General features: G+C 60.9%; 2 protein-coding genes across 4 annotated transcripts; both read right to left on the minus strand.

Annotated features, from left to right (window-relative positions):
• Nucleotides 1-18,038: 18,038 nt before the first annotated feature.
• On the minus strand, nucleotides 18,039-23,346 carry GPR84 (G protein-coupled receptor 84). The gene is made up of 2 exons (XM_084610852.1): nucleotides 23,221-23,346; nucleotides 18,039-20,108 (listed from the first exon to the last, which is right to left on the minus strand). The coding sequence occupies exon 2, from the start codon at nucleotides 20,021-20,023 to the stop codon at nucleotides 18,842-18,844; it is 1,182 nt and encodes a 393-aa protein (XP_084466978.1). The 5' UTR covers nucleotides 20,024-20,108; nucleotides 23,221-23,346; the 3' UTR covers nucleotides 18,039-18,841.
• A 13,243-nt stretch (nucleotides 23,347-36,589) lies between these two features.
• On the minus strand, nucleotides 36,590-110,831 carry ZNF385A (zinc finger protein 385A). Of its 3 annotated transcripts, none has more exons than XM_084610345.1 (8): nucleotides 110,746-110,831; nucleotides 77,093-77,235; nucleotides 55,750-55,860; nucleotides 49,356-49,521; nucleotides 44,270-44,590; nucleotides 41,482-41,660; nucleotides 40,633-40,728; nucleotides 36,590-39,795 (listed from the first exon to the last, which is right to left on the minus strand). In XM_084610345.1, exons 1-8 carry the CDS (start codon nucleotides 110,753-110,755, stop codon nucleotides 39,571-39,573), a joined length of 1,251 nt encoding a protein of 416 aa, XP_084466471.1. In that variant the 5' UTR covers nucleotides 110,756-110,831; the 3' UTR covers nucleotides 36,590-39,570. The 3 variants fall into 3 exon arrangements, with proteins under 3 accessions (XP_084466471.1, XP_084466470.1, XP_084466472.1); XM_084610344.1 differs by having other exon boundaries at nucleotides 77,051-77,235; XM_084610346.1 differs by lacking the exon at nucleotides 77,093-77,235 and having other exon boundaries at nucleotides 110,746-110,766.
• Nucleotides 110,832-127,185: the final 16,354 nt, after the last annotated feature.

The following is a 127,185-nucleotide window of genomic DNA, read 5'->3' on the forward strand; positions in this document are numbered from 1 at the left end:
TGGTTTCAAGTAATAACAGACAGAACAAAGTAAGTCACCAAGCAAAACAAAGCAAAACACTCAAGTCTAAGCCTAATATATTAAGAAACTGATTACAGGTAATATCTCACCCTCAGAGATGTTCCAATAAGCTTCTTTCACAGACTAGACTCCTTCCTAGTCTGGGCCCAATCCTTTCCCCTGGTACAGTCCTTGGTACAGTTAGTTCCAGCAGACATCTCAGGTGGTAAGCAGGGGTTTTCTCATGATTAGCACCCCTTTTGTCCTGCTACACCTCCTTTTATAGCTTTGGCACAAGGCAGGACTCTTTTGTCCCTCTGGGTCCTCACCCCTCCTTCTAAATGGAAAAGTACCAGATTAAGATGGATTCCAGTATCATGTGACATAGTCACATGTCATTGTAAGACCCCTAGTCTCCATTCTTCCTGCACTGTCCCACATGTACACAGGAAGGCTTGCAGGTACATAAACCATTTACAACTAATTGTCCTAGTCAGTGGGAGCCATCAAGATTCTAAACCACCATTAATGGCCCACACTTTACATAATTACAGTAGGACCTCAGAGTTATACTTCATATTTCTAGGTTCAGATACAAGAATGATACATGCATACAAATAGGAGGAATATATTCAGTAGATTATAATCTTCGTTATGATACCTTACAAGAGCCCTTTTGCATAAAGCATATTCCAGTTACATCATATTCACACTCATAAGCATATTTCCATAAAACATATGGAGTGCAATGTCACACTTGTGTCTTGCTTACAATACTCCAGCTAATACATCCCACAATGATGTTTGCTTTTTTTGCAACAGTGTTATACTGTTGACTCATATTTAGCTTGTGATCCAGTATGACCCCAAGATCCCTTTCCGCAGTACTCCTTCCTAGGCAGTCATTTCCCATTTTGTATGATGACACAAAACCTGCCTGGAGAGTGAAACTAAAGATTCATGGCAAGACTATTGACTTTAAATTGGCTCAGGAGCAGATGTCATAGTCATCTGAGAAGGGACTTACAATAACCGTCAGCCCCGCCCAGAGCTGAAGTCACCAGACACAGCCCTGACTGATCCTGGAGGTATCCTGAACCGTATGGGCCAGTTCACCACAGAAACAACTTACAAAGACAAAAGCTTTGCATTCAGAGTGCATGTGATCAAACAATCAAAGACCAAGAACCTTCTCAGCCGCAGCATGGCAGCCATGATAGACCTAGTGAGGGAGGTGGAAGAACTTGATGGCGTATTTGATGATATTGGACTTTTGCAAGCACATCCAGTACAACTCAACTTACGAGACCATGCTGAACCATACAGTGTACAAACACCTCTACCAGAGAGACCTTGGAAGAGAGTAGCTACAGATTCATGTGAATTCAGAGGACATCATTAGGTAGTCATTTTGGACTATTTCCCCAGGTAGATAGAAACCATGTAGTTGAAAGACATAGAATCATGGAAGAATCATAGAAGCTTAGGGTTGGAAGGGACCTCAGGAGATCATCTAGTCCAACCCCTGCTTGAAGCAGGACCAATCCCCAATTTTTGCCCCAGACCCCTAAATGGCCCCCTCAAGGATTGAACTCACAACACTGGGTTTAGCAGGCCAATGCTCAAACCACTGAGCTATCCCTCCCCCCGCATAACATGTCACATGGTATGGAGAAACTGAAGTGCCCGTTTGCTCACTGTGGTATTCCAGAACAACTAGTGATGGACAATGGATCTCAATTCACTCCAGCAGAATTTAAATAATTCCAAATGAAATATGATTTTGATTGTATTACTGGCAGCCCACATTACTCACAAATGAATGAAGAGGGTGCGAGAGCTATACAGACAATCAAGAAAATCCAACAGCAGGAAGATCCAGTCCCTTGCTCTTCTGAGCTACAGAGCAACACCAATCGTGGCTACTGGATACAATCCAGCACAACTCCTAATTAGGAGACACCTCAAAACTACTATTCCAGCTGTGGGACAGATCCTATCTCCAGAGTGGCTGGACATGAAGAGAGTAGACAAATCAGAGAAAAGGGCAAAAAGACTCTACAAACACTTTTACAACAGATGTCACTCAGCGACCTGCTGGGTCTAGAACCTAGTGACCTTGTTTGTGCCAAATAGGATGGGGGAACAGCAGGACAACTCCACCTAGCATAAAGAAAAGGAATTCAGCACCCAGATCATATGTGATTGAGGCCGATGTCTACAGTTTGTTCCTCAGCCAGAGCAATCGATACAGATGGTGGATTCAGAAGAAGAGGTAGACTCAAGGATTCCAAAGTGACCCCAGGCAGTTGTTGCCGCTAACGGACAGCCAGATGAACAGGTTGTTATGTGTTCAGGTTGCCCTCACCCCTCTGCACCCCAACCCCCTGGCCCAGCCCATAGCCCTGTCCTGTGCCCAAACTCCGAGGCAGAGCACCTCTCCCATTCCCTGCAGCACAGCACCCCCTACGGCCAGCACTGCCTCAGGAGAGGGCCCCCCCTTCCCTCCAGCACAGCGCCCCTTACTACCAGCATTGCCTGAGGAGAGAGCCCCGCCCCCACTCCCTGCAGCACAGCGCCCCCTACTGCCAGCACTGCCTCAGGAGAGAGCCCCCCCCTCAGCAGTGGCATTTCCTGTAACCATCTCCCATCTGAGGACACAAGAGCCTCTTTAGCTCCCAGCAGCCACCAGTCAGCCTCAGCTACCAGCCCCAATTCATGGCACACACAGGGGCCCCCGGGCCTAGGTGTGGGACTGGTGTTTGCCTGGGCAGGGGCAGGGTGCTGGGAGTGGGGGGGGGCCTCTCTCCTCAGGCAGTGCTGGCAGTAGGGGGCGCTGTGCTGCAGGGAGTGGGAGGGGCCCACCCCAGTGTCAGATGGCCTTGGGGAGAAGAACTGCTGGACTCTGCTGGAACTGCAGGGGAGTTGGGGGGGCGGGGGGCATCACCAAGAGGCCCCAACGGAGCCCAGGGCGCTGCACAGACACGCAGTCAGACAGCCCCGGAGTGGGGCTGGGGCCGAGACCCAGGGAGTCGCGGGAGGCTTTGGAGGGGGCGCTGCGCCCTGGTGCACACTGGAGCTGAATGCCAGGGAGAGCTGAGGCCCCAGGGAGTCAGCCCAGGGGCTGGCAGGAAGACCCCGGCTGGACTCAGGTCTGCATTCGGGGCTCGTCTACACTATGCTGCAGCGACCCCACCACAGCACTGAGTGAGGCCACTGCCTGCTCTGACAGGAGAGTATCTCCCCGTCCGGTGGCTCTGGTGACGGGAGAAGCCCTCCCATCACCGGGGTGTGTGTGTGTGTCGGATCTCCCCCCCAACCGTGTGATGTAGTTGTTCGGGCAGACATTTGTAGTGTAGACCAGGGTTCAGCCCCGGGGTGAGGGAGGTCCTTGGCCAGTAGGTGGCAGCATCCCCTCACCAATCCCCAGAGCTCTGGAACAATTTGTATAGTGGGGATGCTGAGAGCCATTGAACCAAACTGTAAATCCTGGATAGACTGGAAACCACTTCAAGCCACGGGGTGTGCCAGCACCCCTAATTCCAGCACCAATGCCGATCCCCCACCCAGCCACGTCTCCTTTTCCTCTGTAATGTGTCCGGGCAGTCGGGGCTGAGGGGGCGGCTGGGGGCAGTGCGGCGGCTGGGGGGCACCCGGGCTGTGTCCCCCATGGGCCGTGGTGGGGGCAGGGTCATTCCAGACAAATTGTGGGGGACAAGCATCTGTGAGTCCATCAGATCCTGGAGAGTCAGGAGCTGGGGGGAGCAGATAAGACCTATGAAAAGTTTGGGGGCGGGGACAACAGCAAACGCCGCCCCTGGATAGAGGGGCTCCCAGATGGGGAGTGGGGCTCTGCGGTGACACATGCCAATGGGGGGTGGAGGGTGTCCTATGCAGTGAGATGCTCACGTTTGCTGCAGCTGTGGGGTTCGGGGGGGGGGGAGGGGGGCTCTGAGCCACCAGGCCCTGCCGGGCAGGAAGGCCCAGGTGTACATGAGATGGGAAGGGGTGCTGGGGCTAGTGAGGCCCAGCGTGAACTGACCTGCCCTGAAGGGCTCTGGCTGATCACACACCCAGTTCAGAGCACTGCAGCATTTGCCCCAGCTCCCTACTAGGGGCTGAATGTTCTTCTCTGTGGCCCCCCAGTCCCAAACCCGCCAGACACTCCCCTTTGGGCTTTGCTACCCTACGATCTGCAGCTGCATCACAGTTTGCATTGGGGCAAGGAGAGGCCGCCCCGGTACTAGGCTGGCCCCCGGTACCACAGCATTGGAGCCTCTCCATTGTCTGTGGCCTCAAGCCATGCACGCCTGTATTATGGAGGGGAACTGAGGCACAGGGAGTGAGGGCTCTGTGGCAGAGCGGGGATTTGAACTGAGAATTCCCATAGCCCATGCCCGTGCTTTGACCACTGGGCTGCCCTTCCTCACCACAGGGCAGGGGCAGTGCCTGGACTGGGGTCACCATTCTCTGGGGGCAGCAGAGCTTTCTACTTGGGGGCCTGGGAATGGGGCAGTTATGAGGGGAAGGGGTCTCAATGCTCCCCGCAGGAGGGCGTTGCAGGGTGGCAGTGCTGGGGGCCCCCAAAGAGGCTGGTTTGTTCTCCAAGGGAAGCAGGCACAAGAGGCGCCAAGGGAAGCGTGGGCCATGCCAGCCCCCGGTGTGGGAGTCCCGGCGAGCACTGTTGGACCGACACCGTCACAGCCCCATGTCACCCCTACTGGAAAGCCAGAGGTGCCGGGCTCTGCAGGCGTTGCTGAGTCACTGGAAAATTTATGGGGAAGGAAACGTCCTGCCCGGAATCTGCAGAAGGAAACAGAGTTGATGCCACATCCCCTGGGGCTGGTGTCACCCTCCCGGCGACAAGAGTCTCTCATGGGCCAGCGGGAACATTGAGTCTCTTCTCCCTTGACCAGCAACACCAGGCAGGGTCATGTGGGACGTGACCCTCCACAGAGCCTCTGGGCTCAGCAAGACGGGAACGGGGGCAAGTTTTGTGCATGTGAAAGACAAACAGAGAATCCCCTGGAGTCTGGAACTCCCTGCAGCCCCGCAGCTTAGCCTAGCTCTGGGCTCCCCCTCCCCCCAGCTCTGGCAGTGCCCCTCAATCCTGATCTGCAGCCCTTGCTATCCCATCTCTGGGCTCCACCCCCCCAGCTCTGCTGGTGCCCCTCAGTCTCAACCCGCAGCCCCTGCTATCCCAGCCCTGGGCTCCCCCCAGCTCTGCTGGTGTCCCTCAATCCCGACCTGCAGCCCCAGTTATCCCAGCCCTGGGCTCCCCGCACCCAGCTCTTCTGGTGCCCCTCAATCCCGACCTGCAGTCCCAGCTATCCCAGCCCTGGGCTTCCCCCTCCACACAGAGCTCTGCGGCTGCTACTCCTCAATCCCAACCCACTGCCCTCTCCTCTCCCAGCCCCAGGCTCCCTGCCCCATGTCTCCTTCTTGAGCTGAGGCCCCTCTGCGGTTCCAGTGCTGGGCCCCTCCCGGCCCACACTGAGGCTGAACTGGGCTGTTTCATGGTGGCACCGAGAGTCCTGAGGCTGCGAGCACGCGCTGTGCTGCCAGGGTCCCTCCTGCGGTGCTTTGGGATCTGCCCTGCCCCCAGCTCTAGTCTCTGGGGGGGTCAGACTTGGGCAGACAGCAGGGGGCTCAGAAAACCAGGTGGGGCCCGGCTGTGAGCAGACGGACCCCGTCTCCCTGCGCAAGCGGCCCTCAGCCGGGGGCCAACAGCAGCTACAAGGGCTGGGGCCATGACGTCCGGGTCCCCCTCATGGAAATCAGATAAACCAGCCCTGCTCCCTTCTGCAGGCGATTCCCATCCCCCCTCCCCCGACACAGAGTCCTCCTGGATCCTCCCTCCCCCTCACGCAGAGACCTCCTGGATCCCCTCTCCCCCACATGCAGAGACCTCCTGGATCCCCCCTCTCCCACACTAAGAGTCCTCCTGGATCCTCTGCCCCCCGCACGCAGAGACCTCCTGGATCCCCCCTCCTCTGCATGTGGAGTCCTCCTGGATTCCTCCTCCCCCGCACACAGAGTCCTCCTGGATCCCCCCATACCCTGCACACAGAGACCTCCTGGAACCCAGACTAGGGAAATCTGTTATCAAGGACAGAGAAGGGCCCAGAGGACTCACCAGATCTAAACAGGTTTCAGAGGGGTAGCCGTGTTAGTCTGTGTCAGCAAAAACAACGAGGAGTCCTTGTGGCACCTTAGAGACTAACAAATTTATTTGGGCATAAGCTTTCGTGGACTAAAACCCACTTCATCAGATGCATGGAGTGGAAAATATAGTAGGCAGAATATATATACACAGTACATGAAAAGATGGGAGTTGCCTTACCAAGTGGGGGGCCAGTTCTAATGAGACAATTCAATTAAACTTCCCCGTTCCCCAACTAAAACCACTCCAGTGCATCATCAAGCATCTACAATCTATCCTGAAGGATGATCCCTCACTCTCACAGACCTTGGGAGACAGGCCAATCCTTGCTTACAGACAGCCCTCCAATCTGAAGCAAATACTCACCACCAACTACACACCACACAACAAAAACACTAACCCAGGAACCAATCCCTGCAACAAACCCCATTGCCAACTCTGTCCGCATATCTATTCAGGGGACACCATCATAGGACCTAACCACATCAGCCACACTATCAGGAGCTCGTTCAAGTTCGCATCTACCAATGTGATCTATGCCACCATGTGCCAGCAATGCCCCTCTGCCATGTACATTGGCCAAACCGGACACTCTCTATGCAAAAGAATAAATGGACACAAATCAGACGTCAAGAATTATAACATTCAAAAACCAGTAGGAGAACACTTCAACCTCCCTGGACACACTCCATAACAGACTTAAAAGTGACAATTCTTCAACAAAAAAACTTCAAAAACAGACTCCAATGAGAAACTGCAGAACTGGAATTAATTTGCAAACTGGACACCATCAAATTAGGCCTGAATAAAGACTGGGAGTGGATGGGTCACTACAAAAAGTAAAAACTAATTTCCCCATGCTAATTTCCCCCTACTGTTACTCACACCTTCTTGTCAACTGTTTGAAATGGGCCACTGTGATTACCACTGCAAAAATGATTTTTCCTTCTGTTGATAATAGCCCACTTTCACTTCAATTGAATTGTCTCATTAGCACTGACCCCCAACTTGGTAAGGCAACTTCAATCTTCTCATGTGCTGTCTACTTATACCTGCTTACTGTATTTTCCGCTCTATGCATCTGATGAAGCGGGTTCTAGCCCATGAAAGCTTATACCCAAATAAACATGTTAGTCTCTAAGGTGCCACAAGTACTCCTTGCTGTTTTTGCAGATCGAGACAGATATGCAAAAAACCCAAGTCAGGATACCAGGAGTTTGGGCAGACTCTATCTCACTAAGCACCCAGCCCAGACAAACCCCAAACTCTGGTGTCAAACATAGCCCCTCACAGAGTAGCAACCTTTTTCCTACCCCCAAGCTTTCGCTTCCTCACCCACCCAGAAGCCATCATAAAAATGTTTCCTTAAAACACCCCACTCAACTCAAACTCTTTAGTACCCATTACTTGTCTCCCAGGGTGTCCCAAAGTTCCCTGCCCAACCAAAGCCCAGGGGTTGTATGGTTGGGGTGACCTTTCCCACAAGGCAGACATGATATGACGCCAGGGCTCTGTGTTGGTCACAACTGGGGTAATGGTTTATTTTTAAAAGATATGTTTATAACAGACACAAAAATGCAACATAAACCACCAAACTTGGCAGGTGGAATTATGGGTAAATAACATGGAAATAAAGCTGACCACCCCTGCCATTCCCCTTCTCTCCAACATGGGGAGCCCTGAGCTGCTTGGGTCCTGGCCTTCCAGCCTCGGGGCACAGATACTCAGTGTAGCCCTGGGCCGGCTTCTTGGCCCAGGCCCGTGGCTCTCTGCCCACGCAGTGCAGAGCATTCCCCTGAACATCCCCTGCCATGCCCTGTGCTGTTGCTGAAACACCCGCATGCCCTGGGCCTCTCATGGTTGTTTCCTGCCGGCCAGGGCTAAGCCCTTGATGGTGCGGTTGCTTCCCATTTCACAACACCGAGGAGTTTCAAAAGTGACAGAGGGGCCCATGACAGGGAGATGGGTGACGCTGGGGCTGGCCAGAGCCCAGGCCCCTGCTGGGCAAGGACACTCATTGGCACTGGGCCCCTCTGCCAGGAGTCCTGTGCCTGAGACTGGCACTGTGACCATTAGGCAATGCTGCTTCTTGTAGAGTCCTGCAGCCCAGCTCCTGTCCCTTGCACTCCAATGCCTCTGGGGTAAGGGTAGGGGATCTCTGGCTTAGGCCTGTGTCACAGACTCCCAGGTCATGCCCACCCTTGGCCCAGTGTGGTCCCTGGGGGGGAACCCCCTTCAGTGTGACAGCCCTTCTCGGGGGTCCACTCTCTCTCAGGGATCCCCTCCACCTCCTGGAGCCGCACCTCTCTGAGCCTTAGCACAACTGTCTCTCATCATGGGCCCGCTCCAGGGAGTCCCCTTGCTCTGGACCCCCGGAGCCCCCACTCCCAGAGGGAATAATGCAACCCCGTTCTCTAGACAGGAGTGATTCACAGCCAGCGTAACACAGGAGGGTTTATTGAGCGTCTGAACCCAGCACAGGAAACTCTCAGGGCCCTCAGGCCTGGCCTCCCTCAGCCAGGGGTGCAAGTGAGCCGGTACGGGCCGGTACTGCGTACCGATAAGAACCCGCCCCGGCCCATACCCAGCCCACATTAGAGCACGGCCGCGGCCTGTCAGCGGCCCTGCTGGTAGGGTCCGTACCGGCAGGGCCACCAACGGGGGGTGCAGCAACATTAAAGCATTGCCGCGGCAAAGGACCCTGCAGCGCTTAAATGTCCCTGCCCTTTTGCCCCCCCCCCCCCCCCGGCAAAGGGAGCAGCTGCCCTGAGGCCGGCTATTTAAAAGGGCCCGGGGCTCTTGATGCTGCTGTCGCTACTGCAGCACCTTTAAATCAACACGGGAGCCCCGGGCAGTGCGGGCCAGGTGGCCTGGAAGGGCCGACTGGGTTATGCTGCCCCCCAGCCCCGCCCCTTCTGCCCGAGGCCCCGCCCCTTCCAGGGGCAAGAGCCACCCCGCCCGTACCGGTTAAGTGTCCTCAGTTACTTTCACCCCTGCCCTCAGCACAGTACATGTAAGTCTCCCTTGCATCCAGGTGGGCTCTGATGGCTCCCTCTCTCCCGTCCTGAGACCCGGCTTTCCAGCTGGGCATCCGATATCACTGGCCCCAACAGCTCCTCCCCTGTCCTTTGTCTTCTGTCCCAGGTAAACAGGGTCACCTGGGCCTCCTCTCCACCATCCCCTCTGGCTGGAACTGGCTGGTCAGGTCACCGGGGTCCTCTCTCCACAGCCCATTGTCCTCCCACTGGCCAGACCCAGCTGTGACTCCCGAGCTGGGCCTCCTGGTCACTGGGTCACCAGTCGTTGGGGTATCCGTTCTCCAGGCCATTCGCTGGCCCTCTGTAACAACAAACTCCCTCTCCCATCGCCTTGTTAAACCAATAATACCCAGGGAAACTGAGTCCCACCCCCTCAGCATGCAAACCATTGAAAAAACCAAGAAAAAACCAAGAAACGCCCCCCACCACACTTCATCACATCTCTGCCCCCTTCGCATCTGAACTGAGAGGTGTCACTTAGCCAGCGCTCTGGGAAACTCCAGGGCTCCCCACCCGGTGATAGCATTGGCATTCCCCCTCCCATGGACCACCTCCATGTCATAACCCTGGAGGAGCAGGCTCCATGTCAGCAGCTTGGCATTAGCCCCTTTCATTTGGCGCAGCCACGTCAGGGGCGAATGGTCAGTGTACACAGTGAAGCACACCCCAGGTAGATCTGGCTGCAGGTTTTTAAGGGCCCACACCATGGCCAGGCGTTCCTTCTCTATGGCCGCATAGTGCTGCTCCCGGGGCAGCAGCTTCTTGCTCCAGTACACAGTGGGGTGTCTCTCCCCCTTAGTATCAGTTTGCTTCAGCACCGCACCCAGCCCCATGTCTGAGGCGTCGGTGAACACCAGGAAGGGTTTGTTAAAATCCGGGTTTAGCAGCACTGGGCTTTGAATGAGTGCCCCCTTCGGTGCACAGAGAGCCTTCTGGCACTGCTGGGTCCAGACCATGTTGTCTGGCTTTCCCGTCCTACAAAGCTCCGTGAGGGGAGCTGCCAGGGAGCTAAAGTGGGGCACAAACCTCCGGTAGTATCCTGCCATCCCAATGAAAGTCTGGACCTGCTTCTTACTCTGGGGAGCGGGCCAGTCCTTGATTGCCTCCACTTTGGCCGGCTCCGGCTTCAGGTGGCCGCTCCCCACCTTGTGGCCCAGATATGACATCTCTGCCATCCCCACCTTGCACTTTCCAGCTTTTCCTGCATCCTGGAGGTGACCCAGCACCCCCTTCACCTGGGACACATGGTCCTCCCAAGTTTGGGTAAATACACAGATATCATCAATATACACTAGAGCAGGGGTTCTCAAACTGGGGGTCAGGATCCCTCAGGGGGGTCATAAGGTCATTACATGGGGGATCGCGAGCTGTCAACCTCCATCCCAAACCCCGCTTGCCTCCAGCATTTATAATGGTGTTAAATATATTAAAAAGTGTTTTTAATTTACAAGGGGGGGTCGAACGCAGAGGCTTGCGATGTGAAAGGGGTCGCCAGTAAAAAAGTTTGAGTCCCACTGCGCTAGAATAAAGTCCTCCATCCCCCTTAGTAACTGATATACCAGGCACTGGAAGGTGGCAGGTGCTCCCTTGAGACCAAAAGGCAGAACCAGGAACTCGAAGAGCCCTACTGGGATGACGAAGGCAAACTTCGCCCTGGCCTCTGGGTCCAAAGTCATCTGCCAGTAGCCTTTGGTAAGATCCATGCTAGTGAGGTATTGGGCAGCCCCCAACTTATCTAGGATCTCATCAATCTTAGGCATGGTGTAGGCATCGGACATGGTGATGGCATTGAGTTTTCAGCAGTCCACACAGAACTGGATCGACCCATCCTTCTTGGAGACCAGCACCATGGGAGAGGCCCAGGGGCTGGAGGACGGCTGGATCACCCTGAAAGCCAGCATGTCTCCAACCTGCTCTCCAGATCCTGGGTTGTTTTCCTAGTGACCCTGAATGGGGAACACCTGATGGGAAGGTTGGCTCCCGTCTCCACCCGGTGAACAGCCAGGTTAGTGAGCCCAGGCTGGCTGGAGAACAGCTGCCGGTATGAATGCAGCACCTCTCTGATCTCTGCCTGCTGGGCAGGGATTAGCTGGTCTGAGAGGAGAATTGATTCCAGTGAGGGGTCAGCCCCTACCTCAGGGAGGAGTCCCACCAGGGGATCCTCTCCCTTCTCCTCCCACTGCCTACACTCAGCCAGCCCCAACTTCTCCCTGGCCCAGTATGGCTTCATCATGTTGACATGGTGCACTCAGTGGCGGTGTGCCCGGATGGACAGTTCCATTACATATTTCATTTCATTTACCTGTCTGATGACCTTGAAGGGGCCGTCCCAGGCAGCTTGCAGCTTGTGCTTCCTCATGGGGATGAGAAGCATCCCTGGTCCCTGGTAGCATAGGAGCAGCACGTCGGTTGTACCAGACCTTCTGCTTCCTCTGTGCCCTTCCTAGGTTTTGCCTGGCCAAGCCCATGAGCTCCGCGAGCTTTTCCCAGAAGGTCAGTGCATACTCCATCAGAGGAGGTCTTCCTCTCCCACTCAGCCCTTATCAAGTTGAGGGGTCCCCTCACTCTCCTCCCATACAGCAACTGGAACGGGGTGTGAAGAAGTGGGACTGTTCTTAATGTTTCCTCTGAACAGTGTGGGGGTGCCTCAGTTTCCCCTATGCAGTTCTTAAGTATGTAGGTGGTGGGGTAAGGGTGTATGATCATTGCAGAGCCCTAGAGGGCAGGTGTGTGCAGGAGTCTGGACACAGAGAATGGCCGACACCCTGTTTCCTGGCAGCTGATGGCCTGGGACCTTCCCCCCTGCAAGGTGAGAGCTAAAGGGTTGGAGAACAAAGGAATCAGGTGACCTCCTGGCCTGAGAAAGGGACAAAGCCCAGAGGAGGAGGGGCTGGAGGGAGTTTCAGTCTGGGGCTAGCTGGAGACATGGAGTGAAGGGCAGACGTGGTTGTCTGGCTCACTGCCCCCCAAAATGGACCCAGCTGAGGGGTCCTGTTCTCTGCACCTGCAAGCTCTGTTTTAGACCATGTTCCTGTTGTCTAATAAACCTTCTGTTTTACTGGCTGGCTGAGAGTCACGTCTGACTGCGAAGTTGGGGTGCAGGGCCCTCTGGCTTCCCCAGGACCCCACCTGGGCGGACTCGCTGTGGGAAGCGCACGGAGGGGCAGAGGAGGCTGAATGCTCCGAGGTCAGACCCAGGAAGCTGTGTGAGCTGTGTGTCCTGAAGACAGGCTGCTCACAGACAGGAGACTTCCCCAGAGTCCTGTCTGGCTTCATGGGGAGCAGTTCCAGAGCATCGTCCGGGGACTCTGTGACATGGGGAAAACCCTGTGGATTCCTGGGGCACTTCCCTGTATGTGAACAGCAGGTGGGTTAAATACTTCTCCCAGTCCTGTGGGTGCTGGTCCATAAATGTTTTCAGCATCATCTTTAGGGTCCCGTTGAACCTCTGCCCCAGCCCGTTGGACTGAGGGTGACACGCCGAGGCCCAGGTGTGTCGGACCCCACACTTCTCCCACAAGCACTGGAGCAGGGTTGATATGAAGTTGGACCCCTGGTCTGTAAGATCCTCCTTGGGGAACCCCACTCTGCTGAAAATGGTGAGCAGCACCTCTGCCACGGTGTCTGCCTCCATAGACGACATGGCCTCAGGGTAGCACGTAGCGAAATCTACCACCACCAGAATGTGTTTCTTCCCCAACTGGGTTGCCCTGCTGTGGGATCCTGCACCGCTGTGGCCAGCAAGGGCCCTCAGCTTCTTTAAGGAGGGATCCTCCTGCGGCTTCATCTGGAATTCAGCTCCTGGGTTTGAGGGTACAGCCCTGGTTGGCAGTGCCTCAGTTTCCCCACCTTGGGACAGAGGCTCCAACCCAGCCCTGTCAAGCCCTACCTTCAGTGCTTCGATCCCACGTCCCTCGCTGGCACTGGAACCAGGTAAGGACCAGGGAGCTGTGAGTGCCATCTGGCCAGGCCTCCAAGTCAGGACCCATTAGCACCTTGGTAGGCAGGTGACTGTGCACCACAACCTCTTTGGGTCCCTCCTTAGCCCCTGATTTCAGGTGTATCCTCACTACAGGCACCTTGCGGGGGGCCCAAACACTCCTCTCAGGGTCACATATGCATCGGGTGCTCACTGGTCTGGGTCCATCACCTGGGGCCATGCCAGTGTCACCTCTGTGCCCATGTCCCAGAACCCAGGACGCTCCCTCCCCTGACCTCAATGGGGATGACGTGGCAATTGTTCCCCGGGGCCTGTCCCACCCTCACCCAGTGGATTGAGTATGGGCGCTCTGGACCTGGAGCCCTGCCTTCCCTTGCTGTCCCAGCCTGGCTGTCCCCTCCCCATGGCATAACCCTATTCATTGCGGCCCCCTGGACTGGTGGTGCCCCCTCTCGGTGGGCTTCCACCCAGTTGACACCCCACGGGTTCTGCTTGCCTGCCATTTCCTTCTTCTTCAGGCATTGCGTCACCTTGTGTTCTTTTTGGCCATAGTAATTACATTTCAGGTCCCTCAAGTCCCACGACAGGGGTAAGCCCACCCGGCCTTCATGGGCACCCCTGAGTTGGGCTTCCTGGAGTCCCACCCTTGAGACATCTCTGTGTGACTCCCCTTCTGAGTCCCCAGTGTGGGGGATCCCCCGATCTGCTGTCCACAAACTCATCCTCCAGTGCCCCCGCACTGCGCAGATCTTTAGGCTTCTGGTCCACTAACCAGATCTTAAGGTCTGGAGGGCAGATGTCATACAGCTGCCCCAACCCTACCAGGTTACACACCTCCTCTGCGGTAGTGGCCCCTGTGCCCTTCCCCCACTTGCGGAGATATTCCCCCAGCAGATTGGTGACATCCTTGTAGGTGACCCTTGGGGTCTTGCGTACACCCCGGAATCGTTTCCTGTATGCCTCGGGGGTCAGTTCAAATTTCAACAGCAAAGCCTGTTTGAACAGGTCATAGTCCCCCCTCGCCTTTATGGCCTGGGGACCCAGCAGGAGGGTCAGAGAGTGGAGCCTGTCTGCTGGGTCAATCTGGTTCAGATCACAAGCCTTCTCAAAGGGTCCCCCTGGGCTGACTGGGGAGTCAGGTCCAGTAGACTCCCGGCTGCTACATGGACTGCCCCCACGACTACTCCCCGGCTCTCTGGGCACCCTGGGAGCCCCCCTGGGATCTGGAGCCTGTTCCTCAGACTGGTCATTCTCTACAAGCTGAGCCATCAGCTGCTCCTGAGAGACCCTCCCCATGCTCAGCCCTCTCTCCCCGCACAGACGTGCCAGGTCCCTCTTACGGAGCGGGGTATAGGCCATTCCTGCGCTGGTTCATTCAATTCCCTCGTTTTATCACTGGCAGCCACTCCCTGCAAAGTGCCTGCGCTCACAGCCAGCCGTCTACAGGGTGCATCCGCCAACCATCCTCTGCTACCACGTTGTCATGGACTCACAGGTCATGCCCACTCTTGGCCCCATGCGGTCCCTGGGGGGAACCCCCTTCAGTGGGACAGCTCTTCTCGGGGGTCCACACTCTCACGGGGATTAAGCCCCTTCGCCTCCTGGAACTGTACCTCTCTGAGCCTTAGCAGGCCTGTCTCTCACCATGGGCCCCACTCTCTCTGGACCCCAGGGGCCTCCACTCCCAGAGGGAATAATGCAACCCTGTTCTCTAGACCAGCACGACTCTCAGCCAGCATAAAACAGGAGGGTTTATTGAGCGTCTGAACCCAGCACAGGAAACTCTCAGGCCTGGCCTCCCTCAGCACAGCACATCTAGGTCTGTCCCGCATGCAGGTGGGCTCTGGCGGGCTCCCTCCTCCCAGCCCGGAGATCCCTCGCTTTCCAGCTGGGCATCCGATATCACCTGCCCCCAAGCTCCGCCTCTGTCCTTTGTCTTCTCTCCAGGTAAACAGGATGGCCTGGCCTCCTCTCCTCTCAGCTGTCTTTTGTTCCCCACTGGCTGGAACTGGCTGGTCAGGTCACCAGGGTCCTCTCTCCACAGCCCATTGTCCTCCCACTGGCCAGAACCCAGCTGTGACTCCCAAGCTGGGCCTCCCGGTCACTGGGTCACCAGTCGCTGGGGTATACATTCTCCAGGCCATTCGCTGGCCCTCTGTAACAACAAACTCCCTCTCCCATCACCTTGTTAAACCAGTAACACCCAGGGAAACTGAGTCCCACCCCCTCTGCATGCAAACCATTGAAAAAAACCAAGAAAATCCCCCATTTCATCACAGCCTGTTAGTAAACTTGGAACGCAAGAATCTCATTCCCCTCCTCTCCCTGCCCTGTGCAATATGCAAGCCTGGGGACACCTCTCCCCACCCTGTCAGCAGAGAACAAAGGGGTGGATGCAACTCGGAGCCTTGTGCAATCTCTTTGGGCAAGTCCAGGCCACCCATGCAGCATGGTGCAGGGACGCTGGAGCAACACACGGAGGGAGGGAGGGGGGCTAGAGCTGACTGGAAGCTCATAGGGGCTGGGGGCGCCAGGCAGCTCATGCAGATAGTGGGGGTGGGCTGAGCTGGGGATGCTCTGCCAGGTTGCGTGTGTGAATCTCACTCCCCAGGCATTAGGGGACACCCAGCAACAGGGCCCCTGCCCCACAGAGGGGAGCTCCAGGGGGCATTGCGGCTGCTTCAACAGCCCCCCCGCCCCATGCATACCGTGTCATGCCCCTAACGGACCCTGAACCTGACTCACAGCAGCTGCCATCTCTGGTTGTGGAGGTGGTTCCAGACTTCAGGGGCTCTATGTGGGGGCAAGTGTCAGGCCTCGGGCGGGGAGTGGGGGGTGGGCTGTGACTGGGGGTTCCAGGCCTGGGGGCAGGCTCTGGTGGGGGTCAGGTTACAGGTCTTGGGGGCTCTGTTGGGGGGTCCAGGCCTGGGGCACAGTTCCCTGCACTGGCAGAATGATGCACGGGGGTGTGTGGCTGGTGCAGAGGAAACAGGTCTGTGGCCCGTGCCCTAGGGGTGGCTAGGCAGGCACTGCCATCTCTTGCCAGGGGCCCAGGCATCAGCAGGCAGTGGAGAGAGCGGGCTCAGCCCCTGTTTGCTGGCTGCATGGGCCCAGAGTGAGCCCCCAGCCGGTGATGACCCCTGAGTTGCACTAGAGAGGAAGGAGGTGGGACTAGCAAAGAACTTTGGTGGGGGCTGGGAGGGGGGTCCTGAGAGGCAGCAAGGAGAGGGAGGTGATGGGGGTCCCAGCAGGATCCCCAGGGGAACGGCCCTGGCTGGGCTGAGCTTCCCGCTGGCTCAGAACCAGGTGCCATCCCTTTGGCTTCAGCCTGTTTGTGCCCGAATGGACGTTGTGCTCCCGAGGCCACCTCACAACTGACACACCCCAGCCCTGTGCCAGGCATTGTTCCTCAGGGCTGCCACCTGCCCTGCAACCCCTTGCATCAGCCTGCCTGGGGACTGGCAAATCAGGGCCATGTCTCTCTGTCAGCCTGGGGCGGTGGGGGTGCTTGGCCTTGGGGCCCAGCTCTGCTCTGGTGGACCTAGGGGCCAACCTTATCCCACAGTGAGTGGGGCAGGAGCCTCTCCCCATTAATCATCAGGGCAGGAGTCCTCTTTGTGGATAAAGAGGCAGCAACGGAACAGGATCTAACTCCAGTCCTCCCTCCCTCCCCGCGCTGCCCCAGTTCCCCCCCCCCCCGCACAGCCCCAACCCCCATCCCTCTGTGGCCCAGCCCTGCCATGGGTCCCATTCCCTTCCATATTTACTCTCCGTCTAGAGCTGACAGTCCCACACAAAGCAAAGGCTCGCCATGGCTCCCTGCCCCGGGGCCCATCCCCCACAGCGAGGCACTGTGGTCGGGGGAGAGGCAAGCCAGTCCACACCTCCCCCCGCCCCAGCCCTTCAGAGAGTTTGGGGTTCTAGGCAGCACATAACCAGCTGGAGGCCCCAGGCTGAGGGCAGAGCAGTTGGTATTGCCTTGGGGTGGGTTGGACCTAGAAAAACCCAGGACCCCATTAATATCCTGTCAGGGTTCCCTCCCCACTCTGAACTCTGGGGTGCAGATGTGGGGACCTGCATGAAAGACCCCCCTAAGCTTATATTCCACCAACTTAGGTTGAAAACTTCCCCAAGGCACAACTTCCTTTCCGTCTCCTTGGACAGTATTGCTGCCACCACCAAGTGATTTACCCAAAAATTCAGGAAAGGGTCACTTGGAGTCCCTAGTCCCCCAAAATATCCCCCCAAGCTCCTTCATCCCCTTTCCTGGGGAGGCTTAAGAATAATATATCAACCAATTGGTTTTAATGTAAGTACAGATCAGACCTTTTATCTTTAGGACACTAAAATCAATCAGGCTCTTACAAGAAGGACTTTATTATAAAGAAAAAAGTAAAAGAACCTCGGCAAAATCAGGATGGAAGGTAACTTTACAGGGAAATAAAAAGATTTAAAATGCAGAGGACTCCCCTCTGGACTTAGCTTCACAGTTTTAAAAAACAGGAATAAAACTACCTCTTAGCATAGGGAAAATTCACAAGCTAAAACAAAAGATAATTTAATGTATTTCCTTGCCCTTGCTTACAATTTTTGTAATCTTCGATGAATCATTTCAGGTATGTTTCAGGAGATGTTTTACCTGCCTGGTCTCTCTCTCTGTGTTAAGAGAGAGAACAAAAAAAGAGAGCACAACCCCCCCCACCCCCGATTTGAAAGTATCTTCTTTCCTTATTGGTCCTTTTGGTCAGGTGCCAGCCAGGTTATTTGAGCTTCTTAACCCTTTACAGGTAAAGCAATTTAGTACAGCTTCCCAGGAGGGATTTTATGTTACCCTTATCTCTGTGTTCATGACATATCCCCTCCCCTTCCCATCCCCTCCCCACACTTGGTGCTTGGATACGCACATAGCCCAGACCTATGGTTGGCCCCGGCCCCAGGCCTCCCCACCCCACAGCCAATGGAGGGCTTGTTCACTGGCTGGGAACAGGCAATGCAGCCAATACTAGACACACAGGGATAGAATCATAGAATCATAGAATATCAGGGTTAGAAGGGACCCCAGAAGGTCATCTAGTCCAACCCCCTGCTCAAAGCAGGACCAATTCCCAGTTAAATCATCCCAGCCAGGGCTTTGTCAAGCCTGACCTTAAAAACCTCTAAGGAAAGAGATTCTACCACCTCCCTAGGTAACGCATTCCAGTGTTTCACCACCCTCTTAGTGAAAAAGTTTTTCCTAATATCCAATCTAAACCTCCCCCACTGCAACTTGATGGTGGATGGATCTGCTTATTGAGGTAGTGATAGAAAAATGACGAGGTGTAAATCAGGAACAGACAATAAATAGAGCTGGGAAGGCAGGGCCCAGCCAGCCTCCACCACCTCACCAGGCCAAGGATGGTGGGTAAAGGGACAGTCCACGCTAGCACTCTGCGAAGGCAGTGCAGAGCCCATAACTGGCGGCCCATGTGGGGCAGGGCTCAGCACCAACCTGCCCCTGCCACCCCCCTAGAGACAGGGCGGTGCTCTTGCCACCAGCAGGAGGCACTGGGGCAGGGCAAAGCTTGCATCTGGCATGAGTCTGTGCTTGGGTCCAATGTCCTCCCCTGGGGCAAGACAGGATATGGGGTCCCCCAGGGGGGCAGGGCAGCACCAAGGCAGCTTTCTGATCTGGGGCAGCCCTGCCCCCTGCGACCCCAGCCCTCAGAGGCACCGGAGGCGGCGCGAGATGGTGGAGATCACACGCGTGTAGGCCTCGCGGAACTGGCGGTTCATGGCGGCGTACAGCACGGGGTTGATGCAGCTGTTCAGCCAGGTCAGGTTGGCGGACACCATGTGCAACCATGTGGGCGCCCGGTTCTTGGCATCGAAGATGTTGAGGAGGAGGAAGGGGATGTAGCTGAGGACAAAGAAGAGGAAGACCACGAAGCACATGCGGGTGACCTTCCGGAACTCCTTGTTGCTGTCCTTGGGCTGGGAGGGCAGGCTTTTGAGCTTTTGAGCTGCGGGGGCAGGAGCAGGGGCAGGGGCGGGGGCAGGGGCGGGGGCAGGGGCTGGGGTGAGGGCTGGGGCTGGGCCATTTTCCGTGACCAGCGTCTTGGAGGTGTGGCCCTGCTCCGAGATGCTGGAGGGCTGGGAGACGCCCGTGTCCACGCCGCTGTCCAGCTCCACAAACTGGCCTGGAGTGGCCAAGCTGGCCCCAGCGACATAAGGCCCCTTCAGGCTGGCCTTCTTCAGCTTGTAGCGGTCCATGGCGTGGGACGCCCCCTTCACCTTGCGGTGGATGAGGAAGTAGAAGATGCCCACGCAGCTGAGGCCCACCACAAAGTAGAAGGCCATCAGGATAGTGCTGTAGGGCCGGCCCCTGATGCGGTGGAAGCTGCAGGTGCAGACCTTGGGCACCAGCACGAAGACGGGCCAGAGCGGGGCGAAGCTGGCGAAGCCGAGGACCCAGGCGCCCAGGGCCACGAGCCCCACGCCCAGGCGCGAGAAGACCCGGTTGAAGAGGGCTGGGTTGGCAATGAGCACGTAGCGGCTGACGGCGATGAGGCAGAGTGTCAGGATGGAGACTGAGTTGGAGACGAAGAGCAGCATACCAAAGACACGGCAGAAGCTGGGGCCGGCCCGCCAGTGCAGGTGCAGGTAGGAGTCCACGGAGAAGGGCTGCAGCACGGCACAGTACAGCAGGTCGGCCAGCGTCAGGTTGACGATGAGCAGGTTAAAGCGGGTCTGCACCTTGGCGTCGGCCGCAAAGGCCAGGAGGGTCAGCACGTTGCCCAGTGTGCCCACCACGGTGACCACCACGCCCCAGCTCACGGCCACGTAGCGGTACCCCACGATGGATGCCTCATAGCATGAGAAGTTATCCATGGTGATGTTCGCCATCGTCTCAGGGAGCGGGAGGACCGGGTCTCGGGGAGGGGTCAGGTCCTGGAGCACAGTCTTGGCCTAGATCCTTAGCTTCTAGGAACTGAAGTAAAAGAAAAGGGGGTCAGGCAAAGCACAGCCCCCTGCCCCAGGGCCCCTCCCTGCAATGCCCCTGCTGAGCCAGAATCAGCCACACATTTAAAGTGTCTCCCCCATCTGGGGAGGCACAGACAGGAAGGACATCGCATAGCTGTGCCCCAGGTCACCAGGGCTGGGGGCACCAACTGGGCTGGGCCAGCTGGGAAGAGGCAGCAGGGCAGGACATCCCTGTGCTCTGTTTGCCAGCCACAGCAAAACCCAGGCCAGGGCATGAGTTAGGGTAGCCAGAAGGCTCCTGTCCCTGCACCCCAGCTGGCTGGGCCCTGGCAGCCTTGGGTCTGGGGAGGGTGAGCTGCTCAGCTCAGGTCCAGCTCAAAGGGAGCTGTAAGCAGAGAGGGCTGGGAGAGCTGGGGTGGAGGTGAGGAGAGGCAGGACGGAGGAGTCGGGGGCAGGGAGGGCAGAGAAAGGGGGCACAGATCCTCCTATTAAAGTATCTGGGGATGGAGCCCATCCTGACTCATAAGCATCGGGCCACTAGAAACATGGAGGTCTTTCCTGGCTGCTATAAGCTGGATTGGCCTCCCCCATGGCTGGGACCCAGACCCCTCCCCAGGGCCCCACCGCCCTGACATGGCTGTATAGTTAAAGAGGCAGCACATCCTATTGGGCGGCCATGGGGCTGGGACTTGGGACCAGCTCCATTTCCAGCTCTGCCACTGACCCGCTGAGTGCCCATGGACATGTCACTTTCCTGCTTTGTGCCTCAGTTTCCCCTCCCCCTTGTGTCTGTTCAGATTGTGAGCTCTGGGGGGCAGGAAGTCTCTCTCACTCCATGTCTGTTCAGCACCTGGCCAGGGAGGCTGTGATGAAGTTGGGGATTTTTGTAGTGTTTTACATGAATAGCGTGTGTGTGCCTCAGTTTCCCTGTGTGCTGCATGTTTAACAAGGTGGTGGGAGAGGGTTTGTTGTTGCAGAGGACCAGGTGTGACCTCACGTAGCAGCCGGGACCCCCCAACAATGGCCTGCAGATGGGGAACCCTAACAATTGGTGACTAAGAGGCCCACCCCAGCTTGGCAGTCAGCAGATTCTGACCAGTGGGAGGACAACGGGCTGAGGAGAGAAGACCCCGGTGACCTGACCAACCAGTTCCAGCCAGAGAGAGGGCCCCAGCAACTAATTTACTTGGGACAGAAGACAAAGGTCGGGGAGAAGCTGTTGGGGCTGGTGATATCGGATGCCTCGGCTGGAAGGAGGGGGTCTCTGCGCCAGGAGGAGGGAGCAGCCAGAGCCCACCTGCATGCGGGACAGACTTAGATGTGCTGTGCTGAGGGAGGCCAGGCCTGAGAGTTTCCTGTGCTGGGTTCAGACGCTCAATAAACCCTCCTGTGTTACGCTGGCCGAGAGTCACTCCGGTCTAGAGAACAGGGTGGCATTATTCCCTCTGCGAGTGGAGGCCCCGGGGGTCCAGAGCGAGGGGACTCCCTGAGGGGGCCCACAGCAGAGACAGGCATGCTGAGGCTCAGAGAGGTGCAGTTCCAGGAGGCGAAGGGGCTTAACCCCCGGGAAAGAGTAGACCCCTGAGCAGGGCTGTCGCACTGAAGGGGGTTCCTCCCAGGGACCGTATGGAGCCAAGAGAGCACGAGTCCTGTGAGTCCGTGACAGAGGCCCCTGTTGTGATGCACCATTTCCCCTCCAGCCACAGCCCCGGGCCCCACACTGCCCCGGGTTGGGGAGAGCAGGGAGCAGATGCTGGATCCTGGGCAGGCCTGGGCAGGACCCTGGAATAATGCACCAGTGAGCGCAGGCCCCTGGCAGCCTCCCCGAAGGGAGATCAAACACGGCCCCATTCTTTCCACCCTGGGTCTAATTGGGGCGTTTCCACGGAAACCGATGTCTCAGATGTCTGCAGAGCAGACCTGGCTCCGCATCCCTGGGCATGCCAGGGTGTCAGGCTACCTGGGGGGAGCCCCATCAGCCTGGACCCAAGCGCCCTGCTCACACGCTCCAGTGAATGCACAGGAATCTGCACCCCTTTCCCCGGAGGGCATCATTACACGACCCCCCTGCCCCGAGCTCACCTCGTCGGGTGCTGCACAGACGCAGCCTGAGACAGTCCCTGCCCCCAGAGCTCAGTCTGAATAGACACAGGGAAGGGGGCAGGTTCTGTGACCCTCTGGGGAGGAGACATGCTCCCTGGCCTGGGGGGGTTCTGTCTCCTAGCTGACGCAGAGGACTCGGGGCTGGCACAGTGTAGGAGACCCCAGCTGTAGTGCAGCCTACTCCAGATCTCGCTCTGGCCTTTGCTCTGCAGCCACCCCGAGACCCGGCCCGTTCGCCCCACCGGGGCCCGCTGGCTCGAGTCCAGAGGGCAAAGCCCTGGCTCTGTGGTGGTGGTGGGGGGCATGGCCCCGAGAAGGATTCAGTGAGCAGCAGGGACTGGTAACAAGGATCCTCGCTCCGTAGGAACAGCCCCACTGAGCCCAGAGCCGCGTGCGAAATGGACCAAGCATCATACGGAGAAGCCCAGCTGGCTCTCCGGAGCAGGCTCAGCTCACACCCCAGCTCAACTAGCCTGCTTGGCAGCCAGGACTGGGGCCTGCTCCCCTCACACCAGCTCCCATCTGGGTGCGAAAGGCCAGATTCCCATCTCCTCCCTCAGTAGCCCCCTTAGCCCATGAGTCACCGCACTGGGGACGTCATGGGCCCTGGGCACCCTGAGTGCTGCCCCTTCCCCAAACCCGATGAGCCGCAAGGAGCGGAGGACTCTGGCAATCAGGCAAAAGGCCTAGGAGACCAGCCAGCCCCTCTCCCTCCCACGGACCCTGTTTCCTAGCCACCCCATAGCCTGCCATCAAACCCGGTGCCTGCCCTGCCTGCGCCACCCTCCCTCGCCCCAGGCACGGTGCCCGCTCTGGCTGCAAGAGTTCCCCCGCAGGGCTCCCAGCACCATCAGCCAGAGCCGGTCCATGACCCAGCCCCTGCACAGATCTGATCAGCGCCAATGCTGGCTGCACACCGCCCCCTGCTGGACCACCCGGAGGCACAGGGGCTGCACTATGGTGAGCCCAGCCCCCCACGGCTAGGCGCAGACCATCCGGGAGGGTCAAAACCTTACCAAGCCGAGGGGCAGATGTGTCCAGCTGTGCTTGGAGCGATCTGCCGGCACAGCCTCGTCCGCCAGCTATTTATGGGCTTCACGCCCCGGCAGCAAGAGAGAAAAGCCCTGAGTTGCCAAAGCCGGTGAGGTAACTTCCTTCTTCCTGGGTGCTGGCGTGAGCTGCAGGGCTGCGGGCTTTGGAGAGAGGAGATTGAACACAGCAGCTGAGGTTGGGGTGGAGGCGTCAATCACAGCTGAACACACAGGGCTCCCGAGAGCACCAGGGCAAATGCACTGTGTTGGATTGGCGGCCTGCATGGTCCCTGCCAGAAGGGGGTGCCGGGGGGCTCAGGGGGCTGGTGCTTGCAAGGGGCCCTGGCAGGGGGCAGGGCAGGGCTGGGCTGGCTACGAAGGGGTTCAGCGCTGAAGCGGCTGCCTGCGGACACCCCGTGGCTCTGCCTGACTCCTGGCTGTGGGCCTGCTCTGGCAGGGTCCCCACACGGGGTTACCCTAAGGTCTGGCCTGCCCCAGCAATCACACAAGGGCCTGGCAACGAGCCAAAGCCCCAGCCCTCCCTCCACACCCCACGCCGGGGGAAGGTGAGATGTGGCCCAGCCAGCCCTTAGCCGAGTGCTGAGCCCCCATGTTAGACTGGCCCATTACAGAGCCTACAGGCGATTGCTCAGGGCTCTGCCCCGGAGGGGGCGGATTCTGTCTGCTGGGGGGCAAGGCTCCCCTCCTGCGGAGCCCCTTACGGGCCCCCTCCCCAGCCATGGGGCTGCATGGGAGGGGGCAGCAGGGTTGGGAGTTATTTGAAGCCCTGTCATGGAGTTGTGGGGTTGCCAAGGGGTGCCAGCTGCCCCCCAATTGCTGTCAGCAGCTCTTGTACCCCCTTAGGCCAGGGTTCAGGAGCTGCCACGTCCCGAGAGCTGACGGGCCAGGCTCCCCCAGGAGCATCTGCAATTGGCAAGAGGCTCCAAGGTGCAGACACCCCCAGCAACCCCGGTGCTCAGAGCCAGGCTTCCCCTCAGGGGAAGAGAGACCCCATTTCTCCAGCCCCACCCCCTGCCAACGAGCCCCAGCCACATGGGTGCCAGACACCACAGCGCCCATGGAGCTCAGCAGTGCCACCCGCTGGCAAGCCCCAGCCAATGAGTGGCTGGGCAGGGCAGCTCCAGTGCCCTCCGCCAGCAGCTGCCATTCACACACCTTGGTGGTTAGCGCCAGCAGGGGGCAGCGCAGCCTGCGAGCCCAACTGGTGTGAGTATAAGATCCAGGGCGGCTGTTGGGTGGTTAGAAGCAGGGATTGGCACCCAGGATGCCGGGGTTCTATTCTCTTAGAGAGAGGCAATCAGGACTCCTGGGTTCTTTACCCCACTGACCGACCCCAGGCGAGTCTCTTCCGTCTCAGGCCCAGCTACCCAGCTGGCTCCCAGGGGCGAGACACAGCGGGCACTCTGCCACTCATGCCAGGGCTCAAAGCGTGGGAGAAGTGCCAGTGAAATAACCCACTCAGCAGCAGGGGAATGGTGCCCAGAGCTGGCTCCCAGGCCTATGCTCTAACCATTAGGCCGCCAGCACTCACAGGAAGGTCCGACAAGAGCTGTAAGAACCAGTCAGAGACCCTTGGGGGAGAAGGGCGAAGCGCTGGTGTCCCTGGGAACTCCCCCAAGGGATGTGAGAGATCCCTGACAGGGAGCTGAGCACCCTCCCACCCTGCCCCCTACTTCCCTTCCCTTGTGGAGCTGAGCACTCCCTGCCCCCCACTTTCCCTTCCCCTGTAGACTGAGCACCCCTCCTCCCGACTTTCCCTTCCCTTGTGGAGCTGAGCACTCTCCACCCCACCCCCCCACTTATAGCTCAGTGGTTTGAGCATTGGCCTGCTAAACCCAGGGTTGTGAGTTCAATCCTTGAGGGGGCCATTTAGGGATCGGGGGCAAAAATTGGGGATTGGTCCTGCTTTGAGCAGGGGGTTGGACTAGATGACCTCCTGAGGTCCCTTCCAACTCTGATATTCTATGATTCCCCTTCCCTTGTGGAGCTAAGCACCCCCTGTTCCCCCCCACTTCACCTTCCCCTGTAGACTGAGCACCCCCTCACTTTCTCTTCCCTTGTGGAGCTGAGCACCCTCCACCACACCCCCCACTTCCCCTTCCCTTGTGGAGCTGAGCATCCCCCATCCTGCCCCGCCCTCCACTTCCCCTTCCCTTGTGGAGCTGAGCACCCCCTACCCCACCCCCACCGCTTCCCCTTCCCTTTTGGAGCTGAGCATCCCCCATCCTGCCCCGCCCCCCACCTCCCTTTCCCTTGTGGAGCTGAGCACCCCCATCCTGCCCCCACTCGTCTGCCCCCATTTTATTGCCCCATGGGCCATGGCTCTTAGAACAGAGCCTCGAGGGAGGTGGCACTTGGAGCTCATCCACATGGCACAGCAGCCCTTGGCCAAAGGGGCATTGCAGCCGGAAGGGGCCCGTCTCTGCAGGGTTTGGTGCGGGTGACTGGTGATTTCCCAGCATGCACTGGGGCACTAACCCACACGCTGCCCAATGCATGGCTCAAGCTGGGTTTGCCATAGCTGAGGGCACCCAGACCACTTCCCCCTTCAGTTGGCTGCACGGAAATCCAGCCGGCCGCATGCTCCAAGAACTTCTCCCACTGCTCTCCGCCTGCGGTTCGCTACAGGCCTGCTGAGTTCTCTTTAGAGAACTGTTTTTAACCAGCGGAAACTCTTGGGCTCCCAGATGAATTAATGCCAGTAAAGCACAGATTTACACAACACATTAACCTGCGGAACTGCCTGCCACTGGGACTCATTGAGGCCAAAGTAGCACGGTTCACGGAAGGGCTCCATGTGGATGCTGTGGACATGCACATTTACGCCAGAGATTTGGATATAGCCATAAACCCTCGTGTGCCAGACCCAATTTTTCCAGGGCCCTCAATCGGCTGGGACCCCTGGGCATGGGCCCTGTTGGCCCAGTGGCTAATCCACCGCCACTGCCTGCAATGCCCACCCCACTCCACAGGCCATTGCCGGCTTCTAATATTAAATGCATGGGAGCCTGCAGTCTTCCTCATGCCACAGGGAGCCCACCCAGGGGCCCTACCATGTTCAGCGCCCACCCGGGGGCCCTGCCACATCCAGCACCTGCCACATCCAGCCCTGCCAAATCCAGCACCTGCCCGGGGGCCCTGCCACTGTCAGCGCCAGCCCAGGGGCCTGCCATGTTCAGCACCAGTCTGCACGCCCTGACTTCGGGGGCTGGCATTCTACCTTGTTGCTGGTAAATGCTCAGTGGCTGCATCTTGGGCACAAGCTCTAAACCCCCATGTGGCTCCGGCCTTGATTTATGCTGTTGCTATATTCTGGTTGTCTGTAGTGAGCCTCTCTGGGGCTGGCCCATGTGAAGGATAAGCGCCTACTACTGCTGCTAGCTGCGGGAGTTACTCTGCTAGCTTATTAGGGAGCATGGTGCCCTAAGGGGCTGGTTTGGTCCCCACTAGTGACCCGAGCTGGGGGGTTTGTGTCACCAGGGTATCCCTTCACGTGGGCTTTGGGGCATTCAAGCGTCCGATTGGCTGGGGAGATCTGTAAGGCTTTTCTCCAGGCTGTCCCCCGGCAGGGACGTGAGGGTCCCAGGGAGTTGGGGGCCTCCCCTGTGAGGAGTATCTGGGCCTAGGGGAGCATCCGCAGGGCCCAGCAGAGTTAGCGCTGGATCCGTTGGAGGGCCCGGCCTGCGGCTACATTGGCTTTGTTTTTATAGAATCATAGAATATCAGGGTTGGAAGGGACCACAGGAGGTCATCTAGTCCAACCCCCTGCTCAAAGCAGGATCAATCCCCAATTTTTGCCCCAGATCCCTAAATGGCCTCCTCAAGGATTGAACTCACAACCGTGGGTTTAACAGGCCAATGCTCAAACCACTGAGCTATCTCTCCCCCCCCCTTCACTGGGGGCACCAGCCTTTGCTGACTCCCCCGCATGGGCAGAAGGCTGGTTCTTCTCCGGACTTTGCCCTTTGCAGAGGGAGCTGGCGTGGGCCTGGTGGGTCGGCCCAGAGTGCCGGGAGAGGCTCGCGTGCTGGGGGGGGGGGTCTCAGAACCTGGGGAGGCTGCATTTCTTTATTTGCCTTTGAGTTGGCATGAGGGGGAAACGGAGTAACATAAACAAACCCAGTGCTGAAGTGTGTCTGTCCGGCCTAATCCAAACGCATTCCACAGTTTGTGCCACGTGGCACTGGGCTGAGCGCAGCATGGGCCCCGCCCGAGTCCAGCTCCGAGCTCCCCTGACCCCCCAGAGCCCCCCGGGGGCCAAACACAGCACAGGCCCCGCCTGAGTCCAGCTCCTAGCCCTGCCAACCCCCCAGAGCCCCCCGCGAGGCTGAACACAGCGCGGGCCCCTCCCAAGTGCGGCTCCGACCCGCCCTAGGCCTCCCACGCGGCACTGGGCTGAGTGCAGCATGGGCCCCGCCCGAGTCCAGCTCCGAGCCCCCCGCAGGGCCGAGCGCAGCACCAGCCTTGCCAACATCCTGCTCCAAACCCCTGCCCCAGCTGCCCCCCCAGTGCCACCCCATGGCTGCTCAGTGTAATAAGTGTTTTCACTCCCTTCCCCCAAACAGCTCCGGCTCCCCCAAGCTACAGCCTGGAAAAGGACACGCTGAGATTGCTGGCAATGGTGGCAAGGCCCTTGGGGTGACCACGCAAAGGCCTGGCCAATAAGAGCAGACCCTGGCTTCCCCCACCGCCCCATCTGCCCACATGCTGTGCCCTGAGCTGCCCCTACCCCATCTCACACTGCTCCTGCCCTGCAATAACCCCCAGCCCACATGGCCCCATGCCCAGCTATGGTGGAGGGGACTTGCCCGGCCGCAGGCTGAGACGTGAGGTAGGAGGCAGCCCTGGTCCCTGAGAGTGGTTCGCATCTGATGGCCACTCAGCAGCAAGGAATGGGGGAGCGGGGTGCCTCAGGCCAGTTCCAAGCCACCAGGGCATCAGGGCAGGTCCTGGGGCCTGGCTGGCAGAGATGCCAGGACTGAGTGGGCCGCCAAGGCTCTCTGGTGACGGCCCTAGTGACGGGCCGAGATGGGAATCCCGCCGTGGGTCTGTCCCAGATCAGAACCAGCAGGTTGGAGGTAGTGGAGGCGTTTGGTTTTGAGACCGTCAAACCGTTAGCGCAGGAACCAGGGACCAGCCGCTCCCCGGGCAGGACGTGCTGCCCACGGAGATCAGGGATTCCTCTCACATTTCTACGGGTAACATCTCAGCCAATGAATCCGATCACCCGGCGTGTGACAGCTAGGACTCCCCAGGAGAACGGGAACGGGAACGGGGATACAAACCATTTGCACTGGGAGCATTTGGCCTGTGAGGAGCTGAGCGGGCCAGGGCTTCAGAACCGCAGGGAACAGTGTTTCCTTGTGCCCATCCCCGGCTGAGGCTGGCACATCCCCAGGGACCCTGCATGTGCCGACGCCTGCCTGTTCCCGGAGCCCTGCCGGCCGCCTGCCCTGTCCTTTCGGGGCCCCCCCACAGTCAGAGCGTTACCCCCACATGCCAGCTGAGAGCCTGGGACCTCGGGTGGAGCCAGACTCCATGCTAGCCCAGCCCTCCAAGTGGTGTCTCTGCAGAGGGCTAGGGGTGAGCCGCACCTCACCTGGGACTGTCAGCCTCGCTCCCCCTCCGGCCTCGACCCATCAGCTGAATCTCAGGCTGTGGCCAGTGCCCCACACCCCCGAGCAGAGCTCGCAAGCCCACAGGAAGAACACTCCTGTGGTTAGGGCCGGAAATCAGGGGACCTGGGCTCTATTTCTGTCTGCATCACATGCTTCCTGCTTGACCCCTGTCCAGCCACCTCACACCGGGAGCAACTGAGCATGAGCTCAGCCCGGTGCCCAGATGCTACAGCGATGGGCCACAGGACAGCCTACAACAAGCAGCACTCACCATCCAGCTGGGGCATTTGCCTCCAATGACAGCATGGGTGCCCCCTGCAGATGCCGCCTAGGAAAGCACCTCCAGTGCTCCAAGAGCTCCAGCGCTGGGCCTCCCCTCTGTGCCCCCCAGTGTGGGGCTGAGACGACCCGATGGCAGGCACGGTGCTGTGGTAGCTGCTCGCACCAATCTCAGCCAGCGAGGGGTGTGGCAGGGGAGGGGACAGGTTCTGGCAGAACTGGAAAAACCACCCTGTGGGCTTGCCGTGCCCAGCTCGGTTCTAGGTTTAATTGGAACCCGGGGCACCTCCCAGCTAGGAGCCCTGCCCGGCCCCTGGCAGGTGGGGCTGGGACCAGGCACTTCCCATTCTGCAGAGGGTGAGCCGGCTTTCTTGCCTCTTTATGGGACAGAGGCCACAGGTTGTGGCTTTTTTTTTGCTTGGCTTTTCACCCAATAAATCTAGCTCCTTGTTTTCCCAGGACTGTCAGGGGACAGCTGGAGAACGGGTGGGGTTCTGGCCCTGGGGCAGCAGGAGCCAAGGTGGGCAGGTTTCACTCAGCATCAGCCGTTCTGCTCTGTTCAGGGGCTGCGCAGTGTCAGCTGTGATTTAACTCAAACGCCCAGTGCACAGTGGGAGAAAAGATCTCTGTGATAAAGTCACCGAAGGGTGGGGCATGCCACGGGCCTTCATCACAGGGCCCGTGGGGCCCAGGGGGCGGTCGAACCTTTAAATTGTGCTCTCTACTATCAACATATATGGTTTTGGGGGGCAATGCTCCTCAATCGACCCCAATTCTCCCCATGTTTTGGAGGCTGTCTTGACAGCAAAAAAAGTCCTCTGGTGGCCACGTTTGAGAAACACTGGCCCAGTGGCTAAAGCAATGGACTGGGGCTCAGGACACGGGGTTCTAGTCCTGGCTCTAGCACTGGCCTGCATGGGGAGCTTGAACGTCACTTCCATTCTGCGTGCCTCAGTTTCTCCAGCTGTACAGTGGGGATAATGATTGTGTGTCCCACTTGGAAAGCGCATTCAGACAAGAGCTCCGGGTTGTTATTATAATTCTGCCTCATCATGAAGCCACCCAGTTGGGGCCCAAACCCCACTGCCTTTCTCTGGCAGAGCCCTTTAAATAACTGACCTGGTGACTGTCCAGCCTAGTGGCTCTGTCTGGCTGGATCGGTGGTGTTCATAGAATCATAGAATATCAGGGTTGGAAGGAACCTCAGGAGGTCATCTAATCCAACCCCTTGCTCAAAGCAGGACCCATCCCCAACTAAATCATGCCAGCCAGAGCTTTGTCAAGCCGGGCCTTAAAAACCTCTAAGGAAAGAGATTCCACCACCTCCCTAGATAACCCATTCCAGTGCTTCACCACCCTCCTAGTGAAAAAGTTTTTCCTAGTATCCAACCTAAACCTTCCTCACTGCAACTTCAGCCCATTACTCTTTTGTTCTGTCATCTGGTACCACTGAGAACAGTCTAGATCCTTCCTCTTTGGAACCCCCTTTCAGGTCATTGAAAGCAGCTATCAGATCCCCCCTCATTCTTCTCTTCTGCAGACTAAACAATCCCAGTTCCCTCAGTCTCTCCTCGTAAGTCATGTGCTCCAGTCCCCTAATAATTTTTGTTGCCCTCCGCTGGACTCTCTCCAATTTTTCCACGTCCTTCTTGCAGTGTGGGGCCCAAAACTGGACACAGTACTCCAGATGAGGTTTCACCAATGCCAGATAGAGGGGAATGATTAGGTCCCTTGATCTGCTGACAGTGTTCCTACTTATACAGCCCAAAATGCCGTTAGCCATCTTGGCAACAAGGGTACACTGTTGACTCATATCCAGCTTCTTGTCCACTGTAACCCCTAGGTCCTTTTCTGAAGAACTGCTGCCGAGCCATTCGGTCCCTAGTCTGTAGCAGTGCATTGGATTCTTCCATCCTAAGTGCAGGACTCTGCACTTGTCCTTGTTGAACCTCATCACATTTCTTTTGGCCCAATCCTCCAACTTGTCTAGGTCCCTCTGTATCCCATCCCTACCCTCCAGTGTATCTACCTCTCCTCCCAGTTTAGTGTCATCTGCAAACTTGCTGAGGGTGCAATCCACACCATCCTCCAGATCATTAATGAAGATACTGAACAAAACCGGCCCCAGGACCAACCCTTGGGGCACTCTGCCTGATACCAGCTGCCAACTAGACATGGAGCCATTGATCACTACCCGTTGAGCCTGACAATCTAGCCAACTTTCTACCCACCTTATAGTGCATTCATCCAGCCCATACTTCTTTAACTTGCTGGCAAGAATACTGTGGGAGACCGTGTCAAAAGCTTTGCTAAAATCCAGAAATAATACGTCCACTGCTTTCCCCTCATCCACAGAACTAGTTATCTTGTCATAGAAGGCAATTAGGTTAGTCAGGCATGACTTGCCCTTGGTGAATCCATGCTGACTGTTCCTGATCACTTTCCTCTCCTCTAAGTGCTTCAGAATTGATTCCTTGAGGACCTGCTCCATGATTTTTCCAGGGACTGAGGTGAGGCTGACTGGCCTGTAGTTCCCCGGATCCTCCTTCTTCCCTTTTTTAAAGATGGGCACTACATTAGCCTTTTTCCAGTCGTCCGGGACTTCCCCTGATCGCCATGAGTTTTCAAAGATAATGGCCAATGGCTCTGCAATCACATCCACCAACTCCTTTAGCACTCTCGGATGCAGTGCATCCGGCCCCATGGACTTGTGCTCATCCAGCTTTTCTAATAGTCCCGAAGCACTTCTTTCTCCACAGGGGGCTGGTCACCTCCTCCCCATGCTGTGCTGCCCAGTGCAGTAGTCTGGGAGCTGACCTTGTTCGTGAAGACAGAGGCAAAAAAAGCATTGAGTACATTAGCTTTTTCCACATCCTCTGCCACTAGGTTGCCTCCCTCATTCAGTAAAGGGCCCACACTTTCCTTGACCTTCTTCTTGTTGCTAACATACCTGTAGAAACCCTTCTTGTTACTCTTAACATCCCTTGCAAGCTGCAACTCCAAGGGTGATTTGGCCTTTCTGATATCAGTCCGGCATCCCCGAGCAATACTTTTATACTCCTCCCTGGTCATTTGTCCAATCTTCCACTTCTTGTAAGCTGCTTTTATGGTTTAAGATCAGCAAGGATTTCACTGTTAAGCCAAGCTGGTCACCTGCCATATTTATTATGCTTTCTACACATCAGGATGGTTTGTTCCTGCAACCTCAATAAGGATTCTTTAAAATACAGCCAGCTCTCCTGGAATCCTTTCCCCCTCATGTTATTCTCCCAGGGGATCCTGCCCATCAGTTCCCTGAGTGAGTCAAAGTCTGCTTTTCTGAAGTCCAGGGTCCATATTCTGCTGCTCTCCTTCCTTGTATCAGGATCCTGAACTCGACCATCTCATGGTCACTGTCTTATGTCATAGTGCCATGGCAGAGCCCCTCGTAATGCAGCCGAGCCTAGGCCCTGCCCTGTGCCACAGAGTTCGACCCAGGAAATGCAGCCAGCCCAGGCTCTGGGAGCCAGCCTTCACGCAGACTGGCCTGATTGCCACAACCGAAGTGACCAGATCTGGGTGGTGGTGTCAGGAAGAAGACAGCTGGGACACCCAGGGCAGGGACCTTCCCCCAGCGATTCCTGCTTCCAGCCCTGATCTGATGGTCGAGCTAGAGTGTGTTCTTTAGAAAGAGCTGTGCAGTCTTGAGCTGAAGACACCAGGGGCAGGAACATCTACTCCTCAGTGACCTTGGATTGGGGAATGACCCCCCCAAGAGTGTCGCAAACTGTATGTTCACGGGACTTCTGCTGGAAAGCGGCTGCTTCTGGGGTGGGGGCAGCTTCTGGGATCCCTCTAATTGGAGAGCATTGCTGGGGCCTCGCTTGGCAAGAGGGATGCCTGTTCTGCTGCATTTGAGCACGTGATCTCTGAAACCGGCTGTGCAACACCTCGGGGACTGTGGGTCCTCTCCAGCCAGGCTGAATGCCAGCTCTGCTCCTCCCGCCCCGTGAGATGCTTGTGGCTTTTTGTTCCTTTGCATTGGCACAAATCGAACCCACAAGGGTTAATCGAAGGGTCGAGGGGTTGGAAAGGCAGGACCTGAGTCTGCCTCAGAGGGGCCAGGGCTCCATGGAGGCATTCCAGACGGACATCAGAGCCAGGGAGGCTAGAACAGAACCAGGCCTGGGAGGTGGGTAAATAAGCATCATTAGCTCCATTGTACCAATCGGGAAACTGAAGCACCGAGAGGGGATGGCCATACAGCTGAGATGAGAACCCAGAAATCCTGGCTTCCAGGCCCCCGCTTCTCTAACCATTAGACCCACTCACTTCCCAGAACGCAGAATAGAACCCGGGTGTCCTGCTTCCTAGCTCCCCTGTTCAAACCACTAACCCCTACTCCTCCCCCCAGCTAGTGGGATGTAATTCATCTGTGTGAATGCTGGCCCTGGCATGGAAGTGCTCCTCCAGTCCCAGGGTGGGCAGGCTGCCTGGGCATGCAGCTGAAATGAGTGATTGATGGGGCCTATAGATCCGGTGTCTCCACCAGGTGCCAGTACACACAATTTACGAAGCAAATGAGCAGGGGCAGGCTGGCTGACAGGCCCTGACCCAGCCATGGGTGGGGGAAAGGGGTGGGGGAGAGGGGCTGGCACATGGCCCCACTGTGGCTTGGAGACACAGGGAAGGGCGTATGGGCTCCATATGCCCTGAGAGACCCACACAGCTGGCTGGAGATGAGGGGCTTTGATCACAGGGGGCAGGGGCTGGGGAGATGCTGATGCTGGGTTTGTGGGCTCAGAAACTGGAGTTGGGTGGGGGGCAGGAGCAGGCCAGGCCTCTCCCCACAGGCAGGACCAAAAACAGCTGCTCCCACCTGATGCCCGCTTGGCGTGAGTCGAGTGCGAGGGCCTCAGCCTAGCTCCTGATGAGACAGGGGCCCCTCCTGGCACTAATCACCCACTACCAAGAGGCCAAGGCCTGGCTGAGCCGGGGGTGGGACCCCCGGGTGGGTCCCGGCAGGGCAGGACAGGGCATGAGGGAAGACTGGGGCTGTTGTGCCCGCAGGCCCCAGGGCAGCCCAGTGTCACCAGGTGGCACTCATGGCCCATTGCTGGGTCCAGGCTGTGGCACATGTGCCCAGGCCCCTTCACTCCCTCCGGGGCTGGGCTGGGGAGCTGCCCCCACTCAGACCTGTTCTCCCATGACTGGGCGGGGGGGGGGACGGGGGACGACTCAGCCCCTGGGCCCATCCCCCAGGACCGTGGTTGGAGGGGGAGCCCTGGAGGGGCCTGGCTATGAAGGTGGGGAGGGGCAGGGGACGTCTGTATGTACTGTGGGGGAAGGGGTTGGGGGCATTGTCTGGAACACTGTGACAGCCGGGGGGGGGGACAGTTCTGGTTCTGACCTGGGTGGGGCGAGGAGTCTCACAAGCCCTGAGAGCTGGGGGGAGGGGGCTCTCTTTTCCCTGCAGGTGCTGGTGCCACCTGGTTCTTGGCCTGTGTGGGAGGGCGGTTCCCCAGGGTCCCGTCCCTGCTCTGGGGCCATCATTGCAGAGCTCAGGAGTCCGAGCTCACAGCCCTCCCCCCACTTCCGCCACACTCTAACCCAGTAAACTCCACTTCCGGCCCTAAGCACTGGGGAAGAACCCAGGAGTCCGGTCTCCGCCCCCTGCTCTAACCACTCTTCCAGGCTCCTTCCTCCCTAGTGCGCTCACTGGGGCGACACTGCCCCTGCGCCTTGGGGTATTAGTGCCGCCCCAGGCACTGCTGTCAATGTTGTATAGGGCAGCAGCGCCACCTGCTGGAGGGGGCATGAATGCAGGGCCCGGCTTTTAGGGCAGAAGCCACCAGGTGCCCATGTCTTTGCGTGGCCCTTAGAATCAGGGCAAAGGGGCCAGCACCCGACTGGGGCATAAGTGGGAGGGAAGGGGGCATGGGGAGGTGGGCACTTCCCAAGAGACCTCCAGTGTGGGGCATCTGGTTACTCTGGCGGCAGCCTGGTGGGATCAATCCCTGCCCTGTCTTCCTGGTCTCACTCCCTGCCAGCTAGGCTCCTTGGGGGGGAGGGTCTCAGAGTCAGTCCCAGCCTCCACCCCCCAGGGCTCTGCTGCCATCCTGGGCTGCTGAGCGTCGTCTGTCCCCTGAGTGCCAGGGTCATGCCCACCCCATCACAGAGGAGCCCCAACAGGACACTGCCAGGCTCTCCAGCTGGGCCTCCGGCTTGTATCTCCTGGGCCCCACTGTGTGCCTCCCAGAGGGGGGGCATTGCTGCCCCCCTGCTCCCCAACCAGCCAGTGGAGCTAGGAGGGTGCCAGGGGCCAGTGTCTCTCTGCAGCCTCTCTGGGGGGTTGTGACCAAATGCCCTAGGCACCTGCCCAGCTGCACCCCTGCCCCTAGGCACAACCCACTGTGGCCTCAGCACCCTCTAGGGCCAGGTGATCCTGCCAGGCCTGGAGTCACATTCCTTCCCCCACAGGCAGGGTCTGGCCTTGGAGCTTAGAACGGGCGCAATGTGCCCGCATGTCTGGTGCTCAATGGATGCAGGGACCGGCCATGCCATGGGCAGGGATCTGTGTACACAAGGCAGAGCCCAGAACCTACCAGCAAGCACCATTCAGACCAGGGCACCAGCCACTCACAACCCTGCTTGTGGGAGGGGAGTGGGGGCTAGTGGTTAGAGCAGGGGAGGCTGGGAGTCAGGACTCCTGGGTTCTAGCCCCAGCTCTGGGAGGGATGTGGAGCCTAGGGGGTAAAAGCAAGTGGGTGGTTGGAGGGAGAGGGGCTGGGAGCCAGGATTCCTGGGGACTGGCCCCAGCTCTGCCACTTATCCTTGGCCCAGTCTCAGGCCTGCTCCATGCTCCCTTAAGCAAGATTAAAGCTCCCACTTTACTGCCTGGGGCTGCTGTGCTTGTGGGGATGCTACAGGCCAGCTCCTCTGCTCCTTGCCTCGGGGGAATCGGGCATTGCCCCACAGAGCCAGCAAGAGCTGAACCGGGCTCAAGGCCCAGACAGGACCCCAGCGTCCTGGCCCAGCCAGGTGCAGTGCAGGCTCCTCGCTGGGGACCATGGGGCCTGGGCCAAATTTGTCTTGTGGCTCCCAGTGCGTGGGTTACTCCTTCACCTCCTGTACTGGGGCTGGGGGCTCCTGGGTTCTAGCCCTGGGTGGGTGCAGCCTTGACCATAGAATATCAGGGTTGGAAGGGACCTCGGGAGATCATCTAGTCCAACCGACTACTCAAAGCAGGACCAATCCCCAATTTTTACCCCAGATCCCTAAATGGCCCCCTCAAGGATTGAACTCACAACCCTGGGTTTAGCAGGCCAATGCTCAAACCACTGAGCTAGCCTGTAGAGTCCCAGGGAGCTGAGTGGGGGTGGGGTGGAGTGCCGGGGGGGGGTGCGCTATAGGGCACAGGGGCCAGAGCAGTGACAGACACACACAGCTAACCTGGGTATTGTGGAGTCAAACCTTGAACTTTATTGTTGTCAGGGTGCAGGGGGCTCGAGCGGAAACACATCAGTGTCACGGCGAGAATCCAGCACAGGACGGACAGAGAGACATTCGGGGTGGAGGCAAAGCCTGGGAGGGTGGTGGGGGGCGTGCAGGATCTCACCCGAGTGCCCCGCGGAGGACAGTGCTTGGCTGAGGTAATGCAGGGAGCATGTGCCCTGGACCCCACCCCAGCAGAGGCGCTCATCAGGCCTAGGGCCCCCCCCCTTGTCTATTGCTTTTGCTTTATCACAGTTTTGCTGGAGGGGTTGGGAACCGCAGGTGTGAGCTCGGGGGCCTCTGATGCTGAGCTCTAAGCCGGTGGGGGCAGGGGTACAGGCAGCGTGGGGGACTCAGGAGCCCTGGGCAGGAGCAGGTGTCTGGCCTGGAGCCTAACCCCAGCTCCCTGCCCCCAATTGTCCCGGGGTGCTGAGCTCTGAGGCATTCCTCCCCCGCACAAACCGTGGGCTGGAGCGGGGGGGCGTGCAGGCAGCAGTCAGCCCCATCAAGTGCCTGCCCCACAGCTAAGGAGATAGAGGGGCAGGACCCTGACCATGCAGCGCGTGGCCCAAGGGCAAGATCAGACCCCAGCCAACCCCTTGGTGGTGGAAGCTGGTTCGAGCCCCCATCCTGGGCCTGGAGCGGACGTCCCTGGCCCCACAGCTCAGATCAGCGTCCCCTGCGTCAGCTGAGACCAGCGTCCCACAGGGTCAAGGGGGCCATGGAAGCTGAATCTCTCCAGACAATCAGAGGCCTGCCGAGGTGTCATGGGCCCTGCACTGCTGGGGGCGGAGGGCAATTCTCCTCCGGCAGCCACGGCTTTGGGGGCAGTGACTGTCACCCAGCGGGGGGTGCTAGCCTGTCACACAAGCCCTTTGCTGGGGGACCACCAGGCACCAAAGGGGCAACCATGGGGACCAGGCCGGGGATAAGGATGAGGGGCTGTTTTGGTATTACCCCCCACACACCTGGCACTGCCAGCCCTGGGCATTTAAGGAGTGTCTGGGATTTAATGGCTGGGGGGCCTAGTGGGGGAGGGGAGGAGGGCTGGTTAATCTCCCGGAAATGACCTGGCCTCTCTGGCTAAGGCTCCCGCCCTGGTCAGGCTGCTGGCTCACAGCCCCCCTCTGAATGGCTTCCGGTGGCCCCGTGGGTGGGGGTGGGGACATGCTGGGGGGCGGCCGCCATGGTAACGGCATCACAACAGCCCTGTGCAAGTCTGCGTCTGGGGCAGCAGTTTTCCAGCAGCACTTGGAGCTCCCCTGGGCACCCCGCACCTCTCTCCTGGGCACTCTATCCCTTCCCCTGCCCCCCGATGGGCACCTCCCATCCCATCCCTACACCCTGCCCCCACGAGGGGCACCCCACACATCCCTTTCCCTGATGTGCCCCTGTCCCCCCGATGTGCCCCCATCTCCTCCTGTGGCCCGTCTGCACCCTATCCTTTCCCCTGGCACCTGATGGGCACCCCATCCCTTCCCCTGGCCCTCAAGGGGCACCCCCTATCCCCTGCACACTCTAACCCCAGCCTCTCCATCCCATGTATTTGAGCTAGGGTCTGGCCAGCAGATCCCCTAACATGGGCGGTGGGAGGGGAGGTGTCCTGGCTGGAACTTGGGGTACCACTTGCTCCCTGGCACAGGGACCCCCCACCCCCCTCCCTGTTGGGGTAGCAGGGGCCCCACGGCAGGGCAAAGGGTGATTCAGCTTGTGCCCATTGCCTGGGCTGAGCCCCTCAGGCCATGGGGCAGGGGGCATGGCCAAGGCCTAGCGTGGGCTGCAGCCCCAGGGAGGCGACAGCCGGGTACCCAAGCCACCCAGGCTGGGTTCCCCTGCTTCACTTGGATCAGACCCCCAGGGTCCAGCCGGGGCTCTGCCCCTGCAGCATCCGAGCAGGTGCCCCACAGCGTGCTGCTTGGGGGGACCCCCATCTAGTCCTACCCCACAGGGCGGCCAGCCCCAGCCCCCCACCCTGCCAGCTGGAAGACCCCCCTCATTCTCAGCACAGCTGATAAAATCATCCAAGCTCGGGGCTTCCCCTCAAAGGCTGCGCTCACGTCGCCCACTCCTGGCCCCAAGGCAGGGGGCTCAGGCCAGGCCCAGCCAGTGGCTCTGGGGGGGAGGGCGCTACCTCTAGACACAATGCTCCTGCTCCGAAGGGCAGAGGGGCGGGTGTGGGGGCACAGTGTGGGCCGCAGGCTGCTGGCCGGGGGCCGTGGTGGGCAGTGGGAGGAAGCACGGGGGGGGGGGGCGCTATGTACATGGGGTGGCCCAGGCCCCAACGTTATTGCAATGGTGTCCGTTCTCCTGGCGGGCCGGATGGGCCGCGAGCCCGGGGTGGACGGGCATCCCTGGGCTCCCAGCTTCGCGCCTCTCAGTGCAAGTTGACATGGCTTGTGTGTCTGGGGGGCTCCCTGCCCCTGCGTGGATCCTGCTTGGGGGCTGTAGGGAGCCCCCCAGCTCTGGGAGGGACGGGGGTGCCTCTCCACAGAGAGATACAAAAGAGATTGCTTGCGATCAGTTCCCTGAGGTACAGGGGGACCTTCCCCCCAATCTGGGGTCACCCCCCAACCTGACACTCCATGGAGTCTGACGGGGGGGGCTTCTCCCTTCCCCCGTCCTTCTCCCAAGATTCAGATCCCCCTCCACCCTTGGTACTAGGGAGAAAAGAGCAATGAAGGGGGCTGTGGGGGTCCCCTCGGCCACTTCCCCGGGGGGCCCAGCACTTGTGCAGAGTTGGCTGGGTCTGGGGGGATGGAGCTGGGGGGGCAGGCGGGGGATGGGCTTGTCCCTTTTCTTCTGGGGAAAAAGGATCCGAATTCCAGTTAAAAAGCCACAAACGAAAGGCCCCAAGCCCCGCCCAGCCCCTGCCCAGCCCCGGTAGCTTGGGCGAGCACCAGGCGGGTCCAGCGGAGGTGGGCATCGAGGGGCACGGCGGTGGGCATCAGTACGGTGAGAAGAGGATGGGCCCGTGAGCAGTTCTGATGGGCCCCGGGGCCGGACGCAGCAGCGGGTGCGTCAGGGGGGGCCCTTGCAGGAGTGGGGGCGTTGGACGCAGAGTCAGGGGGGCAGAGGCCGCGGCTGCCATCGCGGCCGCCATGGCTAAGGGGCTGGGCAGGAGTCCGGCCGCCAGCGACTTCGGCAGGTCCTTGGGGAAGGCCAGGGGGCCCTGCAAGAGAGAGAGAGGCGGGCTCAGGGGGCACCCACAGAGAGCGCCGGGTGTGGGGGGGCACAGAGAGTGCTGGGCTGAGGGGGCACCCACAGAGAGTGCCAGGCATGGGGAGGAGGGGCACCCACAAACACAACACCGGGCTGGGGAGTGCCCACAGACAGAGCAGTGGGGTGCCCACCCATGGGAGCCGGCCAGGACAGGCCAGGGCGTACAGGGGGCCATATTTGTCAGCCACCCTCCAGCTGCCTGCCCACTGCATCCATCCGTCTATGGCACCCATCCGTGTCCGTGGCTTGCAGAATACCCGTCCGTCCATCCGTCCATCCATCTGTCCATGGAATCTCTACCTCTAACTACCCGCCCTTGCTGCAGTGCTCCTGCCCCCTCGGCCCCTGCACTCCTAGGAAGCTCCAGCCCCCCTCGTGACCAGCCCCAATTATCTATGCGGTTGGGCCCAGCAAGGTGAAGGGAGCACCCCCCAGCCTCTCAGCTCACCCCCACTCCCACCCCCCAGCCTCTCAGCTCTCCCCCACCCCCACCTCTCAGCTCACCCCCACTGCCCTCTGCCTTTCAGCTCACCCCCACTCCCATCCCCCGCCTCTCCGCTCTCCCCCACCCCCACCTCTCAGCTCACTCCACCACTGTCCTCTGCCTCTCAGCTCACCCCCACCCCGCCTCTCCGCTCTCCCGCACCCCCACCTCTCAGCTCACCCCACCCCTGCCTCTCAGCTCACCTCACCCACTTTCCCCAACCCCCGCCTCTCAGCTCACCTCCCCCACTCCCCCCCGCCTCTCAGCTCACCCCCCCCCACTCCCCCCCGCCTCTCCGCTCACCCCCAGCTCGGCTGAGCTGCGCTGCTTCTTGTGCCGGCTCAGCAGGGGGTTGGGCTTCCCGGCTACCCCATCCCGGTGTCTCCGGCTGGAAATGTGCTGTGTGGGGGAGGAGAGAGTCAGAGCCCTGCCTTGAGCTGCTAGACCCTGCTCCCCTCCCAGAGCTGGGCATGGAACCCAGGAGTCCTGGCCTCAGTCCCCTGCTCCAACCACTAGACCCTGCTCCCCTCCCAGAGCTGGGCATGGAAACCAGGAGTCCTGGCCCCAGCCCCCTGCTCCAACCACTAGACCCTGCTCCCTCCCAGAGCTGGGCATGGAAACCAGGAGTCCTGGCCCCAGCCCCCTGCTCCAACCACTAGACCCTGCTCCCCTCCCAGAGCTGGGCATGGAACCCAGGAGTCCTGGCCTCAGTCCCCTGCTCCAACCACGAGACCCTGTTCCCCTCCCAGAGCTGGGCATGGAAACCAGGAGTCCTGGCCCCAGCCCCCTGCTCCAACCACTAGACCCTGCTACCCTCCCAGAGCTGGGCATGGAACCCAGGAGCCCTGGCCTCAGCCCCCTGCTCCAACCACTAGACCCTGCTCCCCTCCCAGAGTTGGACATGGAACCCAGGAGTCCTGGCCCCAGCCCCTGCTCCAACCACTAGACCCTCCTCCCCTCCCAGAGCTGGGCATGGAAACCAGGAGTCCTGGCCTCAGCCCCCTGCTCCAACCACTAGACCCTGCTCCCTGCCCAGACATGGGAGACCGGTCTGCCACCACCCCACATGCCCTGGGGGTAGGGGCTAAGGGGGAGGAGTGATGGTGGGATGGGGAGGCTGGGAGGATATGGGGGTCCCCAGCAGTGCCCCACCTGTTTGAGCTGGATCTCCGAGTTGACCTTGACGTTGCAGATCTCACAGTGGAAGGTGCGCTCCTGAGCATTGGGGTCCTGGCTGCCTGGCTCCCCGCTGGCCGTGGGGCCCAGCCGTGGGTATGCCTTGATAGGCCCCAGTCCGCTGCGTGCCTCCAGGATGGTTTTGTGCTTGGTACCTGGGGGGCGGGGAGGGGAGTAAGGGGGACAGTGGTGGGAGCAACCCGGCCCTATGACCAGTGCTCCCACCCCACTCCCCACAGCGCCCTCTGCTGGGAATGGCTGGGGCTGGAGGAGCAGGAAGCTCCTTGTACAGCCAGTGCTCCCGTCCTGCTCTCCACAGCGCCCCCTGCTGGAGAGGCTGGAGCCTTGATTAGTTTCACTTTGGATGGGCTGAGTTTGCTGGCTCTTTGCTGGACCAATCAGAGGGCAGAAGCCCCCTCCCCCCGCCCCGTCTTGGCCCCGTGCTCAGCTCAGACACAGCCAGTGGCCCAGGCCGGGGCAAGTCCCTGGGGCTAGGGCTGCTTGGCGTAGCACGGATGCTCCCCACAGAAAGTCCCTGCTCAGGAGCCTGGCTGCCGCCCCTCGCACGCCCAGTACAGACCGGGCTACAGGCAGGGGGCACGTGGGGAATTCCCTGGGCACTCTCTGAGGGGCGGGAAGCTGGTCACAAATGTCCCCTGCCCAGCTCACTTGCCCCAATCCACAGCTCACCCCACTCTGCTGTCCCAGCCCTGGCTCCCCACACACACAGTTGTGCCAAAGCCCCCCAATCCCGACCCGCAGCCCCCTGCTACTGTAGCCCTGGCCTCCCCCACACAGCTCAGTCAATGTCGCTCAATCTCAACCCACAGAGACCCTTACTAGTTGGTGTGCCCGCAGGATAGATGGGGGCGGGGTACGGCTGTGAGGGGGCGGCTGGATGAGCTGATGTGGGGGGCTAGCTGCACAACTGGGAGGTGGCTGGATGAGCAGGGTGTGGCTGGATGAGCTGGGGGGGCTAGATGAGCTGGGGGGTAGCTGTATGAGCAGGGTGTGGCTGGAAGAGCTGAGGGCGGTGTGGGCTAGAAGAGCCGGGGGGCTGGACGAGCGGTGTGCGGCTGGATGAGCTGGGGGGGGGGGGGGCTAGACGAGTTGGGGCATAGCTGGATGAGCAGGGTGTGGCTGGATGAGCTGGGGGGGGGGCTGGACGAGCTGGGGGGGCTAGACGAGCCAGGGCGTAGCTGGATGAGCAGGGTGTGGCTGGAAGAGCTGGGGGTGGTGGGGGCTAGACAAGCCAGGGGGGCTGTATGAGCGGGGTGTGGCTGGATGGGGCTAAGCAAGCGGGGGGGCTGGATGAGCTTGGGAGGGGTGGCCGGAGGAGCTGGGGGGGGTGGCTGGACGGGAAGCACGTTACAGCTGGGCAAGGCGGGGCCGGCTGGGCTCACTGTGGCCCTTGCTCTGTTTTTCCAGGGCTGGGAGCTGGCGCGGGGCAGGAAATGCGGGTCCCCTGGGCTTCGGGAGCTCAGGCCAGGGCCCAGGCCCGTCTCTCTGCCAGGCTCTGGAGGCCCAGCCCCAGCTGCTTCTGCAAATTAGAGGCTCCAGCAGCTGGGCATGCTGGGAAATTCCAAACTGGTAAAGAAGGGCTGGGGTTGCAGGACTCAGGGAGAATGCTGGGGGGGTTGGAATTGAGGGGCATTGGCAGAGCTGGGGATTGGGGGGAGCCCAGGGCTGGGCTAGCAGGGGTTGCGGGTCAGGATTGGGGGCACTGGCAGAGCTGAGGGGAGCCCAGGGTAGGGCTAGCAGGGGTTGCAGGTTTGGATTGGGGGCACTGGCAAAGCTGGGGGATGGAGCCCAGGGCTGGGCTAGCAGGGGCTGCGGGTCGGGATTGGGGGCACTGGCAGAGCTGAGGGGAGCCCAGGGCTGGGTTTGCAGGGGGCTATGGGTTGGGATTGGGGGGGGCATTGGCAGAGCTGGGGGGGGTGGAGCCCAGGGCTGGGCTAGCAGGGGCTGCGGGTTGGGATTGGGGGCACTGGCAGAGCTGAGGGGAGCCCAGGGCTGGGCTTGCAGGGGGCTATGGGTTGGGATGGGGGGGGGCACTGGCAAAGCTGGGGGATGGAGCCCAGGGCTGGGCTAGCAGGGGCTGCGGGTCGGGATTGGGGGCACTGGCAGAGCTGAGGGGAGCCCAGGGTAGGGCTAGCAGGGGTTGCAGGTTTGGATTGGGGGCACTGGCAAAGCTGGGGGATGGAGCCCAGGGCTGGGCTAGCAGGGGCTGCGGGTCGGAATTGGGGGCACTGGCAGAGCTGAGGGGAGCCCAGGGCTGGGCTTGCAGGGGGCTATGGGTTGGGATGGGGGGGGCATTGGCAGAGCTGGGGGGGGTGGAGCCCAGGGCTGGGCTAGCAGGGGGCTGCGGGTTGCAATTCGGGCACCAGCAGAGCTGTGTAGGGAGCCACATAATTACATAGAGTTCTGCCCTAGGGCATGTGCCCCGGGGCTGCTCCTGGTCTGGGAAATGCCCAGGTTTCCCTGCTGGCCCGGTGCTGCCCTGCACCACCCTGCTCACATCCCTGCTTGTGGAACCTTGGAGCTGTTTCAGAAAGGACCTGAACTTTGCTGCGCAGCACCGTGCGGGGCGCAGCACCGTGCGGGGCCCAGCCCTGGGGCAAGGCCACGGTTATTTTAGTCTCTAGAAACACGGCAGCATTGTTGGGCCTGGCAGCACCCGGCAGAGCAGCCCCCGCAGGACGAGGCGCCACATGGCCCCTGCTGGCACAGCCCAGGGTGGAGCCCCCGCCCCCCAGCCCTGTACCTTTGTTGTGAGCCTCCAGCTGCGACAGGGAGTTCACGGCCACCTTGCAGAGGGCACAGTACAGCAGCTTCTTGGCCTTCTCCTCGTCTGACTTGGAGGCCGCCCCTGGCCCCACGCTGCCGTTGCTGCTGGGCACAGAGGTGTCGGCGGGCGCTGATGCCACACCCCCCTTGGCCAGCGGGCCCCTGGGCTCCTGGCTCGCTTCGGCAAAGGAGGCCTGGTAGGGCGGCATGGCCGGGACCGGTGACGCCAGGTAGGGGGGCTTGAAGGGCGAGGTGGGCGCTGAGGGTACTGTCACCCCCAGCCCGTTCTGCGGCTCGGCTGCAGGAGAGGAGAGAAAGTTCAGAGCTCGTGTGGGGTGGGGAGCCAGGCAGGACTGTAGGCACAGCTGGATCCTCGGGGTCTGTGCCCCACGGTAGAAGGGGTCAGCCCGCTGGGATGCCTGGATGCGAGATGGGGACCAGGGCAGGCTCAGCAGCTGTGCGGCAGGGAGAGGACTGGCTGCAACCTCTGCCCCCTGCATCCTGCCAATCCCTGAACACCCCACAGGCCCCCTGCCCCCCAGGTGCAGTGGAGCCACCAGCTGGCCAGCCAGGGGGAGCCCAGCCAGCTAGCAGAGGGAGGCTGCCCCCCACGGTGCCTGTGGAGGACACAATCCTGGGTCCGGAGCAGCGCATGCCCCGCTGTTGCAGTGTGGGTGAGCCAGTGGCACCGTTAGCACTTGCTGCTCATCCCCCGGGGCAGCGCGGGGAGGAGCAGAGGCTGGCAGGAGACGGGCTGGCAAAGGGGCGGCCTGTAGAGGGGCACTGGGGCTGGGATTCAGGGGCCTCGGCACAGCTGCGTGTGGTGGAGCCCCAGGCTGGGGGCTGCGGGTTGGGCCTGAGGGGCATCACCTCCTCTACCCAAACCAGCCCGGCTGGGCCACCAGGTCATGCCAACTGAGCCAGGGGCATGGGCTGAACTCTGCGTGAGCACCATGGGGGAGCAGCTCCCATGGGGCCCGACAGGAGCCCAGGGCCCTCCCCCAGAGACTGCCCATGAGGGGCCAGCTGGGGTTGGGTGCAGGACAGGTTTTGGGGCACCAGGCTGGACCATACATGTCCGAGCCTGGGCTCCCGGTGCCCTCGCTGTGCCCCCGGTGCCCTCGCTGTGCCAGGCACCTTGGCTTGGAGGGAAAAAAGGGAGAAGAGACACGTACGTGCAGAGGGGCTCCAGGGCAGCCCAGCTGCTAGTCCTGTCCCCCCAGCCATGTCCTCCCCCTCCCCATTCCACAGCCCTCAGGGGCCAGCGGGGCCGTGCCTGGGCCCTGGCAAAGCAGCTGTGAGGTCTGGTGGCCAGGAATGAGCTCAGGGCAGCCATGTGGAAGAGCTGCCAGCGGTGGGGGTGGGAGGAACTTGCTCCACCACTGGGGCACAGGGCCCTGGACCCATTGCATCCATGGGGGTCTCTGCCCCCCAACTGGAACCCCTGCATGGGGGCATGCCAAGAGGAGGGGGATGAACCCTCTGCCCTCACTGGCATTCGGGGGCACCCTAGGAAGTGGGTCAGGAGCATCGTCTCTGCTCTGCAGAGGAGGAAACTGAGGCAAGGAGAAGGGAAGTCAGGCAGGAGCAGAGCTAGGAACAAAACCCAGAAGTCCTGGCTCTCTTGGCTCCCCCCTGCCGCTAACCACTAGACCCCATTCCCCTCCCAGAGCCAGGGATAGAACCCCACCCCCGCCCCCATTCTAAGCACTTTCCCACTTCCCTCCAAGGGCCAGCCTGGCTCAGGGTTCCTGTACCCGGCCCCGAGGAGCTGGGACCCCAGGACCAAGCCCATGGGCCTGGCCTGGCCGGTCCCCTCCTCCCAGCAGGCTGTGTCAGTGAATCCCAGCATGCATTGCTCCATGGCGATGCCCATGCCCCCGGGCGCATTGGAGAAATGCCCAGGTTTCCCAGCTGGCACTGGGGCACACAGACATCCCACTGTTGTGCTGCCCGTGGCAACAGGCCCAGCGATTGTCCGGGCGCAGAGATCAGCCCCAAAGCAAAGCCGAAGGTGACGTCCCCAGCCTAGGGGCCTGGAGGGCACAGACCCCTTGGTGCCGGGAGGAGGGGACCCCTGGGAACCCTTTACCGTGAGAGGGGACAGACATTGGGCCCAGCCACCTCTGCTCACACACGTTCCCCATGCTGGGTGCCAGGGCTGTGGGGAACAGGGCCTCCTTGGGGGTTCAGCCCCTCCTAGCCCCCTGCGACTCAGAAAGGCTGGGAGCTGCCCAGCCCGCTCCAGGCAGCGCTGCCGTGGGAGGGGGACGGGGCGGTGCTCAGCATGGCTGGGGTGGGGGTGGGGGGGTCAAGAGCCATGGCGACGGCGGATCAGGTCTGGGACTGAGCGAGACAGACAGACGCTGAGCAGGAGCCGGTGCCAAGGGCAGGGCCCAGCAGCAGCGCAGACGTCCGCCTTCCTCGCTCCCCCACCAGGGGCTGCTGGCATCCGCCAGGGTCCAGGGGCCGACCTGCTGCCTCCAGTACAGCAGGGTCCAGCAGAGGCTGCCAGCGCTCTAGGGCTTTACCTCCCAGAGCTTCCCCCGCACTGAAATGCAGCCACCTCTGGGGTGGGGCATGGCAGCTGGCTAACAGTGCACAACAGGCTGCCAGGAAGTGAGGACGGATGCTGGCATCCACAGGGAAGTGCGGGGGGCTCGGACGAGACGGGCTGAAGAGACACTGGAATCTGGCCAAGACACGGGGGACTCTGAAGAGGGCCAGGGAATCTATTATGGCCCCGAGCAGTCAGGACACTACAGCTCATCCCAAGGATGGCGCCTTCCGCAGCCCAGCGCCCCTTAGCGCCATGCTGGGATCAGCCCTGCCTGAGGCAGAGCGCCCCTGCTGAGCCCCTCCTCCCCGCTCCCTGCAGCCCAGCACCCCCGAGCGCTATGCTGGGGTCAGCCCTGCCTGCGAGTGGAGAGCGCCCCCTACTGAGCCCCCCACTGCTCCTTGCAGCCCCTGTAGTGTTTTGCAGTGGGCTCCCGTGCCAGCCCTGCCCCTGCTCAGCCTGGCCGCCTGCCTGCCCCACACCGCAGAGGGAGGGATCTATCACTTAGCACGGCTGGGTAATGCCATCGATCGGCTCCGCGAACGAACCTGCCCAGGCCATGGCAGAGCCCACAGCGCCTTCAGACGGGCTCTCCCGGCTCTCCTGGGCCCAGGTTGCCACAAATACAGCCCCCCCAACAGCTAGCCTCCCCCCCCCAGCGTTGGCCCAGTCTCCTTCCCCCCCAGCCCAGCCCCCCCCCCACTACCTAGTCTCCCCCCCGCACTGGCCCAGCCCCCCGCCCCACACACACCTAGCCTCCTCCCACGCTGGCCCAGTCTCCTTTCCCCTCAGCCCAGCCCCCCGTATGACCCTCCCCATACCTAGCCTCCTCCCACGCTGGCCCAGCCCATGTCACCCTCCTTCCCCACCTCACCCAGCCACCCCATACACTCCCTGCCCAGAGCTGCCCCCCCGCCCCCCCCAGCACAAGGCCCAGAGTGCGATTTCTGCTCTATAATTCATGGGGCCCCATTAAACTTCCCCTCCGCCCCAGTTCCACTCATGAGGAAAGTTTCCAGACCCAGGGCACGCAGGGCAGCACGGCTCCGGTAACCAACTCACATGGGGTGGGCGCTTGGAGCCGGCTGGAAGCACCCATGGGCCCACTGGGGTCCCACAACTGGGGCACTAGCAGCAGGGGGTGATCCCTCCTCCCCCCAGCCTCCCTGTGCAAGGAGCTAGGGCAGAATGGAGCAGGGGCTGGGCCCTGTCTGGGCTCCCACACCAGTTTATGGGGGGTGGGCAGAGGTTTGGGGGGAGATCTGCTAACACTGGGGTGCTGCCAGGAGGGAGGAGAGTGACTCCACAGGGGGTGCCCTCCCCTCCATCCAGGATGGCCCCAAACCAGGGCAGACATGAGAGCACTTGCCCCACAGCCCTGCCCTTCCTGCCCCGCAGCTTTGCCAGTGCCCCCAAGTCCCCTGCCATCCCAGCCCTTGGCTTCCTGCCCCCAGCTCTGCCAGTGCCCCCCAGCCCCCTGCCATCCCAGTCCTGGCCTGGCCTTCCTGCCCCCAGCTCTGCCACTGCCCCCCAGCCCTCTGCCATCCCAGTCCTGGCCTGGCCTTTCTGCCCTCCAGCTCTGCCAGTACCCCCCAGCCCCCTGCCATTGCAGCCCTGGGCTTTCCGCTCCCAGCTCTGCCAGTGCCCGCCAAACCTGATGCCCCCGGGCCCCTCTGTTGCAGCCTAGTTTGCTGTTGGCTCTAAGGATGGGATGCTGAGGGGAGAACAGGATCTGGATCCGGTCTGTCCCCTCCCTGCCGCCCCCATGAACACGGCGCCAGCTGCAGGTGCAAGCCGTGACCTCAGCCTTGGCAGTGGTGTGGGGATGGGCAGGGGTGTGGGGGGGAGGGCACGAGTTCATTATCCGGTAGCACCGCAGAGCCAGGCTCTGCAGAGCCACCCGGCTTCCGCAGAGCCACCCGGCTTCCGGGCACCACACAGCTCCATTACCCGCCTGTTGCAACTGCAATCAATTTTTAATTTGATGCTATTTAATTAGCCGCCTGGCTCGGCTGACGAGCCAGCTTGGGTTTCCACTGCAGAGGGAGCTGCCCCAGAGCTGGACTTGGAGGATGGGCGGGGCTGCCCTATGTGGGGTTGGGGATGGGATGGAATTGCTCCCTGCTCCCAGGGCACCGTTGCTGGGCACCACTGAGCCGCCGACGTCCCATCCCAGAACCAGCCGCATTCCCACCCGTCAGTGCAGGCTGGCGGCTGCCGCGCAGGGCACTGCTGGGACTGCCCCCAGCCCTGTGCCAAGAACAGGTCCTCCCTGAGGCACTACTGCTGTCTGGGGCAGGATCCCCCAGCCCCCCAACCCCAGGGATGCCCCATTACCCCCTCAGGCCCCAGCACAAGACCAAGGGGGTGGGGAAGGTGCTAAGGGGAGGGTGAGCACAGTGTGTGATCAGAGCTCCCATCTCCCCGCCGGCTGGTGGGGACATGGTTGCCGAGGCCCCAGGGGGGAAGTGGGAAAGGCCCGTGGGGGGCGGGGGGCAGGGATCACCTGGCTTGTCCGAGTCGCTCTCACTGACGCTGGACATGGGGCTGCCCACGGGTCCCTGCTTGTCGCCCTCGCGGGGCCCCGACTCCTTCTGCCGCGTCTTGGCCGCCTCCATGCCCTTGACGCGCCGGGCATGTCGGTTCCCCTTGTAGTGTGCCTCGGCCTGGCTCTGCGGGAAGAGGGGGGTCAGGGCGCCCTGGGAAACCCCGGCAGAACGGCCCCCACCCTGCCCCCATCCTCCCTTGCCCTGCCCTCCAAGCTCCCCGGGCAGTCCCCCACATCAACCCCCAACCTGACACTTCCTCCACAGTGCGGGCCCCACATAAACCCCTGACCCTCCCCCCAGAGTATGCCCCCCCCCACATCAACCCCCGACCCTCCCCCACAGTGTGGCCCCCCCAACACCAACCCCCGACCTGACACTTCCCCCACAGTTCGGCCCCCCCCACATCAACCCCTGACCTTCCCCCCATAGCTCCCTGACCTACCCTTCCCCTCAGCAGCCCCCCAATGCTGCCTACAACACACACACACCCAGTTCCTTGGCCCCCTCACCCCCACAACGGCTGACAAGTTCTCCCCCTCCATCAACCCCCCTCCATGGAGATCAGGGGCTGGTACCACTATCACACCCCATCTCACTTCATGCACATCCCCCCAGGGACCAGAGCGTGTGTGTGTGGGGGGGGGGGAGGCGAGGAGTCCGGGGAGCCCTCCCTGCAGCCAGCACAGACCCTTGGGCCCCTTGGGGCAGAATGGGCCCCAAACGCCCCCAGCTGGCCACACCCCATCCTCAGCTCCAGCCAGCTCAGTGCCTAGGGCCTGGCTCAGCACCGTGGGGGAGCAGCCCCTGGCCTGCAGGCAACACAGCACGGGGCTGCGGAGGCGCGGGGGCATGGCCCTGGGTCAGGAACACACAGCTCTGCCCCACCCAGCCCTGAGTGTGTGTGACCCAGACGCGCCAGCCCGCCTGCCACCTCCGCCAGCTGGGCAGTGTGGAGAGGGGGGGCAGGGACCCACTGTCAGAGCTCAGACCCCCAAGGACACACAGACGGGGCGGTGCTTCCAGAGCCACAGGCCAGAGGGGAGCATTGGGAGTAGCCCCCCCCAAGGCTCCCGGAAAAGGGCCAGAGAATCCACACAACTCATAGCTCCCCACTACCCCAGTCCTGGGCTCCCCCGCCAGTTCCATGGTGCCCCTCAATCCTGACCTGCAGCCCCCTGCTTTCCCATCCCTGGGCTCCCCCTGCCAGCTCTATGGTGCCCCTCAATCCCGACCTGCAGCCCCCCACTACCCCAGCTCAGGGTCCCTCCCCAGTAACTGGAAGCAAGGCTGGCTGGGGGGCAGGGGTACACAATTCCCTCGCCCAGTCATTGCTGGCAAGACCCTGCCATGAAGGATCCCAGCTGGGAGCTCTGACAGCCTGGGGCAGGGGAGGGTCCAGCACATTGCAGCCAGAGCGGCTCCTGCCCCCATGCAGCTCCCCACTGGGGCCTGGAGCACTCAGCAACTGGGCCAGAGGGCAGAGCCTCGGGATCTAGTGGATAGAAAGGGGGGCTGGGAGCCAGGACTCCTGGGTTCCATGCTCTGCTCTGGGAAGGTGAGGGGCCCACTGGTTAGAGCAGGGCAGTGGGAGCCAGGAGAGGGAATGACTGGGGTGCTGCTAACGCCCTGGGGTGGATGTGCTGCCTTCACAGCACCCCCACATGGTAGAGGCTCTTGCTGCAGCTACGCCCAGTTTGGATTCTCTTCTGCTTCTAACGAGTCTCGTTGTTCTGGGGCTTGCTCCCGGGGCGCCCTGGGAGATCCCCTGAACCCCACCCTGCCCAGCTGGAGAGACATGGCCCTCCCCAGCCACACTGGCTACCAGAGCCGGCAGAGGCCACCCAGGGGCAGAGATGGGACTGTCCTGGGCATGGGACAGAGAGCTGGGAGTGTGGGGTGCTGAGGAGGAGCGCTGGGCTGTACGCAGCCCGAAGGGGGCACTGGGGGGGGAGCGCTGGGCTGTACACTGCTCGGAGGGGGCGCTGGAGGGGAGCGCTGGGCTGAATGCTGCCCGGAGGGGGCTCTGCGGGGCAGCACTGGGCTGTTCCCTGCCCGGAGGGGGCGCTGGGGGGGAGCGCTGGGCTCTACCCTGCCCGGAGGGGTTGCTGAGGGGGGAGCGCTGGGCTGTTCCCTGCCCGGAGGGGGCGCTGCGGGGAGAGCCCTGGGCTGTTCCCTGCCCGGAGGGGGCGCTGCGGGGAGAGCCCTGGGCTGTTCCCTGCCCGGAGGGGGCGCTGCGGGGAGAGCCCTGGGCTGTTCCCTGCCCGGAGGGGGGGCTGCGGGGGGAGCGCTGGGCTCTACCCTGCCCGGAGGGGGCGCTGCGGGGGGAGCGCTGGGCTGTACCCTGCCCGGAGGGGGCGCTGGGGGGGGGAGTGCTGGGCTGTACCCTGCCCGGAGGGGGCGCTGGGGGGGCAGAGCTGGGCTGTTCCCTGCCCGGAGGGGGGGTTGCGGGGGGAACGCTGGGCTCTACCCTGCCCGGAGGGGGCGCTGCGGGGGGGACGCTGGGCTGTACCCTGCCCGGAGGGGGCGCTGGGGGGGAGCGCTGGGCTCTACCCTGCCCGGAGGGGGGGCTGCGGGGGGAGCGCTGGGCTCTACCCTGCCCGGAGGGGGGGCTGCGGGGGGGAGCGCTGGGCTCTACCCTGCCCGGAGGGGGGGCTGCGGGGGGGAGCGCTGGGCTCTACCCTGCCCGGAGGGGGGGCTGCGGGGGGGAGCGCTGGGCTCTACCCTGCCCGGAGGGGGGGCTGCGGGGGGGAGCGCTGGGCTCTACCCTGCCCGGAGGGGGGGCTGGGGGGGAGCGCTGGGCTCTACCCTGCCCGGAGGGGGCGCTGGGGGGGAGCGCTGGGCTGTTCCCTGCCCGGAGGGGGCGCTGGGGGGGAGCGCTGGGCTCTACCCTGCCCGGAGGGGGGGCTGGGGGGGAGCGCTGGGCTCTACCCTGCCTGGAGTGGGTGCTGCGGGGGGGAGCGCTGGGCTCTACCCTGCCTGGAGTGGGTGCTGCGGGGGGGAGCGCTGGGCTCTACCCTGCCCGGAGGGGGGGCTGCGGGGGGGAGCGCTGGGCTCTACCCTGCCCGGAGCGGGGGCTGCGGGGGGAGCGCTGGGCTCTACCCTGCCCGGAGGGGGGGCTGCGGGGGGGAGCGCTGGGCTCTACCGTGCCCGGAGTGGGTGCTGCGGGGGGGAGCGCTGGGCTCTACCCTGCCCAGAGGGGGGGCTGGGGGGGAGCGCTGGGCTGTTCCCTGCCCGGAGGGGGGGCTGCGGGGGAACACCCGGCTGTAGCCGCCCTGGCAGAGGCTGCTTCCGGCCGCACTCAGCCTTGTTTATTTATCCCAGGACTCAGCGCCCCCACTCCACATGGGGTCACAGCCTGAGATGTGGCTGCAGGCACAGCTGGGAGACAACAACAAACCACAGCTCAGCTAATCCCCAGCCACGGGCCAAGGGCCCCCGGCACAGCCCCCCCGCCCCCAGCATGCAGCGAGGCCTGAGGACAGCGCTGCGAGTCCACAGCCCCTGGCTGCTACTGGGAGAGGGACGAACCCTGGGGCACTGCCGGTGCCCCTCAATCCCGACCTGCAGCCCCTGCTATCGCAGCCCTGGGCTCCGCCCCCCACCCCAGCTCTGCCGGTGCCCCTCAATCCCGACCCGCAGCCCCTGCTATCTCAGCCCTGGGCTCCCGCCCCAGATCTGCCGGTGCCCTTCAATCCCGACCCGCAGCCCCTGCTATCTCAGCCCTGGGCTCCCCCCAGATCTGCCGGTGCCCTGGTGCTGCTGGCAGGCCGTGGGGCTGGCCATGGGACTGGCTGTGGGGCGTTGGTGCCCGTGGGGAGATGTCACCCGTTTTCGGGTCATGTTTCCGAGGGTTTAAACTTCCAGTGCCTTGTGCCAAAGGACAGCTGTGGCAGCAGCCGCCCCCATCCCCCACTGGGACTGGCACCCTTCACCCTGGTGGATACCCGCTGGCCCCACACTGCACCCCCGGGGGACGAAGGGCTCTAAGTGCATCCTGCGGGGAGGAGATCCCCCTCCCGCACCTCCTCTGGAGCGGCCAGCCGGGGGCTGGGAGCAGATCCTGGCCTGGCTGCCGGAGCAGACAGGAATAACAGCTGCACTGACGCAGGACAATGCTGCGGGGGGGGGGGGGGGCGAAATCTCTCCTGCTGAACTAGCTCTGCACAGCTGGCCTGGGGCAATGCAGGTAAAGTGGTGCCCAGCCTGCAGGGGGCACTGCTAGCCCCTGGTACCCTACTCCCTGGGCTCTGCCCAAGGGGCCCAGCCTCGGACGTGCCTCGCCCCAGCTGGACCTCACCACCAACCCACTCCAGCCCAGCTCGAACCAGAGAGCAGCAAATAACCCCGCCCCCGAGACCCTGGCCCCAGGGCCAAGGGCCTGACGCAGTGGGGAGCGGAGCCGGGGCAGGGCTGAGCAACAGAACAGAGCCCAGGGGTGCTCGGAGGGGTGGGAGCTCAGCAAGGTGCGCTTTCCCCTCCCAGTCAGTGCTGACCCCGGGGTGCTGTGCTGGGGGGAGAGGGCTCGTCGGGGGCTCTCCCCTCCTGGTCAGGGCTGACCCTGGCGCTAGGGGGCACTGTGCTGGAGGGAGTGAAGGGTGGGCTCAGTCGGGGGCACTCCTCTCCCTGTCAGTGCTGACGCTGGGGCGCTGTGCTGGGGAAGGGGGCTCGTCGGGGGTCTCCCCTCCCGGTCAGTGCTGAACCCAGTGCAAGGGGGCGCTGTGCTGGGGGGAGGGGGCTCGTCGGGGGCTTTCCCCTCCTGGTCAGTGCTGACCCTGATGCTAGGGGGTGCTGTGCTGGAGGGAGGGGGCTCGTCGGGGGTCTCCCCTCCCGGTCAGTGCTGAACCCGGCGCAAGGGGGCACTGTGCTGGGGGGAGTGGTGCAGGGCTCGGTCAGGGGCTCTTCCCTCCCAGTCAGTGCTGACCCCTGGGCCGCACCCTGACTGCTCCCTGCATGCACCCCCCGCACCCCCACCCCCCCCCACGCTGCCTGCCGGACAGCACTTTCCGCACGGTCCCACAGTGCTCCTGGGCAGGGCAGGGTGACTGTGGATCCGTTACAGGCAGGGAACGTCAGGCCCAGCGCGGGGCCAGCACCAGCCAAGGTCACGCTGAGCCAGCGAGAGAGCTGGGAAGAGAACCCCGGTGTCCTAACCCGCGAGCTTCCACCAGCCAGCGTTCCCCTCCCAACCTCCCACCACCCTGCTGGAGTCTGAGGAGGTGGAGCTGAGTGGTTAGAGCGGGTGAGGTGAGCCAGGACTCCTGATCCTATCCTTGTTCTGTCACTGAATTCCTATGTGCTCACACACGAGCCACTCACTCTGTGACTCAGTTTACCCCCTGGAATGAAGGAGGGATCAACAGGGCCAAAGGAACAAGGATTTAGAGTGAGCCCCAGGGGGAAGGTCAGTGTCAGACAGGGGCCAGGCTGTAGGGGGAGGGGAAAGGGTCTGACCCCATCCAACCCACTAGGGAACACACAGGACAGACAGACGAGCTCTCAGCAGCTCCCACGTCCATTGGTGGTCGAGGAGCCAGCCGGGTCTGAACAGTCCCCTTCCTGGCCTGGCGCAGCTTGGCCTGGCCCGCCCCTCCTGTGAGACCCAGACCAGCTCTGCCATCCCCCACCTTGGGTCACGTCCCTGGGGTCCAAGCAGAGCCGAGCCCTCATCAGCCCTGTGACCAAGCGGGAAGTTTGGGTAATATTTTTAAGAAGCTGAGCTGTGCCTCAGTTTCCCCTATGTGCAACACTGCTCCCTAGTGATGGGGGGAGGCCTGTGTGCTCTCGGGGCAGGCTAAGATGCAGGTGGGTATCACCGAGCTGTCTGGGCCTTGATCTCCACCTCAGGGCAAACCCAATTGCCGTGACATGGCCACCTAGCAACCAAGGCCCCAGAGAGAGACGGACTCCCGCCTCTGCAGAGGGGGCTGAGCCCCTCCCGCTCGGGAGCCCAGGCTGGGGCTAAGTGCTGGCTGCTGCAGGAGTGGGGGGGTTCAGGGGGTTCAGAGGGGCTTGGGCTGCCCACGATGGACTCTGCTAGCCAAGGACCCCGGTCCAAGTGAGCCAAGAACCCTGCCTGTGTGGCTGCGCCGGCCGGGCATCCCTGTGGTGCTGGCCCACAGGGTGAAGGCCCTGAGGTCCGCAGTGAAGCCGTGTGGCTTGCCCTGGGGGAAGAGTGACACCCTAGGGGTCTGGGTCACTGAAGGAGGCCTCCCGGAGACTGGTCCAAAGCTGGGGCCACAGCACCCAGCTGTGGATCTGCGATAGGTTCTGGGTCCAGCTGCCTTGGGGCTGGCGATCCCGGCTCATGGGGCAGGGGGCCTTTGCCAAGAGCTGATGCAGCAGGGGACTCACCTCTGAGTTGAAGCGGATCTGGCAGACGTTGCAGGAGATGACGGGGCGCCGGGCCTTGCTGAGGGGTGCACCGAAGGTGTGGTTAATCACCGCCTTCTGCACTGGATCCATCTGTGGGGAGAGTGATGCTGTGAGGAGCCACGGGAGCCATGGGGAGCTGGGCACCCACAGAGCCCTGGGCACAACTTTGGGGGCTCTGCCTGCCCCACCCTGGGGGGTCTCCTCCTGCAGCAACTGGGGGAACTGCTCCCAGGGAAGCTGGACTAAACTCCCATGGGTGGGTCTCTCTCTCCAACAAGAAATATCACCAACTGGGGCCCTGCTGACCATTCATAGAGGGAGCTCAGTGACCCACCCCAGCTACCCCTGGCCCCACCTCCCAGCTCTGCCAGTGTCCATGGGGCAGGGTGGTAGTGGAGCAGGGGATGCAGCCAGCAGGCCAATGCATGGAGGGAATGGACCCCCGGCCCCTCCCACCACATGAACTCCAGGGGTCGCCCCATTAGCTGGCAGAAGCAGTAGGCTGTTAGCTGCCTAAACATTAGAAGACATTCAGCCAGCCGGTCCATTCATCATCTGCAGACAGACTGCTCCCTCCCCTGCCCATGTTGGGCTCCCCTGCCCCCTGAGCAGCGTACAGCCCAGCGCTCCCCCGACAGGGATGCACGGAGTCTCTGTAATGGGCCAGCCCAGCCCCTAGATCCAAACAGCTCCCCCGCGACCCAGCTCCACCTTGGGCCCCTCCCTCGCTCCTGGGGGAGCTGGCAGTTCACCCTCCCTCCAACCACAGCCCCCGCTGGCTGCTCCCCTGGTACACATGCTGGCTCACTCGCAGCTTCCCCTTCCCCCAGCCACTGCCCCCTTGCCCCAATACACATTGGCAGCTGCCCCTCCCCCCCAGCCACAGTCCCCCTGCCCTCCCCCAATACACACGCTGGTAGCTCCCCCTCCCCACAACCATGGCTCTCCTGCCTCCGATACACACTCTGGGGGCTCCTTCTTCCCACCCAGATACACACCCTAGCACCCTGCCCTCCCCAAAGCCTCCAACCTAGCACCTTGCCCGCCTCAGCACCCCCAAGGGCCCAGCTCTGCCCCTGCTGATCCCCAGTGCCACCAGCCCTGCCACCTGCGCTTCCCCCAGCCCCACCACTTTCCATTTGCTGCAGTAACTGGCGCATATTAAAATTCCAGCTGCAAACACATCCTATGATTGCAGGGAGCGGGGGCGGGCGCCAGTTGCGGGTGCCGGGAATGGGGATGTGCCAGAACCGGGGGGCTGGCTGCCGAGATATAGGCCCCTGCAGGGACCCCGCTATCTCACCCCCACCCCAGGGCAGCCTGCAGCTCCTGATGCTGAAGTCCGGGATGGGAGCTCAGGAGAAGGCCTCGGTTGGCTCAGTCCCCTCTGGGAAGCAGGGTCGCCGGGCAGGGAATGGGCAGGGAACATGCAGCCGCCCCAGCCCTGGAGGAGCTGGTAGGGGCTGGATCCAGCTCCAGGCTGTGTCTGATGGGAGGCCGGACTTGCAGGGTGTCCCCACAGATCCTGCGGGCCACTTCCCTCGCTCCAGCATCCCAGGCAGGCTCACCTGCCCCAGGGCCCATCACCTGCCCTAATCCCCCATCACCCGCCCTGAGGCCCCTCACCGCTCCAGGGCCCATCACCATCCCTAGTCCCCCATCACCCGCCATGGGGGCTCCTCACCTGCCCTCGTCCCCCATCACCCACCCCACGGCCCATCACCTGCCCTCGTCCCCCACCACCTGCCCCTGGGCCCCTCACCCCCCAAGTCTCCCATCACCCACCCTGAGGCCCCTCACCCACCCTAGTCCCCCATCACTTGCCCCTGGGCCCCTCACCTGCCCTAGTCCCCCATCACCTGCCCCGGGGCCCATCACTGCCCTAGTCCCCCACTGCCACCCCAGGATGTGCTGACACCCAGGGGTCTGGGCCCTGCTTGCAGGTCAGACTCCTCCCAACACACTCTGTTGGGTGCCACGATACCGGCTGCCCCAGAGGGAGGACGGGTCGCACAGTCGGTCAGGGGTACAACTAGGAATAGAACCCAGGCATCCTGCCCCCAGCCCATCCTCTGCTCTGACCATTAAACCCCACTCCCCTCCCAGAGCTGGGATAGATCCCAGCAATCCTGACTCCCAGCCCTCTGCTCTGTCCACTAGGCCTCACTCCCTCCTAGGGCAATGCCTCAGTCCTGGGAGCACCCCGAGACCCATTGCTTCAGCCCCACACATCACCGTGCACTGAACGCGCCACTTTCCCATTGGCCGTATTTTGTTTATTCCAGCTTTTACCCCGAATGATTAGCGAATGCAGCGCTCTGGGTGGTGACAAAGCCGTGCGACGCTGACTGGCTGGCCAAGCGCCCCCTCCCCCCCCCCGAGCCCAGCGCTACCACCCCTACAGAGCCTGGTCCTACCACCCCCCACGCCAGAGCCCGGTGCTACCATCCCACCCCCCAGAGCTCGGCCCTACCACCCCCCCCCCCGAGCCCAGCGCTATTACCCCTACAGAGCCTGGTCCTACCACCCCCCCATCCCAGAGCCCGGTGCTACCACCCCATCCCCCCCAGAGCCCAGCACTACCATCCCCCACCCCAGAGCCTGGCGCTACCATCCCCCCACTCCTCCCTGAGCCCAGCGTTACCATCCCACCCCCCCAGAGCCCGGCCCCACCATCCCCCCCACCCCGAGCCTGGCACTACCACCCCCACAGAGTCGGGGGTGGGGGGCACCTTGTGCTACAGGTAGATATTCTGGAGGGCAGGGATAGGATACAGAGGGACCTAGACAAATTGGAGGATTGGGCCAAAAGAAATCTGATGAGGTTCAATAAGGATAAGTGCAGGGTCCTGCACTTAGGACGGAAGAACCCAATGCACCGCTACAGACTAGGGACCGAATGGCTAGGCAGCAGTTCTGCGGAAAAGGACCTAGGGGTGACAGTGGACGAGAAGCTGGATATGAGTCAGCAGTGTGCCCTTGTTGCCAAGAAGGCCAATGGCATTTTGGGCTGTCTAAGTAGGGGCAATGCCAGCAGATCGAGGGATGTGATCGTTCCCCTCTATTCGACATTGGTGAGGCCTCATCTGGAGTACTGTGTCCAGTTTTGGGCCCCACACTACAAGAAGGATGTGGAAAGACTGGAAAGAGTCCAGCAAAGGGCAACAAAAATGGTTAGGGGATTGGAACACATGACTTATGAGGAGAGGCTGAGGGAACTGGGATATTTAGTCTGAGGAAGAGAAGAATGAGGGGGGATTTGATAGCTGCTTTCAACTACCTGAAAGGGGGTTCCAAAGAGGATGGCTCTAGACTGTTCTCAATGGTAGCAGATGACAGAACGAGGAGTAATGGTCTCAAGTTGCAGTGAGGGAGGTTTAGATTGGATATTAGGAAAAACTTTTTCACTATGAGGGTGGTGAAACACTGGAATGCGTTACCTAGGGAGGTGGTGGAATCTCCTTCCTTTGAGGTTTTTAAGGTCAGGCTTGACAAAGCCCTGGCTGGGATGATTTAATTGGGGATGGGTCCTGCTTTTGAGCAGGGGGTTGGACTAGATGACCTCCTGAGGTCCCTTCCAACCCTGATATTCTATGATTCTATGATTCTACACCTCCAGCCGTCTCCAGCACTACCATCCAGCGTTCTGTGCCAGGGACCCCCAACCCCCTGGGGGCCAGAGGTTACATCCCCTCCCAGCATGACTAGGCCAGCCCCCCAACCCTCCTTCCTGCACACATAGCCCTGTCCCTCCCACTTCTGAGCACACACAGGCCTATCTTCCCCCACCCCCCTGCAGGCATGGACCTGTCCTGCCCACATAAACCTCCTCTGTCCAGCACACCCCAGCCTGCCTCTCCCCCAGCCTACACCACAGCTTTCGCCCCACGGCTCTCACCCAGCACTTCTGACCCACCCCAGCCTGTTCCTTGCTCCCCCTCTGCTCCTCACCTTCTCAACTGCCTGCTTACCCCCCTCCTCTGCCTGACTCTCCCTGATCCACTCCCTGGGGAAGGAGGGGTCCCTCTACATACACCCCCCGAATTGATTTTAATGGACTTCCACAGTACTAGCTACCTCAACCCCCCCTTAACCCCATGCTGAAATGCATCTGTTTCAGGGGTGGGGCACAGCCAGCGTGAACCGCACACAGCATCGCTGCACAACAGACTAGGGCAGGACATGAAGGATAGTGACGTACCTAACTGAAAACACAGGGGGAGATGGGATGTACCCACCCAGCTTGTTCGGGAACACACAGGGGATCTGCAATGGTCAGAGGTGACTGGTGCCCCGCTTTGACAACTCATTTGACAACTAGCAGCCCTGAGCCCCATACTGGGACACTGGAATCAGCCCCGACTGTGAGGGCACAGCGCCCCCTGCTGAGCCCCTGCCCTGCTGCCTGCAGCCCAGCGCCCCCTGCTGAGCCCCCTACGCATTGCCTGCAGCACAGCGGCCATAGAGCTGTGCAAGGTTCAGAACTGACTACAATGGGAGAGCGCCCCCCTGCTGAGCCCCCACCACACTCCATGCAGCACAGCGCCCCCCAAGACTATACTGGGTTCAGCCTTGATTGGGAGGTGAGAGCGCCCCCTGCTGAGCCCCTGTCCGGACCTCTTCAGCACAGCGCCCCCTGCTGAGCCCCCATCCAGCCCCCTGCAGCACAGCGCCCCCTAGCACCTCACCATGTTCAGCTCTGAGTGAGGGGAGAGCGCCCCCTGCTGAGCCCCCAGCAGATGGGTTTTCCTAGCTCTCCCATGCAGGCAGGGATGCCAGGTGCCCTGCTTAGCTCATGAGCTGCCCGTGGAGGCTGAGTGGCCCCAGGAGCTGGAGGGGCTGGGGCAGGCGATGCACTCGGCTCCCTGCAGTCGCAATCTCCCCCATGCTGAGCGCTGGAAGGTCACCAGGGCAGCTGAGCCATCGCGCTCCCAGCCAAGCCGGGCAGCTGTTCCAGCATTCGCTAGCGCGAGAGGAATTTCCCTCCTTGGCCCTGTCCTGCCCTTCCCAGCAGCCCGGGAGGAGAGGGGCTGCTCTGCTGCTCACGTGTGGCGAGGGCTGGAACTCAGGGCCAGCCCCGGCTTTCGGGACAGAGCCGCGGCCGGCCTGGCTCCTCTCCTCCCCAGCCCCTGGGAGCTCGACTCGCTTCACAGGGCAGCTGTTCAAACAGCTCCCAACAGCACCCCCACCCACTTTAGGACAGGAAGTGAAGAAGTTCCGGAGCCAGCCGGGATGATGGGGGTGGAGTGCTGCTCTCAGAGCTGGAGTCCAGCCTCTCCCCAGGGTTCACACCCCAGCGCTGGGGAGGGGGAGCAGCAGCATCCGTGTCTGCACAACCAGAGCTGGGGATTTAAGCCTCAGCTGCAGCCCCAAGTGGTGGGCTGGGGTTGGCCTGGCTGGGTCACCAGCACCCCTCTGAGCTCCCGCTCAGCCCCCAGATCTGGCCATGAACCCGGGGATCCAGCCTCAGGAAAAGGTGCAGACAAAGGGGAATGGGGGAAGGCTGGCCCAGTGGTTAGAGGGCTTGCCTGGGCTGTGGGACAACGGGTTCAACTTTCTGATCTGCCACAGACTGCCCTGGTGGCCCTGGAGACTCAGGCAGCCCCTCTGGGCCCCAGCTCCCCTCTGGGACATGGGGATGACAGCCCTGGCCAGCGTAGCCCAGTCCTATCCTGCCCTGCCCAGCTCAGGTCCTGCCCAGCCCAACCTCACAGGAGAGTTTGGGGATAAAGCCTGTGATGCATCCAGATGCCACAGTGACAGGGGCCATAAGACAGAACTGAACAAAGCACAATTCTGTACTGTATGGAGGACAATGCCCCCGGCCCCAACCCAGGCTGGGCACACCCTCATGCTCACACCCCACCCCACGCTGGGACCCTCACAGCCCAGATCCTCCCCGACACATCCCACCAGCCCCACCCATGTTCCTTGTAACCAGATAAGCAGCTGCGACCCAGAGACCTATTAACTAGGGCAGGGAGGCGGGCAAGGAGCCAGGACCCTGGGTTCTATTCCATGCCCAGCAGGGGAGGGAGCGCAGCTTTGTTGTTAGAGCAGGGATGAGTCAGGACTCCTGGGTTCCCTTCTTGCCACTGCCCTGTTGTGTGACCCGGGGTGCTGGCTGCAAGGCCCCATGGGGCGGCTGACTCTGGAAAGGAGCAACGGGTCGGATTTGGCCAAACTCAAAGAGAACGTCTGTGGCAAACCCAGGTCTCCTAAACGGACAGAGGAGCGCGCTAGACACAAGGCCACCCTTCCTCTCCGAGGGGAGCACAAGGGGAGCTGCAGGGCAGCCTCCACAAGCCCCCACAACAAAGCCTGGGTATGGGCCTAGCACTCTCTGCGCCAGGACCCAGAGGCCGTCTCGCTGCAGGCTCCTGCTGTCCTGAGCTGAGGGCGCTGCCTACGGGTACGTCTCCCTCCCAGCTCCATGCAGCCCTGGGCGGTAATTTGCACATGCCCCCTTGGCTCCCTGGCCACCTGTCTCCTAGTATTTAATTCCCCCCACCCCTCCTCAGGTCCTGCTGACGGGCAGAGCCAGGAGCACTGAGGGTTAACCACGGCAGGCAGATTTCCACTCAGCTAATCCGGCATGGGGCTCCCACAGCAGACTAGGGGGCGCTGAGCCATGGGGCACAGGGCCAGAGCGAACATCTGCACGCTCCCTCCCAGGGGATTAGGGGGTTTATCTGGTCAGAGGCCACACCCAGCCCACCCTCCCCGACACAGCCAGCTCCCCATGGATCGCCCCTCCCAGCACCCCCACTACAGGGTGCTAGTTGGGGTGGGGGGCAGAGACCAGAGATTTCTGCCTCCACCTCATCTAGCCTTGAGTTGAGGCAACCAAGCACCCCCTGTGCCCCCACCCACCAAACTGGCCCCCGTCCCCCCCCAGCCAGCCACAGCCCAGGCTAAAACAGAGAGAGCTGGGGGGGGGGGGGAGGGCAGCAGCCACAGTAATGAGCCTTGTATGTTCCCTGCAATGGATCTTTGGCTCCGCTCCGCTGCACCCCACAGAGCCCCAGCTCCACTCCCCCTGCCCCACGGAACCCAGACCTGCTCCCCCCCACCCCGCCGAGCCCTGGATCTGTTCCCCCCACCTACCCTGCCTTGTGGAGCCCCAGCTTTGTTCCCCCCACCCCAGGAGCACTAAGGCCTCTGCCAGAGTCACCTGCACTGGAGGAGGGAGGTGCACTGTCAGTCCGGTGCAGCCTGGAAAGGTGACTTTGGGAGCCTGCAGATCCAGCCCATGCAGTGGGGCCGCTCGGGGGTGAAAGGATCTGGCCCTGGGGGAGGGATGCCCGCTGGCTGCTGAGGGAGAAGGATGCATGTGTGGCAGCAAAGCCTGGAGGCCCCAGACCTGCAATGCAGGGAAGGGAGCAAGCTCTGGGGATGCCAGGGCCCTTTCACACCGACTGCAGCCTCTGGGTGGGGATCCCTGCTAGCCCACACCCCCAGGGCCGAGCTCCCCACACAGCTTTTGGCCCCTCGGCTGCACCAAGCCCAGCACCAGCTCCCTCCACTGGGGGCCCTGGCCCTGCTGCTCCCAGACCAGCCTCCCCTTCGGCCAGGGTGAGGGAACCCTGGTAAGAGGGGACCATGCCCATGTCCTCCACGTTCCAGTCCAAGGTCACACAAAGCCAGTGGCAGAGACAGGAAAGAGTCCTGACATGGCCCCTGTCCTCACCACCAGCCCAAACTGGAACAGAACTGGGTCCAGGAGCCTCGGCACCTCGCCAGCCTGGCCAGCAGCGCGGGGACACGCTGTTCCCGCTGTGCCCCTTCCCAGGGCCGAGGCCAGCCAAGGGGTGCCGAGCTCCCATCCACCCTGGGAAGGCTCAGCCGCTCTTCCTGGTCCGTCCCGCAGCATGGAACTAATCCCCGCCCCGTTGTCAGTTCTGCCCTAAGCCACTGGGTCACAGCCTCCTCCCCTGGGCAGACGAGGGGCTTACCGAGAGTCTCAGCCCCCCTTGATCTATAACTGTCCTGCATGCTCCAGGCCCCACCCAGGCATTACCAGCCCCAAACTGGGACTAGAACCCAAGCCCTCCAGCTCCACAACACAGCAGCAGTAGCAGGCCCAGCCTCTAGAGGGCAGCACATCTCCTACATACACAAGCTGGGATATCACAGGGACCCTACCACTGGGTCCTGCACAGACCCACCAGGGCTGGGCTGCTCCCATCATTGGCAGGATGTGTCAATGGCTCAGCCGGGGGCAGTCCCCTGGATGCTAGTATCACAGGGGCAGCCAGCTCCCACAGCCCTGCCCGTCTTTCCACCCACCCTTAGGAAAGGAGCCATGTCCTTCCGTGACAGTGAAATCCAGCCTAGGGCTCAGAGGGTCCTTCCTCTCTCTAGCCACGACGGCCCAGTCCTGGACTCGCTCCCATGGGAAAGCCTCCTGCCATGTCTCGATTAGCAGCCAAACACTTTCAAACCTCACTGGATGGGCATAAGAGCTGGTGCCCGTGCCATCATGCCGGCCTTGCTGTCCCCCCATCTCCCCGCCTAGCCTAGCAGCATGGCCCAAGTCCCGCACACAGCCCTAGGGCTGGGCTCAAACCCCCTCCCCGCCTGGCCCAGAGCGCCAAGGGGGAATTTTCAATAATGTTTTTAGGAAGCCCCTGTGTGCCTCAGTTTCCCCTGTATTTCACATGGCTACTGAGTGGGGGAAGGGACTGTTTGCTCTCAGGGCAGGCAGGGAGACCAATGTCACTGGCGGCCTGAGTTGGGATGGGTCATTAAAAAGGACTGGCCAAGGCGACCCCTCATCAATGATGAATCTGTGAAGACAATGGCAAAGCCAAACACCAGGACGCTGACTCCCAGCACCCCAGGGAAATGGATTCCCCGCCTCACCCCAGGGAAGCTGGGCACAGACCCAGCAGAGAACAAAGGACAGCGAAGGTGTGTGGATAAGAGTTGGCTGCTGGAAGGAGTTGAGGCTCTCACCAAGGAGGGCAGACTGACAGACAGAGCCTGACCTACAGCTTGGCGGGACCCCTGGCTGAGGACTACAGGGGGTCCTACTGTAGGGGACACAGCTGGGCTGGGGGAGGTGATGGAGGGGCGTCCAGCCCTGAGGTGGGGACCCTGCTGCACCAGGAGCTTGGCTCAGGTGGAGTCTCTGAGCAGAGCTCAGAGGGCAGGAGGGCTAGAGCCCTGACAATCCGTCTCAGGAGGCTGGAAGGCCCTATGGCTGCCCTGGAGGAAGTGAGATGTCCAGCACATCAAAGGGGTCCCTCCAAAGGCCTATCCCAAAGCTGGGGTGTAGCACTGATCCTGGGATCCGGGACAGGCCCTCACAGCACTTTGCAAATGGGGAAGCAAAGCCCTGTACTCTGACGCCAGGAGGCTCCATTACCCTCTTGGGACAGATGAGGAAACTGAGGCACATGAAGGGATGAGCGCATGGTCACAGCATGAGCCAGGAACAGGCCCCAGGAATCCTGACTCCCAGCCCCTGCTCTAACCACTAGACCCCACCCTCCTCCCAGAGCTGGCAATAGAACCCAGGAGTCCTGACTCCCAGTCCTGTGCTCTAGCCATCTAGCCACTTCCTGGGCAGTGGGAAGAGACAGGCTGGCATGGGAGGGAGAGCTGGGTTCACTTGCTTTAAAGGAGCGAGGCTGAGCTAAGAGCTCCCCAGGGGTAATATTTGAATGCGCTATCATTGGCTGGTTTCTCCCACATGGCCAGGCCTGTCTTTCTTGGTCAGTGCCTGGTGTGGGCACCCCGAGTGGATTAGCAAAACACAATTCCACACGGTGGCACAGGCTGGTAGAATCATGGCACGCCTGGGAGGCCCCCTTTGAATCCTGCCCCTGCCTGCTCTCCCAGAGGCTCCCCCTCTCCTCGCTGCTGCCTGCAGAGCTCCACCCCAGAGGTGGCTGCATTTCACTGGGGCGCAAAGAGCCACGAGACCCTTGGGCTCTGGCGAGATTTCACAGGCACATTAAACCAGCCCATCTCATTATTGGCAGCCCTTGGGCTTCCACAGCTCGGCAAGATCCACAGGGTCCTGGAAGCGTGTGACAATTCCCCTCCTCCCACACTCCCACCCAGCAGAAAGCCAGCCCTGGGAATGGGGGCAGCAGAATGGAGGCCAGTGGCATCCGCAGGCATCACACAGCCTATAAAGCATGGTGCTGGCCCAGTCAGGAAGGGGATGTAGCTACATCTTGTCACCGACAGCCAGCAAGCAACTCCCCAGGGCTAGTACATAATGGCTTGGAATAAACCCAGAGTCAGGAATAGCTCCCCTGGCGCTGACCCGTCTCCCAGACTGGAACGGGGCAGCTCCTTTCATGTTCCTGGCCACGATTAGATGTGCTAATGGCTCTGCCCGAGTCATCCCCTGCCCCTGTTCCAAAGAAACCAGCCCAAGGACTTGGCACTGCTGCACTCTGCATTCTCTGTCTGCTTCTGTCCCCAGCCCCTCTCGGCGCAAGAGCATCCTCCACTGCAGCTCTGGAGCTGCGGCTCTGCATCGCTCTGCCTCCTCACCTCTTCCCCTGGCTGTCTGTCCAGGCATATCCTAACAGCGCTGCCTGGACAGGAGCCTGGGTAACAGGCAGCGTGAAACCACAGTGCGGGAGCAGCAAGAGGCGGAGCTGGGAGCCCGGACTCCTGGGTTCTTTTCCTGGCCAGTCCCTTCCCCTCTCTCTGCTTCAGTTCACCCCACCTCTAAAAGCAGGCGCAGCAATGAGGAGCCAGCAGGCTGAAGCATTGGAGCTCAATTACCAGTCATGCAGCGTTCCGGTTCTCAGGAGCCAGAGTCGGGGGAATTGCTGCCAGCAAGCAGGGACTAGGCCCTAGCTGGACGGGGCAAAAGAGAAAGGGCTGGTTTATAATGGCTCCTTCAGGGGGTGTGTGGAGCTGGGGGGGTCTGCTGAGTTCCCCACACAGCCCCCGGCTGAGGGGCATGAGCCATCCCCTCTGGGGGTGGGGAGGGGAATTACCTCCAGAGCTGCCAACTCTCAAGAGCTTTAGCAGAGACACCCGGCTAGCAGAGGGCTCTTCGCCCAGATAGGCTCGCACGGCTGCCTGAGAAAGGCCCCTCTTGGCAAGTGCTCCCCACAAGACCCCTGCGGTTCCGCTTTCACACACAGTCCCCCCCCCCAGCACGTTCCTCACGCACTCGCCTCTGAGAGCTTCTGTCACTGTACGGAGCAGGAGGCTGGGAGCCAGGATGCCTGGGTTCTAGTTTCACATATGGGAAGGGGAGTGGGGTCTAGTGGTTGGGGAAGGAACTGGGAGTCAAGACTCCTGGGTTCTGTTCCCAGCTCTGAGAGAGGAGTGGGGTTCAGTAGCTAGGACAGGGGATCACTATGCTCAGGGGGTCCCAGGGATGGATTTCCAGAGAGGTTGAGCCCCCTTGTAGCTGGGATCTTGTGGGCTCAGCATCCCTGACAAGCCAGTATCAGCTGAGTGATCTCGGGTGAGTCCATCTCTGTGCCTCAGTTTCCCTAGCTGTAAAACAGGGGCAATTCTCCATCTGCCTGGGGGCTGCAAAGCAAAGCCAGTCACCACATGTTTCCAAATCTCCCACAGCCCCTGGTAGGCAGTGAAAACCCACAGAGGGCACTGCAAAGGAAGTGGAACAGGAGAGCACCCCCTGGGGCTTCCTGGGAGTCAAAGGTACCTCCCACCACCCAGCCACCCGCCTTTGGCTGAGCAGACACCAAACCGCTGGGCTGGTCCCAGATACAGCTAGGGACCAGCTGCTGGATGCTGTGATGGGAGCTGGGGTGGCTCAGCCACGGGGGGATCCCTACCTCTCTGTGGGAGTGGGGCGCTCCGCTCAGGGTAGTCTGCAGCGCTGGTGCAGGAGGGCCTGCCTGGCGCTTGGAGGTCCCCATGGAGGGAGCCCGAGCAGGGTGTGGGGCGGTGACACCCCCCGGGGACCCAAGCACAGAGGAGACGGGAAACACGTTCTGCGTCTCAAAAATACATTAGCAAAATCACCATCAGGAAAGGGGGGGGGCTGCGGGAGCCAGGGAAGGGGGTGCAGGGGGGCTGCGGGGAGCCAGGGGGCGCTGCAGCGAGGCAGGCGGAGTGCAGTGTGCTGCGGGGAGGGGGACGGGGGGGCTGCGGGACGCGGAAAGGACTGCAGGTGGATGCGGGGAGCCGAGGAGGACGGAGCGGGGGCCGGAGAAGGGCGCGGGGGTCCGACCGTCCGGCCTTGCGGGGCTGGGCAGGGACCCTGGGGGATGAACGCACAGTGGGGGGGATCGGGAGCCGGACGGCCCGCACCCCCCGTCCGAGACACCTGCCGCCCCCCGGGGCAGCCTCCGGCGAGGCGGTCCCGCAACGCGTCGCGCCCCCTTACCCCGCCCGGCGGGGGCGACGCCACGCTCCCCCAGCCCCGGCGCTGATCCCGGCCGAGTCCCCGGCGCAGCCCGGCAGCGGGCGGAGCCGCCGGCCCGGGGCGGAGCGAGCAAGAGGCGCCCACCCCGGCGCGCCGCCAAGCTCCGCTCCGCCCGTGGAGCCGGCCCGGGCCGTGCGCTCCGCCCGGGGGGCACCTGGGGGCAGGGCGGCGAGCGCTCAGCCCGGTACAGCCCCAGGGGCACAATCCGGCGGGGCCGGGCGCTTCCATCCGCCCCCCGGAGCTGCGCTGGCTGGGGAGGCAAATGACCCAGCTGCCCCGGCCGCATTTGAACCGGCCCCTGGTCTCTCTGCACCGCTGGGGGCCTGAGAGCCGCAACGCCCCTGGCCCTGGCCCTGCCCCAGATGGCGGCTGGGTCCTACCTGCCAGGCGGGACTTGGGTTAACTGTGGGGACGGGGGTCGGGACTGGTGCCCATGGCAGCAGGGTCCTAGATGGCTCAACCCATTTCCCTGAACACTTTGCCTCTGGCCTTCGCCCAGCCTGGGCAGCGCCAGCCCCCAAGGGCCTCCTTCCTTCAGGCTGGAAGAGCCAAAGTTCCTGTTCCCTACACTCTCCCCTCCACCGCTGACCCACACGGGGCCCCCCCTGCCATGCAGCAGCCAGAGACAGCAGGGGACCCGGCGCTCCCCCCAACGCGCTGGAACAGGACGGGCCTGAGGCTCTCTGTGGCCCCTCTGCGGCGTGGTGCAGGCCACTCCTGCTGGGGTGCATGGAGCGGGGGAGCCCAGGTGTAGCTAGCGCAGCTGGGCGGGGAGCCGGCTGGGTGCCAGCATGATCTAAGCAGGCCCTTGTGGAAGCCAGGCGTCTGCTCCTCCAACCGTTCATATATTATTGTAATCTATACATAACCGCTAATGTGATGGGCCTCTGATCTACAGCAACAGCAGTCCCTCCTGTGGGCTGAGGCCTGATGAACACATGCTTCTCCCAGCCCTCCCTGTGAAGGGCTGGCTGGTTCCCCACACCGAGCCAGGGGCTCCCAGGCCCCAGCGCAAGTGAGAGAGACAGGAAGGGTCCTGGCTGCCTAAAGCTGCCGAGCTGAGCTGCCCCATCCCCAGCTGAGTCAGGAACTCGGCAGCACCCTGCTACCTGGCAGACCACTGATGCTGTGGGGATAGGGGAGTTAGCAACAGGCAGGTCCTGCTCTCAGATGGCTGAGCCATCCCCAGGGCCATCTAACGGGCACCAAGGTCCCCCCTCTCCCCCCACACATACATGCTGACTGACCAGCAGGGAATCCAGTTTTCCATGATAAAAAAAACCCAAAATTCTCCCATTAAAAAACCTCATAAAAATCTGTGTTTTTCTGCAATTAAAATGAAACACGGAACTTTGCTTTCCCTACCACAATATGGGGAGGGACCAGTGGAACCCCATGAACCACATTTGTCTGATCTAAGGGGACAGGGTCCAGATCGGATAATCAAAAATTTGGATGATCCGGAGAACTTCAGCCCTGGGCCACGGGGCTCCTGCTGTCAGCCTTGCGTGGCAGGGCTCGGGCTTCACCTGACAGCCACAGCCCAAACCGAGCTGCCCATGGCCCAAACCCTGCCACCCAGGGCTGTCAGCCCAAGTCTTGTTGCCCAGAGTCGGGCTGTGAGCCCCAGTTCAGTGAATACAGGGAGCCAGCTGATGGAGACTCGTTAAACAGCGTTCAGAGGTTTCTCTTTTTTCACAAACTGTAAAAAGCCTAATTCAGCATTTTCCCATGGCACTCAGCTGTCGAGGCTCCCTGCTGGTCAGCCACAGCCCAGCAGCGCTCATGACACTCGTGCATCAGTGAAGGGCTGTTGTGCAGGCCCAGTGAAGTGCTTATAGATGGAGAGTCCTTCTCTGCACCAGGGCCGTAGCCAAGGGTGGGCCTGGGTGGGCCGTGGCCCACTCACTTAGCATCCAGGCCCACCCAAAACAGGACAAAAGCCCCCCCGAATCCACAGACTGTGGGGGAGGGAGTCATCCCAGGTGGGGGGTGCCTCGTCAGGGTGGGTCTGGGCAGGGCTAGTGCTGGGGCCGTAGACCAGAGCAGCAGCGCACGGTGCTGGCAAGAGAGGGATGCGGCCAGCTGGGCGGACGAACACCGAGCCAGGGTCAGGAGGGGTGGCTGGAGCTCAAACCCCGGTGGGTGCGCCCCGCAGCCTGTGTGCCCGGGGCAGCCTCATCTTCTGGTGCCTGCTAAGTGGTAAGGACCTGCTAGAGGGGGTGTGGGGAGGCAAGCCCCCCATCCCTCCTGCTCCCCTTCATTGCCTACCCACCTGAAAGTCAAGGCCCACCCAGGTTTCCTGTCCTAGCTACACCACTGCTCCGCACAGCCCCTAGCCTGGAGCAGAGCAGCCAACTCCCAGCCCTTCTACAGACTGTGCTCGAGTCTTCTCCACCCTTCACCACCAAGGCCCCAGAGCCCCCCTCTGCGACGGAGGCAGCTTGCTCCCCCAAGACAGCTGAGGGGCTGGACAAGGTAACTTCAGGCAGAGCTGGGAGAGAGCCCAGCACTCTAAAACAGCTGCACCCACTTTGCCACGCTGCCTTTCAGGGACAGCTGCCACATTATGTGCTTGTCTACCCCACGTGACGACAGATGGATTTCCGTCCCTTTCAACTGGCCAGATCGCATGGGGAGGTTTAGGAATCTGCCGCTGGGAGTTGTCCTTTAAGTTGAGTGGCAGTGGCTTGAGCTTTAAGTGCCAGAGAGCCCAGGCTCGTGCCTTGCAGAGGACCCAGTCCCATTGTTACACTCGGCTATGGAGCCTTTAACCAGTAGGCTGCACCCTGCTGCCAAAGCCGGGCAGCCTCGGCCCCAGCCTGGTCACAAATACCTGTGTGCAGCTGGGGTGCTGTGTGGTTTGTCGCCTTTTCTAGGATGATCCTCCTCTCTGATCCCAGCACCCAGCTGTCTGCAGCGATTCTCCTCCAGAAGGTGGCAGCCCATGGGGCTGGGCCAGGGAAGGGTGCCCATTCAGGGGAGACAGATGTAAGAACGGTGCCTGTGCTTTGGGGAGGGTTGTGTTCAGAGGTGAGGTCACTGTTTGTTTTACTGGTGTATTCTGAATGTTTTGGTTAATGGGCGCCAACTCGTTCAGAAGAGGGAGGGGCCCCTCCTGAACTGTTTGCTGGGAGGAGATGGGGATCAGAGAGCCCGGCCTGGGCCAGCTCCCCAGAGAGCAGAACCAGATTTAATAAATGTGTCTTCCCTGAGAGCCAGCTCTGTGCATGGGGGAGGTCAGCACTGTGGGGGACCAGCTGCCTTGGGGCGTTGCTAGTAAGCCACAGAGCCCCAGGTCTGCTGGTCACCGCCTGGATCAGCCCAGCGCAGCAGGGATTATCGAGGGACATTTGGCAGCAAGGTGGGCTTGGGGAGGGTCTCGGCTCCAGCTCCTACATCATAAACGCCCCCCAATGCTTTGAACTAACGGACCAACTCAGCCGGGAGCTGCTGGGGCCATCAGGGAGGCAGAACTGCCCCCGACCTGGTCCCCTGCAGGAGACGTTCCCCATTTATGCCCATATGCAAGTTAGGTGCAAATATACAAACGTTCTTCTTACATAAAATGTTGCCCAGGGAGCTGCCCTAAGCTTGGCAGCCAGGGACAGCAGGACGCTCCTGTCCCCAGCTGCAGGAGTCCCAGTGGCCCCTCCCCGTGCTGCAGTCCTGTGGCAGGGGCTCCTGTGCCTAGTGGAGCAGCAGCTGCTGCATGGTTATGGTGTCAGCAGTGGGCTTGGGTGCGCTCCGCTCTCTGCGCTAACCCTATGGGCAGACGACCAGCAGCCTCCGATCCCTGGGCCTTGGCCACCCGACACAGCCACCTCACATCCCTGCTCTGAAGCTGGGCCATGTCACAGATCCACAGCTCGGTGTTTGCCTGGGGCCCAGGCTCCCTTCTGCCTTCCCACTTACCTGGGGTTCCAAATGGATGCCAGACCCACCATTTGTGTCTGTTGAACATTGCCTGTGCCACACTCACCCCAGAGGTGGCTGCATTTCAGTGGCGGCTGGATGTAAGCTATGGAAAGGCCAGCAGAGTCCAAAGGGAAAGGGACAGACCTGAACTGGTCGCTTTGGGAACTGCCTTTAAAACTTTTAAAACCAAACCCAAATGACCCCAGAACACAGACAAACACTCCAAGACCCACCCCAAGCAGCCCCCCAAAAAGGAGAGACAGACCCAGTAAGCTGCCCCAGCTGCTGCTGATCCGTATGATGTGGAAGAAAGATGCCCAGAGACAAGGGTGATGGGCAACAGCAGGCCCAAGCCCTCAGGCTGAGTAAGTTCTGCAGCCAGTTTGGAGAGCATGGCAGGGCCTTCTGCTTCGTGGGGACCCTAGGAACAGATCCAGCACAATGTCCCCAGCCCTGCCAGTGCCCCTCACTCCTGAACCGCAGCCCCCACCTCAACTATTCCAGTCCTGGCTGGAGCCCTCAAGGGAACTGGGCTTTGTGAAATACTCAGCAGTGGATGTTCTGCCCCAGTGCCAAGCAGGGCTCTGCACACACTAAGCCAGACACTGCCCCAGGTGCACTAAGCTGGGAGCCAGATGGCCTCAGTTCTGGTCTCACCTCTACTGACTCCTAGGGATTCTTCTGCACAGTTCTCAATATTCACCAGCACCTTCTCCCCCAAATATTAGACCCCCATTTTACAGAGATGCTCATAGTGAGGTTACACAAGGTGAATTTAAGCCAACTGGTGACCGAATCTGAGTCTCTTATTACAGCAGACACAAGTCTTATCCACTCAGCCCCATAACCTTTCAGATTAACTGTGCCAAACATGCCTGCTTCAGTTATCCCACCTCTAATCAGTAAAGCACTCTCCTCTTCCAGAGCAAGGGATAGAACCCAGGAGTCCTGGCTCCCAGCCCCCCCTGCTCTAACCTACTAGACTTGACTGCTCTCCCAGAGCCACAGATTGAACCCAGGAGTCCTGGCTCCCAGACACCCCCACCCCGTTTTAATCCACACTCCCTGCCCAGAGCCAGGAAAAGGACCTAGGAGTGCTAATGCCAAGCCCCCCTGCTCTAACCCACTAGTCCCCACTCCCTGCCCACAGATAGAACCAAGTTGTCCTACTCTCCAGTGCTCTCCAGCTGTCTAACAAACAGGTGTTGGATATTTTTTGCCCATCTTCAAACAGGGTATTTGAAGGGGAAGCGAGATTGCCAAAATCCCTTCTCCCCGAGTTGCCCATCACCACAGCATCTGGGCCCTCATGTCTCTAAGGAGCTAATTTCCAGATGGCGGGCATGACAGAAAGTGCCAGCGCTCCCCGAAAGGAGAATGCTTGTTTGGGGTCCCATGGCTGACACTGCGCCCTCCTGGGACCACCTTGCCCCACAGACCTGGACCAGGCTGGGGGGCAAGGGCACCCTGGGGCTGGCAGAGAGAGAGCTGTGAGGTCAACCCCAGCCCCAAGCTACTCTAGGACAGAGGGGTGAGGCCAGCCAGGTATGGTGGGCACACAGCCCTAGCCCCGCTGCTCCAAAGGGCACTCATCTCCCCAGCACCGACACAGACAGTTAGACAGACAGACACTGGCTGCCTCCTGTGTCTATAAAATGCCAGGGTGGCTAGTGGGCCCTGGCCATGGCTTCCCAGGCCCTTCAGGGTTCTAGGCCAGCGTTATCCCAGGGAGGGGACCTTTCCCTGCTGTCGGCTGCCCCCTCCCCGTGGGGCGGAGCCTGGGGACAACAGCGCTGTTGGGAGCCTGGCTCCAGTTAATGGGTGTCATGAGTGGAGCGTGACCCAGCGATTTCCCATCAGCCCAGCACTGGGTATGTGCCACTGCAAAGCTCTGGGGGCCTGGGTGAGGGGCCCTACCCCAAGCCCAGCCCAGGGCATGTGGTGCCAGCAGCACCTTCCCCACAGCTGGAGTCTGGGGGCCTGGGTGAGTCTCTGCTAAGGGGGTGCAGCTGGGCCCCCAGCTGAGGCTAGGTCTATGGGCCAAGCCTGGCTGGGCTGTGAGGACAGGGCTCCCCGCAGAGCAGGCCGGTGAGATGAATGCTCATAACCATCCCAGTCATGAGAAAGGCTGAACAAGGGCGACCGCGACGCGGATTGAACTCCAGGGCGTGTGAAGATCCCGCCTGGGACCCGGAGTCGCGTGGCCTGGAAACCAGCCCCGCAGCGCTGGCGTGTCGGAAATTAGGCCTAAGTGGTGGACAAATGAATGGGAGCACCAGTGAGTCCCCCCGCCACTCCCTAGTGTTAGGCTCCTTAAAGGAAGAGTCTTTGGAGGCCAGGGGTGGGGCCAGAGGAGCAGCCGGATGGACGTGACCGCACCAAGAGCTGGCTGAAAGGAGAGGAAGGGGCGAGCAGTGCCATCTTGGCTGCCAAGGGACCCACCAGCACCCTGACGACCCTGACAGACGCCCCCAGCAGCCCTGCTCTCGTGTGCGCTAAACACAGGCGGGCGGACAGTGGGCGGGCGGCACTTCAGGCTCCTGAGCCCTCCCAGCCAGTGAGTATGAGCTCGGGTGGCTGGCCTGAGTCTCTGTCCACCCTGCTCGTTCACACGCCAGCGCAAGTGGGTCTTCCTGGGCCGGGGGCTCGTGGACACACCCAGAGAGGGACCCACTGCCTGTCTGCCCGGGCCAGGGGCTCGTGGACACACCCAGAGAGGGACCCACTGCCTGTCTGCCCGGGCCAGGGGCTCGTGGACACACCCAGAGAGGGACCCACTGCCTAACTGCCTGGGCCAGGGGCTCGTGGACACGCCCAGAGAGGGACCCCCTGCCTGTCTGCCCGGGCCAGGGGCTCGTGGACACGCCCAGAGAGGGACCCCCTGCCTGTCTGCCCGGGCCAGGGGCTCGTGGACACACCCAGAGAGGGACCCACTGCCTGTCTGCCGGGCCAGGGGCTCGTGGACACACCCAGAGAGGGACCCCCTGCCTGTCTGCCCGGGCCAGGGGCTCGTGGACACACCCAGAGAGGGACCCACTGCCTGACTGCCTGGGCCAGGGGCTCGTGGACACGCCCAGAGAGGGACCCCCTGCTTGTCTGCCTGGGCCAGGGGCTCGTGGACACGCCCAGAGAGGGACCCCCTGCCTGTCTGCCCGGGCCAGGGGCTCGTGGACACGCCCAGAGAGGGACCCACTGCCTGTCTGCCGGGCCAGGGGCTCGTGGACACACCCAGAGAGGGACCCCCTGCCTGTCTGCCCGGGCCAGGGGCTCGTGGACACACCCAGAGAGGGACCCACTGCCTGTCTGCCCGGGCCAGGGGCTCGTGGACACACCCAGAGAGGGACCCACTGCCTGTCTGCCCGGGCCAGGGGCTCGTGGACACACCCAGAGAGGGACCCACTGCCTGACTGCCTGGGCCAGGGGCTCGTGGACATGCCCAGAGAGGGACCCCCTGCCTGTCTGCCAGGGCCGGGGGCTCGTGGACACGCCCAGAGAGGGATCCACTGCCTGTCTGCCCAGCCAAGGGGCTCATGGACACGCTCAGAAGGGGACCCATTGCCTGTCTGTCGAGGCCGGGGGCTCGTGAACACACCCAGAGGGGGAGCCCCTGCCTGTCTGCTCGGGCCGGGGGCTCGTGGACACGCCCAGAGAGGGACCCCCTGCCTGTCTGCCCGGGGCCGGGGGCTCATGGACATGCCCAGAGGGGACCCCACTGCCTGTCTGCCCGGGCCAGGGCTCATGGACCTGCCCAGAGGGGGACCTACTGCCATCAACACCTCCAGCTAAATCCCAAACACCACATGGGACATGAGACTTTGTGTCTCCCCCCCCACCACCCCCAGCACACCCCACTGCCATGTGTCTCTTTCCCTTCCCCATTATACTGCTCCTCTTTTCTCACCTCCCTGTTTACTGTCTGGCTCATCAGAGTCTGGCTTTGCTGCCAAGACGCTATATTTTGCAACACGGCTGCAAGCCTGAGCCCAGGGGAAGAGAACAGCAATGTCCCAAGTTTGACGGGTCTCGGCCTGGCTCATCAGCCCGTGGGCCAGGGCGTAACACTGCAAAGGAGAGAGACGCTGCTGGTCTCCTTCCCCTCTGTGGGCGTTTGTTTTGTTTTGTCTGCAGGGAAACGGGATGGACTTTAACAACAGCATCAGCAGCTCCAGCCCAGCTCAGCCAGCGGCTCCATCCATCCCCCCAGCTTCCCCTCCAAGGCCAGTTACTCCCATGGCTGGTCCATCCAGGAGCCTGCCAGTCAGACATGGGTTTTCTTGTCACCGCCTCGCTGAAGGGCCGGGGCCGGGCATCAAGGGGCACTGGTCTGAGAAAAGCCTTTAATACCTTACAGCTCAAAGGCTTTCACTGGCTTTTCTTCTTCCCCTGGGCTTTCATACAGACTTCCCGGGCTGTTCTGGGGGCGTTTGCCATGGCACTGCCCAGCTGAGAGCTCTGATAACCAAACCGCAAACCGTGTCTGATGTTGGACACAGACTGGGGCATGGTGACCCCTTGCACTCATTGAACCCATATATTCCATTTAAAGTAATACAACAGCACCCCCTGGGGGGCAGGGGATGTCAAGGTATGGGCACCCCGATGCAGGGGATGTATAGGGTATGGCACCCCTGGGGCAGAGGACATGGGGGGCATGAACACTCTGATGGGGGAGGGGTTGTGTGGGGTATGGGCACCACCTGGGGGGGGATGCATGGGGCATGGGCACCTAAAGCCCTTGGTAAATCCATCCCTGTCTGTCCGTGAGGCCTGGGCAGGGTTTGGCGGGGATCTATGCTCTAACACTCCCCCCAGCTGTAACTCTCAGAGCCCCCAGCCCTACCCCGGGTCAGGATCCTTGCAGGGGCACCCTGTCCCTCCCCGCTCCCCCTAGGTGCATCCCCATCTCCCCTGCTGTCAGGGGTTCCCCCAGCCCTTGCCTACCCGGACAGGGGGAGGGGAAAGTGGAGAAGTGAGGCAGAGTCCTACCCGAGCCTGCAGGGCAGGGCATGGTGGCAGCCAGGGCCTTACCGTGCTGAATCCCGGGAACAGGCCCACGGCTGGCTGCGCCTCCATGGGGAAGGGCAAGAAGTGCTTGATGTCCAGTGGTGGCTGGATCATGGCGGGGGGCGCGCGCAGCATGGTGGGGAGCGGGGCTGCCCGGCTCAGGCTCCCTAGACAAGAGACAAGGAGAGAGCGTTAGGAGCAGCATGGGGGGGCCCGGCGGGAGCCACGTCTGCAGTGTTTGTGTGTGTGGGGGGGATTCCCATCATCCGCAGGGATCCAACATTCAGCTCCCAAACCACAGGCCTTTGGAGCAGAGGCTGCAACCTGCAGCTGGACACCAGGGGGTGCCAGGCTCCCACACATGCTAAACAGCCTGAGGCACAAGCTCACCCTGGGGTGATGGCCTGGCCCATAGGTGCTGGAACTGGGGGGGAGGGGGATGGCCACACACCAGGCTCAAAGTGGTTTCCATCCTAGCCAGGGTTTATGCTTTGGTTCAATGGTTCGCAGCCCCCCTGGCCTGACCCGCTTGCGGAGGGAGCCCCCAGGACGGGGCAAGGGACTCTGGCCTGGTTGACCCAGGCAGGATCCAGGCCTGAGCCCCGCGGGCCAGCCTCCAGGGCCAGTCTGTGCCAGGCCTGGGAGCGGCTCCCTGATTGCAGCACCCAGGTGCATTGGCCACAGGGCTGGGGCCAGCCCTCTGGGTGCAGACCCGTGCTCCTCACTCCCCCACCAGCGGGCAGAGCCTGGCCCAGCCCTGAAGGGACTCAGAGACCAAGAGGGAGTTAACCCCGAACATGCTGGGCTTTCACAGCAAGCCAAACAGGCTGCGAGTCGGGACTGAGGGGCACCGGCAGAGCTGGGTGTGGGGGACCCCAGGGCTGGGATAACAGGGGACTATGGGAAGGGGCTGAGCAGCACTCGGGGGACAGTGCACACACGTGTGTAAGCGTGCATATTTTTCCACTTGCAGGTGAACATGAGTGGGGGTTCCATGTTAGCATGTGTGGCGGGGGACACGTGCCCATCTGAGTGCAGCACAGTCTGGGAGGGCCAGGGCAAGTGGCACTCGTCGGGGTGTGGCCGGTTGAGAGGCGCCCGTCTGGACAGGGCCGGGTGAGAGGCGCCCGTCTGGACAGGGCCGGGTGAGAGGCCTGTCTGGGTCTGTCCGGGTCTCTTCATCTCCAGAAAGACCCCGTGGAGCCGAGCTCTTTAATCCCCTCCCCTACTCTACACAGACACCGCAAGGCTCTAGGCTCCCATCCCCACTTCCTGTCTTGGTGGCGTGGTGCCCCCTGGTGGTGGGACAGGGCAGTGCAGCCCTACTCATGCCTGCTGATAAGGGCAGGGGCTGCTCTGGTTGAGACTGTGCTGGGAGTCTGGTAGGGCAGAGAGCGAGGGACCTGCACCTCAGGCCACGGGCCAGTGGAATGATCTCCCAAAATGTACTGCAGCAGGCCAGCCACGCTGTACACATGCTCCCGCATGCATGGCCATGCACCCCGACACACGACGGGCCCACCTTGCACACGTGACGCTCGACGGCCCCCCCTCACAACTGTGTGCTCTGGCACACACTGTGACGTTGCATTCTATATGATTTTATGAAAGTATGCTGTGAGTGTGAATATGATATACACTGTTCTCAGTGGTAGCTGATAACAGAACAAGGAGTAATAGTCTCAAGTTACAGTGCAGGAGGTTTAGGTTGGATATTAGGAAAAACCTTTTCACTAGGAGGGTGGTGAAGCACTGGAATGCATTACCTAGGGAGGTGGTGGACTCTCCTTCCTTAGATATTTTTAAGGTCAGGCTTGACAAAGCCGTGGCTGGGATGATTTAGTTGGGGATTGGTCCTGCTTTGAGAAGCGGGTTGGACTAGATGAGCTCCTGAGGTCCCTTCCAACCCTGATATTCTATGATTCTATGAAAAAAGAAAAGGAGGACTTGTGGCACCTTAGAGACTAACCAATTTATCTGAGCATAAGCTTTCGTGTCGGATGCATCCGATGAAGTGAGCTGTAGCTCACGAAAGCTTATGCTCAAATAAATTGGTTTGTCTCTAAGGTGCCACAAGTCCTCCTTTTCTTTTTGCAAATACAGACTAACAGGGCTGTTACTCTGAAACCTATGATTCTATGATGTAACTAAAATATGCTTCATGCAAAAGGTCTCTTGTAAGGTATCATTACAAAGCTTACAATCCACTGAGTGTGGGCATCCTATTTGTATAAATGTATCACTCTTGTATCTGAAATTAGAAATATGAAATATAACTCTGAGGGCCTATTGTAATTATGCAAAGAGTGAGCCATTAATGGTGGCTTGGAATCTTGATGGCTCCCATCAGCCAGGACAATTGACTGTGGATGCCTCTGTTTGCAGGACGGCCTTCCTGTGAGTCAGGCTGGGAGGAATGATGGCTTGGGATCATGTCACCTGAACTGGAATCCATCTTTAACCTGGTGTTTTTTCATTGAGAAGGAGGGGTGGGAACCCAGAGGGACAAAGGATTCCTGCCTTGTGCCAAAGATGTATAAGGGGGTGGAACAGAACAAAGGGGGCTGCAATCATGAGAAATCCCCCAGCTACCACCTGAGCTGGAACAAGGGCTGTACCAGGGGAAAGAATTGTGCCCAGACTAGGAAGGCGTCCAGTCTGTGAAAGAAACTTATTGGAACATCTCTAATGGTGACGTTTTTATCTGTATTCAGTTTGATTAGACATAGATTTGCGGGTTTTATTTTATTTTGCTTGGTAATTTACTTTGTTCTGTCTGTTACTACTTAGAACCACTTAAATCCTACTTTCTGTATTTAATAAAATGACTTTTTACTTATTAATTAACCCAGGGTGTGTATTAATACTTGGGGGGAAGGGTAAACAGCTGTGCGTATCTCTTGATCAGTCTTATAGAGGGCAAACAATTTCTGAGTTTACCCTGTATAAGCTTTATACAGGGTAAAAAGGATTTATTTGGGGTTTGGACCCCATTGGGAGTTGGGCATCTGAGTGTCAAAGACAGGAACGCTTCTGTAAGCTGCTTTCAGTTAAGCCTACAGCTGTTAGGGGACGTGGCTCAGACCTGGGTCTGGGTTTGCAGCAGGCTAGCGGGGCTGGCTCTGACCAGGCAGGGCACTACCAGGGCAGGAAAGCAGGGGCAGAAGTAGTCTTGGTACATCAGTTGGCAACCCCCAGGGTGTTTCTGTGATCCAGCCCGTCACACGCACCACACCCCAGCAGCAGCCCCATGCAGCAGAGGGGCCTGGTGGAGGGGAGGTAGCTGCCCTACAGCTCTGCAGGTGCTCTGCACTTTGGCTCAGTCGCACCTGTGCACCTTGGGAGGGCAGCTGGGCCTGCCCCTGAGCGCAGCCCCAGAGGGTATCTCTGAGCTTGTCTTACCAGTTACCTGGCAGAGAACGGGGGCACCAAGGCAGAGAGGCTGCAGGGCCTCCTGGGATTGCCAACCCCTGTGGGCAGGTCCTGGTGGCAGGCCAAAGGGTCCTGCAGCGATTACTGATGGGAGCCCAGGCCCTGGGGGGCAGAGGAGTGGCTGGCAGTGCCCCTGGCAGCACAGCTAGCTGAATGTGTCTGGGGAGGTGGGATGGGGGTGGGCAGCCCCCTTGGTCCGGGCTGGGTCGAGCGGGCTGTGCTGCTCAGGCAGCCGCCGTGCAGGGGAAATGCCTGCCCCAGTGCAGCGAGATTAGAGCTGCAAAGCCCTTTGCAACTCTCCCCCGGCTCCCACCCCGGAGTCCCAGGCTCAGGGTGGTGTCTCTGTCTCGGGGGCATCCCCTCCCCTCCTAGACCCTAGCATCACCAGAGAACCCCCCATCCCCTGGCAAGGCCTGGGATCTGCCAGCAAGAGTCAAACCATCACGGTCAGTTTTGCTTCCCTTCCCTGGACAGTTGCAGCCGGCGCTGGGCTCCCAGCACCATGGGGGGCTCCGGGACCATGTTTCCTCTGATCAGAACCGCCCGGACGAGCAGCGCAGGCGCGGCCCCACCGCAACCCCAAGCGTCACATGGCCCTGAGCAGCACGAGGCTGATCTGAGGGGCAGGGCCAGGCTGCCCTATGACATGGGGCTGGAGGGACGGGTCCCACTGTGCCGGGGGAAGCACCCCCACAGGGCTAGCCCAGCACCCCTAGGGGAGCCCCCAGGAGTCCTGCATGAGGGTCTGCCCACCCTCGCCCCCCGACAGACTCAGGCCAGCTGCTGGGCCCCGCCCCACATCATAGCTCCCATGGCTCCCTACAAGGGGTAGGGGTAAGGAGCATTATTACCCCCATTGTTCTACTGGGACACTCAGGTGGGGGCAGCATCTCACACAGCAGAGAACCCAGGAGTCCTGCCCCCAGCCCGGCACCTTACCCATGTGAGCACCAGCCCCATCAGAGCAGATGGGAAATCCCCTGGCCCACCTGTTGTCAGTAGAGGGCCATGTGGGCAGCATGGCCTGGCTAACAGCCCCGGCCAATCCTGAGCAGCAGGGAGGGGTCGGGGACACAAGCGGGGAACCCAGCGCAGCCGAGGAAAAGGGGGCAGAGGATGGGCTGGAGCTGGAGCTCATGGGGTGCAGAGCATGGTGCCTTGAGCCCCATGTCCCCCTGCCCCTCAAATCAAACCCAGGGGCTCATTTAGCCCACTAGCCCCCTCCTCCCCCACCCAACCATACCCCACCAGCCCCATGGGCCCAATAGCTCAGTATTTCCCTTCCACCACTAATGCCACAGATCAGATCCTTCTCCCTGAGTACCCACTGCTCCCCTGCCTGCCATGCCCATGCCAGCAATGGGCCCATCTAACCTGGAGTCCTCCCCTCCCCTGCGCCCTGCCCCTCTCCACTCGAGCACAGCCCCATCGAATCCATGCTGGCTCTGGTACAGGGTGCAATCCCCACTGCCCCGCCCCAGTTCAGTCACGGAGCCAGACAACGACCTGGTTTCTGATCCCCCATCTCGGGGGCACTGGAGTCAGCAGAGACCTAAGGGACTGAGCACGAGAGCCTAGGGGTGGAGGTTAGGAGAAAAGTCCCTGAGACAATAGGGGTCGGGAGAAAGTCCCCAACGTTGGAGGGGAGGGGCGGGAGGGAGAAAGGCCCCAAGGCTGATCTGAATTCCCACCCCAGCACTCTCGCCCCCTGTCCCTGCAAACCCCTCCCTGTCCCCCGGGGTTCAGCCGCGAGACTGATGGGTTGTGAAACGTGACGGGGCTGGGAGTGACCTGGCCCGGACTGAACATGCTGCAGACCCAGGCACCGAGGTCCCTGCAGCAAACCCTGCTGGGGTCTGTGAGTGGGCGCCTGTGCCGGGCGCTGCACGTCCACACCACCGCTAGCCGGCCTGGGGGAACAGACACTCCTGGCACCCTCTGCAGGTAAAGTGGAGGCGGCGTGCGCCCATGCGCCTACCTGCTGGCCAGCTAATCTGCATATGCTGCTCTCTGGCTCCCCTATAGGTAAATGGGGACACTGAATGGCTCCCTGTATTTGCATCCAGGTCATCGTGTCATAAAGCGCCCCGAACTACCTGAGTGCCACGCTGACCCTATGCTGCTGGGTAGGGGGGACGGGTACGAGAACATCCTGCAGGTTAACCCAAAGGGAAGTGGCCACCCTATGCTGGGAGGCCGCGGGGGGAGGCAGAGTGCCAAGCCTAAGGCAGTTTTTCCTGATGTGGCGGGGTGCTGCAGAGTGGGCAGCTGCGAGCTCCCTTGGGGGGGTGGGGGGCATGAAGCATCCCACAGCCAGGCGCTGAGAGCAGCAGCCCCTCCAGGAACAGGGGCTCCAGCCCCCGGCTCTGTGGTTGCACCACAGAGTGCGACGGGATGGCCAGGTCTGGGATTGGAGAGAAGCGGGTGTGCAGGGAGGAGGCCACGCAGTGGAGCTGGGTGATGGCAGTTAATGGCAAAGCCCTCATAATCCCGCACATTGCTGGGCTGGGCTGGGGGTGAAATCGGGGCTGGGAAGCTGCTGGAGCCTCCAGCCAGCTGGCGTGGCTGCTGCTTTAGCTCCGAGCCGGCTGAACCTGACCAGGGGCCTAAGTGTTAAGTTTTGAGAACTCTGGATCTGAAAATCGGGGTGGGAGGGGAGAGGGGAATTGAGCCACCTGTTATTGGAGGGGCTGCTGCTGCTATTAGCACCTGGCTGCAGTGTGCCCCCTTCCCCGCCGACAATCCCACCCACTGAGCTCAGGGTCTGGATAGACAAGATGAACAAAGGAACATCTTTCTCCCTAATTCCCCCCCATGGCAGCCAGGGAGCTCTGTGCCCCCCTCCCCATGCGGCTCTTCGGCTGCGTCTCCAGTGGGGGGAGGTCGGCCAAGCCCAGTGGACCGGGGGTGGGTTTTCACTGGGAGCTTGGCCGAGGTAACCTTTCAGTGCAAACCAAGCCCTAGAGAGATTCAGTGACTTCCTGGACCCAGTCCCCCGAGCCCAGCACAAGCCCAACCTGCCTCTCTCATCCGCACTGTTTTCATCCTGCGAAATCTCACTGGCTGGTTACCCCACAACAAGCTTGTAAAATCTCCTCCTTCAGTGGCTCGGCCAAGCAAAGATAACAACCTACTGCCACTGCTGCTGCTGCCAGCTAGCAGAGCCACTCCTGCAGCTCCAACAACAGAGCCCTTGCTTCTAGCCCAGCACCCAGATTCAAGCGCAGCCAATGACAGCAGGTTACACTCACCCTGGGCATCACAGCCACCCCAGCGGCCAGCCACATGACTCCCCTGAGCACTCGCTTCTCAGCCCCAACAGCAAACGCCAGAGCCCATATAACCTCCCAGCCCCTGGGCTGGGCACAGCAGGGTTGGATCCGCTTTTGCAGGCCTGAGAGATGCTGCTTCCCTCCAGCTCCTACTCACAGCTCAGCTCCTGCTGCCCACAAAGGGGAACTGACTCCCCCCGGCCCCCGCCTCTGCACAGCACCTCCCAATGAGCACAGCGGTGGGGGCTGAGCTGTGCTCATGGGTGGCCCCCTCGATGTGCAGCCAGGGCATACACAGAGCAGGGGGCTCCCTCCCTCATCAATGGGCGCTAATTAGTCCCTGTCCTTAAGGTAACAACCTTTCTCCACCCCAAAGCACATTCCACTCAGGGATCTGCACTATTCTGCAGCCCCCTCTGGGGTGGAGCATGACAGCCACTGATCCATCCGCAGCAACACCCTGCAGGGACAGAGCCAGGGGTGCAATAGCCAGAGATGGAATCTGCACCAGCTGCTTCCCTTTGAAGGCACCTCATGAGAGCGGACAGGGGCCAGGACTCGGAGCCCCGAGCCTGAGGGGGTTGCCCATCCCCCATAGATGCAGCTCCTGCGGCAGTAGTGTGGGAGTGTGCGGTGGCCGTCACAGTGCAGAGTTCCTTAGCCCAGGCTAGGTGCTGGCACACGGTGCAGACGCAACACCAAAGGCCTGGGTGACATTCGGAGCTTCGTTTGCTGGGGGCAGGGGGAGCAGCTCCCTCCCACCCCACACAGAGCCACCCCACCCTGTGCTGTCGGGATCCATGCACAGTGCAAGTCACCCTTGGCCTCAATGGCTGAGCATGAGAGGCAGAGACATGGGGGACGTTCTTCTACCCTGAACCAGGGGCCCTCCCTGGCAGGGCACTTTGAACGTGGCTGGGCACAGGAACAGCTGCTCTCGGGAGGACCTGGTGCTCTGGCATCACCACAACTGGGGAACACGGCCCTTGGGTATCTCTTAGGAGAACTGATCCCTGCTGATCCCCGACCCCACTCTGTACAGCACAGCGCCCCCTGCTGACACCCGCCCTGCGCCCTGCAGCACCATGCCCTCTACGGAGCCCCCGCCCCACTCCCCGCAGCACAGTGCTCCCTGCTCACCCCTGCCCTGCTCCCTGCAGCACAGCACCCCCTGCTGAGCCCCTCACTCCCTGCAGCACAGCGCCCCCTGCTGAGCCCCTCACTCCCTGCAGCACAGCGCCCCCTGCTGAGCCCCTCACTCCCTGCAGCACAGCACCCCCTGCTGACCCCTCACTCCCTGCAGCACAGCGCCCCCTGCTGAGCCCCTCACTCCCTGCAGCACAGCACCCCCTGCTGAGCCCCTCACTCCCTGCAGCACAGCGCCCCCTGCTGAGCCCCCTACTGGCTGTGCCCCTTACAGTCTGCTGGGTCAATCCAGTGTTTGTTGGGCTCTGGCCGGGGGAGCTGCCAAAGGGGCAGCACAGCCCCCTCCTCGATCAGGTTGGGTGCCAGCAGCTGCCATGGCTCAGAGCAGCTCTGCGGCTGCTGGGGGTGGCACGTTGGCGAGATGCCTGGGGGACTGAGGGCCTGGGACACAGCTGGGAAGGGGAGCAGATACTGATCCAGGGCCTCCTCTGAGACACAGCTCTCAGCCCCCCCAGCCCCCCCAAGCGCCCCCTACCCAGCTCAGAGCCCTGCACCAGCACAGGTCCCAAAGGCAGCTGTGGCTCTGCCCCACAGTGCCACTCGGGGAGGCAGGAGGGGGCTGGCACATGAGCCCTGTCCAGACCCCCAGGCAAAGCCCCCTCCACCAACGGTTCCCCTCTGGGGGTGGGACAGCTAATGAGACCAGCTCCCCTAAAGAGGCGGCTCGATGCGTTAATAAAAAATGACACCACAATTCCCACGGGGGCGGGGGTGGGGGGTGGCAGCTCTGACAGGGTCTCGGAGGTGAGGGAGCAAGGCTGGGGCTTGGGACGGGTCTCCAGGCTGTTAGCTCCCCAGAAGGTGAGGGTGGGTGTGATGGGCAGGGCTGTCCCCAAGTCCCAAGGATGGGCAGAGAGTGAAGGGGTGGGTGGGACTCCTGGGTTCTATCCCCGGCTCTGGGAGGGGAGTGGGGTCTAGTGGCTAGAGCAGGGGTGCTGAGAGTCAGGACTCCTGGGTTTCGTCCCCAGCTGTAAAATGTGCTAGGCACATCCCTGCCCCTCCCTGTGCCTCAATTTCCCCTCTGTTGCAATGGCCCAGCTGGAAGATGCTGGGAAGGGCCCCATTGTTGCTGTTCACTGCTTCTTCTCCCACCGCTGGCACCAAGTGCCCCTTGCAAAAGGGGCTGAAACCATCTCCCGCCTCCCCGGGCAGAGACCCCGTCACGCCGACACATGCATCCGCTGCATCAGCACCAGTTCCCCACACACTGGGTACCACCCAAGCCTGTCAACCTGACAGTGCCAGATACCTGAGTGCAGGGGGCACAATCTGTGACCCCCAGTCTGCATCGGAGACAAGTCTGCAGAACCCGACCTGCAGCCCCCTGCCATCCCAGCCCTGCCCCCCAGCTCTGCCATTGCCCCTCAATCCCGACCTGCAGCCTCCTGCCATCCCAACTCTGTCCCCCCAGCTCTGCCAATGCCTCTCAGGCTAAGCCACAAGTGCCCCAGCATCTCCAGGCCCGTGTCTAAGCTGGGTCATCCCCACCCCTGGGGGTCACTCCCCTTGGATCAGTGACGAGGCTCCAGGCTGGCGCTGCCCCCGCCCTGGGTATTGAGGAGCCATTCATCAGTTCTCCTAGCAAGACTCAGTTGCAGGGACTCGGCCCTACCCGGATGCCGGGGTCCCTGGCACTGGTCACCAGGGAGCTGTCACTGAGGCACGTCTATGCCCCAATGCCCTGTAACCCCTGCAACCAGGTGACCCCCTGCTGGGCCAAGACCCTGGGACCGGCTGCCCCACACCCCCCAGCCAGGAGACGCGCTTCCCCAGGGCCCTGGCCCCCTGCATGGGCCCTACCACTAGAGGGTGACAGGGGTCCCTTCTCCCATGCTCAGTGCCAGCGTGTTACCCTAGGGCGCACTGTGGAGACCAGGCTCCCCTCCCTCCACAGCCCAGACACTGTAAACAGCCCCCCAGCCACCAGGGAGGGGTCAAAGAGCGGTATGGGGGTAGGAGAGACCTGATCACCCCTCCCCCACAGCACCTCCCCTCCCTCCTGCACTGCTCAAGCTAGAGCCCTGCCCCCGGCCAGCGCCCTGGGGTGACCTCCGCCTCCCAGCCCCCGCCCTGCCTGCCCCTCCAATCATCCTTGTGACGGCTCCAAGCAAAGCAGTGCTGTGGGGCGGCCAGGCTGGGGGGGTCAGCCTAGGTCCAGCTACCAAGCGTGGCGGGTGCTGAGCTGAGCAACCCTGACAGGCATGACAGGAGACTCCAGACGCCCATTGTCCAGCTAATCTGCCCACTCCCGGGCCAGGCACCGAGCGCTTACCTGCGCAGGCCGGGTCCCTGCTGCTGCCCCCGGCGCTGGGTCTGGACAGGGCTCGGCTGGGGACAGAACCCGGTGTCCCCTTCTCCCGCCCGCCCGCAGCCGCCCCTCCTCCCCGGTCGCTAACGGGCTTTGGGAACAGCAGCCAATTAAAGGCGCTCAAAAGTGGGGCAGGCGTGCGGCGGGGCGGTGGGGGGGGCGGGGAGCCCGGCTTAGGAGAGGCGTGACGGGAGATGACAGCTCGGTTCCCTGGCCCCACAGCTGCCCGCGTGCCGGCTCCCACGGCCCAGCGGGCAGCCTGGCATGGACACGCGGTGGTGGGGGGCACTGATTCCATTGCTGCCCAAGCCCCACACAGCACGGACATTGAGGGGATCAACTGCAGAGCCAGGGGCAGAGTCGGGGGCTGGGAGCCAGGACTCCTGGGCTCTCTCCCTGGCTCTGATTGGGAAGTGGGGTCTAGTGGTTACAGCGGGGGGGTTGGGACAGGAGCCAGGACTCCTGGGTTCTCTCCACAGCTCCTGCTCTGCATCTCCGTGGTTGATATTCCGGAGAGGCCACACCAGTGTGTGGGAAGCAAGTTCAGTTCATGACCTTTTGCAGAGCCTGCCCCTCCCCCACCCCAGAGGCCTCCCTTCTCCTGCTCCTGCCCCACTCAGGCAGGGCGGTGGGGGGACACTTGCGGTTGCTCAGGGCAGACAGAGCTTGCAGGGGCAAGGGATGGGAGCGATCCCCGTCCAGCCAGCTGCTCGAACCTCCTGAATCTGCGCGGTGCTGCCCCTGGGACCAAACTTCCCGGAGTGGAGGGAGGGGCAGGGGAATTGCGAACTCAGGCCAGAGCCCGGGGGTCCCAGCTCCTGCCAGGAACGGCCATAGATCCTGTGGGGCTGAACAAGCCCCATCCACACAGCACAGCCCCCTTGCCAGAGTCCTAATGCTAGGGGAGAGCGCCGGGGAGAGCGCCCCCTGCTGATCCCACTCCCTGCAGCACAGCCCCCAAGTGCCCCACTGACTGCCAGGGGAGAGTGCCCCCTGCGGAGCCCCCAACCCTGCTCCCTGCAGCACAGCGCCCCCTAGTGCCCCACTGACTGCCAGGGGAGAGCGCCCCCTGCGGAGCCCCCAACCCTGCTCCCTGCAGCACAGCGCCCCCTAGTGCCCCACTGACTGCCAGGGGAGAGCGCCCCCTGCTGAGCCCACACCCTGCTCTGTGCAGTGGCCAGCTTTGCCCTGGGAGTCTCTACTCCGAGCTCTGTGGCCCGTCCAGGCTCACACCCAGCTCCTATCAGCCCCTCCCCCGTGCGGCTCTCTGCAGATTGCGGGCCTGAAGGACTCTGGTTCTTGGGTTTCTCTAAGTACCCGTTTTGTGGGAATCTGTGCCCCCCACCCCTCCCCGCTTCCCCCATGGCCCCCCACATCCCCCCCCCCCACGGCGGGGCTGTGCACTTGCTACGTTCTTCAATTGCATTTTGTGGCCAAACATGGTGTACTCCAATTCCTGGCTACAGCACAGCTCTGCAGGCACTCCTCAATCCCGACCAGCAGCCCCCCATTATCCCAGCCCTGGGCTCCCCCCTCAGCTCTGCCAGAGCTCCTCATTCCCTACCTGCAGCCCCTCAGTACCCCAGCCGTGAGCTCCCCCCCAGCTCTGCCGACACTCCTCAATTCAGACCCACAGCCCCCCTTAGTTCACTGCATTCTCTCCGCCCTGTCCAGTCCTAAGCAGCTGTTCAGAGATGTTGTGAACATTAAATTGCTGCTCTATATCACCCCAGAGGTGGCTGCAGTTTGCCAGTGTGTTTGTGCCTTATCCAGTAAGTGCTTTGGGACCCTTTGGGGGCAAGGAAATGGGACCACCTGTAATACATGCAGGCTCATTCGGGCCCTCACGTTTGTACCTGATGCCACCCACCGCACCTCGGAGCTTCCCGGTGACAGGCGGGTCAGAGCCAGGATCCTCCTGCTCCCACAGACCAGGTGACAGAGGAATCCCCATTGCTACTGGGTGTACAGGGCCTATGACACGCAGCAGATGTGAATCCCGCCAGCAGGGGGCAGTGGAGCTCCCGGACACACCCTGGTTGTGATTTTACTTCCAAGGGTGGGGAACATCCTAGGGAATCGTAACCATGGCGACCTGCATGGCCTTGCCCAGAGGAGCCTGTGAAGGTGCCCCCCAGCTGACCTACAGCCCTACCCCCGCAGCCAACTCCCCCAGCTCACCCCAGTTCTGCCCCCCAAGCCCTGCCCCCCAGCTCACCCATGATCTGCATGTCTCTGGGTGGGGCAGCTGGTGGGGATGCAGGGTGCGCCCAGGGTGGGGTGAGGAGGACGCAGGCACCAGGCCAGGCTGCCGGGTATGACGCCTGCTGGAACGCAGGGCCTGGGGGTGAGGATGGACGAGGAGCTGGGGTGGCGAATGGCTCCTGCACTGCTCAGCTTTGCCCTCAATCACAACCCACAGCCTCCAGGGCTCCCCCCAGCTCTGCCAATGCCCCTCAATCCAGACTCACAGCCCCCAGGGCTCCCCCCAGCTCTGCCAATGCCCCTCAATGCTGACCCACAGCCCCATGGGCTCCCCCCAGCTCTGCCAATGCCCCTCAATCCCGACTCACAGCCCCCAGGGCTCGCCCCAGCTCTGCCAATGCCCCTCAATCCCAACTCACAGCCCCCAGAGCTCCCCCAGCTCTGCCAATGCCCCTCAATCCTGACCCACAGCCCCATGGGGTCCCCCCAGCTCTGCCAATGCCCCTCAATCCCAACTCACAGCCCCCAGAGCTCCCCCAGCTCTGCCAATGCCCCTCAATCCCGACCCACAGCCCCATGGGCTCCCCCCAGCTCTGCCAATGCCCCTCAATCCCGACTCACAGCCCCATGGGATCCCCCCAGCTCTGCCAATGCCCCTCAATCCCAACTCACAGCCCCAAGAGCTCCCCCAGCTCTGCCAATGCCCCTCAATCCCGACCCACAGCCCCCAGAGCTCCCCCAGCTCTGCCAATGCCCCTCAATCCCGACCCACAGCCCCCAGGGCTCCCCCCAGCTCTGCCAATGCCCCTCAATCCCAACTCACAGCCCCATGGGGTCCCCCCAGCTCTGCCAATGCCCCTCAATCCCGACTCACAGCCCCCAGGGCTCGCCCCAGCTCTGCCAATGCCCCTCAATCCCAACTCACAGCCCCCAGAGCTCCCCCAGCTCTGCCAATGCCCCTCAATCCCGACCCACAGCCCCATGGGCTCCCCCCAGCTCTGCCAATGCCCCTCAATCCCAACTCACAGCCCCCAGGGCTCCCCCAGCTCTGTCAATGCCCCTCAATCCCGACCCACAGCCCCATGGGCTCCCCCCAGCTCTGCCAATGCCCCTCAATCCTGACCCACAGCCCCATGGGCTCCCCCCAGCTCTGCCAATGCCCCTCAATCCCAACTCACAGCCCCCAGAGCTCCCCCAGCTCTGCCAATGCCCCTCAATCCCGACCCACAGCCCCCAGGGCTCCCCCCAGCTCTGCCAATGCCCCTCAATCCCGACTCACAGCCCCCAGGGCTCCACCCAGCTCTGCCAATGCCCCTCAATCCCAACTCACAGCCCCCAGGGCTCCCCCCAGCTCTGCCAATGCCCCTCAATCCCGACTCACAGCCCCATGGGGTCCCCCCAGCTCTGCCAATGCCCCTCAATCCCGACTCACAGCCCCCAGGGCTCCACCCAGCTCTGCCAATGCCCCTCAATCCCAACTCACAGCCCCCAGAGCTCCCCCAGCTCTTCCAATGCCCCTCAATCCCGACCCACAGCCCCATGGGCTCCCCCCAGCTCTGCCAATGCCCCTCAATCCCGACTCACAGCCCCCAGGGCTCCCCCCAGCTCTGCGAATGCCCTCAATCCTGACCCACAGGCCCCAGGGCACCCCCACCACTCCTCTGCCACCACGACACAAGGACACGCTGAGCGCAGGACCCTGGCTCTGGGTGGGGGGTGAATGGGCCTTTTTCCCTGCTGTGGAGCCCCCCTGCCTTTCATCTCCGCCTCACTGCCCCCATAGCAGGGTCTGCGCCGTCCCCCTCCACCCACTCCAGGGCGCATGAAGCATGGGGGGCAAACACAGGAGACCTGACGCCGCAACTGCTCAGAGGGACTGTGGGGGGATCATTGGGGAGAAGGCCACAGGTTCCCCCCTGAAAGCAGGTTCTACTCCTCTGCCAATGCCCCTCAATCCAGACCCGCAGCCCCCAGGGCTCCCCCCAGCTCCCAATGCCCCTCAATCCCGACTCACAGGCCCATGGGCTCCCCCCACCACCCCTCCCTGGGAGGCACCCCTCCTGAGTCCCCAGCTTCCCCTGGCCCCGCTCCAGAGCTGGCAGGACTCCCCAGCCTGTGTGGTGCTGCCCTGACTATGGGAGAACCCCCGACCCTGCCTGTGCCAGGCCCCCGCTCACCAACCAGGCCAGCGCAGTCTGGGCCCAGTGCCCTCTCGCCTCCCTGTGGTGCCGCGACCCACCACAGGGCCCAGCCTGGGGTGCGCACAGCCCTGTCTGCGCCTGAAACAGCTCTGGTCGGAGAGGTGCCAGCCCGGACATAGGGCGTGGGACCTGACTCCCAGGGGCAGAGCCCGCCAGACCGGGGCAACAGCTGGAGCCCCCCTCAGCTGGGACCAGAGGCTCCTAGCCCAAGGGTCCTGCTGGCAGAGGCCCCAGGGCTGCCCCCAGGGGATTCCTGCTGCACCCACAGCAGATCTTAGAAAAAAAACATCCCGGCTACACAGGAGTATGGCCAGCACCAGCGACTCCTTCACAGCCCAGGGGAAATTCCCCTCCCTGGAGGAAACTCACACGTCAGTTCCTGTCTGATCAACTTTCAGCCACTGGAGCTTAGGAAGAACCCAGGCGTCCTGGCTCCCAGCCCCCTGCTCTAACCACTAGACTCTGCTCCCCTCCCAGGGTCAGAACCCAGGTGTCCTGGCTCCCAGCCCCCTGCTCTAACCCCAGACTATCACATTCCCCTTTTTGCTGCTCTCCCCCAAGACCCTCCCCATGGCAGTGCAGCCGTGTGCACCAGTCACACGCTAAGGCTGGCAGTGCCACTTCGCTCCCCTACCACCCGGTCTCTCCCTGGCTGGCAAAAGGTGCTGAGTGAAGGGCCAGTGCCTGTGGTTCTCCCCCGCTCCCCAACCACAACCCCCATGATGGGGGGAGGGGCTGTCAGGGCCCCACTGCCAGTCAGAAACAGAAGTCCCAGGATGCAATGGGGCACCATGCATATTAAGAGCGAGGGGAGAAGCCGGAGGGCTGTGGAGTCACCGGAGAGGCCCAGAAGAAATCCCTGGGTCCAGCCCCCCTCCCCCATTAGTTCCGATCGGATCTCTGGGCCTGACCCACTGCACCCCTATGAGCCAGGCAGGTGGGGAGGAGGGGTCACAGCACCCCCCCCAGCACATGCCCCGGCCTTGGGCGCATCACTGCATTTAGGGCTGGAACCCTGTGGCTGGCCGATGGGCACAGGAGGCGTGGGGGGAGGACCAGGAACCGTCCCCCCGGAGCCAGCCCAGGCACTTGGTGGTGCACAGTGGAGGGTGGGAACTGGTGCCCAGTGTGGTGGGGTGGAGTGAGGACCGTCCTGGCCCTGCCGCCCCTTATGTGCGAGCCCAAGGCCAGCCCTGCTGCCCACCCGCGATGCCCCCTCCCCTAAACCGCAGCCTCTGGGCATGCACGAGGCTGGGATGGGGGGCTGGGAGTGGGACTCCTACCACTGCGGTCTGGGGATGCCCAGTCTGGATTGAGTGATGTGCGGCAGGGCCCAGGCCCCAGGGCTGCCTGGCTGGGCATGATGTCCACAGGGTGTGGGGTACATAGCACTTTGGGGGATGCTGTGCAGCAGCCAGCCCCAGCTCACTCATGCCCCCTTCCTCCCCAGCATGCCAGCAGATTTGGCCCTGGCTCAGTGAACCCCTGGCCCTTCCACATAGCAGGGTGGGCTCTGGTGCGAGCTCTGGTGCATGCCCTCCCCACCCCCCCACCCTGATGCGCTGGCCGCCGAGAGCCTGCTGGCCCCCCTTGCCCATCCGGCTAGGCCCGTCTCTGCGCAGCCTGGGAGCAGCCGGGCGGAAAAGACCCTGATTGTTCCTGACAAACTGGCCCCATTTCTCCGCTGCCAGCACGGCAGCTGGCAAGGGCTGGGAGCGTGGCTGAGAGGAGCAGGAGCGGCTCCGTCACCATGGGGGGCTGAGTGGGCACCCAGCAGGCAGCGGGATGGGGTGGGGGAGCCGCTCGAATCGGAGACTCCCCCAGATAAGCCTGTTGCCCAGCCCCCCATGTGAGCCCCCCAACTTCTCCCGGAGGAGCCCGCTCCTTGGCATCAGTTCCCCTGCCCCGTCTGAACGTCAGCACTGGGGCAACCCCCTCAGCCAGGCTCTTCCATGGGGTCTCGTAGGCCCTGAGTGAGGGGGCGTGTGCCATGGTGGGGCTGAAGGCTGCGGGGGTTAGCAGGCATCAGCCTGGTTCCGGCACTGGGCCCAGAGCAAATGCCTCCCCAGGTCAGCAATGACGGCTCCCCACACCCAGACCGAGCCCCGGTTATACCCTGGGGACACAAGGCTGGCCCTGAAGTCCGTAATGCTGCCCCCTCCCTGGCCTGCTCCGCCCAGGGCATGGCTCGCTGGCACTGCAAGGCCTCATTACCCGCCCACCCCACCACTCGGGTGCCATTGCCCCCTCAGGCCCACACAACCAGAGAGACCTGCGATCTGCCAGGAGACTTGGACCCCAGGCAACACCCAGGGGATACTGAACCCAGGAGTCCTGACTACTGCTCCTCTCCCCAAGCCAGCAAGGGGACACCGGAATCCTGCTCCCAGCACAAATCCCCATCAGGGCCAGTCCCAGGAGTGGCAACCCCAGCTCTGTCCCCCCTTGGGGCAGGAGGCAGAATCCCCCCCAAGCCCAACCAGGGCTCTGCTTGCTGTCCAGACCCCGGGGAGGGGGAACTGGGAGAGCAGGCCCCTGGCTATCTATCCTGGGGGGCTCTGTCTCATCCCTTCTCTCACACGACAGACAGGCCTGAGGCCTGGCAAACTCATTTCACAGTCACCTGCTGGAATCTGAGCACCCTTGTGCCCCAGGGAGCTGCGGGGCTATCCCAGGGATCAGCCCTAGGTTCTATCCCCAGCTCTGCAAGGGGAGTGGGGTTTAGTGGTCAGAGCAGGGGGGCTGGGTGTCAGGACTCCTGGGTTCTATTTATGGCTCTGTGAACTTGGGTGCATTCTTCCCCTCTCTGTGCCTCAGTTTCTCCTCTCGTCTGTGGGGTGATATCCAGCTGCCCCTTGGGGGCTGTTGATATCCCTGCCTGTGAACGGCTGGGTGTTCCTCAGGGGAAGGTGCCAGGGGACCCCCAAGTTTTGAATTGCCCCCGGCCAGTGTCCAGGACAATGTGGCCCTGGCAGATGCGTGTCCGACCCTGCAGCAATGCAGCTGGGAGCAGTTGCTGCTGTGGGGGCTGAGGGCAGCAGAGCCATGACAGGGCGGGGTCTCCCTGTCCCTAATGCCCTGGTGTGATACCGGAGCCCTGGAAGCCGACTGCCCTGCCCCAGCAAGCCCTGAGCCTGCGTCTCTGCCACAGGGCCACGGGTCTCCCCCGCCCACAGGCAGGCACAGCCACCGGCAGCTGGGCAACTTCCCAGATCTGATGCCTGCCCAGCCAGGGCCGGAGCCCCCAGGGCCCGATGAGAGACTCACTCGCTGGGGCATCTGGCACTGCCCGCTGTGGGGAGGGGGAGAGCAATGTGGTGCAGGAGATCCTGCAAAAGAAAAAGTTCCCAGCTAAGTTCCTGCAACTTCCTCATGCCCTGAGCCAGGCTGGGGATGGAGGGCAGGGGATGGGGCTCTTGGGGGCCTGGTGTGGGAGCCATTGGGGGGATGGAGTCCTTGGGGGGCTGGGGCTCTTGAGGGCTGTGTGTGTAGGATAAGGGGTCTGTTCTGATTTCCTCAGGATCCCAGCAGGGCCACAATTCCAGGGCAGGTGTTTGGCCAGTGCTTGAGCCCTAATCCCCTCTTGGACCCTCCACACAGCGAGGCCCAGAGGGAAAATCCAGCTGAGCCAGGTGCTAATTGGGAAGGTCTCAGAAGGGTTGCCAAGGCAGCAGATGATGCCAAGTGCCTGGAGGAAGGTGACCCTCACCCGGCTGGGCCTGCTCAGTACCCCCAGGCTGGCACCGCTACTGGCTGTGCCATCAGCCTGTCTGGAACTGTGTCCTGCAGCGCCAGTGTGGGGTGAGCGCTGGGCACCCCATCCTGTGGGGCTGGAATGGGGATCCTGCCCTAGGACAATGCACATCCCCCCACTCCAGAACTCAGCCTCCTCCAACACCCCACCTTCCCCCACCAGCTCCAGTACAGCCATGTCCCCTCCAATCCCTGTGCCCCCCAGGTTCCCAGCACCCCTGCCAATGCCCCAACATCTCCAGTGCCCTCTGGCACCCCTACAGATGCCAGCATAACTCTCTAGCAAACCATGTGCCACCTCTCTTCTGACCCACTAGACGATAACTGTCCGCTGCTTCTGCCAGCCAATGGAGTTGCTCCTGTAGCCTGAGGGGCGGCGCAGGAGGCTGGGGGGCAGCAGGTTCATTTCCCCCGTGGTGCAGGTGCCAGGCAGTGGCTTGGGGATGCACCAGAGCTTGGCCTCTGTCCAGCCAGGATCCCCAGAATGGTGCCAATGGCCCAGGCAGAGGCACCAAGAGGAGTCAGCAGGACCCATCCGGCAGAGCTGCCCCGGGGCCGGGCCTAGTGCCCACTACTGCTCTGGTGTTGCTGGAGGCAGAGCTGCTTCCCTGCCCCACGGCCAGGCACCCACCAGAAGAAGCAGGATTAACCAGTTCCCCTCCCCCCTGCCCAGAAGACCCCCAATGACTCTGTGACGAAGCGGGACTGTTCTTAATGTTTCATCTGAATATTGTGGGGGTGCCTCAGTTTCCCCCATGCAGTTCTTAAATATCTAGATGGTGGGATAAGGGTGTATGATCCTTGCAGAGCCCTAGAGGGCAGGTGTGTGCAGGGGTCTGGACACAGAGAATGGCCGACATCCTGTTTCCTGGCAACTGATGGCCTGGGCCCTTCCCCCCTGCAAGGTGAGAGTAAAGGGTTGGAGAACAAAGGAATCAGGTGACATCCTGGCCCGGAAAGGGACAAAGCCCAGAGGAGGAGGGGCTGGAAAGAGTTTTCAGTTTGGGGCTGGCTGGTGACAAGGAGTGAAGTGCAGATGTGATTGTCTGGCTCACTGCCCCCCAAAATGGACCCAGCTGAGGGGTCCTGTTCTCTGCACCTACAAGCTCTGTGTTAGACCACGTTCCTGTCATCTAATAAACCTCTGTTTTACTGGCTGGCTGAGAGTCATGTCTGACTGCGGAGTTGGGGTGCAGGGCCCTCTGGCTTCCCCAGGACCCCGCCTGGGCGGACTCGCTGTGGGAAGTGCACGGAGGGGCAGAGGATGCTGAATGCTCTGAGGTCAGACCCAGGAAGGTGGAAGTTGTGTGAGCTGTGTGTCCTGCAGATAATCAGCTCACAGAAAGGAGACTTCCCCAGAGTCCTGACTGGCTTCGTAGGGAGCAGTTCCAGAGCATCGCCCGGGGACTCTGTGACAACGGTGGCAGAGGTGGGATCTACTGCACACTGCGGATGGCGCTTCCTGCAGTAAGTGACTGGGGAGCAGTAAAACGAAGGGGGAATGACGAGGACCAGGCCTGCTGAAGGCTCAGAGAGGAGCGGTTTCAGGGGGCGGTTAACCCCTGGGAGTGTGTGACCAGCGAGAAGGACTGTGCAGTAATGGGGTCCCCCTGGGGACTGCGGTGAGCAGTCTCAGGGGTGGAGGAGCCTGCGACTTGGCCCTGGGAGAGAGAAGGACTTTAGTAGTAATAGGGTTCCCCTGGGGATTGCAGCGAGCGGTCCCAGGGGTGGAGTCTGCAGCTCGACCCTGGCAAAGAGGTGGTGACCTCGAGAAGGGCTGGCACACTAGAGGTTCTCCCTGGAAACCATGGGGAGCTGAGAGCACACAGACCTGTGAGTCCACAACAACTTGGGAAGAGCAGAGTGATGGCCTATCACCATCTCCTTAAGAAGGATTGCAACCCTGTGCAAAAAGAGAGGGTTGCACATTGGAAAGTTCACCAAAGCACAGTTAATTGTGCAGCTGGAGGAGGATGACCGCTCTAAGGAACAGATTCCTGACCCCAGTGGGGCTATAGCAGGATCTGGGAGCAGCTGGAGTGGGAGCCAGGCATCCCCGAGACTCCTGTCCCTGACCAGACGAGGGTCTTCATGATCGGGTGCCCCATCGGGGCATTGGAGACGGACAGGATTGGAGCTGAGTCTGAGAGAGCAAGAGGACTGTGAGAGTCAGCGAGAGTCCAAGAAAGAGCTGCAGAAGCAGCAGCAGCATGAACTGGCGGTGGGGGAGCGGAGAGGCCTAGGGGACCTCCCAGGGGTGAGTGGGAACAGACCCCGGGGTGCCAGTTCCGCAGGGAACCTCGAGACTAAATTGCTGCCCCTGGTTAAGGGGGGCGGGATGTGGATGCCCACCTCACTGCCTTTGAGCAGGCTGGAGATTTGAACCAGGGGGACCCTGTGGAAAAGCCCCGGTGTCTAGCTCCCTTGCTGTGTCCCAAGGCCATAGACTCTGTCAGCCAGATGGGTGGGGAGGTGGACAGGCTCCCACTCCTGGTCCCAACCTATATGTCTGTGTGGAGTTTCCTGGGGCCAGGCCCCTGAGACTCCCAGTGGGAGCAGAAGGTGATGGTCAATGGGGAGACATTCCTGGGGTGGCGAGATCCTGGGACAGAGAGAACTGTTGTCAGGCCCTGGGTGGTGCAGCCTCAGATGCTGAGGGGCTGTGTGAGCATCCCAGGGATGAAGCCCCTCGTCCTCCCTATGGTCCAGATCCCTGTGCAGACCCAGGAGGGGTGGGGCTGGCTGGTCGTTGGGGTTCTCCAGGAGACCAGCTGTTGTGGGGTGACTGTCTCTCTTTGGGACAGGATCCAGACCCTGCTCCTGTAACTGCGGAGGGTTTGAATTTGTATCCAGGGAACCAAACGGTGGAGAGGGAAATGGTCAGTGAAAATGCAGATGACCTGGCTGGCAGGGGGGAGGAGCCGCTAGGCTCAGGGTACCTGCCTGCCTGTGACCAGGCCCCTGGGGCTGGGTGGGACAGAGAGATGCTCCCCGCCCCCTTGCACACCGGAGAGGGGGCTTATGCTGGCTCTGATGCAGTGAGGAAAGCAGCGAGATCACTGCCTACCCCCACTGGGACAGCAAGGGCAGTGCTGAGCACAGTGGGAGCCGAGACCCCAGCTGAGGGAGGGGAGACACAGGCAGGGCAGGGTATCTGTTGGGAGTGGCAAGGTGCTTGCTAAGGAAAGTCTGGATGAGTCTAGGCAGCCTTGTGAGCTGATGGCTTTGTCTAGTCAGCAGTGTGGGAAGGCGAGGAGAGTGGAAGATGAGTGTCCCTGTACCTTACCTTGTTAAAGTTCTTGTTAAACCCTGGATTTGTGCTGGAAATGGCCCACCTTGATTATCATCCGATGAAGTGAGCTGTAGCTCACGAAAGCTCATGCTCAAATAAATTGGTTAGTCTCTAAGGTGCCGCAAGTACTCCTTTTCTTTTTGCGAATACAGACTAACACGGCTGTTACTCTGAAACCTGTATCTTACCTGTTAGCTGGGTGGAGAATTGTGACAGTGAAAGAAATGTGCCTGTGTCTGTCAGGGGTATTGACTTGCCTATGGAGGGAGCTACCCCGGTCTCCAAGCAGTTGTCTGTGAACAGCCTTGTGTGCTGGGACCAGGGGAATGAGATCCCAAGCTGTGTGTCTGGGAAAGGAGAATGTGTCTCTGGCTCTTTGTCTGTGGAGCAGACAGAAGGAGCCTTTCAGCCTGTGATGGTTGAGGATAGTACAGTTGTCTCAGAGTTGGTTCTGGATTCAGCTAAAGCCCAGGAAGGGAATGGTCTTAAGTTTGTGTCTGCTCGGGAGAATGGCCCTGCAACTAGGTCGCATCCAATTAGTGTCTACGTAAACTCCCAGAGACCAGACAATTCTGGTGCTTGTATTTTGCCTCTTGCTAGTGTGTTGTTGGGAAAGGGTGTAGCAACCCTGTCTAATCAGGGTGAGATCCTAGCCAGGGCACAAGGAGAGCATAAAGGTGATGTGATTGTGTTACCTACTGAGGGTGTGGAAACCTTTGACAAGAAGGAAAAGATTCCTGAACTTGTGTGTAGCAAAGGGAAGGAGAATGCTTCTAACCTTTTATCTAGGGAGTCTGTCAGTTTGCCTGAAAGGGGATTGTGTAGGAATCTGCCAGATGGGCCAGAGGTAATTCTGGATGTAAGGGAGACCCAGAAAGAGTCTGTTGTTGCTCAGGAAAGTGTTCCTCTAGAGCAAGCCCTAGGTGAAGAGGGTAAGGGCAGAATTTCTGTGAAGAGTGAATTGTTGCATAGAAAAGCCCCTAGGGAAAGGAATCCTCATGGTAGTCTTTACAAGCAGTTTACTGCAACTGAAGGGTGTGAAAGGGATTTAATCAAGAAAGTTTCAGTTCCTAACAGCCAGAAATTTTCTGTTGTGACTGAAGCCACTGACTTCCCTGTTGAAAGATCCAGTGTGGATAGCTTTGAGAAGGTCTCAGATGGAGTGAAAGCTGTTAAGAAAGTTAAACAGTCCTATAACCAAGTGGCTGTGTTTGGCCAGCTCGTTGGGGAGACAAGGTTGTTGAGAAAGGGATGTCTCCATGCTAGTTCTGTAAGTGAACAGTATGTGGCCCAGGTCAAGATGGGGGCTCTTAAGCAAGAGAGCCCGAATTGCAGGCCTCCAGACAGGAGCGCTGGGAGAAGACCCGATCCCAGTTTGACCCCCGGGGGTTTTGGGGTGGCAAAAGGGCACAGGCCGCATAAACCTTCCCACATACAGCATGCGAGTGCTATCGACCACCCCCAACCTAAGGGAGGGCGTGAAACTGGAAGGGCCTGGTGTAACTCTCACCAAGGAACAGGAGAGATGCTGGGGCATCCATGGGAACGTTGGTGGCTTCGAACTTCCCCAGGTCACCGGCTAAAGTGACCCTGCTCAGTTTAGTCTTGAAGGGGGGAGAGATGTGACGAAGCGGGACTGTTCTTAATGTTGCCTCTGAATATTGTGGGGATGCCTCAGTTTCCCCTATGCAGTTCTTAAGTATCTAGGTGGTGGGATAAGGGTGTATGAGCCCTAGAGGGCAGGTGTGTGCAGGGGTCTGGACACAGAGAATGGCCAACACCCTGTTTCCTGGCAGCTGATGGCCTGGCCCTTCCCCCCTGCAAGGTGAGAGCTAAAGGGTTGGAGAACAAAGGAATCAGGTGACATCCTGGCCTGGAAAGGGACAAAGCCCAGAGGAGGAGGGGCTGGAGAGAGTTTTCAGTTTGGGGCTGGCTGGTGACAAGGAGTGAAGTGCAGATGGGGTTGTCTGGCTCACTGCCCCCCAAAATGGACCCAGCTGAGGGGTCCTGTTCTCTGCACCTACAAGCTCTGTTTTAGACAATGTTCCTGTCGTCTAATAAACTTTCTCTTTTACTGGCTGGCTGAGAGTCACGTCTGACTGCGGAGTTGAGGGGCAGGACCCTCTGGCTTCCCAGGACCCCGCCTGGGTGGACTCGCTGTGGGAAGCGCACGGAGGGGAGAGAGGATGCTGAATGCTCCGAGGTCAGACCCAGGAAGGTGGAAGCTGTGTGAGCTGTGTGTCCTGAAGACAGTCTGCTCACAGAAAGGAGACTTCTCCAGAGTCCTGCCTGGCTATGTAGGGAGCAGTTCCAGAGCATCATCTGGGGACTCCGTGACAGATTCCCACTCCCACCCTCCCCCAGCCGCTCCCAGAGACCCCCCAACCCTCTGCAGATCTCAGCACCTCCCTTCCCCAGCCATTCCCCCACTGCCCGCACAACCCCCATCATAGAATATCAGGGTTGGAAGGGACCCCTGAAGGTCATCTAGTCCAACCCCCTGCTCGAAGCAGGACCAATTCCCAGTTAAATCATCCCAGCCAGGGCTTTGTCAAGCCTGACCTTAAAAACCTCTAAGGAAGGAGATTCTACCACCTCCCTAGGTAACGCATTCCAGTGTTTCACCACCCTCTTAGTGAAAAAGTTTTTCCTAATATCCAATCTAAACCTCCCCCACTGCAACTTGAGACCATTACTCCTCGTTCTGTCATCTGCTACCATTGAGAACAGTCTAGAGCCATCCTCTTTGGAACCCCCTTTCAGGTAGTTGAAAGCAGCTATCAAATCCCCCCTCATTCTTCTCTTCTGCAGACTAAACAATCCCAGTTCCCTCAGCCTCTCCTCATAAGTCATGTGTTCCAGTCCCCTAATCATTTTTGTTGCCCTTCGCTGGACTCTCTCCAATTTATCCACATCCTTCTTGTAGTGTGGGGCCCAAAACTGGACACTCCAGATGAGGCCTCACCAATGTCAAATAGAGGGGAACGATCACGTCCCTCGATCCGCTCGCTATGCCCCTACTTATACATCCCCATCCCTCCCACCCCCTCCGGATCACTGCACAGCCATGCGGTCCCAAGGCACACAATCCCTCAGCAGTTCCACTCCCCAAATCAGCCCCCCCCCCCGCCCACACAAACACACATACCTGGCCCAGGGAAGGCCCTGCCTCGCCTGCCATCCAAACCAGCCCCTCACCACAAAGGCCCCACTCTGGGATGGGGAGTCAGCACCCACCAGATAGCAGCACCATGCCCCAGGGGCGGAGGGGGCAAGAGCAGGGGTGGGGTGAGAGGAAGCAGCAACTGGGGTTGGGAGCCAGGACTCCTGGGTTCTATCCCAAGCCCAGCTCACTGTGTGCCCTGGGAAGACTCCTGCCACCGTGTGACTCAGTTTCTCCCTTTGTGCCATAAGGGTTAGTGATGCTGACACACTTGCGAACCTCAGGTGGGTAACAAGCAGCACCATGTATCCCCTGCAGGAGGCACTCTCCTGCCCAGATCACAAGCAGCCTTCCCAGGTGGCCTTGCATGGAGCTGTGCCAACCACCTTGTGGGGGGCCTGGTGCCCTGACCCATCATGGCCCCAGCCCTCCTGTGCCCCAATGCCATGGCCCCTGCACCAGAGAGACAAGCTCCCAGCTCTCCCCATGGGAGAGGGGCTGCCCCTTCCGGCTCCAGACAGGCAGTGCTGTGTGACCTGACTAAGGAGCATGGTGCCCCCCGATGGGCCATGGCTGAGCTACAGCCCACAAAGCTGGGGCAAAACTGAGCCAGGGGCCCCCTTGCTGCGGGCCGTGTCTCACTGGTGGCCTCTGGTGAACGGCTCCAGTGCGGGGGCAGATGGTGGCTCCTGGCCCTCCTGCTTCAGGCCCCGCAGACACCAGCAGGGGCCATTCATTCAGATTCACGCCCCAACTTGGGCAGGCGAGGCTGAAAGGCTCAGTCCAGCGTGGACCCTGGGGCATGGCCCCACGGATTCAGGCCCTGAGCCGCTGCCTGCAGGGAAATGACATTCCCTTCTCCTTCGTCAGCTCCTCCCTGCCAGCGCTTTCTCTGGCATTGTCTGTGATGAGCCAGGGCACCCCCAAGAGACAAGCTGGGTCACCCTGGCGGTGAGGGACTTGGGGGCAGCGAGCCATTGAGGCCATTAACAGCAGCTAGGAATCTGTGGTGCAGGGCGGGTCCTGAGCGCGGGGGGCTGGCACCCAGGGATGGGAGCCTCCATGCTGGCTGCTCCCCAGGCCCAGCCACACGGGGAGGTGGGATCTGGGGTTCAGTGCCATCCCTTCTGGAAGTGGCAGAACTGGCCCGGCCCCAGAGCCGCAGGCATTGTGGCAAAGGGGCAGCCGTGCTGCAGGGCGAACTGCCAGGCTCAAAGTCGCAGCCCTGGTACGGCACGGATGATTTGGTGCCAGTGACGATGGGAGGGCACCACAGTCAGCCACCGGGAACCAAGCTCTCCCCAAGTACCCAGGTGGGCCTAGCTCAGCCCAGCCAGGCTGGCCTTCTGGCTGCTGACAGTGGAGGAAGGAACTGAAAAGGGAACCCATCAGCACGACTCTGCTCAGAGATAAAAATAACCCATTAAGCCACAACAACCTGCTTATATAAAGGCCGGCGGGTGTCGCGGTACAGCCAAGAGCAACCGGCCTCCAGTCGGGGGTGGGAAGAAGGGGGAGGGGACAGACTCAACAACCAAGCCAAGGTCCCTCGGTTCCCACTCCCCACAGCACTGCTTACCGACTTCAATGCCACATCAAATATCTAGCAACCCTACAATAACATTGCAGTGCACACAGCCCACTGAGCACCCTACCAAAACTATCCAGTGAGTGACACCCACGCAGCACCCTACAATAAGAATCTAGTGTGAGACACCCACTGAGAACCCTATCGTAACAATCCAGTGTGTGATACCCACAGAACACCCTACCAAAACAATCCAGGGTGTGACACCCTGTAGCGGAGTGGTCACCCGCTCCAGCCTTAAAACAGCCCAGGAGAGGGCTATGGCTGGGAGCAAGCAGTTCTCAGGCTGACTGGGGGAAGCAGGCTCAGCTGTGGCCACATCCCAGTCAGGGCTCAGCTGGCCCTTATAAGAGGGCCGTGGGCCAGGAGCAGAGAGTCTCCTCTAGCTGTTGAGTGAGATGGGCCTGGCTGCTGGGGAGTGGACCAGGGTATCTGAGGTGAAGCAGGGCTGGGGAAGGCCAGAGGAGCTGGGAGGCTCCAGACTGGAAAACCTGCAGGCCTGGCAGATGGCCTAAGATAGGTACCGGGGTTGCAACAGGGCAGCCCATGGGTAGACTGAGGCAGCAGGTCCAAACCCCCTTGCCTGTGATGACTGGCTTACACACTGCAGTCCACCCCCATGTGCGGGGGCTCAGTGGTGACTGGCAGTAGCCAAAGACTGAAGCAAGGTGGGGATAGTGGGTGGGGGTTCTGTGGGGAGGGGAGACCCAGAGACTGTGGGGGTACTGCCAAGGGGCAGCACCCTGGGAAAAAGGGGCACTGGGGTCTGGGAGGGAAACGGGGGCCAGCGACAAGTGGGACACCAGCCTGCAGAAGGTACTCTGGAGGCTGGAGGAGCTAATTCCCTGAGAGACCAGCAGGAGGCGCCACAGGGGTGAGTCTCGCCCCATGACACACCCACTGAGCACCTCGCGGAGACAATCCAGTGTGTGACACTCACTGAGCACCTTACCAACACAATCCAGTGTGTGACACCCACTGAGCACCCTACCAAAACAAACCTAGGTTGTGACAGCCACTTAAGTGCCCAGTGAGTATAGCCTAGATCAGGCTTGCCTGCCACATGGAGCCTGGAGAGGGGGCTGCAGCCCTGGGCCGGGCCAAATACACGGAGTACAGCGCAGCCCGGCAGGGAGATTTCACTGTGCAGGGAACAAAACGAGTTTGTTGGGAGGTTGCAAACCCCAAGTGCCCCTGTAATGCCCCAGGGTCACGAAACCGTGGAACCGCAGAGATGGGAAAATGGGCAGAGTCAAAGTAACCAGGCACAGCTCCCTCCAGTTCTCCGATCCACGGCCCCCTGCCAGCACAGCCCAGGGCTCTCCCTTTCCCCATCACAGAGCTCTGCCCATGTCCCTCAGTTCCCACCTGCTGCCGCCTGCTAACCCAGCTGTGGGCTTCCTCCCGCTCCTGCACAGAGCTCTGCCGGTGCCCCTCAGTCCTGACCCACAGCCCCCCTAATGTGCCAGTTCTGGGCCTCCCCAAAGTGGCTCTACCAAGGCCACCCACTTACTAACTCATGGTCCCCCCACACCACATAGTTCCACGGAAGTGCCCCCGTCTTGCCCTGCAGCACCCCCCGCGGGACCCTTGGAGCAGAGACGTGCCCCCGGGACGCTGAACCCAATAGGCTTGGGTCTGTTTACAGTGACTGGAGGTGGGCACACAGCCAAGGCCTTTAGTCCCCAAAACCAGCCCAGGGCCCGTCTCCCTCCGCCCACGTGCCCTGTACTCCCCGCTTCCGCTCTGCCCACTCAGCACTGAAGCGACCATGACACCTGCTGAGCGAGGGGTCCCATGGTCCCTGCCCGGCTGACACCACAATGGGCAATGGCTGGCAGCCAGGGGAGGCACTCATGTGGGGTGGTGCAGTGTTCGGTGCAGGTCCCCACCCTCCCCCAGGGGTGTCCTCCCCCACCATGTCCCAGCCCCGGCACTCCACAGGGAGCTCTCCGCACCCTGCTCCTGCCGCCAACGCCCCCAGGCACCAGGCAGGCAGGAAAGAGCATGGTTGTTTGTTCTTGTTCTAACCTGCTGGGGTTCCCAGCCTGCTGCCCCCCATGGCTTTGTTTGGTCTCACCCCAGTACGCTACATCTCCCCAAATTCACCCCTCCTGCGCACCCCCCTGCCAACAATGTACCAGTTCTGCCCCCCTCTCCCTCCTGCTAGCCAAGCTGGCCCCGCCGTGGGGGGGACCCTGCTCATACACATGAACATAGACAGACAATCACACACACAGACATGTTGATACACTGACACAAACACATGCTGACACGCACACGCACTCTGCTAATTCACACCGAGTTCTTCCACACCAACGGACATATTTGATACCCTGTGCTGGACAATCTAATATGGCCTCACCCCCTCAATCCTGACCATCAGCCCCCTGCTTGCCCAGCCCTGGGCTTCCCCCATCCATCCCCCCCCCCCCAGGTCTGCCAGTGCCCCTCAATCCCGACCCTGCCGTGCCCAGCTCCTCCTGCCTGGCTCAGCCGCTGTTCTCTGCCCAGCTGGGTGTCTGCATGTAGGTAATTCCTTGGGTAGCTCCCCTTGCCCCATGCTACCAATCCCAGATGCTGATGAGATGAACACGGCCCTGCGAGCCTTGGGCTCCCTCCCCATTATGGGGCCCTGGGGATGGGTGCTGGTCTGCAGAGTTGGGGGAGGGTGTTATGGTGCAGCCAGGGCAGCATGGCCGGGGAATTGGGCTGGGATCCCTCAGACCCTGGGGCAGGCGGGGTCTCAGGGTTAGCAGGGGCAGTCCCCCCCTCAGCCTGCTCAGCAGAGGGAGACGGGGGGGGAGGAGGTGCCACTCCATGACTTGCTGCATGCCCAGCTCCTCGTCCGGGGCCCAGCACTCCCACTGGTTATGGGAGGGGCCCTGCCATGTGCTGGGGGGGGGTGGTCTCCCACCCTGGCACAGAGCAGCTGAAGGATGGGGCACTGGTCCTTCCTCCAGCTCCCGCAGGCGCCAGCCCTGGTTCTGTTACCACGCTCAGCCTCCAACAGAGACACCTCCCCAAAGCCTGCCAACAGGAGCGATTCTCTAGGCTTCCCTAGCGAGTACGCTTGGGGCTGAAACCGGGTTGCCCACCACGGTCAGCACCCACCATGGGGGATGCTGCTGGGCCCCTGCAGTCACACACGCCCCCCCAGGGGGGGAGCAGTACAGTGAGCCCAACGCAGCAGTTTAGCATGGTCCCATGTCCAACAGCAGAAAGGCTGGCATGGCAGGGGGCAGAACGCTCCTGGGACAGGCCAGGACACGCCAGGAACGCCAGCTCTGGGCAAGGCGCTGTGGGAGCAGCACGGGCCACGGACGCCCAAGTTTCACATCTCATCAGAAAGCTGGTTCTCTCACCAGGCCCCCTGCTGTGCCCCCGCCCTGATCCCTGCAGCATGAGGCCCCCACCATGCCCCTATCCTAGGGTGACCAGATGTCCCGATTTTATAGGGACAGTCCCAATATTTGGGGCTTTGTCTTATATAGCCGCCTATTACCCCCTACCCCCATCCTGATTTTTCACACTTGCTGTCTGGTCACCCTACCCTATCCTGACAGCATGATGCCCCTGCCACCCCCACCCTGGTCCCTGCAGCACGAGTCCCCCACCAGGCCCCTGTCCCCATCCCCACAGCATGGTGCCCCTGCAACCCCCCCACCCTGGTCCCTGCAGTATTATGCCCCCTGGCACCATGCTGGAACCTTGGTGTCAGCTGGGCAGGACCTGGGGGTTCCCTGGGTCTGCCCCTGGAGCAAGGCCTGCAACAGAGTCACAGGCAGGAGCAGGAAGTGGGGTGGGACTGGGGGGATCCCCTCACTGCAGCCCCACAGCCATGCCAGAGCTGAGCCCTTCTCCTCGGGCTTTGTGCACCTGCCTAGACTGATGGGGAAGAGGGCTGGGAAAGATCATAGTCCAAACCCTGCCGGGCACCGCCAGCGAGAGTCGCCCCGTGGTGGGACTCCCTGCACTGCCACCGAGCACTGCCCTGCAATGGGACCCCCTGGCACAGAACACCACCCGGCAACGAGACCCACCGACACAGCCACCAAGCGCCACCCCCCAACGGTACCCCTCACACGGCCACTAAGCGCCGCCCCAGACACACACGCTCCTCATACCACCCCGGGCACTATCGCCGAGCACCGCCCCGCCACGGGACCCCCCGGGCGCTATCGCCGAATGCCTCCCTGCCATGGGACCCCCCGGGTGCTGCTGCCGAGCGCGTCCCTGCCACGGGACCCCCCGGGTGCTATCGCCGAGCGCCGCCCCGCCACGGGACCCCCCGGGCGCTATCGCCGAATGCCTCCCTGCCACGGGACCCCCCGGGCGCTATCGCCGAGCGCCGCCCCGCCACGGGACACCCCGGGCGCTATCACCGAATGCCTCCCTGCCACGGGACCCCCCGGCGCTATCGCTGAGCGCCGCCCCGCCATGGGACCCCCCGGCGTTATCGCTGAGAGCCACCCCGCCACAGGACCCCCCGGGTGCTATCGCCGAGCCCCGCCCCAACACGGGACCCCCTGGGCGCTATTGCCAAGCGCCGCCCCGCCACGGGACCCCCCGGGTCCTGCCGCTGAGTTCCTCCCTGCCACGGGACTCCCCAGGCGCTGCCGCCGAGCACCTCCCTGCCATGGGACCCCCCGAGCGCTATCACCAAGCGCCATCCCACCACGGGACCCCCCGGGCGCTGTCGCCGAGCGCCGCCCCGCCACGGGACCCCCCGGCGCTATCCCCGAGCACCGCCCCGCCACGGGACCCCCCCGGGTGCTGCCACCAAACAGGATCCTGGGAGTGTCTCTGGCATCTACCTGGGAAATATCTGGGGCTCTGCCTGAGTCCATGTCACACGCACAAGGGAGTCAGAGGTATGAGACCAAGCACTAAAAGAGAGGGAGGGTGACAGGAGGTGGGAGAGAGCGAGCAAGCAAGAGATGAGCCCAGACAGACAGCCCCAGGCACAGGGACAGCCCCGGGCATACCCAGTCCCAGCCCAAGTCCTACTGCAGGGCTCTCGGAGCGAGCTGAGAGAAGTCTCGGCCCAGGGGTCCACCTCAGCTGAATCAGGTGCTGTGGCCCTCCCCCACCTCCATGTTGGGGGCCCTGGTCCCCTCCCCACCGCAGCCTTTCTGGGCTGGTTCCAGCCAAGACCAGAGCTGCCAACAGGGCATTTCTCCCGGCATGGCCACCCCAGCCATCCAGAGCAGGGGACCCCACTGACACCATTAGAGCCGAGGGGAAGATGGGGGAGGTTGGGGCCCAATAGAGCCATGGGTCGGGGAGCTGACCTAAGAGTCTTTGGGAGCCTGGGGGGGCCCATCCCCCCGCCCGGGCTCCTCACAAATAACAGCTTTTGACACAGCCAGGGCAGGGGTGAACACAGACTCAGCAGCGAGGGCAGCGCCGGCTTCCGGGGGTGGAGGTTACAGACTCCCTGAATGCCCCCTTCCAGCAGCCCCCATAACCTCTACAGATCAGTAAGCCAACCCCTGCAAAGGACTCGGGGGGGGGGCTTTGTCATCCGCAAGGGCCACTTCCACCCCCTCCCAAACCTCCCTGCAACTGACGTGAGATACAGCGGGATTGAGGGGCACTGTCTGAGCTCAGGAGATGGGGGGAACCCAGGGCTGGGATAATAGGGGGCTGCGGGTTGGGACTGAGGGGCACCAGCAGAGCTGGGTGGGTGGGTGATGCTGGTTTATCACCTGCCTGCTCTGTCCCTCGTTCTGACTGAGCTTATGGGGAGAGGGGGATGATGGGAGGCAGAGGGACAGGATGGGGGCAGAGGGATGGGACATTTCGGGGGGAGAGGGACGGGATGGGGCACGGGGATGGCACAGGGGTGTCAGGGGACAGAGGGACAGAGCAGGGGCAGAGCGATGGGGTGCCGGAGGGCAGAGGGATGGGATGGTAGGTGCTGGGGGGAGAGGGATGGGACGGGGGCAGAGAGATGGGACAGGGGCAGAGGGATGTAACAGGAAATGCTGGGGGGCAGAGGGACATGACAGGGGGCAGAGGGATGGGGGTACCGGGGGATGGGATGGGGGTACTGGGGTAGGGGGATGGGATGGGTGCAGAGGAATGCGACAGGGAGTGCCGGGGGGCAGAGGGATGGGGGTACTGGGGAGCATGGGGACGGGACGGAGTCAGCGGCTCCACACTTCAGGGGCTCCTTTGCTTCTCACTCCTGACTGCTGTGAACTTCATCTGGGGCGCTGCTTCTGCAGGCCAAGCTCCAGGCCTGCCCCCCCCCCCCCGCTCCCAGGACTAGGGAGTGATGGAGCCTGTAGCCCAGCCACCCACAAGGCTGGAGAAGAGCATCTTCCACCCCTCCCTCACTTCTGCCTCCCTCCAGAGGTGACAGCATCTCTGGGTGGAGGCTGCTTTGGGGACCCCGATCCTGAGGTCACGGGGGAGGGGGGCTGTGCAGGGACAGGGAGGATGGAGCCAGGATCTAGGTCAGAGATGATGCTTCAAGCTTCAGCCATGAGGGGCACAATCCGCCGAGCACACCCCCCCCCCCCGCAGAACCAGCAGCCCCCGGCGGGTCAGGGCAGCCAAGGGACCCCCCCCCCCCGGCACAACTGCCAGAGCCTGGCCCGGGGGGGCGAGGGGGAAAGGCAGGATCGTGCTAAGTAATAGCCTTGGAGATCAGATAGGTCTGACCGCCCCCATCCCCTTGTGCCCCGCCCACACTCCCCACTCCTCCAGTGCCGTCTCTCCAGCCCCGATATCCCGCCCCCCCCCCCCCCCGGGTCACAGACACACACTGGAAGCAGAACTGATCTGAAATGACAAAAAGTTCCATATTGTGCCCCGGAGGGCTAAGGCGGGGGTGGGGGATGAGATAGGAGGCCGGGGGGGGGGGGGGGTAGGAAGGAGGGAGCAAGGGGAGGGGAGATGGGGTAGGTGGTAGAGTGGGAGTCCGGGGGAGGCGGGGTTTAGACTGGGGGCAGAGGAGGGGGCAGGCAGTGGGGTAGGGGAAGGAGTGAGCGTCCGGGCGAATTCCGCACAACTGTCCCCCCCCCCCACGCCCCCCAGCTCTGTGTAAACTGCCCCCCTCCCAGGGAAGTTTCAGGCCCGTCCGATCAGCACCATCCCGGGGGCGATACTGCCCCCCTCCCCCAGCACAGCGGTCCGACAGGCGCCGCGGGTCCAACCCCCAGGCTGGGGAGTCACGAATCGGGCCGGATCAGAGAGCTGGGGAGGGGGTCGCCGGCACACAGACGGACGGACAGAACATCCACTCACCCAGAATCATCCCGCGGGCTCCGGGCGCAGCCCCAGCGATCCAGGTGTGTGTGTGGGGGGGGGTCAGGCAGCCCCAGCGATCCAGGTGTGTGTGTGTGGGGGGGGGGTCAGGCAGCCCCAGCGATCCAGGTGTGTGTGGGGGGGTCAGGCAGCCCCAGCGATCCAGGTGTGTGTGTGGGGGCGGGGGTCAGGCAGCCCCAGCGATCCAGGTGTATGGGGGGGGGTCGGCCAGCCCCAGCGATCCAGAGGAGCGGGGCGGGCAGCCCAGCGATCCGGGGTTGGGGTCAGGCAGCCCCAGCGGTCGGGGGGGCGGTGAGGGGCTCTCCCCGGGCCGGGCCGGGCGCGGATATGGGCAGCGGGGTCCGTGCACAGAGAAGCCGAAGCCGCAGCACCAACAATGTGAGCCCCGAGCAGGCAGCGCGGCTCCTGGGCAGGGACCCCCGGGGCGACTCGCCTGCCCGGCCCGCGATTGGCTGCGCTGCCAACTCCAGAGCCAATGGCAGCGGCCAGAGCGAAAGGAGCAGCCAGCGAGCGGCGGGGGCCGGGCCGCCCAGGGCTGCGTTACCCGGCAGGGCCCAGGTGAGCGAGCGCACCTTGCCGTGCCGGGCCGGGCCGTGCCGGGCTGGGCTGGTGGAGACCTGCCCCCCGCCAGCCGACTGACACCCACTGCGGAACAGACAGACAGACAGACACACACACATACACACACTGTGTGACAGATACACACCCACTGCGGGACAGACAGCCACACACTGAGAGACAGCCAAACGCATACTGCAGGACAGACACACACACTGCAGGACAGTCACACACACTCTGAGAGACAGTCACACACGCACACACACATTCAAAGACAACCTCCCCCCCCACCACCACACACACACTGTGGGACGTCCAACTATACACACACACTGAGAGACAGCCCCCCACCCCCCCCACACACAGTTATGTTGAGACAGATAGACACACACGCTGTCTGTCAGGCTCCCCAGTTTGCCACCCCCTTTCAGGCACACACAAAAAGCTTCATGCTTTGTTTGCCCCCATCTGACCCATCCCCAGGTCAGGCCAGAGTCCCCGGATACCCAGGATGTATTGAGGGAATCTCAAGTCCCTGAGCTGGAGTGTCTGGAGTATTCAGTGGGATGGTGCATGGGCACGGAGAATGTATGGGGGGGTTGGTGTGTCGGGTGGAGGATGAGGTATGAGGTGAAGTTGGAGGGTTGGTGTGTTGGGGATTTGGGGTATGAGGAGTGGGGGAGGGTTGGGGTATGAGGCGTGGGTGTGTGTGTTGGGGGTTGCGATATGAGGAGCAGGTTGGGGGGTTGATGGGTTGGGTTGGGGTATGAGGAGTGAGGGGTGTGTGTTGGGGTTTGTGGTATGAGGAGCAGGTTGGGGGGGTTGGTGTGTTGGGGTTGCAGTATGAGGAGCGGGTTGGTGGGTTGGGGTATGGGGGTGGGGGGTTGGGGTACGCAGCGCAGGTTGGGGAGTTGGGGTCTGAGGAGTGGGGTGGTGGGTTGGGGTATGAGGAGGGTGTGTGTTGGGAGTTGGGGTATGAGAGTGGGTTGGGGGGTGTGTGTTGGGGGTAGGGGTATGAGTAGCGGGGGAGGGTTGGGGGAGGTTTGGGGTACACAGAGTGGAGGGGATTTGGGGGAATAAGGAGTAGAAGGGGGTTGGGGTGTGAGAAGTATGAGGTGTTGGGGTATGCGGAGCAAGGGTGTGTGTTTTGGGGTTGGGGTACGAGGAGTGGGGGAGGGTTGGGGTTCACAGAGCAGTTTGGGGGTGGGGTTGGGGTTGCAGTACGAGGAGCAGGTTGGGGTTTGGGTGTGTTGGGGTATGCAGAGCGGGGGGATGCATGTTGGGGTATGGGGAGCAGGGGAGAGTTGGGGTATGAGGAGTGGGTGTGTGTGTGTGGGTGGTTGGGGGTTCGGGTCTGAGGCGTGCAGGGGGTTGGAGTACGAGGAGTGTGTGTGTGTGTGTGTGTGAGAGAGAGAGAGAGAGAGGTTGGGGTATGAGGAGTGCAGGGGGTTGGGGTATGAGGAGTGCAGGGGGTTGGGGTATGAGGAGTGTGTGGGGGGGGTTGGGGTATGAGGAGTGTGTGTGTGTGTGTGTGTTGGGGTCGGAGTATGAGGAATGCGGAGGTTGGGGTATGAGGAGTGTGTGGGGGGGGGTTGGGGTATGAGGAGTGCAGGGGGTTGGGGTATGAGGAGTGCGGGGGGTTGGGGTATGAGGAGTGGGGGAGGTTGGGGTATGAGGAGCGTGTGTGTTGGGGGTCGGGGCATGAGGAGTATGGGGGGTTGGGGTATGAGGAGTGTGTGTGTGTCTGGGGAGTTGGGGTATGGGAAGTGGGGGAGGTTGGGGTATGAGGAGCGTGTGTGTGTGAGGGGTTGGGGTATGGGAAGTGGGGGAGGTTGGGGTATGAGGAGCGTGTGTGTGTCTGGGGGGTTGGGGTATGGGAAGTGGGGGAGGTTGGGGTATGAGGAGCGTGTGTGTGTGAGGGGTTGGGGTATGAGGAGTGGGGGAGGTTGGGGTATGAGGAGCGTGTGTGTGTGAGGGGTTGGGGTATGGGAAGTGGGGGAGGTTGGGGTATGAGGAGCGTGTGTGTCGGGGGTCGGGGCATGAGGAGTGCGGGGGGTTGGGGTACGCAGAGCGAGGGTGACCTGGGCTGTCCTCCCCCATAGCAGGGCCTTCCCTCCAGACCCGAGCCAGTGGTGAGTGCCTGGAATACTAACAGCAGCCGCCAGCTCTGATCTGTCTCAGCACATTGGAGGCGAGGGAGCTTCATGCGGCAGCTGTCCTGGGAAATCAATAACGGCCCCAGGAGAGGCGCGGGGCAGGGCCTTGGGGGGGCCGCAGCCTCTGGCAGGGCTGGGCTGGGGGCGCACTGGGGTCATGGAGAGGTACGGGTGTGTGTGTGCAGGATGTGTGTCTGTATACATTTGTGTGCATGGCTAGAGACCGTGTGTGCAGATGTATCAATGCCTGTGTGTGCACATAGGTGTCCATGTTGTCCTGTGTTTAGGAAGCACTCTGTACGTGTGTCATAGCAGTGTGTTGTTTGTATGGTTGGGTTGGGTGTGTATGTGTGCGTGTACAGTTGCATGTTTATAGTCGTGACTGTACCTGTGTTAAAACACGAGTGGGTGTGAGCGTGCACACCGGTATGTGTCTCAGTGGTTCTCTATTAACGGGGTACAGTCAGACCAGTGTGTGTGCACCTGTATGCAGACGGCTGTGTGATTCTTTCGATGCCTGTTTAAGGGGGTGTGTGTACATGCAGGGCAGGGGGTTGCAAATGGTTGTGTAGATGTAACCGTGTGTGCACGTATACCTGTTTGTGTATGGGGGGACTGTGTGAATGTGACTCTGTGTGTGTGTGTGTGTGTGCGTGTGTGGCAGCTCACCTCCTTCCCTCTTTATAAAGTAGCTGCTGGGTCCAGCACTCACTGAGTCATTCCACCTTCCCTTCCCGCCCCCCCCCCCGCCCGCCCGCCACCTGCCCATTGTTCCCTCCCCCGCCCTTCCCCCCCTTTGCACTTTCCAGCCAGATTTGATTTAGGTTTCTTTGTTTGGTTTGTTTTTTTAATATTAGCACTGGGAGAAGGCGCTATATTCCACACCCCCCCCCAAGTCTCAGCCCATCACAACCCCTGGAGACTCAGCCCCCCCAATCCTCCCAAGAGTCAGTCCCACACTTCCAAACACACACCCCTCTCCAGACACATAGCCACATTTACCCAGTCACTAAGGAGCCATCCTGGTATCTCTGGGTCCCTGCAGGTTTGGGGGGGACAGTCTGTGCTAACCTCCCCCCCCCATCTTACTCTTAGCACTAAGGAGTAAATAGAACAAAATGCAGGTCCTGAGAGAGGAGAGACACTCGGAGAACCTCCCCCACCGTAAGCACCAGGAGCAAAGCCTGAGGTTTAATATCCCTTCCCACATTTTTGCTAGGATCAGCTAGTCCAACTTTGAGAGACAAGGTGGGGGAGGTAATATCTACCCCTGGACCAGCTTCTGTTGGTGAGAGAGACCAGCTTTTGAGCTACACAGAGCTCGTCTTCCAACTCTGTACAGTCGTATCCACAGAAAAGGCCAGTCCCGCCTTGAATCTTGCTCAGTTCTTGACCTCTGAGTCTCCCTGTGGCAGTGAGTTCCACAGATTAATCCCACCTTGGGAGGAAAGTTTTCCCCTGGATCAGTTCTTTATGTTTCATCATGTGTGCTCTCCTTCTCATGCTGGGAGTCAGGGAGGACAGAAGCTCCCCTCCCTCGGCCTGTCATTACTGCCTGCACTCCAGCCCCTCTTCTTTCTTTCCCTGCTGGGGAAGAATAGTCCCAGCCTTCTCAATCTCTCGCCACATGGGAGCTTTTTCAGGCCTCAGCTCATTCTCCTCGCCTGTCTCAGAGTCCCTGCAGCAGGGCACGTCCTCACTAGTGATGTGGACATGAGACCTACCAAACTCATCTCACCTTGGCGTCCATCTCCTGGAGCGGGGTGGGCTGTGCAGCAAACAGCACAAGTCACTCACGGCGGCAGCCGCTGCTCCTCCTGCCACATGCAACATCACTGGGGAAAAGGGAAAATGTGCTGGCATATTCAGGTCACCTCGGGCCCCGATCCCACAAAGACTGAGGCACGTGCTTCAAGTGACAAACAAAGGCAAGGGGGCGGGGCGCGTGCTTAGAGTCAAGCGGGCGTGCAAGGGACAGCAGGCTCGGGCTAGGCTGGCCTCCAGACTGGCCGTGTCGCCAGGTCTCTCCACCGGGCTGACAGGGCTCAGTCTGGAACCGCACAGGAGGCAGCTGCTTGCCATTGACTTCTGGGGATGTGGGACTGGGCCCTAGCCCATCCAAAGCCATACCCAGCGGAGAGAGGAGGGAAAGCTTTTGCCAGCTCCTGGCATGTTCATCTGAGCATGGCGGAATGTTGTCCGGGGTCGGAGGGCGGGTTGTGAGGCAAGGGGGTGCAGTGAGTAGGACCCTGGCCTGACACCTCGACTCTAGTCCTGGCCCTTTGGCTTTCCCACTCTCTGCATCTGTCTGCTCCATTCCTGCTGGGGGACCTGCATATCGCCCAGCACAAGTGAGGCCTCGGGGGAGGGGGTGCTACTGTGCCAAAAGCACCAATTAATCCTGCCATTGACCAGTGTATGATAATGCCCAGGGGGCAGGGCCAAGGTAGGGCAGATCCTGGCTTATTTCAACAATAATGATCCAGACTCTGATGGTTATGGGTGATGCAGGGCAGGCAGGATAGGATCCATCTCACTCCCACACAGCTGGGCCAGTCACTGCAGAGCTACTGTGGGTAGTCTGTGCCCCACTTAAAGATGCCCTGTCTCAGAGGGGCGCCACATGGCAGGAAGGGACCACGTGGGCCGTGCCACGTGTCTCTCGGCACCTTGAATGGCAGCAGAGCTGAGCGAGGTCAGGTCCGTTCCTGGCAGCTCTCTGCTGCTTTGTAGACGGGCGCTTTACATGCAGGACCTGTTGGCATCCCATGGATGAGTAACAGGCGGTGAGTCATCCCAGCTGTGAGCCGTGCTTGCCCCATGCCCCCCACCCTGCTGTATAGTAGCACGTGCAGGGGGCGGAGTGTCCCTGCAGCCATTCAGCACAAGATATTCAAGGATCTCAGTTAACTTTACAAGCTAATGAATCCTCCCAGCTCCTGGGAGTTAGGTCTGGATCTGGATTTCTGAGGGGAGGGGAAACTGAGGCAAACAGACTCAAGGTCACACAGCCAGTCTGCGACAGAGCAAGGAATAGAACCCAGGAGTCCTGCCTCCCATTCCCTGTTCTAATCAGTAAACAACACTTTCCTCCTAGGGCCCGGAATCCTGACGGTTCTTCCCCACCCAACCTACGAGACCCCACTTCCCTACCAGAGACAGGGTAGAACCCAGGAGTCCTGACTCCCAGCCTCCCCCTGTCCTGCTGCCTTATCCCACTCCCTCATTTCCAGTAACTGGGACTGGGGTTAGAGATTAATTCCCTCCTCTGCCGGCACCAGGCTCCAGCCCTCATCAGCGCACAGGCCGGACACACACTGCATGTGTCACTAGTCTGCTGAAAGCAGGGCCTGAGCTAGTCTGGTCCTTCACGTGGGTTATCATGGCTGCCGTGGGTACCTGTCCCAGGCCGCCATGCTGCAGGGATCCCTCCCAGGCCTGCCAGCTGGGGGCTGAGATTGACAGGCTGCGGCACAGCCCGGAGCCAACCTGCCAGCTCACGGGGTGGGTGGAACATTGCAGGGCCTTGTCATTGCTGTGCCCCATGTCCTCTATCCCCTCCTCCCCAGCTTTGGCCTGAGCTCTGGCACCCAGTGAGGAAGGGGCGCAGTGGCACCTGGGGGCTGCAGCAGAGGCTGGGTTGTTACTGCTGGGAGCCCCCAGGTGGGAGCAGATGGAGGATTCATAAAGCACCTGGTGCCAGACAGTCTCCTCTCCGGAGCCTCTTCCCGCCCCAAACGCGCCCCGACCTGCCCGAGGCAGGGAAAGGGTGGGGGGAGGGGATCCTGGCCAGCTGTGCTGCTGAGGCCTCCTTCCACGGAGGGTCCACTCCCCCTGCCCCGGGCTGGGTTGTGGGGGCGGGGGGGGGGTCTCAATCTTGTTTTAGGAAAGCTGAGCCGCCTGCCCCCCGCCAGGCCTGTGAGACTCATGAGACAGACAGGGAGTGTCTGAGGGGAAGTGCCAGGGACATGAGCCAACAGGCTGTGCCCCCCCCCCCTCGGAGGTCAGGATCCCATTCTGTGGCAATGGGGGGCACACAGTGGAGGAGGGGCTCCCTCAAGGCCACACAGTGAGTTGGTGTCAGGACCAGAACCCAGGTGTCCTGGCTTCGAGCCCGGGACTAACCCCCTGAGGCTGCTCCCCAAACCCTGTACCTAGTGTCGGGCAGTTACCCCAAGCAAAGTGGGTGTGAAACTCCCAGGACCTGCTCCGGAGCCTGGTGTCCTAGGTGGCACTCTGAGTCTGCTACAGACAGGCTAGGAGGGACAGCGCCCTGGGTATTCTGGGCAGTTGTGATGGGCCCCTGATGTCTCCCCACATCCTTCGGGGCCAGCAATCCTATGGCTGCAGCATTATCCTGTCCCTGAAGCAACTAAGCTGCAGGGTGTCTAGGCCTGAGCTGTGTCTGGTAACATGCCAGTAGCATGTAACCAGCTGCCCTGCCATGACCACATAGTGCAGACCAGAGCACAGGAGCACCGGGAGGTGGGGGGAGGGCACACCAGGCTGGGTGCTGGCCTGGGACTCAAGTGAGCCAGCTTCAGTTCCCTGCTCTGCCACAGGCTCCCTGGATGACCCACGGTGTGTCATGTGGCAGTGCTGGGCCCCTGCTCCTGTCTGCCCCCTGGGGTAACAGCCCTGCCCCTCTCCTGGTGAATGCATTAGAGGGTGCAAGGCTCAGGTGTAGGCACATGGGGGCTGGAGAAGAACCAGAGGGTCTGGCTGAGGCTCAGCAAAGAGCCCCTGGGCAACTTGACCTGCCCTCCCCATTCCCTGCGGCAACCGCTGCTTGGGGGGAGCGGCGCTTTCCAGGCATAGCCCTGCCCTTGCCTGAATCCTTCCTTGCTGTCAACAGGGCGATGCCCCGGGTAGCACACCCGGGACTGGCTCTCTGGGGTCTCCGGACCCTGCCAGCCCTTCTACTCTTCATTGGTTTTCTTTCCTGTGAAATCCCCAGTGTGTCTTGTGACTTTGAGGCACCTTCCCTCCCACTGCAGCGGGAGGTTCGGTTACAGCTGTGGATTCGGTTACAGACCCAGGCAGGCGGCCGGGGGAAGCTGCTGCCGGGTCTGCTCCTCGGCCCCAAGCGCCAGGGCGGAGAGTGGGAGCTGGTGTTCAGGCTCCCCAGGGGCTGCGTGCATTGCCCCATGGAGCCAATAGGCGCCCCATGCCTGGGCTCCTGGGGGGATGACACTGTCCCAGCTCCATGCACAGGGCCAGCTCCTCTGGCAGCGTGGGCCCAGGCTGGGATTCCTGCAGACCCCAGCCTGAGGGGCACCAAAGCAGGGATCTACTGGCCCCGCCTCTGCCTTTGTACAAGGCTGTTCCATGTGACAATGGGGGTCTCGGGCAAGGGGGTGGGCTCTGGATGTGCCCCTCGTGAGCATGAGAAGTCACCCCCTACCTGGGCTGTGGCCCGCTAGAGGCTACAGACATTGCAGCCTCCCAGAGCCAGTGGCCCCCTGGCTTGGGGGCAGATTTTTTGCCAATCACCTAGTGCCCTCCAGCCCTACTGGGCATCCTGTGCTGCCCCGCTGAGGCTAGGAGGTTTGCAGTGAACAGATACAGAAGGGTGGGCAAGGCACATATCCCCAGGCTGCAACCAGCATTGGGGATCCAGCTATGTTATGGGGCAGACACAGGATTCTTAGCCCATCAGCCAAGGTCCAGATATGTTTGATTCTGCAGCACCTGGAGGGAGGGGAGGGGAATGGAGCACCAGCTGATCATTAAAATCGTGTCTCCCGAGCGGCCCCTGCTGAGCCCCTGCCACTAATCCTGTCAGTGCCCCTGGGGTTCTGAAGCAAACCCACCCTCACGTCAAGGCTTGAGCACAGTCCCTGCCCCGCCCCACCTGTAAATCCTCCCTGCCCCCGCCCCAGTACATAAATAGCCCGGCTCCAGCATTTGTCCCTATTGATCGGCTAAAAGAGAACTCGGTTTCCGGCTGCCAGAGCCAGCAGTGGCTGCAGCTGGCACGGCTGGCACAACGGGCTGCTGAGAGCTCCTTCCAGAGGCCAAGAACACAACAACGGACACTGCACAACCTGGGGCACTCGGCGCAACTCCTCACTTTGTGCTAGCTGGGAGGGCTGTAACCCTGGAATACGGACCACGCCAGGGCACCAGGTGACCCCAACCTGGTGCCTGAGAGCCCCCCTCAGAAATCCACCCCACATGGCACCTGGGCACCCCCCTCAGAAATCCACCCAATCTGGCGCCTGATCGCCCCCCTGTAACGAGGCTGGTTCTGGCAGGACCCAACTGAGAGTGTTAATTCAGGATAAATTGCTTAAAGCAGGGCAGTTACAGCCCAAGGCTGGGGTTTCTGTGCACACCAAGGCAAACCAAACCAGCCAAACAGAGAAGACTTCGGTTTTACCCCACTGGCTAACCACAAGTCACACAAGCAATTCCCTTAGACACTCCAGTTTCCTGGTATCCCCACTAGTACCACTCGTTATGGGGACAACTGGTTATGAAAACCAATACCCCAGAAAAAGAAAAAAGATTCTCTCGATCCCAAAGGACCAAGTCCAAGACCCAGGTCAATATACAAATCATATCTTACCCACAAATCACGCTGTTGCCAGTCCTTTAGAATCTAATATCTAAAGGTTTATTCATAAAAGGATAAAGAGATAGACGAGAGCCAGAATTGGTTAAATGGAATCCATTACATCCAGTCATGGCAAAGTTCTTGGTTCAGGCTTGCAGCAGTGATGGAATAAACTGCAGGTTCAAATCAAGTCTCTGGAGCATATCCACAGCTTGGATGGGTCTTTCAGTCCTTGGTTCAAAGCTTCAGTGTAGTAAAGTCCCTCCAGAGGTCAGAAGCAGGACTGAAGACAAGATGGAGGACCTGTAGCAGCTTTTTATAGTCTCTTGCCATGTGGTCTCTTTCTTTCTTTGTCCCAAAGACAAGCTGTCCATCACATGGCCTGGGAAGACCTCGGAGTTCTGTCCATAGGCAGGTCCCTGCATGCCTTGCTGAGTCCCAAGGCGTGTCTGCCTTCTCTCAATGGGTCAGTTGTATAGCTGATGGTCCTCAATGGGCCATCAAGCAGGCTAGGCAGAGCTGTCACCAACTTGTCTGGGGTGTCACCCAGAAGCATAGCACAAGTTTGGAATACAGACAGTATAGAGCCAATACTTATATCTTTAAATACAAAAATGATACATGCAAACAGACAGCATAATCCTAACCAGCAAACCATAACCTTGTCTTAGATACCTTATTTGACCCCCTTTATACAAGATTTGGTGCCACTGCAGGACCTTGGTTGCAACAATGTTCTATACGGTCCCAGTTCAAGTCTATAACGTCACGCCCCCTCAGAAATCCACCCAATCTGGCGCCTGGTGCCCCCCTCAGAAATCCACCCCTCATGGCATCTGGGTGTCCCCCTGCTCAGAAATCCATCCAAGCTGGTGCCTGGGAGCCCCACCCCCCTCAGAAATTCACCCCACCTGGTACCTAGGAAATCCCCCCCCCCCCAAGAAATCCACCCAATCTGGTGCCTGGGAGCCCCCCACTCAGAAATCCACCTGAGTGCCCCCCCCCACAAATCCATCCAAAAGGATGTTTGGACACCCCCTCCCCCGAAATCTGCCTCATGTGGTTCTTGCCTCAGTGCCTCAGTGCTTTGTGAAGCACCCCAGCTAGGTTACCAGTTACCACCCGGCTGGTATGTGACCGGCCTGGTTTTTTATGGAGTTGCCAGTTGCCAGACAAATAATTTAATCTGCCAGTTTTTTCACATGGGTCTAAAGATTCACATTGTTCTCACCATACACTGAGCTAGCTAACAGTAAAAGTGTCTGTGTCCAGCTCAAGATGCTGCAGTGTTCCCATCCCACCTCTGCAGTTTAAGCGATAACAGATCTAAACCCAGCAGCTGTCTGGCCACTGCCAAACCTGGGGCTGGCCAGAGGAATTGCCTACGCATTGAAGTCGTCAAAAGTGAGCTCTGCATGAGCTGCCACCTCAGCTACTCCTGTCTGGAATTCACACTGTTGCTGTCAAGAATAAGGAATTGTTGGGAAAGGCAAAATCAAACGGCAAATGCAAAGTCAAGGAAGAGACTTGATGGATTTTCTTTACGGATAAAGTTCCAAAACGTCCCCATGCGAGGATATAGTTAAAACATAGGGTCAAGGCAGTTTGGGAAGAAATCATCTCAGTGAAGTCGGACACAAACAAAGCAGCTTGGAGCAACAGGACCAAGGTAAGAGAATGATGCTATTAATCTTCTCTGTGCCTGTTATCTCTCAAGATACTGTAAGTGGCTGCTGAAGCGAGTGGCTTGGTGGGGTTGTCTTGTGGTTGGGGTTGCTGTGGGCTTGCCTTGTGGGGTGGGGGGGCAGGTTTTCTTGCATTTCAAAGGGGGTAGTCCTACCCCCAGCCTGGCATGGAGGTGCCAGCTAGCCCTGAGCGCCTTCCCTCCTCCTGTTGTTGAAAGTCAGAGCCATTTGTTTATGGAGCGGGCACGAGGGCGGCACAGCCCAGGGCCCGCAGTGGAGGGAGCTGGTGTAATTAGCTGATTATAGTCCACCCCTGCCAGCTCTGGCATGGCCCAACCACAGGGAGCAGCCACTGTTTACACTGCTCATAACCAGCTCTGCCAACAGGCCGTGGCGAGCGGCAGGGCCGAGCTGGCCCTGGGTGGCGCTGGTCCCTGAGGATCCACACAGGGATTTGGCCCTCCTCCCCCTGCCGCCACTTCAGGCGCCTCGCTCCAAAACATAGATCCCTCAAAGCCCCGCTCAGCTGGCAATGGACCCTGCAGGTGCCTGAATTCCCTAGTTGCCGCCAGTAACATCCCTTGGGCGCCTACATCTCTGCCACGTGCAGGCACAGAATGGCCCAAAGTCCTGGTGCTGAGTTCACACCCACGCCCTGATGGGAATCTCCATCTCAGCATTCTGCTCAGAGGTGCTGGAGGAGAAGGTGCTCCCTTCTCCCAAGAGCCCATGGCTGGAGCATATACCCAGCATGTGGGAGACCTCAGGGACACAGCAGGGATTCGAACCCAGGTCCCTGCTTGGCTCAGGGTGGAGCACTGGGCTGGGGCCTGGCTGTGCTGTCACTCATACAGGGGTGCCCCATTCAGCCTGTCGGAGTGACTCCCACCCCATGTCACAGGGTCAGGCCCAGGTACTCTGGGCCAGCAGGAGCCACAGTGTCTGACTTTACGGGCCAGGCCCGGCCTCCCACATGAAACCCCCCGATTTCCGAGTCAAACCGGGGACACGCGTCAAGGCCCTGGGGCTGGCCTGGTCCGGGGGCCGGGCGCTGGCTCCTGACCTTGGAGGGTGATGTGATCCCCAGCGGGCGCAGGCTCATCTTACTTATTAGCCAGTGGGTATTAATAATGCAGGCTGGGCTGTGTCGTGCTCTGTGGCTTTCTGCTAATTTGCTGTTCTCACCCTTTGTGTGTGGGGCGAACAGGACTTTAATGGATGTAAGGATGAGAGGGGGAAACCTGAGAGCCAGCTGCGCGGCTCAGCCTCCCCCCGCAGCCCTATCAGAGCTGCCATCAGGGCTGCCTTGGGTTTCCACGGGATCAGGGAAATTTGAGGACCCCATCCCCCCGGCCCCGCTCTCTCTTCACACCCTCCCTGCTCTGTTCCTGTCCCTCCCACGGGCGCTTTGTGCTGATGCCAGGTGGAGGAGAGACCATGGCTCTGAGGGGCTGTGGCTGCATTCGACTATCTCCGTGCATGCGTGTGCTAGCTCCAAGGTGTGCATCTGCATGTTTGTGCGTGTGCGTTTCCACATGCAGGGTTGGGGGAGCTGCCCCCTTACCCAGGAGTCCAGAACTGGAGAGACTCAGACCTAGAATGAGGCCGATGGGCAGCCACTGCTGCTGGGCTCAGGGGTCAGGATCACACTGAGCGTGTCCTGCCTGATACCTGGTTCCCCCTGCTACTGCTGCAGATCCGTGGATGTCAGAGCTGGTAACTGGAGAGCCCTGAGGGGCTGGGAGGGGAAGTGGGACAGGGTCTGGCCCAGCCTTCCACCTCCCCTCGCTGGTGGTTCCTGCACAGCCCAGGACTCCGGGCTCTTGTTGTCACTGTTGGCACTGTGTGGCCTAAGGGATCCCAGTCTGAGAGGGCAGGGAAGCCCCGCAGTCCCTCTGAGCCACCCAAGGGGCCCTGAATCCGAGCTGGAAACCTGTATCCAAACTGGCACAAACTTCCCAGCCCACAGCTCTGGCCTAGCTCCAATAATGATATTGAAGGCCCTACTGTAAATCGAGTGACATGTAGCTCCTAGGGGTGTTCCATAGAAATGGGACACAGGTGAGCTTTATATACAGACTCCACCAATAAGGGGAGGGGCTATAATATACTACAGGTTCTGTCCACAATGGGAGGAGATTCAGACCTCGCCTATGAAGAGGTGGGGCTATCGTGCCATTTAAAGGACCTCACTTTGTTTTTCTGCCCCGGGTTCTTTATGGAAAACCATTGTTTTTTTGTTAGAAAAATGGGATGAAAAGGGGGCAAGGCAGCCAGAGGTGCTGCTGGATTAACCCTTTCCTGAGCTGCCCTGGCTGGTACCAGCCCCTCAGTCTGTATGCCCCAGGGCTGGAGCAGTTCCCGTCTCATTAGCTGGACTATGAGAAGTCATAAGACCATAAGAACTGCCCTACTGGGTCAGACCAAAGGTCCCTCTAGCCCAGTATCCCGTCTTCCAACAGCGGCCAAGGCCAGGTGCCCCAGAGGGAGTGAACAGAACAGGCAATCACCAAGTGATCCATACTCTGTCACCCATTCCCAGCTTCTGGCAAACTGAGGCTTAAGGACACCATCTCTGCCCATCCTGGCTCATAGCCATGGATGGACCTATCCTCCATAAATTTATCTAGTTCTTTTTTGAACCCTGTTATGGTTTTGGCCTTCACAACATCCTCTGGCAAGGAGTTCCACAGGTTGACTGTCGCTGTGTGAACAAATACTTCCTTTTGCTTGGTTTAAACCTGCTGCCCAGTCATTTCATTTGGTGGCCCCTAGTTCTTCTGTTAAGTCCAGTTTGGCTCTGGATCCTGTTGCCCCACCACTTAGGGAACTGGCTCTGGAGTTTGGGCTCAGCCCAGGGACAGGTGAGACTGGCATGTTGCATTCCTGATGCCAAGGGGCAGTGTCTCCCAAGCGCGCCCGTCCAGGGCTTTCTCCTCCCCATTTCCAGGCGTTTGGGTTTTGCCCCATCAGGAAACAAAAGAAAAACCCGGATGTGGCTCCTTCCCCATTTACCTTGTGGTGCCCGCCAGGGCTGGGGGGCTGAGAGACCCCATCGCCCCCCTCAGAGCACTTACGTCATGACAGCATCGTGCACTGTCAGTGGGGCGATGCAGGGGACATCACTCTGCCAGGGCCTGAGCCCCCTGCTCCCAGCAGGGTGACTCAGCAATTTACCTGGGGTGGGTGCCCCCAAACTTGTGACACCTTAGGCACCGATGATTGGTCTTTGTTTATTCCACCTCTTGCTGGGATTCCTATTTCCCTCCTGCTCCTCCCACCCCACGCCTGTCTGGGACCTGGTCCAACTTGGCTGCTCCTGTGAGATTTTACCCACCTGAGGTTGGTCTGTGAGTTGCTGAGTGATCAAACTGTGGAATAGCTCCCAAAAGTACATGCCGGGAGTCCTGGTGCCCCGTCCCCTCTGCTCTAACCAGGAGCTGACACTCCCAGCAGCCAAGAGTCCTGGCTGCCAGGCCCCTGCTCTAACCACTAACAATACTGTCTCCTGGAGCAGGGAAAGAAACTCAGGAGTCCTGGCTCCCAGCCCCAGCTCTAACATTTCTCCTGCCCTCCTGCATTATTATTCATATAAAAATATGTCAACTTATTAAAAATACAACAAAACATTACATAAGAAATGCAGCGATAACATGGATAAATAAAAACAAAGATACTTACCCAGGCATAGCAAGGAAGAGAGAATTAACAAAGGGGTAAAGGGTCAACATAAGAAAAATTTTGATGGAATTAAAATATTACAAAATATCATAGCGTCATAGACTCTTGCGTCTATGACATCACACTCAGCTACCATGGTGTTGTCTGGGACATCACAAACCTGGGTCCATGACCTCTGCCAGGCAGTAAACAATCGGAGCCAACAAAGCTGCGGGCTCCAGCCCCACCCTGCACATTCACCGATCGGGGCCGGAAAGGACAGGGACGTGGCAGCTTTGCCAGAGGCATTAGTGGCTCTTTGGTGAGGATGCTGCAGAGACATCCTGGGATGTGTCCTCTGGGCTGCTGGAAGGGCTCAGGGAGGTGGGGCTGGGCAGAAGGGGCAGCACAGCCCCAGCCTATGTGCCTGGCTCCTGGATGAGGAGCAGCTGGGGCCCAGCCCTCAGATCACCAGGGACTGCCCCTGTCCCATCAGGCCTGGAGCTAGCTGTGGGGGTCCCAGCTCAATCCCTGCCCATCCTCTCCGTACAGCCCTCCCCCAGCTCCCCACTCCCCCCAGTATAGAGCCCAGCTCAGGGCCGTCCTGGCCAAGTCCCCCTGCTCCCGTCCTTTCCTGCTGCAGCCATGGCCCAATGCTCCACCAGAGCTAAGGAGCCATCCAACCCCAGAGGACAGTAGAGAGCGCAGGAGACAGAACTGTCCTGGGAGCTGGGCCCAGACTGTGGAACTCCATGCCACTGGAGAGCAGGCAGTGTCTCTGCACCCAGGGCAAATGGCGAACCTTAGCTCAGTGAGCTTCATGAGTTCATCACAGGCACAAAGCACACAACACACCTCATACACAACACATCCATGTACACACATGCACAGAAACACCCCCCACACACACACACACTACACAGACAGACCCTCAGAAAATACATCCCACACATCTATGTAAACACACACACACACAGCACAGACCCACACAGCCAATATGACAACAGCCACACAACCCATCTACTCACCCAGGCACAGCCCACACAATGCACACAGCCAGCAAACAATACCCACACAACACATTCACTTACACATCCAGACACAGAGACAAACACAAAACCATCAAACCAACAAGGACAAATTATGCGGCACACCTTGCAGGGGCCGGGAAGGCAGGGAGGTCACGGCACCAATTGTTGCTATTCTTGTTTGTTAAACACCTGGGAGGTGCCAGGTGCTCCAGTGATGGTTGTTGACCTCAGACTCTAGACTGATGGGAAAGTGCAAGAATCACGCGTCACCCCCCAAAATCATGAGATTTAAAAAAAATTAAAATGATTTGATTGTATTTTTCAGCTCTTGCTAAGGGGCCTGCACAAGCTTGGGGCCCCATTGTGCCGGGGACTGCACAGATACAAGGCAAGACAGGCTTGGCCCCACAGGGCTCCATCAAGTGCAAAGCACGGGGTGAGTTTGAAAGGTAGGAGCTGGACCTGAGACCACCCACTCAGCTCACAGTGAAGCCAGAAAACCCCCTTGACAGGCATGGTTTATAATCCCTGCTGAGCTGGGCTGAGTCAGTGACATACGGGCCAGGGGCTCGTTAGCCACACAAGGCAGTCAGTCCCGTCAGTGCTGATGTTCCATCTTCACAATTCTGGCTTTCAGGAAAGATGTGTTTATTAAACTCAGTTCTGCCCATCACGGCACGTACGTAGGCCGGGCCTCCCCTTTCTGCTCACATGGGCACCAGCTCTCAGTCTCCAAAAAACGCTCTCAGTCAGCCACACCCTGTTTTTAA

This window comes from Lepidochelys olivacea (assembly GCF_965140295.1).
Source record: "Lepidochelys olivacea isolate rLepOli2 genome assembly, chromosome: 20".
NCBI lineage: Eukaryota > Metazoa > Chordata > Testudines > Cheloniidae > Lepidochelys > Lepidochelys olivacea.

Excerpts from the sequence above, each read along its gene's own strand:
- ZNF385A (XM_084610344.1), bottom strand. Across the intron at positions 40,729-41,481 it reads CGGAGATCCAGCTCAAACAG|CACATTTCCAGCCGGAGACA; the intron begins GTGGGGCACTGC and ends TCCCCCACACAG. Across the intron at positions 39,796-40,632 it reads GCAGCTCAGCCGAGCTGGGG|GGCCCCCTGGCCTTCCCCAA; the intron begins GTGAGCGGAGAG and ends TCTCTCTTGCAG.
- GPR84 (XM_084610852.1), bottom strand. The coding sequence starts at position 20,023 with ATGGCGAACATCACCATGGATAACTTCTCATGCTATGAGGCATCCATC.